Source organism: Serinus canaria, chromosome 4 (genome assembly GCF_022539315.1).
Source record: "Serinus canaria isolate serCan28SL12 chromosome 4, serCan2020, whole genome shotgun sequence".
Lineage (NCBI taxonomy): Eukaryota > Metazoa > Chordata > Aves > Passeriformes > Fringillidae > Serinus > Serinus canaria.
In genome coordinates, this window is record NC_066317.1 from 47,058,004 (window position 1) to 47,202,182 (window position 144,179).

Genomic DNA, 144,179 nt, shown 5'->3' on the forward strand with positions numbered 1-144,179 from the left:
TTCCCTGCATTTGGATACTCTGATTTCTGCAGGGAATGGCCAGGAGGGAGCTGCCAATGGTCCTGGTGAGTACCAACCCAAACCATCAGGGATCTCCATGGCACATCAGGATCATCTGGCCTGAAGGTTGATTGGATGTTTCCCTCCCATTTCTGCACTCCCCTCTGGCGAGGAATTTAGGTAATAAATGACTCCTCTCTATTCTGGAAGGCCATAGGTATCAAATTGTTGATCTGGTTTTCTGCAAAAAAAAATTTTCCCTCATCCCTTTTTCAACATGCATCCCTTTGCACAATGTAAGGGATTGCTGGGAGGCAAAAAGGAGGGTAGATATTGTGCCATGCAGGTGGAAGGAACTAAAGAATGTCACCTGATTCACAGCAGAAAATTCATAATATGACTTTGATTTGTTTGATTATAAATTGTCAAAACATTTGGTGAAATGCTTGTGCCACTTTGTTTTCTTGATTTATACAATTTGTTTTCTTGGTTTTTAGTGGAAAAGAGATATTAAATAAGCACTGATTTCTGTAGACAAAAAAGTTTGGAAACAAATTTCAGGGAAAAGTTGAGAAAAAAAACAAGCATGGTATTTAACAAAATTACAGTAGTTAATAATATTCTTTTAAAGAAAAATGAACCCAAACAACTGATCACCTCTACTGAGACATAATTCTTGGTGAGAAGATTAAGTTCTTTTTTTTAAATAAGCATATTTATAATGATAATATTTGAGCATGGCTCATTTCATAAAAGCAAACATAGAAACTAATCATTAAAATTCAGTCTCTCTCACCAAAACCCATGCCTGGAAAATTACAATCTATTGTAGGATAATTTTGGAGACAGTATATAATGTAAGGAATGTCATTATTGTTACAATACCTTTTTACAGAGGAATTTTTAAGACCAGTAATTCTGTCAGTAGTTACTATGTCCCTGCCAGATGAAAAATTTAGGTTCAGAAAAATAAAAAATGGGATATATACATAATTATTCAATATATACATATTATTGAAGTTGCACCAGAAGTGGTACTTAGCAGCTTACAGTTTATACTCTTTGATAGTATAAATTGATGGAAAGTACATTTAATGCAGATAGCTAGATTGGTTTGTCATTCTAAATATCTTGACTGGTTTTTTTTTTAATCTTTACAGTAATTATATGAACTAAATGACAAACTGATATAAAAATAATGCTTAAGGCAGAACTAAATAACCAATTAAATCTAGTGAAAATTTGTTTACAAAACATAACTGTTTTCTAATTCAGAATTATTTTGCTATCTATTCTTCCCTCCAGCAAAGAGGTACTGGGCATTGAATGGAGGTATTGAATTCTGCTATGTTTCTGTTGCTTTCACAATTGTTCCTTAATGCAAAGCCTATGAAAGTACACACTTATCTTGCAGGGGATTAACAAAAAAAATATAACAAAAGGCAAAACCAGTAATTTGTGTGGCAATTTCATTTTGCTGAGCAGAGCAGAATGGATTTGCTCCAAAATGCTTTATAATTTGTGGCATGTTTCACAATAGTAGTATGTATCACCTTAAGTTCATAATAGGTAATGCTGTTGTGTTGTGATGTTGTAACTGCCAGCTTTTACATAACACCCAGTTTGTTGAGCATGTTGCTCCAAGTCATAAATTACTGGGGCTAAAAAAAATTAACAAATTAATTTTTGAATATTAGCAGAGCAGAACACATACCAAAATTGCTTTTTCTTTTTTTCTTTTTTTTTTCTTCTACTGAGGAAATGGCATAGCAGGAACCAGTCTAATGCTTATGCAGAACAGCATCTATTTTTAGTAAAGCAGTTTTCACTAGTTATAATTTGGACATTCTGAATAGAATATTGGAACCATTTCAAATTTTACTCCTCCCAGTTATGGAATAAAGCCTATAGTGTAGGCTTTATTCCATAACTGGGAGGAGTTAAATTTGAAATGGTTCCTATAATGTAGCCTATAGTGTAGGTGACAGAGGTGATTTTCTAACTTTTGGATATGATCTTGGTTTTGATCTGTTGTTGCAATGTCAAAAATTATAAGTGACTCTTGCATAAGTAAACAAGTAGGATATTAATTTCTGTATCCCATACAGCAAGAATACATAAAGATAAGTCAAATGAACCCAGATTCATGTAACTTGTTTCATTAGGGTAGAGTGGCCCCAAATATCTATGCATGGAGGAGGCATCCCAGCAAAAGCATGGATATTTCCATTTTGCATTGTGTTAGTGTTCTATGGATTCCACACCTGTTTCTTCCACACTGAAATATAGTACAAAAGGTAGTACAAAAGGAGTGATTAATGTTTGACCAGTGCAGGTTCAGCCTATTAACTTATCTGCTTATTTGCCTGTATACACAGATTTTTCATATGAAGCCTGTGAAAGTAGTATCTAAGCAACAGACTGAACATTTCAGCTTTGTCCTGAGGACTCTATTCAGCATTTAGAATGGAACATAAATGCAGACAAGTTGTAATAGCTATGGGGAATTTAACCACTATGTTATCTTACCTGGGTTTGTGCTAAGCAGCTGTAAGCAGTGTGTTATTTAAATGGCTACTATTTCCACCTTGAGACAGCACTCTCCCTGTTGTTGCCACTAAAGAAACTACCCCAGAGGTGCTGATCTAAAGAAATGCTAGGAGAAAGATAATACTAGAAGCAAAATAACCAAGGGGAAAAGAAAATTCAAAAAATCTGTCTTATAGTCTCTGCACGTGGTTGCATCTGTGAGGATGCAGGAATTACTTTTCAAATTGTCAAAGAAGGCTAACAAGTTTTGAGAGTTTAGGATGTTTTTTGAAATACTTAATACATTCAAAGAGTTGCTGTATTTTTTCACCTGTAACTCAGTGCTTCTTAGAAGTCTTTTCACAATTTCTATTTATTTGTGCCATTCCCAACCAAAACCTGAGACAGTGTGGTCCTCAATACCATGGCAGATTTGGCTTTCTCACATGGAAGGGTTACATAGGAAGAAATGAGCACTTTCAGCAAACCATCTGTAGTGAGAAAGTTATTTGGATGACCCATCTTGAACTTCTACCAATTTTGATAAATACAGGGAAAATTTTTGAAAGAAGACTTGAAAAGAACTATCAGCCTAATATGTGAGAGTATTTTCTGTTGTTGCATTCAGCTGCCAGTGTTTTTGAAGAGAATAAAAACCCTGAAGCAATTAAGCAAGCAGCAATAAAAATTCCCCATTTGTAGATCTCATCTGTATTAGAAAAATCATACTGATTGTATTGCAACTTTGATAGTACTTCCACAATTTTTGTTATAAAATACAAGGACATCATATATTAATATTTTCAGTTTAGAGAAGGACTGGAATATCATATTCAATACCTGGCCTTAGGCTAAAACAAGCCTGAAAATTTACAATATTAAAGCTGGGGGCATGAACTTAGTGGCTCAAAGCAAGAATTTCTTCTACAAACAATGGGCTTTTCTGATGAAAATGAAAGAGAAGTAGGAGTAATAATTGCTTTCATATTAAATAACTCATTACATGCCACCAGATAGGATGCCAGTGTCTTGTTGCTGTGAAAAGCAAATGGAAGATTTATCTATGAGAGGACACTAAAAGATGTGATTTGATGTGTTCATCTGTGTTTGCAAGCAACAGTAATTGATGTCCTGGTAATTTTCACCTGATAAATTTCAAGTCACTATATGACTCTGGGACACTGGCAATTCTCTGGATTCCATTTTAGCCTTTAAGATACAAATTCTTAGTTTCTACATACACTGTGAAGGATGATGCAGATATACACATACACTTCTGAATAGAATGTAGTTTGTTCAAAGTTTTCTGAGAGAAAAAGAATTTTCACGGCCACAGGGTCACTCTTGTGTGCAGGATTATACATATAAATATATTTTACAAAGAACAGAGTACTTGAGGATAGCTAAGAGAATAAGATTTGGAAATTTAGTCTTGAATATCTTGGCAAAGGTCTGCATGTTTACTGTTCCTAATAATATCTTTCTGTATATTGACTGAGTTGATTATAGCTATACTCTCATGCAATAATTGATACTTTTATAGAAAAGGTTTGATTCAGAATTATTGCTCATCCTTGACTGTCCTCATATTCCCATGTTAATGAAAACATTTTTAGTTTCAGATATGCAAAAGTAAGGGCTTTACTAGCAATTCTCATTTCATTTGAAAGACAGATTGCAATTGGTTTTGTCTTTTAATTCTCTGATATTATTTTCCATCTATTTGATCAGCAAGAAGAAATCACTTAAAAGAGATGTATTACAACTGATGATCTTAGTAGATAGCCAGAGATTGTGGCCACTGTATTATGAATAAAACACTGCACTGATACATAGTGAAGGTTGATTCACTGCAGCAAAAAAAGTAGAAATCAGAGGATGCCCCAATAATCTAAAAAAATAATGCTTAAGATACCTGGCTAAAAAGTAAAAAACCCAAATTTCTTCAAGGGAGAAAAAAAAAGTCTGGAAAAAATTTTAATTGGTACAGGGCAAGAAAATATCAAAGAACTGAGATAAAGAAAAAAATAAAAGGAAGACTAAATTTTATTATCTCTGTGTCTTTCTGGCAACTATATGTCAACATAATGCTATTTTAGGATTTGAAACCAATTATTTCAATTTTTTTCCCATTTTTCGCAAATAATCGCCTTTTTTTTTTTTTTTTTTTTTTTTTTTGGCTGGTCTCCACAGAAAATACTGCAGTACTTTTTTCATACTATTCTTGCCAGTAACAGAATATCCTTGACTAAGAGAAAAAACAAGCTTCTGCTCTGGAGGTGGCTAGAAAACTGGCATAATACCAGTGAACATAATCCTGGCATGGGACAGACTACCTATAAACTTTCCCTGATATTGAACATCAAGGGTTTTCTGGAAGTAGTAGGAGAAAGGGAGAGATTCCAAAATACTAAAATCTGTCATGATGTTATCGTTGGGAAGGGCTTAAGGGACTCCAGAGAAATTCTGTTCTAAACCACATGCTTCAGTCTCTGTTCACGTTCCTTTTCATCTTGTTTTAAATTAAACAAGATGACTCCTTTAACTACTTCAGCTTAACCCTCCACTTTATTCATGCAGATGAGAAGAGTTTCTGTGCCAGGGGCAAAGGCAGCCTCTCTTAAGTAGGCTTTCCTCTGGAAAAAAGCAGTTTGAGTCCTGGATCAGCACTGGAGTGCAGTGCACAAGGGTAAGCCTTCTGGCAGTACAGGTAAGGTGGAGGAAGGGCAGAGAAGATAATACCTTGGGGATTAGAGCATGTCTATATATTTTCTTTCATTTCCTGCTTTCCTGTCAAGCTTAGCTGCCTTTTCTAAGCACTGACTTCAACACTGTAGACCTATGTAGAGGAGTCTGAGGGTTTTCTTTTTGCCCCTGTTCAATGGATCCATGATTTGTTTACCCTTCAAGAAAAAGTATCTCTGTATGTTTGGGTGTGAGCGTTTAATTATTTCAATTATTGTTTCCAATATTTTGAAATGCACTCTTCTGAAAGATTGCAGAGATATCCTATATTTAATAGAAAAAAATATATCCAATCCCTCAGGAGACATTATGCTCATTTTTTAGTACACACATTAAACAGTCTTAAAAAAGTTCAACAAACCTTCAGACACTGTAATTTGACATCTTAGTTTTCTTCCTTCTTGGTCAGCTTTCCATTCCTATGTAATTTAAATATAAACCAGCCATTTGATTAAGAACACTTATTAATAAGTCTTCAAGATTAGAAACTGTGGAAAAAACCCACAAACAACCCACAAGCTAGCAGCACTTGAAAAAGTGAAGCCTTCATTCCAGATATGGAGCTAGTTTGCATTGCCATTTCTAACAAATAGTACTGAGCCTTTTATTTTCATATCTTGCTGTAAGTCTTTGCCAGCCTGCTTCTATTTCCCAAATAGCTTCTGCTTCACTACATTTCCATCTGTACAGAAAGGGCATGGGAATAAACACTGATAAACAGTGAATGAAATCTTCCTTACCTCCCAGCTAAGGCAGGATACTGGCAGGCTGTATTTTTCTTTTCAGAAAGTATTATGCTGGGGATTTAGTCTTTTATTGTGATTTAAAAGGGATTTTTACCAGGAAGCTGGCAGCATCAAGCTTCTTTTGCTGGATGTGGCACTGCTCTGTGATATATAGGCGTGTGTCTTTTGGCTGCTGTAACAACCTTCCTTAGAATCAACCAGGAACCACTCCCTATAACTTCAGCTTTTAATCACTGCCTTGCATTTTTTTGCCTGAATTTTCCTCTGGTTAAGAACAAGATGACAGATTGCCAAACATGTGCCTGTATGAAAGAGGGGACAAAAGAGGTAGACTTTCCTCCATGAACCAGAGAAATATCATCTGACAGCAGGTACAAAATGAATTCTGTGAGGATGTTATTTCCTGCATTAAATAAGCAAGAAACACATGAATGGTTAGGATTTGGTGGAATCCTGAGTTCTTTTCCCCCTATACCATTACTGTGCTGGTAACAACAGGTAGAAATTTATCTGAGCCTGCTGCACAATTTACAGTTATCCATCTACAGATAAAATGAAGATTCTAAGCTTCTAATTAGCAGAACTTTAGGACAACATAGATATAAGGGGTGGTTAAAAAAATTATAACTCTAGATAATAACAAATGGACAGTTTTAGAAACCAGTAGCAATAGATGAGTCACTGAAAACAACCACTTTTCATCTGTAGTCATGCTTTCTGTAGAAGGAAATTTTCAATATGAGAACATTTCAATGAGCTACAGGTGTATCACATAATCAGAATTAAGTTGTTCCACATCATTAAAATACTAAGAAAAAAAAGAATTGTCCATGTTGTTTGTTAAATAAGTACTATATTGTATCTAGCTAGTGTTCCTGGAAACCACAAGCACATCTACTGATGAAAAAGGGTACATGTGTGTCCTAGAAAACTACTGTTACATCACATGGAAACATGTTTTTCTGTAAATAAATTAATGTCATCCCAACTAAGTTTACATCATTCTCATTATTATCACTAGGAAGCTGATGCCTAGAGTGTAGATAATAGAATCTTTACACACACATAAAAAACCAGATATGTAGCTGATTAATTAATAAAAAAGATTAAACTTGCTTTTATGCTCTGATCCCAAGCAACACACTTGCAAATGGATATAAAATCTGTGCCTTGCATTCTCACAGGTCAGCATCTGCTCCTGAGTCCTGAATCCTTTTGTAATGTAATATGATGGCAGAAATCTAAGAAGATGGGTAAATAATGTTCTCCTCCATTTAACAGTTTGCCTTTCACTTCCAGGCTGTTCTTCAGAGCTGCTCAAGTCTGGAGGTGCTTCCCCATGAGTTCTTCAGCCATGTTCATCCTCCAGGAGTGCCAGGTTGAGGAGTGGAGGAACCTGCAGGAATGCACTCCAGAATGTGCAGGAAGCATCTGCAAGAACAGGAAGATGGGGCAGAAATGAAGTTAAAACAGTGTTTAAGAAAATTATTTTCTTACTAAGTGTAACAAAGGAAAAACACACTGGGAAGCAGACTGCAAGAAAAAAAAAATCTCCTTCAATGATAGCTGCACAAATTAAAACAAGTACCTGGACTTTTAACTCTGATTTGGAACGAAAACAAAATTCTGATTGGAGAGGCTAAAACTGACAGCTATTGTAAAGGGTTTAAATTGTCTGAAAGACAGATGCCTGAACTTTTGTTGTTGTCTGCCATGACCTTACAATATACCATGAAGAAAAACAACATAAGCACTTTAAAGATACTATCTTAGTGCTGTCCATTTTTCAAAGCCATGGTGACTATAAATCCCCATACCAAAAATCCACAGGGATCAAGCTATCCTTTGGATGTGATTGGGGGTGTATGAATCTCATTTAAACAGAACTCTGGTGTGCAAACATTTCATTAGTTTGTCTGAAGGAGATATTCTTCTGCAGCTGCCCAAGAGCAGAATGCATGAAAAGCATGTTACAAGTCATGTGAAAGTTTTGACAGTGTGGGCAATGGCACTTCATGAATTCCTACAAGATTTCTGTCTTGTACTTGTGAACCATCTGACTGTTGAAGTCAAAGAACTCAGAAGTGATAAAATGCTCCAAGAGACAAAAAAAGTAAAAAACTCCCCTCTCCTTCCTTGAAATTTTGCATGCCTCACTGCTTGGTAAAATACCAGACAAAGTAATCCCAAAGAGCATAAAAAGGTATCTGAGAAGGCTTTTAGCTTTTCTGACTTCATATGTCATGAAGTTATCAGTCTGTACTGAGAAAAGAGAAACTTAATTCCTTCTTCTGGGAAGGAAGATTTGCCCTTCTTACAACATCTTGCTCCAATTTTTTAAGAAAAGAAGCAAGACAAAGAATTTTAACCTGTTGCTTCTAAAGAATGTCTCCTGACACTTCCATAGAAAAGTGGAAGATCCCTGAAACTTCAAGAAGAGAAGACAGTAAGGGGGTAAGGCAAGGAGTGACAGCAGATAAAGTTGCAGAATGGGAGAACAGGTAAGACAGATATCAGAGGAAATACAGAAAGAATCTTGCACATTATTTCACACATTCTCCTGTTGTGTTACCATCTTACACCATTCATTCATCACTTGATTGATGAGTTTTATAATTAAACTTGACTTATAAATTGATATTTACCAATATTTTAAGAATGTATGCAGGATCTGCTATTTGGACAAAATATATTCAGTTCATATTATTATCTTTAAGTGACATATTTGGATTCTAATTGCCCACTCTTTTGTACAGTACAACATATGTACAAATATTGAACTTTTAATTTTTAAGTGTTTATGAGAAACAGTATTCTAACTAGGAAAAATTACAAAAAAAAGAAGAAATTATCAGAAAGAAAAAATGTAAAATGAAGTAATTTAATCACCAAGTCTGGGACACAAATTTTATCTAAAATACAGATTTATTGACAGATATTAAGCCCCATGTTAAAATTTTATGATGCACACAAAGCAAAGGAAACTTTTTGCAGACTTTAAAGTTGGGGTCCTCCCATTAGAATGGCGTGTCCACAATTGTTGGTAAGTCCTTAGACACTAATTAAATTCAGTTTTTAATTTTTATGAAATCCTTTTCCTATACTATCTTAAAATATTCCAAAATGTAGAAAACTGTCGTGAAATTACAATAATATCGAAATATAATGAAGACAGTTTTGCTTCCTAGTTCATCGTAACATTGGATTATACAACAAGAATAAGGAAGATGTACCCATACATTGTATTTTTCTATCTCATTTAATGAGATGTGCTAAATAAGTTGGACTGAAAAGGGCAAATTTTCTGTTTATGTGTTGGACTGCCATTTTGAAGAAGAACCTGTGGATTGGCATGGTGTGATTTTTCTTCTTTTTTATTTTTGTTTTCTTTTTCCAAATGGTATTGTAAAAGGAGATCAGGCAAACTGGGTCAGTTAGGACTTTGAAGTGAAGCACCCCAGGAATACAGTACTTTATTTTCACTTTATAGCCCTTTGGATCTGTATAAAATATCCCCACTTAGTGACATGATGTTGTTCTAGATGTCTTACCTGGACAATATTCCAGACTATGCTTAAACTAATCCTGACCCTATGTTTGTAGTTTTCAGAGCCAGTGCAGTTGGGTTTTGTAATTAGACCCTCCAAGGCAGCAGGAAGCTAGGGCTTTGGCTCCTTGGTTGGCAGCTGTGCACCCAGCTGGGCATGTTTGTTAGAAATGAGGACAACTCCTCAAATTTCCATTCTCAGCATGATCATGCTTGGCTTCAGTTTCTGTTTCTGGACATCACTGAAGATAAACATTAAAGGCAGTTTCATTGTTGTCTCATAAAGGTTTGGTTGACAAAATGTACCATAATGATATATTTCTAATCAGGCTATTTAGCATTATCAAACAAAATTTTAAAATATGAATCATAACTTGTCATTTGAATATAAATGTAACCTTACAAGTCTCTGTATAAAAAGTCTATGCAGTATAGCAACTGAATATGAAATTCAGTATCTATCTAAGGCAAGCAGGTGATAACAAAACAATGGGACATGGCTGACCCATGGAGAAAGCATTTCACTGCTCATTTGAAGAAAATAATTGCTTGTATTTCAATCTCATTATAAAAACTGGAAAATGTGCTCTATGACATTATTCACAAAATGCACAGCATTTTATTGTCTCACACCTAATTTGCAAGGTTTAAGTGAGATTTAAGGAATACAAAGGCCCAGTAGTGCTTCTTAATATGAGAATTTCATCATTAATAGCCATAGATGAGATACAAACCTGTATTAAAAAATTATTTTAAAACCTACATTTAAAACTAGTTTTTCCTAAAGTCTCTAGAGTATGTTTTTATAGAACTGGAGTTTTTTGTTTCAGGTGATATTTTTACATGTACAAAAAATGAGTCCTTTCCACTCTCCTTTCTGTTTAATTCTCTAACAGGCAATCTTTCCCTCTGCACCTTGTAGCACTTTCACTGGTTTTTTGTTTGGTTTTTTTTTTTTTTTGCATGATTCATTTAGCTTTTTGTCTCACATATTTCATCCAAGTGTAACAAATCCCCTCAAGCCAGCATTGGTCTAGAAAAGGCTGAGGATGGGAAAATAAGTCATTTCATATCAGGTTAGAGACTTTAGATTATTGTTCTGCATTATAATAACATTGAATTTGTCGACTTTGATTTATTTTCTTTTAAATTAGAGTTCTAGTTGAGATAAACTCTAGATTTCTCAGGCAAAATTTCATCAGGGTAAATGAGAAATTTGCAGCTGATTTCAGGGAAGCTAGGTTTTTACTTGCTTTCTTTGCTTTTTAAGTTTCTAAGATTTAAATTTCTGTTCTCTTGATCTAATTTGCTGTATTCTCCTTTTTGGTTTCTACACAGTAAGCCATATAGATCAGTGGAATACAAAGGTGCTTTCTTCAAGGTGACTTCCATGCTCCTGAAAGCAATCACTTTCTTCCCTAGAAATATACCTCCCAATGATCAGGTAGTCTCAATCAATTATTTAAGAAGTTTTCCTACTCATCATTATAAAAATATATTGGTGTACTGCTCTGTTAGGAATATATCTGGTCCAACACATAATTTATTACCTCTCCTCAAGAGTCAGCTCTGGCCAGTGCCCATTAAGTTGTATGTTCTGAGCCCATTATCATCACTTAGGTAACACTAAACATAACCATAAGAAAACTAAACTGAAAAGCTTTCAAGAAAAAAAAAAGGTCTTTTGTTTCTACCTCTTTCCAAGTAAAAGAGTTTAAAAGTGTTGATCTTTTGGATATAATTGTTAAAATGTAGTGTTGTGTGCTCCTGGGTAGGATGCTCTCAATATAGGTAATATGAATTTAGCACTATCATCAAATTTTCTTTTAATGCAGTAAAAATTCTTGGATGGCAGCCAGCCTCTTTACCTCATACAAAAACAGCCTCTATGATTACCTATGTAGTAGAAACCAAACAATATGTTACAACATAGTGCCTAAAAGATGAGCAAATTGGTTGAGAGCACACCCTCCACAAATGCAAAGTTTGGTCTCAGTCACTGCTTGTTTGACATTATTGATGAAGATGTGCTTTTTCTCCCAGAGATAAACGTGGCTCCATAGGCCAAATTCTTCTATGATTTACATGCAATGCAGACTCTGTGGGCTAAGTAATTAGAATGTGCTCCTTTACCCTATCGTGCCTTAGAAAAATTCCCTTTTTCTATAATACATCTTAGAAATAACATATATTTCACTTTGGGGTGGTGACGTTGCTCTTGTGCATGCCAGCAAAACCTGTCATCAGCCAGGCAGATACAAATTGAACCAAGAAAAAGCATGTAAGTATTCATGTAGGTCATTATTCATGCAGGTCACAGTCTGAAAAAAATAAAAATTGTACTGAATTTTTTTTTCTGCTTTCATGCCCAATTCAGTTACTGCAACAGGACTGAGAGCCTTACTTGATACTTTTTCATTATAAAAAGCTCTGAGATTATATAAGTAGATGACTGTTGTGAGGAAGATAGATCTTATATTCAGCTAAAGTGGTGATTTCAACCTTTTTTGATCAGCATCACCTGCAAGGGGGTTATGTCCTAATCTTAAGTAAACTCCAACCTCATAGCAGTAATTTTGCTGTGTTGACACCAGGGGCTGAGAGAACACAGGCTGTCAATGATAGGTCTAAGATACATTTGCAACACACAAAAAGAATAAATAAATTAAGTATTAAAAAAAAATAAGACTTCAGAAATATGATCCTCCAATTCCCAATTTCCAGCAGATGGAAAATGAGCAACACCTATAATATTTCATGATTTATAATATGAAGTTCATATTATAAAACTGGAACCAGTGTTAAGACAACATTTTTAGTCTAATCTAAAATTAGTTGGCCATGTTCTTAATTCTGTGTTAATGCTTTATTAGTGCTGGTATTTATATTTCACTTATTACCTACTTGAAGCACTAAGTACCTTTAGTATGTTCAATAATTGAAATATCTTTGTATTCCCTAGTACCTGACGCCATTGGATTTTAATTATTAGTTCCTGAAACACATTGGTTTGATGCTTAATAGGACTCATCTCTGTTTCACTTCATTTTTTTTCTTTTCATTTCATCTTTATGCTTGACATCTTCCATGCTTTCTTTCTTCATATTTGTGGGATTTGTAATTCTCAGCAGTATTTGTGCTAGAACTATTTTGAATCTTATGATGTAGGAAAATAGTGGCTGTGTTTTACTGCCATATAAATACTACCAGCTTCATTTCTTCCACTTGAGTCTCTCAAATCCATGACTAGGTTAAGAAAATCTCTCATTACTCCTACAGCTCTCTTGACCTTTCCATATGCCTTTTAATTTACTCAGTCATTTCACACTTGAGCTCTTGTTTTGGGAGAAGGTAAAATATAGCATATTGGTATAGGCAGTTTGTTCTCTGAGACCAATTCAGAGTCAATGCTGAATGACACTGCAGCCTTAGGAATGACCAGGTCACCTTTGTTTTTCACTCAAGTAACAAGCAAGTCAATGATTGTGTGAAAACCAGCCATGGGAGGGAATGCATAAGGGAATGTTTTGATTCCTCTCTGCCTTTTCTCATAGCATGGATTGGACCAGCTGGAAGGAAAACCCAAACTTTTCCTCTTCACATTGCATTTTCTGGCTCATTTAAGTTGATATTACAACACTTTTTTACCTTCTCCTTTGCCCCAAAGTGAAAAGGAATTAAGTGGTCTCATTCCTGATGGCTGCTGCTCATAAGGAAGGCAAAGGTTTCCCATTTCACAAACTTTTCATTTCACATTTCTGCTGATTTCATCTAATCTGTGACTGTTATTTTCAATAGCCCAGATAATGTAATCTTCAAGCCAGATTTAAGTGGTGGCCATAATAGCCTACTTCTCCTCATATGAGTAGCTCTTTCACCCTCCCATCTACTTGGTTAAACATATTTCAATCTTTATATATTCATTTTTATTATTAATTTATATAAACATATCTCCATTTTTATATATTCAATATATTATATAGATCACATTTATATATTCAACATCCTTTTATTACTGAGCTTACATTACTGTATATCAATTTCCCATTATTCTGTCATATAGCACATTTCCACCACAAAAAACCCACCCAAACCCTTGCTTACATTTACTCTTTTTGTTTTCATCCTCTTTATGTATTTGTTAGATAGGACACCTTAGGGTAAGACTACAGCTTGCTTGAATAGGGTCAGCTGACTATAGGATGTTCTTCTAATATTACAATATCCAAAAAGCTGAGTTACTGATGCACTCAGATAATTTCCAGAAGTCTTTCTTCCCCATTTGATATATTAAATGAGAAGGGGTTAGCAGCTATTGAAAGAGTCTCACAAGAGACAGGAAAGTTGAATCACAGGGAATGGTCTGGGCTGGAAGAGACCTCATAAGTCTTATGAGGAAAGGTCTCTTCCCTCCAGCATGTGGACTGCATGCTCAGCTTGGTGCTGTCGGCAGCCTTGCTGAGGGTGCACCAATCCCACAGTCAGTGAAACCAACAAAGATGTTAAGCACTGCTAGTCCCAGTACTGTCTCCTGAGGAACACCACATCACTGGATTCCACTTGGACTTTGAGCCTTTTACTGCAACTCCTTGAGCGTGACCATCCAAACAATTCCTAATCAGTCAAGTGGTCCATCCATTAAATCCACACATCTCCAGTTTAAAGACAGGAACATTGTGCAGGACAGTGTCAAATGTTTTGCACAAGTCCAGACAGACGATGCCAGTTGCCCTTTTCTTATCCACCAACACTGTCACCCTGCTGTAGGAGGCCACTAGATTTGTCAGGAACCATTTGCCTTTACTGAAGCCATGTTGGCTGTGACCAACCTCCTCATTATTTTCCAAGTGCCTTAGAATAATTTCCAGGGAAGATCCAGGTGGATCTGCTCCTTGATCTTGCAGGGCTAGAGAGGGTGTCACACTCTCTGTCAATAAGCAGCTGGAGTGCATGGAGCTCACCCTGGGAGTGGAAGAGGAGCCCGGCAAAAGCTGGCTATGAGGATCCAGGATGAAATACAGGGCAGGGACAGGTGACTGCATAGTGGGAATCTGCTACAGGCACCTGGGCCAAGACTGCTGCACAGGGAAAGGGGGAAGCAAGGACAAGCCTTGGAGGGATACAGACTGTCCTACCAGCCAGCAACGAGGTCAGGCGAGGTAATGCCCTGACAGAATTAAATGTCACCAGGGCATCAGTGGCAACAAGAAAAGCTTCTAGACTTATGTCAGCTGTAAAAGTAAGGCTAGAAACCCATCACCACAATGATGGGTCTTAGTCACTGTTTCAGCCCTGACAGTTCCTCCTTGTTCTTACATCCAGGACAACATCACCCCAGGCTGGTCCTTCCAGTACCTGTGTCATCCCTGACACCCTTTGGAAAACTCCCCAATGCCCTTTCCTTTGCAGCAGGTGCCAGGAGAACCAGTGCCTGTGACCAGAAATTTGGCTGTGCCAGGAAAATTATAATTCTGTATCCACATATGGTGCTCTAATTCAAACAGAGAAACCAGGAATATGACACTGGGCTAGCAAATCAAATGGATTATTTCATTATTTCCCAGAAATATCTTGAAACAAATTAAGGCTGCTTTGTTGAGGCTGTTTTTGGTTCAGGATTGTTTGTTTCTTTGTTTCTTTGTTTGTTTGTTTGTGGGGTTTTTTGTTTTGGTGGTGTTTGTTTTTGGTTTGTTTTTTTTTTTTTTTTTTTTTTTTTTTTTTTTTTTTTTTTTGATTCTAGCAATAAAGTATGAGGGTCAGAAACCCCCTCTCCTGAAACTGACCTCCTTCCTGTCTTCAGCATAAATGTATCTAGGATCAGTTTCAACCTATTTGGCCTTGGGCCAGCCTGGCCATTCAGGATTTCAGAACTCATACCATAGTCATGTACAGTAATTGTACTCCTCTCAGCTTTCATTTTGTGCAACCAAGTATGACAAGCTTCTGCAGTTTTGACTTCTTTCCTTTTAAGATATAGTTATACCCTTAAAAAATGTCTGCCAATTACAACACACAACAGTTTCAAACTATCAGCATGACAGTAAGGGAAAATAATGGGGTACAGCATTTGATCCAGAATGTCTTTAACAGTGTTATGTGTCTATTTTCCTGAATTTTTTTATTGTCTTCTAAAGTGTGGGAGGCAGACACCTCTATGAATTTTACTTTCCTATTTTTTCCTTACTGTCTAATACTATTTTGATAGTGATAACAATTTGGTTGGCTGTAAAATCAAAAGCACATTGTTATTAGTATTACTGACTTTTTTATTCTCATGTGTTAATTCACTGTGCTATTCTTTGGAGCTTTGTCACTTCCATACTTTTTTTCTTTTAAAGCTATCATTAATTTATCATTGTAACACCTTCTGCTGCTTTCTTTTGTGAATGCAGCCCCCTGCGTGACAAAGAAATTCTATCTTTGTATTCTGATTTGGTTTTACAATGGAACATCAGGAAGAAAATAACAAGTACACAAAGAAAGAATAAAACTATATGGAAATTACAAACAAATAATCATATTTCATTATGCTCTTTTGCCTATTGTGAATGACATGAATAGACAGTAAGCTCTAAAACATAGTGAATTATTGTTTTAAGCTTTATAGAAATACTATTTATCCTAACAAAACAGCAGTATAACTAACTCAGAAGCAGATTTAGTATAATCTCTGATTCTGCATTGCATGTGCATACTTAATCAGTACTCTCATCATAAGCAATAGGGCTCTTCAGATACTGCAAAAATGTTTGTATGTCCAGTGCCAAAATAATACCTCCTGTTTAGGCACCTCAGTGCCTATATTAAATTTTTGAATTGGGAAAGGTTTTTGAATATTCTGTTATAGATGTGGCCTTAAGTGTTTTGCATAATCAGAGCCTTGACTGACATGTCTTCTTCCTTTTTCACTTAACTAACAGAAACATTGACATACAACATGGCAAATTAGGATATTACCAGAACAATGACTTTTCTTGGTTTTGTGCATGTAAAAACTCAAGCATAATTTTAAACAGGAAAAGCATTGTGCATTACATTTTCTTTGAAATTTTCCCCCTTAATGAAGAAGGAAAAGATTGTTATGATCATCTATTCCAAAATTAGATACCCTAGAGCAAACAGGAAAAATCTGTATTGAATTTAGAAGCCATAATTTGCACTACTGTAGGGAGTTCCTGAAATAAACACTCTGCATTCATTTCTGTGTGCTAGACTGTAGATTCATACCCACTCAGACACTAAGTGCCTACTTGTCAGAACTCCTGAACACTGCAAACACAAGATGAAAGCAAAAGGAGCTGTGATTGTGTAGACTCTATCAAAACACAGAAAAATCAAAATCTTGTTTCACAAAACATCTAGACTCAGCCTGTAACTGCTCCATCACAAGAGTGTACCACTACACCTCTGTCCTCCCTACCTGAGATCTCTGTATTTCATTCAATTTAGGTTCTTAATGAAGTGGCAGCCAGAGAATATGAGATTCCCTGTTCTGATGACAGCAAAAAGGTGTGTAATTGCATAAAAATTGTTGCTGTAGCAAGCGACCATATTAAATGTCTTAATATTGAGGAAGTACTAATGAAATACAGCCTAACTTCACTATAAGGAAACCATATGATACCCTGTATATATATACATATATATATATGTTCTGTCAAGCTGTTCATTTCAGCAGGCCCTGGTAAATTGCTGCTTGAGAATAAGAAAGAAATGAGCAGCTGAGCAGAACATCAATAAGCAGTACTTCTGTGGAAATGACTTCACACTGATCAACATTTAAATGATGTTTTTTCAAAAAGATAAATGAATGAAGAAGGAAAAAAATAGTACATTCAAATGCTAAATACGACCTACACTGAGAAAAGTGAGAAAAATGTCATTGTCATACTTGGAATACACTTGCATAACTGTTCAGGCTATTAGGCCTAATTAACAGCAAGCGAACAGATTCTTGCTGCGGGGGTGTTTATAGGCAGAATATGTTAAATGCAGAGTTTGACACATTGAAGTTAGAATTTAGTCAGATTGAGGCTAGTGTAAATTTACATAGAAGACACATTTCTGCTCTGAAAAGGAACTATGAACTAAATATTTTTGGAATGCTAATTCCGAGTGCTAATCTTAATGATGAAAAGAAATTGTGCGCTTTTCATGGAATAAATCTAATAATATAAAATATCAAATTACTCTCATATATATGTCCAGGTAAAAAAAATACAGTTGAAATATTCTAACAAAAGTTTACAATTCCTGGAGTTGTTTTTTCTTTTAGTTTCACTTTGGTATTGTTAGCAGGGAATACTAGTTCATTTGGAGGGAATACTCCAAACTGCTACAGTATGAAAGCACAAGCATCATTTTAACTTTCATAAGTGAAAAGTGACTCTCGACCTGAAGAACTTGTCAGGTAAAGCTAATGCAGCTGTTGTCATGAATAATTGAAACAAATCACTTCAGCCACAGTATGACAGAACTGACTTCACAGTGGTAACCTCTGTAAATACTGTCAGAAAACAGATCAATTAACTATTAGTGAGTAAAACTACCAGTCCTTGGGAAGAAAAGTTGCTAAATTCTTTCTTGATTAACCTGGCTTACGAAACTTCTCACCAGGCCTTTTTCCCCCCCTGAGAATGCATCATTTTTAAAATCTTAATAAGTGCTTGCTATGTTTCAAATGCAACTTAAATTAGAGAGATAAATAACTATAGACTGCAAAGAAAGTTCCCAGATTCCCAGAATCAGGCCTACAGGATAATTTCTTCTGATTTAAGTCCCAGTACTGCAACTAAATAATCTATAGTCCTAACCTAAATATATACAATGTTTAGGTCCTGAATGTACAAATTCCCACAACACATCTACATGTGTGATTGCTTCTCTTTAACTCAGATAATTAACTATATCTAGTTATAATATAAATACAATGTAAATACAAACATTTCTAAATTCTTGTAAGACAGAATTCCAATCATTTCAGAATAATGAAATGTTACATATAAATGCATCTAAGGTTTAAAAAGGATGAATCTTAGGATTGGAAGGAAAATGTGCTGAATGAGCTAATAAGGAAGAAACAGAACATATGTATTGAAGTGTTGACTGGTAGGTGGATGGAAAACAGACAAGCTCAAAGTCTTTAGAAAAATCTGTACATTGGAATGATGTTTTGTTGCTAACAGGCAAGCAAGTAAGACCATAACAGGAAAATATTAATATCTGTGAAAATGACAAAAATGACAACCAAAAAAAAAGAAGGAATTGTGAAAGTGGCCAAGATTTATAGGCTTACTGAGCCAGAAGACAACAGTGTTGGAAAATGCTTCTGCTCACAGCTTTTCACACTCTTGCCTACAATTTTATTACCATTTTTTGTGCTGATGACTGTTTGCAAGACAACATAATGATCTTAAATCTTATAAGGTGATTTCTGTAATTATTGCAGACCTGCTCAGAGTAATCATCTGGCACTTGTTTTGCAGGAACTCTTCCTTCCTGATCCTGCAACTCAGAAAAAAGGACCAAGTCCCTTTGACTTCACCAGGAGCCCACCAGAAGAATTTTCTCCTTACTAGAAAATTTCACTTAATTCATTCCCTTGCTGGGACTAAATAATTTTTTATATTTCTCCCTCTCTAAGGGAGTATCTGTTCTTTTACTACACATTACCCTTTACTTGATAGTTCAGTTTCATAGAGAACTAAGATTATTTTTTTTACAATTTGATTTGAAAAATGGTTATGTATCCTTTATTTCATGTTATCCAATCACCTTGTATTGTATCAGTGAATGATTTTTTTAAAAATCATACTCAAGAGTGTCTTTAAAACAAGTCTCTCATGAAGAAAACTCTCACTTTCACCTCTCTCTTTCTCAGAAACACTGTTTTATTTAACAATTTTACCAAATACAGTTTCACAAGAGATTAGTGTAGCATTTTTTATATGTAAAAAATTTATCTTTACCTGTGTAAATCAGTTCAAAACCTGGCTAAGCAGTAAGGCAAGTAAATGTATTAATTCCTGACATCCTAATTTCCATTTTAGAACTGTCTGAGCAGCAGTAAATGCATACTTTTATCTACATGAATGTTTCATTAGAATGACCTGGTTGATCGACATGATGTGGTCCAGATGATCTTCCTGACCCTCTTTTCTGTTTTTCCCCTCTCTCAGCAGGGTCCTCTCAGGTTAGTGGAGATTTATCAGGCAGACTGGTCAAACCAGCACACCAACTGACTCCAGGGCAAGAAGGACTGCAGTGAAAATATTTTTATCTGAGGAACTTATCCTGACTGTGCCCCTCCAGGCTACTTCCAAAAGGATTGTTGTTGCTGCTGCCTGCTGCTTGCACCAGAGTGCCTACCTAAGGGAATCTCCAACTAACATGAATTCCTTGGCCCAGTCTCAAAACAGTCCTGACAGATAAAGAAACAGACCATGACAGATTTTCACCTGCATTTTTCTTCTTTGCTTTAAGCATCAGAAACCATTACATGTCAGAAGCTAAAGGATATTTACTTATGTACTTAAAGATGTACTTTTTTTCCATTGCACTGCCCTTAGACTTCACTCAAATAGCAGTGCAGGATGCTGCTACAATACGTAATGTAGATGGCTCCTACTCCACAGAGTACAAACAAGTTCTCTCTGTCCCGTTTCATGAAAAATTACCTTTGGAGTTTACATGGGCTATTTTCATCAACTCAGACAAAGACATTGATGGGCCTAGCATATGCTCATTCACAGAGGGAACCGGGAGCTGACCAAATAATAGACAGCATACAGGACCTTAGTATGGGCATTTGGTGTACGGATTTTTCAAGTGTCACAGTAGCTGTTGAGCCTAGAAAGAGTGTAGCACAGATTGTCCCTTCTTTCACTGATAATCCTGAGAAGAAACTTCTTACTTCTGTAAGTAATACATTAATATTTGTTTTATGCAGGACATCTATGCAAACGGACAAACTCTGCTAAATTCTGTGTGGCAAGTGATCTCACTCTGCCTTGTTGAACAACGTATTCTTACATAGCACATCCTTGCAAACACAAGTCACCAGAGAGAATGTTTAAGATGCAGTTCTGCTGGAGCTGCAGGCTTCTGGAGGGGAAAACCAAATGCCATTACCCTCTTGCTAATGGCACCACTCTGACCATAGGAACAGTTCAGTGCTGCTCATAAGTGTGGTGCTGCAGTGTCACAGCCATGCAATGCTCTGGAGTGAGTTGTCTTAGATGTGGGCAAACTATTATTCTATATTGCACAGAAGACAGTGGACAGGAAATCTGTCCTCTTAGAAATCAGCAGAAACATTTCATCTGAATCCCCAAGAGAAACAGTATCCCCTGCAGAAATGAACAAGACAATGAAAACTGACTCCTCTCATATCCCAAGGAATTAAACCCACAGAAACATACAGGAAAAATTGTTAATGAAAAATGATGTTCTTCTTTCTTGCCCAGCAATTTGAATTGTTTTTTTCTGGCCTTTAAGACCATTTCCAACAAAAGAAAGAAGGAAAGGGACAAAATTTTACTTTGTTTCTTACAGTTATTTATTTTTTCAAAGCTATTAATTGGTTTCAGTAAATGGTTAAGTGGTTAAGAAGGGGCATTGCAGAAATCTTTCCTGAAATCTTTTATGCACATTTGTCTGTATGCCCCCTAACTTCCACAAAATTATGTTTGAAGCACAACACATCTATTTTTCTAGGAGTCTTTTCTCAATTTAGCCATGTAAAAGCTAAAGGAGCTCCCTCTAAACACAGATTTAGGGTTAGTCTATAGCAAATGAAGTGAGGAAGGTATCACCATGGACAGATTCCTTCCAACCTGAAAGAGATATCTAAGACAGGTCAGACAAAGTGCTGTAGATGTGTATGTTACTGCATTAAAGCAGACAAGTCTGTGCTACTAGTTTTAAGACCCTGACCAAGCTTTGGATGACTGGTCATCTTGATCACAGCACACCAGTGAGGAAGTGACAGACTGCAGCTATCTACCTGCTGATGGATGACTTTTACCTCCAGTCCTGAAGTCACTCTTGTTTAAATGAAGAACAAGTTGGGCTCCTGCCTATGTGGTACAATTAATGGTTTAACCCTCATCATTTAAAGGATTACAAAAAAAAAAAAAAAGCTAAAATGTTCCCATGTATGAAACACCCAGTTTAACAGTCACACTTAGGCCTGGCACTGGTAGTCAGAGAAACATAGTCAGGTTTAGCCCTTGGTTTTTACTGGCAAATGCAATTGTACATCTCTCAGCCAATGCATGAGCACAAATCTGGGCCCTAATATATTCCAGCAGCACAGCCTGGAAATACATGCATCAGAAATCTGGATGCAGGTGAGCTGTGGCTCTCATTAGAATCAGATAAAAATTAAAAACTCTGAACTGCTTAAATGTAGTAGAAATTGAGGTGCTTCACAGCCAAGAATGCAGACACCACTAATGTGTTCCAAATCAATGTCTGTCATCTGGATCCTAAAGGCAGCTGACCTTTTTTTCTGCTCTGAATCACCCCAATTCCATCGTCAATCTAGACAGCATGCTTAGAGTCTCTGAAAATCAAGATCTAGCATGCCTTGCTATAGTGAATCCCCAAAATATCAAAACCAGCATTTGTGTCCCATCAGGACCCATTAGATTTGTGCCACGAGCACAGCTGAACGCTGGTTTCTTTTGTGTCCTCTGTTAAATGCCCTCTTCACTCATATTAAAGGCATGCTGATAGAGGAAAGATGGGCAAAAATGTTGTCATATGCATGCTGCTGGATGCTACTCTTGGAAGGATGACCATCATTCTAGCACTGCAAGTGCCGACCGGAGCGACAGTGTAAGCCAGGCAGAGGCATTTGGGGGAGGCTGGGAGATTTTCAAGGGGGGGAAAAAAATTAATTTCGAAGCAAGCCAGCCAGCCGAAGCGAGGGGAGGAGCCCGGTATGGGCTTGGCTCTTCCCTGGGCCGAGCCTGGCAGCGCGGCAGCGCTTGGCAAAGTGGCAGCCGGCTCCGGCGGCCGCTCGGCCCCGAGGCCAGCGCGGCTGCGGGCCCCGCGCCCCGCCGGGCGGAGCAGCCAGGGCCGGGGGGCGCTCGGGTCCGGTCTCGCCGGGCCGGGCCAGAGACCAGCCCAGGCTGTCCCACCGCCGGGGCAGAGAGGGGACGCCCGGGCCGGGGTCCTGCCGCCCGCTGCCGCGCCGGAGGGCGGCGGAGCAGCGGCTCCGTCCAGGCGCTTCCGGGCGCGCCGGGCGGCGGGGGAAGGAGGAGAAGAAGAAGGAGGAGGAGGAGGAGGAGAAGGAGGAGGAGGAGGAGGAGGAGGAAGGGAGGTGTGGGTGGAGGGGAGGGGAGGGAAGGAGGGGTGGAGGGAGGCCGGCTTTTTTAGGAGGGAGACCCTCCTTCGCGGCCGCCCGCTCGCAGCCATGGCTTTGAAGGAGGCGGGCGGCAGCATCCTGCCCATCAGCGACATGGTATCGGGGCCGTCGGGCTCGCCGTTCCCCGAGGTGGTGGAGCTGAACGTGGGGGGCCAGGTGTACGTGACGAGGCACTCCACGCTGCTCAGCGTCCCGGACAGCACGCTGGCCACCATGTTCTCCCCGTGCCGGGGCGGCCCGGCGGCGGCCCGCCAGCTGCCCAGGGACAGCCGGGCGCGCTTCTTCATCGACCGCGACGGCTTCCTCTTCAGGTACGTGCTGGATTACCTGCGGGACAAGCAGCTGGCGCTGCCCGAGCACTTCCCGGAGAAGGAACGGCTCCTGCGGGAGGCCGAGTATTTCCAGCTGGGCGACCTGGTGAAGCTGCTGTCGCCCAAGGTCACCAAGCAGAGCTCTCTCAACGACGAGGGCTGCCAGAGCGACCTGGAGGATAGCAACTCGCAGGGCAGCAGCGACCGGCTTCAGCGGGCGGCGCTGGACAAGCGCTCGGGCTTCCTCACCGTGGGCTACCGCGGCTCCTACACCACGGTGCGGGACAACCAGGCGGACGCCAAGTTCCGCCGCGTCGCCCGCATCATGGTGTGCGGTAGGATCGCCCTGGCCAAGGAGGTCTTCGGAGAGACCCTCAACGAGAGCCGTGACCCCGACCGGCCCCCCGAGAAGTACACCTCCCGCTTCTACCTCAAATTCACCTACCTGGAGCAAGCCTTCGACCGGCTGTCCGAGGCGGGCTTCCACATGGTGGCTTGCAACTCCACGGGCACCGCCGCCTTCATCAACCAGTACAGGGACGACAAGATCTGGAGCAGCTACACAGAGTACATCTTCTTCAGTAAGTGCTGCCGGCGCCCCGGTGTCGTCCCCATCGCCCTCGTACCCGGCGGGTGCTCCTAAAGTACAGCTGCACCCCCAGAGCACTCGCTGTCCCAAAGCAACATGTAGCCGGAGAGAAATGGGGGCTGCCCCCTTTCCCCTCACTCCGCTCTGTCACCGCCATAGTTCAAATTCCATTTTGTGCGTTGTGGGGCGGGACAGGACTGCCTAAATTGCCCCGTCCGGAGCGCGGCGTGGGTGCATTTCCCCACGCGCGCCCCGTGGGGCAGCCTGGGCTGATCCCGCCTTTCGGTGCCGAGAGGCAGCCCCTCCGTGTCGGGGTGTCCCGGGGGAAGGGTCGCTGGTTACGGATCGGGGGGCTACGACCTCGGGGTGGGGGGGGTCCCTGCCCATCTGGGCTGGCGCGGGGCGCGGTGCGGGCGCGGCTCCGGCGCGGAGCGTTGCGGGGCTCCCGCCAGCGAGGCGACGCAGAGATCCCCGAGCAAGGAAGGGTTTTAATATTTTATCGCTGCGTTTCCTTCAAGTGAGCGCACTGCGCCTGGGCACGGTCCCCGTGAGGGAAGGGACAGCCAGGGCACAGCCAACTTCCCTAGGAGCAAGAAAGAGTCTGGCTCCAAGGTGGACGAAAATTGGAAAAGAGAAATTAACCACTCCATAGCTAGCTCCTAAGCCACTCCGCTGGTTGGCTGTGGGTAGCCTTAGAGGTTTCGGGTCACTCGCAGATAGGAAAATCGAGCGATGACGAATGAGTTTCAATCTGGCAAAGTATGTAGTGCTATGTAGGGCACTGCCTGAGCAGCGGGTTCGGGTCATGAAACTGCAGCTGGATCGAGAACACCATCCCCTGGCAGAGATTTGTCTTCGAAAGGCAGAGGCAGCCTTAAACATTACAGATGTGTTTGAGAGTCGAGCGAGCCGGCAGGAGAGAGATGTGGTCTGCATTCACTTTTTCTTCTTCTGCCTCTGTGTGGTCTCACGCTCCCTGAGCAAAGAAGGGATGAATTGGCAGAGCATCTGCCTGCCTCTGTGGTGAGGTGGGAGATGCAGCCTCTGACTAACTCCACTAGTTAGGCACCTGAACAGAAGCAACTTGTTTGCCCTGCAACACTGGACCTAGGCATGGTATTTAATAAAGGAGGGAAATGTGAATGGATTTCTACTGGGAGGAGAAATTCATTAGTTTATATTGCTCCATATTGTATAGGTGGTGACTTCCATTTGCTGAGCAGACTTGAATACTCAGATCAATCTTTGAAACTGGATTAAAACAGTTTTTGAAGATTAATTGCATAACCTATCACTGGTCGTATTTCAATGGGATATGTGAAAACTGAGCTCTAGAGGAGCTTCAAATTCTCCTGGGTGGGATTCTGTCAAGTATTTTACATGATTATTAAACCTTCTTTCTCAGAAAATTTGACATAATTATTTTCTAAATAATAAAATTTCACTGATATAGTATGTACTGTTTGCTTATAAATAGATTTGTAGGTGCATAATTTTTTTCATGAGCATTTGTGATGCTCATAATGGTTTTTTTATTTTTTTGTGTGTATGTCACGATGAGGCTGCTGTATAGAACAGTCCTCTAATTCACATCAGTGTTCCAAATTAATCCCCAGTGTAATACCACTGATTTATTTGGAATCATGCCAGGGATGAACTGGATGTTGCATGTCATGATTTTTGTCTTGGTTTTTAGTCTTCAAGCTTCTGATGTGAAAAGTAAAATAGTTGGTTCGTTACTTAAATGGATACAGTTAACTGAAAATTTATGGTTTTGCTTAATTTTTCAGGTGGGAGTTTTGTTTTGTTTTACTTTTGAATGCAAAAAAAAAGACACAGATACAAATGGGCTGAAAAGGTGTTGGGCATATTTTAATTTTGGTTGCTTGTTATGCATTTAGAATCTTTTTTTTATGATGACTTTATACATTGTTTTATGATCAGATACATTTCTCTGAAATATAGCAAGATGGAAACAACACTAAAGAAAATCACCAAAATGGGAAGAGAAACATGTGAAACAGTGCCTGAAGTAAATGCTTTAGTTTTTTTGTTGTCTTTTTTTTAGTCTGACTAAATGTCCAGTTGATGGAGACTGTTGATAAAACAACACTTTATTATGATAATAGTTATAAAATGCCCTGGATGGGTTGTGTGCGTGCTGCTGCCTTGCCTGACAGCTGCTCAAGAATCCAGCAAAGGGAGAGCGAGCCTTGGAAGCCTTGTGCTCTGCACCAAGAGTGACAAGAGGGATCAGAGCTGCTGGCTCTAAGCTCTCCAACAGCCTTAGCCAGGGCCACGTTCCATCCTTGCTCATGAGCAGAGCTTAATACACAAGAAGAAGAGCAGTTGCTTTTCAGTTCATTCCTTGCCAAATGTCCCCATGAACCCTGAAGAGGAAGCAGTTTTAGGTGGGAAGTTGCTGATTTCAAGAGCTCTCCTGTCCAGCCCTGGACTGTGTTTTACAGGCCAAAAAAATATCAAGACTAAAGACTTTAGGGAGCCTATTCCAGTTTTGGACAGTGCCTGAGACTTAATTTGGTGCTAGCGAAGAAGAAATGCAGTTTTATGTCCCACTGGAAAAGCTGTACCTGCATCTGCATTTGTTATTCACAGCATGAGCAGCTGCAACCAACAGCAACTGTATTATTTGTTGGTCTGTAAGTCCATAGCAGACACGTAAACTTATTTTTCACCATTTCTCCTGAGGACTGTGGACAATTGTTTCCTAGTAATGGTAGATAGCAAAGTGATTGGAAACGTACATCAGGATATATTCATTCTGTCTGTTTTCTGAGGCCATAAGTGGCTGAATGAGTTTCTACCCAAGAGCTACTAAAGAAAGACAAAGGTTTAATCTGTGGTTTGTGAAACATATTTTGGGTCTCTCCAGGATCATTCAAACTTTGGTAGGTCTTTTGAGTTGAAATGATCATCTATCGCTTTTCTAAAAAATGGAAATTACTTTCTATTCTAAAACATTCTGGCAGATCAAATTCACCTGGGATACTGCATATGCATTAAACTTATTTATGAACTGCTCAATATCTAGGGATAGATGCAGACTAATTCTGATTGAGGAACCAGAGGTTATTTGACACTGCTTACCAGGAAATAATGCTCCAGCCCTTGGCAATGTGTCATGACAAACACAAAACCAGATTTCCTTCTTAGTATGTATAAATCCTATTAAAAAAATTAAGTTCTTTGCCCCTAGTGGTGTTTAAGCTATCATGTATGCAATGACAGATTCATTTGTCTACACAGTTAGTACATGGCCAGAATTTAGCCTGTACCGTGCCTTGGTGGCTCAGTTCTGAAAAGTGCTCATAGATCTGTTCAGATGTCCATTACAAATCCTGTCTCTGTCTCTTAAAGGTCAGTTAAAGAAGTATGGTAGTGAAAAGGCTCTGCCAGAAAATACCACAAACTGGTTTTTTTTGGCTCCATGCTATTAACACTCTCACCTTAGTACATGTGAGGATGACTTGGGTCAGGTTAGTGTAACATGAGATGCATATGCAATTTGGGAAGGATGCTCAAAGTCTTCTGCTGCTTAGTTTCACACTGCCATGGAGGATGACAGATTAATTAATTACCTGTTGACATACAGTAGGTTATGGCCGTCACAGAAGTTGCTTCTAACTGGAGACAGGAGACCTTGCTTCTTCCTGTGGCTGCAAGCACTGTAACATGTCTTCTGTCATTGTACATCTTTGTGAGAAAAGGGTGAAATTTACATGTTTAATGTTTTTGAGGGAATTTTTTTGTGATTCACAGTATCTCTCAGTACTGTTGTGTAATGCGAGATTGCCTGTGCATGCTATTACAAGTTTTTTTCTTCTGTAGAATCTAATTAGTCCTAATGGATTTTGCTTTTAACATCTGCTCTGCAATGTGACTTAGGGGTGTTGAGAGTATTGTGCTCAGCTGAAAGCTTACTATGCTGAACTGACATCTTTATTATAAGAAGGATACAGTAATATTTCCTGAAAATTTTGACATGCTTTCTGTGTTGACACTCCTGTTTCACATATGACAGTTTCTGTTTTCCTTTTCTCTTGTTTTTGTTTTATAACAGGTGACATTAGCATGGATTTATGGTGCTTATTTTCCACTTGCAGTCACAGCACTTTCAGATTACATTGGATGCTGTGGAAATTGTCATAAACAAGTGATAATATTTTTGTAATCGGATGGGGAATAAGCAGTTGGAGGAAATGAATTTTTAGGAGACAATATTATATTAAAAAAACCCAAAAAACAACCCAAACTCCAACAAAATCATAGCAGCAAAATCTCCACCCAACAACAACAATGAAACCTAACAGACACTGATTGTGTTTGCATGTAAAATACACTGAGGTGTTGTAAGTGCCAAATCCAGTTCAGCATCCACTGGGGTAGTGAGGTGTTGGTGGGTTGGCACCTAACCCTAAGCTGCTCTTCCAAGGGCAGAGTGGTGTGAGAGCCACCCTGCATATAGTTCCTGTGACCATGTCAAGCTCTTCTCCATCCATTGCTGCATCTTTGGTGGAGTTTTTTAATCTGGAATAAATATATGTAAGACATTGAGGAGAAAAAGGAGACCAAGGAAGTTACATCTCAGTGACACGTGGAGATAAATTGGGACAATTTACTTTGAACCTGAACCAGAGTATCAAAGATTAGAGTACAAATTTTAGTGTGGTGAGGTGATGTGGAGGATTAAATCAGTACCACAAGCACAGTGTAGAAAAGCTTCAGATTTCTAACAGTTTCAAGATCTAGAATGTTGTTTCTGACAGGACTGTTGAGCAAAGCCCTTTAAAGAGAGATTTTGTAGGCAGTCCTTTGGCTTTGGAAAACTGGTGCAGAACTTTAGGATGTTCTGTTTTATAATTTCAACTTTTAATACAGCTTAAAATTAAGTAAATAATAGACTGCTTCTTATTGTCATTCTTCCAAAATATATGTTTCTGAATGCAAAGGGATGAATCAAAGTGTGCAGTCATATAATTAATAATATAACAATATTACTCTTATGCTGCCACTTGATATGATGTGTGATAATCTAGTCTACTGAAACTGGTATTCTGATGTTAGTCATCATTTCAACCAATAGACTTTATCTCAGAATTATTTTAAAGTATGAGATTAAAAAGAACTTTGAAGAGATTTGACTTTCTAATAAAAAATTAAAATAGCCTGCATTCCTCTACAGCTGATATAAAGACACTGCTGCAGTGTAAAACTATACCAGGAACCTCTTGATTTTTTTTTTTTACACTTCTTTCAAAATATGCATAACTCAATACAATGATTTGTGATCACATTCTATCTATTGTCTCCAGTTTCTGGTCTTACTACAGTAAAATCGTATTTTAAGTATTGTGGAGCCTTTTAAATATTTTGAGCTGAGTGTTGAAAATGTTGTGTGGTATTTAAAAAATAGAATTAGAGATTAACTAAGAAAACCCACTATCCTGGAATTATATACCAGGATCAGTGCTAGATAAAAAATGAGCAAGAATTGATGGAAGCAGCTGTTATTTCTGATGTCAGGAAATGGAAATACACTGGTTTTGATATTAACCCAGACTGGTATTTCTTGGGATTACTGGGAAAAGTGACAGTGTTAGAAAAGCTGACTTTGCTGGATCTGTAATATTTTTCAGGAGAGCCACTTCTTGGTGTCAGATCATTTCATAGATTTCCAAGGATTTATGACAGTAGTTGCTGGGAAATGTTTATTTTTTCACAGTAAGATGAGCAAATCTTATTTTATTTTTTCTTTAGCATCAACACAAAATTCTAGTTATCTACTGTTCGAGCACAGAAGTTATGCATACAAAAGCTTTATTTTAATATTCCAGGCAGATTTTTTAAAATTAAAACATTGCTGCTAATGAAATATATTTTGCAATGTTTGCTTTCTCAGTATGATGTGGCTGGTATTTCACTATGGCTGGCCTTCTCCTTTGCTGCAAATACCACATTTGTTACACTGTGGTGAGAATTTGTGTACCAAACCAAAATTCACTGAGATTTGCACCACGAGGTTGTTCAGTGATTATCCCCTTTCTTGCCATAGTTCCACACACAGGTCTCCAGAAATTAAAAGCTGCTCAGGCAGCTCTCTCAGAGGTCAAAAGATCCTGTGCCTGTGAGGAGGGAAGGGTATCAGGAGTGGTTCTTTTCTTGGTCCAGCTGAGCACCAGCATGGCCTGGGCAAAGTGGCCAGAGGCAATTGCTCGTGTTCTGGTGTGTTACCAGGGTAAGGATGAGCTCAGAGCACCCAGATGGGTCAGGAAGGAAAGTGCACAGCGTGGTGTGCATCCATCTCACCCTGCTGGGGTCCTGAGCAGCTCAAGGCAGGTGTGGTGCTTGGTGGAGCTTGCAGCCAGCTCAGCATTGTCCTGCATTGTCTCAGCAGTTCCTGGGTGTCACACGCTGCAGGAGAGGCCAATGGTGCAGCCCTGTTCTGCGTTTGCTCCCAGATTTTTCTTCAGATTTTCTTTCTCTCTTTTGGAGTACTTTACTGTAAGAAGTCTGTAACAGAGTTAAACTGGCCATGGTTGTGTTAGCAGGGCTTTTTCACACTACAGACTGCTTATTTTGTTGGTAGTTATTTGACTGTGATTGAAAAAAGTTGAAGGCACTATACCAGCTGAGATCCTAACCTAACAAACTGATGTTATTTTTATATCCAAGGATGATTTTGTTTCACTTTTCCTTATAAGACATGCTCTTTTTCCTGAAGCATGTGGAGTACCAATGCCACTTAAATCATGGCTCTTTTATAAACCAAGCCACTGGAAGTCCAGTGGAAAATCCTTAAAAAAATTACTAGGCAAATTCCATTTTGCTTTAGCAAATCAAATGCTTCATGATGGATTTCCTGTGGAGGTTGTTCACTCCAGCTCGATCAAACTGGATGTTCTTTTTCAGAAGAAGTAATTTATACTCTCCTTAAAATTCATATATTGAATAAACGTTAGGAGAAAAAAGTCCTATGTGTAAAATATGATTCTCAGCAGAATTTGAGTACTTTCATTTAAATGCTTTGTATTTTAATTTTTTTTTTATTTTTAAGCCAGTAATTGCACATTTAGCTTTTACTTCATATAAATTCAGGAATATTAAGAGAATTAATTCATTTTTGTTTTTTTTCTTTGACCTAAATAGAACTAATCATATATATATATAAGGACCAACAGTGTGTGAAACTGAGAATGATCAAGTTCCATTCAAAATTGCAACTTCACTGGGACTGAAGCAACAAATAGCCTTGTGCTAGTCCCTCACAAAAAGGTGAAATTCAAACTACACGAGTGGTAACTTGGTTTTGTAGCTGTTTCTAATACACAAAATCCTGTCGAGAGTTAGGCAGTGATGATTTGTAATTTTTATGGCAACTTTAGAAACTGGTGCCATTCCATTTTGGTTGCATTTTATAAGATTGTGGTGGCTAAACTTACCATGTTTTATGCATTTTGACAGTGTAGCTTCAGAAGACAAACTAAAGGGTGCATCTTGCTGCAAGGTGCAACTCCCTTCATATCATCGCAGCTCTAAATATTTTGGGGACTTCACCAGTAAAAATCACAGTGGTGTTAATGAGCTTCATGATTCTAGCAACAAGATGAACACAATGCTTTAAAAACCTTTATATTATACTGTTTCTTTGTGAGGTTACTTGTATGTTGTCTCTCCCAGGGCTGCTCAAAAGAGGAGCTGTGCCTTCAGGGATCTGGAGTGTGTTTGCCCATTCCTTGTGGGTCTGCCTGGCCTTAAGCAGTGTGAAGGCTGCTCTGAGTTACAGCTGGTGCAATGATTCCTTCATCAATATCTTGCAGCTGAGAGCAGCTGGGTCAAAATGTAGTTGTGCCCTTTCTCATTGTTCCTAACACGCCTGAACCCTGTGGCAGAGGCTCTGAGCAGGAGGTGCACAGACAGGGGCTGCAGCCTCTGGGGACTGCCACTGCCTCTGGGCTGGCTTTGTTCTGCTCCAGCCATGTACCCTGTGCCTCACCTGTTTCTGTCCCAACGACATGCACTTAGCAAAAAAAAGAAAACTAGAGTAGCTTATAGAATAAAAAACAATAGTGCTTCCTTTTGAAGGGAATGCTACAACACTTTTAAAAAAAATTCTGTGAAAAACTCAATGCAGAGACAACAATTCAGTTACAAGTGCTCATGGCAACCAGTGCTCTAAAATAGGTATTCTGCACACCTCTTCAGGGGTAGAAGAAACTGCTGGGAAACTGAGGGGAAAAATCAACATAATTGGGTTTTTTTCATAAATGAAAGTAAGGATTCCAAGTCTTTGCCTAGCATATGTTCAGTTGTGTTAAATAATTATAGAGATGTTCTCTTTGCATTATCAAAAAAATATTATTCAAAAACTAAGTCAGTGTATTTTATTTTTTGCATGAGCGAACAACAATAACCTTCAGATTCATTTGTATCTTTTGTCTTTCATGCCTGCTGGGTTTTACCCTTTAGTAGTATTAACAAATATTCCCAAAGAGAGAAGTCCTAGTGCTCAGGGACTCTTGTCACATTCTGTTGTAAACATTCTCCTGCAACTTAAGTTAGTGGTGAAATTCTTCTATGTTTTATTGAATGTAGATGTTCAGAGGTTCTTTCAATGATTACAACTATGTCAGTGTATTCCACAGAAGTTATTGGAAGTGTACTATCATTCTAAAAGCTTTGTATTAGTGAATATTTTATATATGTCACAGGGATCTGTTAAACTCTTTATTTATTGATAGGAGCAAAAAGACCCAGTATTGCATATATTCATGATTATATAAATATTTTTTCTGTGAAAGGGTTAATTTCATAACGTCTTACTAACAGTTTAATTAAATGAGATTCCACCTCTTTTTGTTACTCAAATCATCACTAAAACCACCATACCTGCAAAACTATGAGAGCAATGACAAATGTCCAGTTTGTGTATACAGAACTATTCTCTAACACTCTGGTTCTTAATCCAAGCTTTTTCATTCTCATTGGAACTCATGAATACAAAGTAATATGAAAATCGACTCCAGAAGGGCTAGAAGGCAGATAAAATAAATCAGTAAAATTGAGTGCCAACAATTTAATTAGTGTAATGTGTAGATAATACAGCAGAGAAAGATTAAAACTAAACAATACTTTTTGCTAGCTTTTCTTAGTAAACACATTTTCTTTCCCTTTCTTCTCACAGTCACCCTTTTATAGGCAGTCACTCACCAGTATTGTTCTTTTCAGACAGCTCTTACTATTTCTGTTGTTAATGCATACTGTGGCTTTTGAGCAGTTCTGAAACAAAGCAGAGGCATGGCTACTCTTGCCTTTCCATCTATTTTTGCCTCTTTCCAGTGTATTGTAATATAAATATCACTCCTTCTGTCCTTAAAATACCATTATACAGCTTTATACAAATGCTGATCAATATTGCTGAAGCTACATGGACTTCAGGGGGAAAAAAAGAAAGAACAAAATAATTTGGCTATTCATGATGCAAGATAGAATGGGACTGTTGTCCAAGCAAAGTTGTTTCTGTCCTTTTTTAATTTCAAAATTTTGGCATCAAATCCCACACCTGCCTTTCTGCTTGACTGACCATTGAGGTACCCCATCTTTGGAAAAGAACTTTGTGTAATTAAACCTTTTGATATTTAAAAAGTAAAACAAAACTCTTTAGGGAACGGAGCTAAGACCACTGTAATTAGCAATCCTGCTTGGAATTTTTACTTTCCCAGGACCCATAGATTTCAATTTTCTGTTACTAATCTCTCAGAAAGCTGTGCTTTTTTACCTGTCTTAATATTGTTGTAGCTTGCAAATATAAATTTCTCATCTTCACACTGTCAGTTTGTTTCTGGGAATACAGGAAGTGAATATAACCTCTCTAAATCTTATAGACAGACACAGTCTGTGTGGTTTTGTTCCCCCTAAAACATATGGAGTAGCAGATAATGACATCCTTTGGCTTCAAAACAACCCTGTAATTCTTTAGGATAGAAGGGAAAAACTTTTCAGAACTGTTTGTTATTTAGATACTTGAAGATTATTGGAATTTTTGAAGTTTTACCTCATAACCTGCTAAATTTATATCTTCATGTGACTTTTAGCTGCCTACTAGTTCAGCCTCCAGTCATAATAATCAAATTTTTATTCCTCTACTTTCAGTATTTATTTTTTCCACCTGTAGCTGGAGTAGTTTGGTGTCTAAATTTGTGGAATTAAGCCCCTAAATAATTGCATCTGTGATCACATTTAATTGCAGGAAGCAGAATGTGCTCGTGGCAGAGGAGATTAGGTTAAATGCTCTCTGTCTAATCAGTTCCCCAGCTACTGTCTCCTGGCAGTGCTTCCTTCCTAAATCCCATTTCTGGGGATGCCATGAATAAAAACTGCACGGCCTGTGCAAGTCCATGGCTTCAGAAGATGGTTTTGCTTTTCTGCTTGGAGGGGTCTGACGGGCTTAGGAGCAAGGCTGAGCATTGCTCACCCTTGCCAAAAGCGTGTGTGGGGCTCGTGGTGCTTTTGGGTGCCCTGAGCAAGGTGGGTGTAAGGCCCTGGGGAGCTGGAGGGTGTCTGTGCTGCTGCCTTGGGCTCTGCCATCCCAAGGAGGGACAGCTGGAATGGGTCCTGGCCAGGCTGGGGATACCCAGTGGGTCTGTCAGGGCTAGTACAGCCCTGGGGGGGTCCCATGGCTGTGTATATATATATATTTTTTTTTTTTATATTATTTATATATATTTCCCATGTCTGCCCTCTTTGAATACCAGCAAAGAAGTCAAAACCTGCATCTTCCAATGAGCTCTGGCCAGGCACCATAGTCACAGGTGTGCTTCAGTGCCAGAGCAATGAGTCAGGGTGGGGCATTCTGCAAATAAAAAACTTCTTATAGCACAAAATACCTCAGAAATAACTCCTTGAGTTATTTTTATACATGAAAACCAAAGGGTTCTTTGTCAAAGTTGCATCTAACTAATATTTATGCAGAGTTATGGCACCCTGTTTGTGTTCCTGCAACCTTGCTGCTGAAGCAGCTTAAATTCAATAGTAACCTCAGAATTAATATAGTTAATCTAAATATTCATTATTTGTCTGCGAAGTATGGAGGGACAAAAGCAGTTGTTATAAACAATAAGTAACCTGAAATAAAATAAATGGAAAAATTTGCCTTTTAGACTATGGCAACATTTTTTCCTTTATAATTAATATTAATGATGGATGGAAGAGTTTTGTATTGTCACACGTGATGCATAAAGGTAAAGAGGAACCTGGAGTGGTTGTTTAGCTGCATTTTCTGAACACAAAAAATATATTCTGAACATTGAGAAGACATTCTTTATTTTTTAAAAATATTTAAATATGTGATTTTTAAATCAGGATTATCCTCTGTCATCATAGTGAGATTTCTAGCAAAAATAGTTAACCTTTTTAATGAACCATGTAAATCCCATTTGAGAATAATATGAGACTAAAATTGACCTCCAAATCAATGCTTTCAATCTTGAATGTATTTTCAGAAAATCCAGTCAAGTTCAGTGAAAATTTCCATCTACACTTTGAGCACCAGGCAAGCAGCAGGGACAGAAAAATTTGAATTTAGACTGCTGGTTTGGAAAATTTAGTTTTTCTTATCACCTCTGTGACTTGCAAGAAACCACTCTTATTTCTTTCCTTCCTTATCCTGTGGTTTTATCATAGGTTTAGCAATCCAGAAATTGACATTGTATCAAAATTCACCTTGCTTTCTAGCAGTGGTTAGCTCTCATTCATTAATTTGCTCAATTGGGTCAGTTTGTAACAGTGAAAGCAAGGCTAGTAAAAGCTATTATCAAGCAGTCATGTAGCAAGACTACTGCAAATTAATAGACAATTACTGCTGGTCCAGAGCATGTTGCCATAATTTCAGTTCAAAAAGGTATATGGTTTTAGACTGTGGATCAGGAAACTAAGAGTACTAAAAGTTACATATGATAGGCTCATAAAACTCAGCCTTCAAGCTTCCTAATAGACTTAAAAGTTCCTTGATGAAAGGCAAAACATTTCCTCCATTAAGGGGGTGTTGGAACAGTCTGTGCAGTGATGCTGTGCGTGTTGTGTGTCCTTTGAGGCTTTCAGGACTTGGCTGGATCAAGCCCTGCTTCCCTGATCCAGCCTTATAACCGACCACGCTTTTGAGCAGGAGGTTGGACTGCTCCTAAGCTATCTTCTGGGTCTCTTCTCTCATGTGATTTACATTGACATTGGCTATTTGAAAACACTTCTCAGGAAAGGGGTAGTGAACTGCTGCAGGTAAATTAAGTAGATGCTAGAAAGCTATAAATTCTGATTATTCTTAAAGTCAAAAACTTCAAAGCTTTAGCTTTATGTTGTCTTTTTACTTACATCACTGTGTCCTATCAGAATGGAAACAATTGCTTCAGGATAAAGTTTCTTGTAGGACTTTCTGGCCCAAGTTCAAATCCATAGAATTTTTAAATATGCCACAGTTAAGAGAGTATCTGAAAGAGTAATCAAACCACTTCTTGGACAGCAATAAGTAGTTGTTGATCACATGTTGCTTGAAGAAAGGACTGTCACAAATTTAGAAAATCGCCACTGTTTAAAATAATTTTTATTGTCAATCTTTAGAGAGATCCTGGTGCTGTCTCTCATAAAGGTGACAGACTGCCTTGGATTTCTTTGGGTTTCTCTCCATTTTGATGGTTTTAATCAGTGTTTAGTTCCTTTATTGTGGCGTATTTTTTTAGCTGCTGATTTTCAGCTTCTATATTTTTCCCCTAGCATAGCTTAAATCAATTTATGCAGCAACTGCAAAAATGTTGAAGAGGATTATTTTGGTAGCCTTTTTTACTATTAAAAAAATAATGCTAAAGGAAATATGAACAATATGGAGTTACTTGTTAGCAAAACACTGCATAATGGAAGCATATCATAAATACAAAGTAGTTAATTATTAGGGTGTTTCAACAGTTTACATTTTTTCCTTCTTGAAATTTTAATGTGAGAATAGAACATGAGGTGCTAGTAACTGGGATTATAAAAAAAAAAGTGTTGGATATTCCTCTTGCTTTCCCCACATTACTGAAAAGATTGCTGAAGTGATTTAGCTGAAGTGCTTTTAAAAATTCCCTTATGACAACAAACTAAAACAGAAATATTGTTTGCTTTGACTGACACCTAGTAGTTAAATATAGATACATGATCATAGGGAAGCAGCATAATAAGAAGATCTTAAGTAAGTTCTTGTGTCAATTGCAGGTTGTCAAAACACTCAGTAGCAATGAAATTGTGTCAGTTATGCCTAGTAATATGTTTTCTTCTCCAAAGTTATTCTTTAGGTGGGGCACATGTTGTTAAGGCATAGTGTATTTCCATCACTGTTTATTGCAATGGAGGGATTGGGCAGATTGGTCCAGATAGCCTTGTTATGAGCTCACCTACATCCACTTAGAGAACATCTGGATGTCCTGATGGTGTCAGCTGGTCTGTCCCTCTGTGTCCACATTAAATATAAATCAAAACTCAAGTGGCACGGTGAACAAAACCCTTTGGCTTGTGTGGTGTGAACTTTCAGTCATTGATGTAGCTTGTATTCTAGAGAGGGTTTTGTTCAGGATGGTACAGAATATCTGTACCAGCAATACATCAAACTCTATTCCTGCAGTTCTGGAAAGACGTTGGCAACAGTGTTAATCAAGTGTTTAACATTCTGGATCATAACGGCCGTAATATAGAGATTACAACAAGTTGTAGAAATGCTAAATAATAGAAAGGTGTTTATAATCACTGGTCTTTATGAGGGCTCTGCAACTTTTGTAATTTTATCCAATCTATGCTCCATTGGTTCATGTCATGTGTACTTAACTTCATCTGTACAAAGCTGGTCCAAGCGAAACAGGTCAAATTCTTTGCATGTTCATTGAACAATTGTAGGTGATTTCACAAGGCATAAAACAAAGGAAGCTGGGGCTGCATCAAAGGAATGTTTGGAAGACGAGAAAATCTCCAGCTTGTACCCAAAGTGGCAAAATCCCAAAATTTCTGATTTTCTGGTCTTGCAGATTGCTATGTTACAATGCTTTCCATATGACATGATTTAGAGAATCAAGTCTTGAAACTGCAAATTTGCAGTGAAATGTGTACCATTAAATACTGTAGAATTTTAATTTCCCAGAGTTACACCAAATGAGGCTGCTGGGACTCAGGGCTCTGCTGAGTTTGTCTGACATGATGCAGTACCATCTAGTGGAATCCATTGCAGCCTATCAGCTCAGGGATTTTCCTTAAAAGGGAGGTTTTCTGTGCTTTGCCATAAAATGATGAATGTTATGAATGTCATGAATCGGTATTCAAAACTGATGGAAGTCAATGGAATTTCTTCTGCCTTTTTGTAAATGCTCTATTTTTTTTTTCCCTTTCTATTTTTCCTCTTTCTTTGTTATATTGATTTTCCACACTAGATGGCAGTGCCTTAGCAGTAGTCCATGACAGGGGAATTGATTTAATTTATCCAGAGGGGAAGAAATCCTTCTGTTTCATGTTTCCTTCTACATACATAGCTTAAAGAATTGCAGGTGGGAGACTGGAGTTTGATGAGCCACATACGGATGGGCAAAGGAAAATGCTAATTTTTTTTTTCCTTTTCCTTTGTACAAATGGAAGTCTATTCAAGCTGATCGAACCAGGCTTGAGTTGGCTGGATGTGAGATGAACTGGGGCTGTCTTTCAGTGCTGTCCCCAAGGAATTACACTCATGGAAACTTCAAGTGAAAAGCTGTATTGAGTTAGAGCTGAGAGTGTAGCCAGACTCTGAGCAGATTGCCTCACAGTTTTAAACCATATGTTGTCTATACTGAGAAATCAGTGAGAGAAAACACAGCTTCTTTCTCTTTCCAAGAAAACCAAGTGCTGGAGAGCTGAGAGGTGCTGGGGTGCACCTACGTATTGCTGTTTTAGTGCTGGAAAAGTGCTGGGGCTCATAATTCCATCTATGACCTGGGATGCAATCCTGGATTGTGTGTTAGTTGAAAGACTGGAAGTTTGCTGACTTGTAGTATTTTAACTAAAAGATTATTGGAATGAGGATTGAGGGACACCATGATTAGAAACAAATGGGCTCTGGAAGAGTAAATGTGGCAGTAATAGGTGAAGGCTAAAAGCTGGAAGTTAGTAGTTGGAGTTCAATTTTAAATGAGTAAACAATGTTCAAAATTTATGGATGAGGCCCTTGAAAACAGAGGGTTATTAAAGCAAGCATCTGTCTCTATTGTTCATATTTTCAACCTTCTTGAAAGAAAACCTCCAGTTAATGCTCTGAAAAGAGGGGACAGAAGTTTTTAAAACAATAAACAGCAAGAGATTCTGCAGTGAAGACAAAAGAAATAGACATATCATTATCAGGAGAAATTAAATATCTTACAAGAGTAGGGAAAAAAAGAAGACACCTGACATAGGATTGATTGACTGTATGAGGAATAGATGAAAGGAAGAAAGTATAAAAGCACCTGAAAAAAACCCCAAAAATTAGAAAGCCAAGAGCTGTCAAAGACATTTTCTCTTTGTAAAATTTATGAAGACTGTTCTCCTTGTATGGTTTGTTCAAAAATAAGATGGTTTCAAGTTTCTGTCCAATTTATACTTCACAAAGGAAAATTTGATGCAATACCTTCACCTTTTTCATTGGAGTTAAACATTTAAAAATCTGGAAGGCTCTTGCCTGAGGCTGGGAAGCATACTGCCATGAATATTTTCTTAAAGAAAATTTAGCTTAACTTGGTGGCTCCAGGGACCTCACTGCATGCATTTTCTGCCTTATTTATTCAGTTTGTTTTTTTTTTTTGTTTTTTTTTTTTTGCTACATCCTTCCTGAATGAGCTGGATAAAGCCAAATTGAAATACAGGAAAACAAATTTTCTCTTACTTTTTTTACTGGCTCTGCCATAGCTGAAATTTCATTAATACTGCTGGAAGGAAGGCAGGCCAAATAGATGTTTATCTGTCTTCCACTGCAGCAGTCACAGAAACAGAATATTTTTTCAAAATATGCTGCTATTTGCTGTCATTTTTTGCATGTCACAGAAAGTGATAGTCCTGTCTGTAATTTATTACATAACTCTGCCAGAGCAGAAGATGCAGATGGCTTACTATAAAAATGCAATTCAAATTATAATTGATAGTACTGCTTCGATGATTCCTTGCTAGTGAGGGGAAGCAACAAATGGTTCTAAGTCGGAGTTTGGTGTGGGAAAATGAGCCTTAGTCTTGGGGCTGTTAAGTGGGAGGTAGAAGTTGCCAGTTCTTTAAATCAGAGAGAACAAATGATTGAATATAGACTTCCCACCTCCCAGATGAGTTTTCTAACTGCCAGGTTGGATTGTCAAGGGATGTACTTATTCCTTTTGCAACAGGTATTTTTTTCTTTCTGAATTTGAATATAAATATCTTCCCTCAGAGATTTTCATAAAACAGAAACTTGACTTCCAATTAGGCTTCTTCACATCAGTAGAAAGAATGACACAGAGTTTGAGAAAAAAATATTTATATGGACAGTATTATGCAGAAATTTGAACTTGGGGATGTTACTTGTTGATTGCTTTTGTGTTCTGTCGTGGTTGGTTCTCTTTCATCTTGAGGTGGATGGTAAAACTGGGACTTTCCCTTGGTACAAGGAGTTTCACTCTTCCCAAGTACACAGTTTTAAAGACTGGATTGTAGAAAGTATTCAAGTATTCAAGAGGCAGGGAGGCCCACTGGATACCTGTAGCCATTCTGTAGCCATGTTCCCCTTCTTTTTTTAATCAGGGATGCCCAGCACTTTGCCAAACAGAAGGAACTGTCTTCTTTTTTTTTTTTTTTTTTTTGTTCATGCACTCTGAGAGAAGTTGACTCTAATAGAAGATTTTTATCTTGCTCACGTGTTCTGAATGAATCTGAAGAACCGAGGAATGCCAGGATACTTCAAACCACCCAAATGATTTGTCTTTACTCATATTCATGATTTAATTGAAAGCAGGAGGTTTGTCTTCAAGAATTGGATTTTGTAAGCATAAGGATTACCCTTGTTTGTTAAAGGTAAACACTTCTCATTAAAACTTCTATTTCCTCAAAAATCATTGTGCTCTTCTCGATTGTTTCCTTGGGTTTACTCTGGCTGTGTTCCTGAAAAACAAACCCAGACAGAATGCCAACTCTGTCCAGTTCTGGTAATCAGGCACTCACAAAGAAAACATTCAAGATGTTCTCTTTAGCTAGTACTGCTTATGGGTTTGTACTGCTGCTTCCCCTTCCCACTATTTCATTGGCCTCCTTCCGATTCCCAAAATGTAACTTCACCACAGGAACAAGAGCACTGCCACTCATGCCAAATTAATGTTAGCACTTCTCACTGCAGCTTTTATGCCATGCCCTTGCTCAAGTTTTGTAGATTGCACTTGAATTACTCCATCCATTGCCTGGAAGATATCCTTCTGACTCACTGGACTTCGGAGAAGCATCTTAATCATAATCTTAATCAATTTTGAATGGCTTTGCTTGTCAGATTCTCTTCCAAAATACTCATTAAGTACTCCTGCTGTCTTCCTGATTTTTCCTCCTCTCCCCTACTGGGACATATACAGCTTCCTTGCTTCTCTTGCCATTACAGAAGGATTTGCATTGGAAGTGACCTTAATGAGCAGGGACACCTTTCACTAGATCAGATTGCTCAAAGTCCCCTCCAGTCTGGCCTTGAACATTTCCAGGGCTGGGGAATCCACAACTTCTCTGGGCAACCTGTTCCAATGCCTCACCATCCACACAGTGCAAAAATTCTCCTCAATATCTCACCCTTATCTAACTATACCCTCATTTACTTTAAAGCCCTTCCCCCATGTCCTCTCATTGCATGTTCTTGTGGAAAGTCCCTTTCCAGCTCTCCTGCAGAGAGGGAGAGGGACTCTGCAGGAGTCTAGTACTAGAAGGATCTGTAAGGTTTTCCCTGGAGCCTTCTCTTCTCCAGGCTGAACAGCCCAAACTGTCTCAGCCTGTCCTTCTACAAGAGGTCCTCCAGCCCTGTGATCAGCTTGGTTCTGGACTTGTTCCAACAGGCAATAAGGCCACTAAAACCTTGATGAGACACTTAAAAGGGCTTACTTTTCTTTACATATTCTGAGTTAGAGAAAAACCAACAAGAAACTCTCAAGAGGTCAAAACAACAAAAAAAGCCTTTACGTGCAACTTAGAAAATCAGAGAACTTTGGCAAAAGCTTTTGAGCAACGTTCAATCAACTTAAAACATTCCACAGAACATTAGATTAGCCCATTAAATGTAAGGAAACTCCAAGCCTATCTGACTTTAGATTTCTCAAAATGTTACTCAGAATTCTGGGAAGAGGTAATTAGAAAAAGACAGAAAAGGTACAGAAAAGAACAAACATTAACTACCACTCATGATTCCAGTTGTGTTCAGCTGATAGAAATTCCAAGAGGAAGGAGGATAAAGATGTACAGGATGAGGTTGGCTTCCTGGGCTGTGAATGTTTGTTGCTGGGTCATGTTGGTCATACTCCTCTTCAGAGGCTTAAAAATTAATTCATTTTGCTTTCCACTGTGAAACTGTTTTTGTTTTACATTTCTTTTTACAGTTTTGGGGGCTTTTGTGTGCATTTTGGTGTTTTTGTTACTGTTAATTTAAAAAATTCTGTTTCCTTATACAATTTCTTCTGACTGAAATATGTTGTTCCACCAGCAGTTGAAGACTGTGGCATTTGTGCATTTGGTCCATTCTATCACATTTCATTTCATTTGTAGCAAAATTAAAACCTTCAGAATACATCAGCTTTGGTTGTTTCTTAATTGTCTTTGTTTTCTCATTTCCATCATGCCACACATATGGAAAACAGCTGGTTCCCTTGTTGGCATTCCTTAACTGTTACTTCCTACAGTCACATGCTGGTCTAAATAAATGCAAACTCTTTGGGTGGCACAATAGAAAAAAGAGATTGGTATTTTCTTTATAAAATGCCATGCTTCTTTCTTTTTCTTTCAATTCATTTTTTTGATAGGGGCTGAATTACATAATTTCACTGTTTATGCTGTCCTAATTTATTGCATTTTATGACTAAAATTCTGCAGCATACCCAGAATTATTCACTACTTTTGTCTGCTGCTCTAGATACAAATCCTCAGTTCATCCAGAAAAAATTGAGTTGTTTGCTAGAGAGAAGATTCAGATTCAACTGGAGAAGTGAGAAACTTCTTCTGTAGTCTGCAGAGCTCTGTGACCACGTTCTGCTGGGGGATCTACAACAATAGCCAGATTAGCATTTCTCACACTGTCATTTCAGCTGCCCTGGGTTATTCACAGTCAGTAAACTTGGTCAGCAGCTTGTGCAGGTCCCTCACTGATGGTAAGGACACTTTCTCATCAGATGCAGCCACTTCTCCAAAAAATTCCAAAGGGAGATTATGGGCAGCAAGATACCTTGGGATGTCCAGGTTCCCACCAAGCCAGCTCTCTGGTGAATGCTTTCTTGCAGGTGCCTGCACCAGCTGAGTCAAGGCAAGTTTGGCCCTCTAGTTTCCCCTGCAGGCTGTGGCTACTATTGCAATCTGTGTAGGGGTCTTTTTTGTTTATTTAGCAAATGGCTGTTTCCTTCAAGTGTGGAGCAGTTGTGTCACTTTTTTAATGTGAAGACCTGAGGATTGGCACAGCATGCTGCTCAAAAGTTGGTGCATGGGGTAAATTGTGGCTGGCCTTGCAGTACACAAGTAATAAAGCTCTATGCATTTTTATTTCTTAAGACACACACACATACAAAAAGTAGGCAAATTATTAAATAACAGCTAATAAGATGTTGGACTCTGTACTTTTTTTCCCTTTTTTTGGGCTTTTTGCCTCATTTCAGAAAGTCACCAGAATTGATGTAAGTGTGCTGTCTAATGATTGGAGCAAAATTACTGAGGTAGATGTCCTTCCCACTGTTAGAGGCAATAACTTACAAAACTGAAATGTAATAGTATCTTTGCTAATATTGCTACATCATTATGTAGTGAGTTTTCTTATCTTTAAAACAGTTTCTAAGAAATAAAATGGGAAAATGGCCAATTTTACTCAACTTGAAAGTTATTCTATTAAAAGAATTTTAAAAGCTATCCTAAAAATTAAACATTTATTGACTATTTCTATTACTGGTACTGCATCCTGTGGACTTGATTTTCCAGTTTATGTATGTAATTTTAGCATTGCCTCATTGCCATTTTCGCTTTGTGAAATTTTATATTGAAGGGAGTGTTTATGGAAAATACAGTTCTCTACAAAGATGACAAGAGAATCCTGAAACATTAAAATTCAAGAGGAGTTGTCTGAGGGGGAAGGGAACATCATATTCAATCATGCTATTTCTTAAGAAGTCAACAACAAAAGACACAGGATATTTATCTGAAATGATCACAGCAGTGTATACAGACAGAAGGCAAAAACAGATGTGGCATTTTAATTTAAATATTCAAAATGGCTGGTCCTGTGGAACTTGTTTACCACTGTTAAAATTATTCCTTTTCTTCCTTTGGAAGTTTGTTACAGCTTGGGATGCTGCATGTTGTCACTGGCTGTGCTGCTCCCCACATCTCAATTTCTGACATTTGGATACAGTGGGCAGCCTGGGGTTGGCATCTGCTGTGCCTCCTGGGGCTGGCATGGGCAAAGCAGGCTGGTGTCCAAGGAGGGGCTGTGAGATACTTCTTAGAGACAACGAGTCAGGGCAGACACAGAAGGCTGGAAACAAGAGTAAGGCAAGGTGAGAGAAAGCATTTTTATTTTCTAAATGGCTAAGGATGACTTAATTAATCAACTGCTGCTACAAAATCCAGAACACGGTGGGGTCACAAGCACATTCCTGTTGGACTTTGTTGGGCGTGCTTGATATTTATCTTTTTGAGTCTTAGTGTACTCACTTTCCTTTCTGACATTTAAAGTATCAGTGGAATTAAATCTTGTAAAATGAAACATCCACCCTAAAACATTCTCCTCCATTGGCTTTAATCTATACCTTTTAGTACCAGTCACTATTTATTTACTGTATCAGAGAGACAAATTAAAAAATCTTTCAAAACAGCTAGAGAAGATATATTCAACACAATGAGGAGACAAAACCCCAATTCCTGCGTGTTCTTCCCAAATCACATTATAGATTTTCCTCCATTCTTAAACCACATATCATGTATTTTTCCACCTTTTCGTTTGCATTTTTAAAATCATTTCAGTTGGGGGTGATGTTAATTTTTATTTGAAGCATTTGCCAAAAATCCTTAGGCAAGAGTTGCTAAATTTGTACTCTGAGTGTGTAATTCTCCTTTCCCTTACTGGAGGGTGGAACTTGTTTCTGAGTGGGATGTTTTATAGGAAAATAAATAATGAATGCTACCTCACACCTCCTCTCAGCTTACAAAAGGTTTTGAGTCCTCCTGAAAGACTTGGCTCAGTGGTGGATTTGGCAGTGTCAAGTTAACTTCATGATCTTAAAGGTCTTTTCCAACCAAAATGATTAAGTGATTTTATGACATTGTTTGACTTTCTAATAAATTAAAATGTGTGAAAAGAAAAAGGAAAAAAGAAATACCTGCCTATTAAGTTTCCATAGTAACATGTATAGAATATTTGGAAAAATTTGATTTTATTACCTGCTTCTATTGTCTGGTATGAATAGATCAGTGTGGCATGATGAATTTTGCTTTGTGTTTTACTGGGCTCTGACTTGTCATGGCAGTACAGGCAGCAATCAGTGTGATGTGCAGAGGAAGGAAGTTTAGCTTTGTGTTGTCACAGAAGTTTTATCTCCTGTATTTAATGGAAGAGCCAAGGGAAGAGAGCTGCAACCTTCAGCTTCATGTTGTTACAGTTCTCTTATGAAAAAGAGTATAATAGGTAAGGTTTGAAAACCTGTCTTCCTTAACTAGTGGTGCTGTATATCTCTGTGTTTCAAAATTGCTAATATTTGTTGCCCAGTTGGTGGTGTAAGGTGTGTTCTGTCCTCTGGAAGTGCAATTCCTGTAAACTAATAACTCTGGGTCTGGTGCAATTCCTGCACCAGACCCAGAGCGAGCAGCGAGCCATAAACCCACACAGCCATGGCTGCTTAAGTAGTTCTGCTGAGGAGGATATGAAGGATTAGCTCTAACTGAGATCTGCCACAAATCAGTCTCAGTCTGCTTCATTTTTTGCTTTAAAGAGTATTTAAAATAATGGGATACAATAATAATTTTATTTCTGTGAGCTAAAATATAATTGATCATATCATAATGTGGTCTGCAAAGATTAGAGATTCTTAGGTCTTTCTAGTGTGGCTGTGTGGGAGTGGAGTGATAGATATTCCTCTTATCACAGGATAGATCTTCTATTCTGCAGGTTAGTAGTGAATCTTAATTTTATATATGATACTGCATCTCCTTTTATAGGGAAGCAATCAATTATCATACAGAATTGAGTGAGGTGGATTATTTCCTCTCTCAATCCTCATTTAGGAATACATTCTGTATCTTAAGACCAAGGGTAAAGATAAAATAACAGATTTCCTGTAGTAACCCACTGAGAGACCTTTAGCTTTTTCTTTTACTTTTCTCTCTGTGGAACTTCCAGCTTTACTAGCTGGCTTGTAGGAAAGTAGGATGCAAGTGTGGGAGCAATGTTCCAAATTCTAAAGAGCTAATCTTTTGCATTAGTAAGTAAATTTACATCTACATGAATTTAAGAACTATCACTTTGTTCACTATCACTACTTCTGTTGGTTAGAAAACACTTTAACATGTCCAGCCTTTGTTTTAGACAATTTATTCTTTTTAAGTGCTGCTGCTGCTACATTTCATGTAGGTCTTCTTCCACAAGAAGAATCAGATAAAAGAACAATCAGATATTTTATGTGTTTTGGTTTGCTAGGATGCATAAGATATAATTTTTTCATGTGCTATTATCTGATTCCTCTGATCTCCAGTAGATTTATTTTCTGCATCTGATTCTGTTTAACTGTTCATTTTCTGAAGAAAGAGAGAATTGTATAGACTGCATGTAATGAGTTTTTATTGTTGCTGTGGCTTTTACACATTTTAGGCTAACATTCATTATTTTCACAAAGCCAAATCATGCAGCCATTATTTTAAGGCAGTCATGTCTTTCACATGCCTTGTTTTCTTCAGATGACAAATTTCTTGTCATTAGTGCAGCAATCAGTTCACTTGGTAGTAGGGTTGCATTTCACCCCACTGCATTTCACACTGCTTTGATTCTTTGGTGATCTTTTGGTCCTAGCTTATTAACCCTCTATTGTTGGGAAGGTTTTTCTTGATCTTTTTTTGATCTCTTCTGTTTCTGGGTGTTTTTCCTTGACTATAAGCTGCTGTGTCTTTTTACCACCATGTTGCAACCATGCTGCAACCCTCACAACCTAGAGATACAGAACAGTGTGGCCAGGTAAATGGAAAGATGCAAAGCTGCTGGTCTTTTGGTTTGGTTTTTTTTCCTTTAATATCAAATTCACAGAATCACAGCATCATTTAAGTTGTAAAGGACCTCCAAGATCTTTGAATCCAGCCTTTGACTGACCACCACTCTGTCAACTACACCATGGCACTAAGTGCCACATCCAGGTACTTCTTGAACACCTGCAGGGATGGTGACTCCACCACATCCCTGGGCAGTCCATTCCAATCCTCAATAACCCTTTTTGTGAAGAAATTTCTTTTTATGTCTGACCTGAACCTCCCCTGGCTCAACCTGAGGCCATGTCCTCTCATCCTATTGCTGGCTGCCTGGGAGAAGAGACTGATCCCCACCTGGCCACAGCTCCTTTCAGGTAGTTGTAGAGAGTGAAAAAACAGCCTCCTTTTCTCCAGGCCAAAAAAATCCCAGCTTCCTCAGCTGGTCCTCACAAGCCTTGTGCTCCAGACCCTTCCCCAGCTCTGTTCCCTTTCTCTGGACACACTACAGCTCCTCAATGTCCTTCTTGTAGTGAGTGGCACAAACTGGACACAGGATTTGAGGTGTGGCCTCAGGTGCAGGTCCTTCCCTTTCTATAAACTATTTTTTAACATGTGGTTTTAGTGGCTACTTGAGTGAGGTAGTCCAGATACTTTTTCATATTGCTTTAGATCCACTGTTGTTTGTCATACTGTGCAGATGTTTTGACAGCCAGTCTTCACTGGGGATTTTTTGAATTATTTTTATAAGAATGTAAATGGATTTGTTTAAAAATATAGGTTTAGTGTTGGGGAATACATTTAAGAATAACTTTTGGATATCCTATATATATATATATCTGTGTGTGTCTGTGTGTGTGTGTGTGTGTGTGTGTGTGTGTTTAAACATATATATACATCTTATCTCAACACCAAAGATTACAAAAGAAACTTTGGAAGAAGGATTCTGTAAAAGGCAACAGAAAATTACTGACTGACATTTTTTGGTTGTGCAGCAGAACATCAATATGTTATAACACACAGGCTCTACTTTCGATGTTGTGTTTATTCCATCAGCATTTAACACTGACAGGTGCAACAGCTGACAGTCTCATTAATCTCACTTTATTTTATGTAGAATTAAAAGGAAGTGTAGATAAGAGCTGCTGACTATGGGATTTCAGAAGTTTCTTTTTGACTGTTCTGGTGCATAAACTGCTGAGCACTCTGTAGCTATAAAATCTCCTTGCTGTTTGAAATTGCCAGAGCTACTATAGGAACAATAGAAAAGAGTCTTAAAAAGCCCCAAAACCTCCAAACAACTAAATACTGCAAAATAAAATTCCTTACAATGTGATTGTCATAAACCTCATACACAAAACAAATATTTTTCACATTTTGAGTGCAGTCTTGTTTTTCCTTGGGTAACATAGTTTTCTGTTTTGATTTTTTTTCCATTAGACCAAAGTCCTGATCTTGTATCTCAAGTGTTATCAGAAGGTAAGAGAAACCATGATAAATGCCAGAATGAGCTGTGGGTGAGATTAAGCTGAGAGTAAAGAACAGCAGAACACTCACTGTCATTTATTACAACTTCCTAATTGACAATTATGTTAGTTATGGAAATCTTACTAAAAGTACAGGGGTTTTTTTTGGGTTTTTTTTTTCAAGATAATTCATTGGTTATACAATCTGGAATAATCTCATAACTGAGCACACTGGCCTACTATGCATCTGTGTTAAATTTGATTTTTAGTCTGTTACCAAATAATGTGTTTTTTGTCAAAAAGAGAGCCTCTCACCTTGGTGCATACTAAAAGGTGTGGAGTGGTTTCGTTGGGATTAGTGGTGTTCAGAGTGGAAGAAATAGCTGTCAGGCTTTTGCCCTTTTCTAGTCAAAGCAGTGTTTCTTCTGTTCTAAGAATCTAGAAAGTGCTTAATATTGTTACTGATACATTTTTATTTATAGAGATCTCTGGTTTTATAGAATCATAGAATAGTTTGGGTTGGAAAGGATCTTTTAAAGGACATCTACTCCAACCCACATGCAATGAGCAGGGACATCTTCAACAAAATCCAGTTGCTCAGAGCCTGTCCAACCTGACCTGGAATGCTTCCAGGGGAGTGGGCATCCACCACCTCTCTGGGTGTTGTGAGATCCACCACCTGTTTCAGTGTTTCACCACCCTCATGGTAAAAAAAATTAATCTGCAATCTAATTTGACCCTTCTTCAGTGTAAAACAATTACCCTTGTCCTGTTGCAACAGGCCCTCCAGAAATTTATCTATGACACCATAATAAATCATCCAGTTTGACTTGGAATCTCAGTATAAGCTAAACACAGACACAAGGCTTTCCCCAGGTATTTGGTTGTTTTCAATTTTTATAGCTTATTTTTCTATTACTGGTAACTAAGAATCTTTAATCATACCATTAAAATGTGGCTTGAATAATTTGTTACTTTAATGCTTTTCATGAGTTAATACTTGCTGCTCTGTGGATAATTTTGTCCCTTAGCTCAATATGAAATTTCTTTAATTATATCTTGAACTCTACTTTTTTTCTCTTACCTGATGCTAAAGATATCCATTAGAAAGGGATTCTACAATTCCGACAAAAATTAAGCAACAAATTTGATACCTGCTGTGAGTGTTCAGAAAACTGCTCTCAGCTGTGATATTAATATTGCATTGTTTATCAGGAAGGTAACTTGCAGGGTTATTTCAAGTTAAAGGCCAGGGTTATCTCCCACTGAGATAATAGCAGCATGTTTCTTTGTAGAAAATGATTGGTCTAATTAACTGTGTTTTTAACTATGGTAGCCATACAACTACATACATTATGGTTAGAATGATTTTACATTATATATTTGGCTCTAAATTGTTCTGGGTTCAAATATATTTTTAAATTTTTACACAATAGCCTGTTTCCTTGGATTTGGGTATTGTTGTTAATGAACTTTATTGTAGTGATTCAAGAAAATTAGCTGCATAGAATTCTTGAACATTTGAATGTTTTAAAAGCAAAATATGCTTTCTTGGTGAGTTAAAGAATGGTACTGATTGCATTTTTTTTAAACATTAGAAGTTTGAAGGGGAAGTTAGAAATTTAGCATGTGTTAGAGTGAAATGAGCACTCTAGGTTGTAGTCTGTCAGAATTCTACTTTTCCCAGGAGTAAATAAAAACATTAAAAGATCATTTAGTCAAAATAGCTGAAACTTCAGCAGCAGTCTTCAGTCATATTGTGTGTTTCATAGGGGTTCCCAAAGTTTGTAGTAAAAGTTTTTCTGTATCCTATTGAAGCTAAACAGATAGGCTGACAGCAATGTCTGCCATCAGAGACAGTGAAAGTGCAATGGTATGAGAAGGTAAAAACCAGCAATTAGTCTTATTTCTCTTGGTAGTAGTAATATTATTTTCACTTGTTTGGTCCATCACAGTTGAGATTTTAATGTGCTTTCAATATATGATTTAGTGCTCATTTCATCTCCAGAATGTGTGAGATTACATTTTCCTTTAAATAAAGTGTAATGCAATCAGAGAATAAAATACAAATCTGCAAAGCATTTTTAAGGGCTACACCAAGCATGTGAAAAACTGGAGATTGTAGTGCTTTGCAGAATCAAATCACAGGTGAGGAATTACATGAATAAAAAGTGCTTGAAATAGAAAAAAAAGAAAAGAAGAAAAATACTTTTAGTCTTTTCAGTGCAGACCAGTTCTCCATGCTGAGCTTTTTTAAAAAATCAAAAACTAACAGTAGAAAATGACAGGCTAAAGCAAAATCCATAATATTGGGAAAAGTCATTATGAGAAGTGTTATCTTAGCTGAACAAGCAGCTCACACACTGGAGATTTCCAGCACTTGAACCTCGTTCAGTAAACAGCATATGGCAAGGAAAAGCTTCCCTTTGTTGTAGCCACTGTTAGAAGTGATGTGTTTAATAAATGGGCTGAGCTCATCCAGTCATCCAGATACAGTCAGCTCCTGATTATCCAAGGATAATATTTCAGACTCAGGGTTCAGTGTGCTGTTTATGTGGAGACCCTGGAGCTGGCTCTCCATCAGCTGGTTTCATTTCAGGAGGAGTGCAGGCATGCCCAGCCTGAGTGCACAGTATGTTCTTGACTGCTTGCCGGGTGCCACCTGGGGGATTTCCCCTCTCCACACTCATCAGCAGCCCTGCCCTTCTCCCACTACACCCTTGCAGTGTGTTATGACCAAGTTTTACATTTGTCTTGCATCATACTTGAGTCTGAGTTCCCCAGAGGTTATCAGAGTCTGAGAGTGTATAAGGAAGCCCTGGTGGTTTCCTGCTGTTTTCTCTTGACATTTTTTATGTACCAATTTGCTAGGAAACTATATTAAAAGTAGGAGTGAAATAAAAAATGCTAATTTTGAAGTTATAACTTACATGTGACTTTAAAATTAGGCTTACTGCTGTGTTTTAGTGATAGGATTCATTATCTCTTCTAGAGTCAAAAAGACATTCCTACTACTATTTTCTCAGGCGTTTTGTTTGCCTTGGGCTTTTGGTACATGGTGAATTTAAAGCATTCCTGCAATGTAGTTCTTCTGCATAAAAGTCATGACTGTCCACTTCAGAACTTTGCATGGAGTAGATGCACTCTGCAATAAATAGGAAGTAGTGCTAGATGTAAATTTTGTGTGGTTTTATTCACTTCTTTTTCACAACAAGTCCCGTTTTGTGATATTTTCAGATCTACATTCAGAATTTAAAACTTTCCCATCAGTGGTTTCCAATGCTTCACCATAACATGTGGTGCATTTTGGACTGCCAGTTGTACACTTATGTTCACATATGTAATTTTTGGCTGTGAACTATATTTAATAATAACAGAAGGCATCATTGGCACTGTTGAACCAATTGATTCTCAAGCACAAAATGCAGTCTGTGTGTTGAGTTGGCATTCTATTTATAGACTTTAATAGACAGAGTCATTTGGGAGTCTAATGGAAATCTGCTTATGAGAAGTACTTACGTTACTTTTAAATGACATTGTATATTTTAGTAATAATACATAGGTTTTTACCTATCTATTTTCTAAGGCCAACATTTCAAGTGCTTAGCATGGTCATTTATGTTGGAGTTATAGTCCAGCATCTATGATCTCACCGAGTCCATGCAAAAAGCTTTACATTTTTTTGATTACTTTCATGATGGAAAGTGTGTCAAAACACTGCACAGCATGACTTCACCTACCAGGTTAAAGCTTTGCAATCTTTCATAATCTTTCTGTGAAATGTCTATAATTGAATCCTTGGTCAATCAAAGGCTTGATGTCTGTAATCATACGACGCTGTTTGTTTCATCAATATCATCAACTGCCTCACAGAGAAATATGAAAGTGTAACATTACAATCAGTGAAATCATGTGAAGTGCATATCTGAAAGGTTAAAATCTACATTTCTACTATTTCTGCTGGGGAGTAGCTAAGCAAGAAAAAAAAAAAAGAGTGAGCATTTTGAAAAGTAATCTTTTCCTCTGGCCTTTAGTTCCACACAATATGCTAAAATGATAGCTGCTTTTGAAATACCAAGCTCATTTTTCTTTGAAAGATTTCCAACTTTTTCATTAATATGTAATATCAAGCTCCTGTTGAAATGGAAATGAGCTGGTATCAGTATTTTTGCTTATTAGCCCACCTGTATTTCAGCCCACCTGCATATCTCCCTCTGGACTTGGCCATAATGTGCAAGCTGGTATTTTTGTTAGAAGGCCAGGGCATTTTCTTATTAATATATGTAACTGTTCTTGTGATATATTCCCAAAGGCTTTGAAAAGCCTTCCTCTGTGTCTTTGAGCCAAATGGCAAATGTAATTCTTCCAGAAAAATTTCAAAAGCTTTGATGTTGCTAATAGCACCATAGGTTGGATTTGTTTTTGAAACATATGGCAATGAAGATAAGTAGGTGTTTCATATTTAAATCTTCAGTTTTCAGGACTTCTCATTAACAGCACACAACCACAAGTAAAGTTTCTGCCCTTTTAATGATCAACTTGTCTTTGACTTCCTAGATGCATCTGTCATGATCTTTAGCAAATTGCTACATATAAAAAGGAGAATTGAGTGAAGATACAGATACTTCTGTTCTGAGAGCACTTCCCTGGTAATTCTCACTCATACAACTGCTCAGATTTCAGACTTCTGACTCTACTTCGCAGTAGAACATGCTCTGCTCATTTTCCCATGGTACTTTAGGCTGTTGCAGTTGTGATCTATTTTCACACTTGTTTCAAGCAGCTTTAGTATAAATAATAAGTTCACTTTAGCTGTATGTTCACAAAGATTGTCTCTTGCTGAGTAGCACTGAGCTGTTGAATCATCATCCTTCCCAGGCACAACCAGCTGCCTTTCATCTCTGCCCATTTGTTTAATCTGCCTTTTCTCTTCCATCCCTATTTACAGACTGCCAGCATTAGTGACTGCCCTTCTAGCTTCAGCCTTTCCATTCCCATGTGTTGTTGGTTATGTCTTCCACCTTCCTGTGCCCTTCCCTCCCATTAAGATAAATTTTCAAGCACTGCCCTCAACAGTACCCATCTAGCATGAGTATTTGCAACTTCTTGTGGCCTTTATATGTTTCTGTGTTGTAAGATGGGAAATTAGATGTGAAAGATGCAATTAAAATCCACACAAGTCAAGTGCTACATTTGATGATTATGCAGCTGCTTCAGACAAGACCAGACAGGTTAATTGTACAGTGCTCAAGATGTGCTTGAGAGACCTGGGCATCCATCTCAAGCAATACCTCATCCTTTAGGAGCACCAAAATGCAGAAGCAGCTAAGAGCCTGTAAAGTTTGCACAAAAGAAGAAAGCAAGGGTGCAGCTCTCTGTCTCAGCATTTATGTAGTGAGGGTTGGGCTTTGTTCCTACTGATCATCTTCACCTTTTGGACACTGCCCTAGCAGACTGGTGAGCTCCACACCTTGAAGATGTCACCAGGAGCATACAAAACATGGCCAAGCTGATAGGAATAGGAGAAACAGAACAGAAAGAGAAGGGACAAGACAGGGTTGGAATAAGAGCTCTAAGGACCCTGAACCATTTCCCCAATCTTTAGAAGTAGCCCAGATAAAATTAATGAAGATAAAAATTTTATCAAAAGCTACCATCGATAGCAAGCCTTTCGAACAACTTTTGTTCCTTATTTCTTGCACTTTCTCTCTGTACTCATATCTTCACCTTTAATTGCAGCTTTTCAAGCCTGCTACAGGGTTCTGCCCAGGTGACTTGATTTGTGATTCTCTGCTGTTTCTGTCTACTTGGGCATGCAATATTCCTCTGCCTGCCAACAGCTGGTGAAGAGGGATGCATTCAGCATTCAGCTCTGCTCATCCCTCCTGGCTCTGAAACTATATGGGGCTGAAAACTGTGTCTCTCACCAGTGCATGTTTGTCAGAGGCCCTTTACTGAAAGAAAAGCATGTGGGACTAAGAGACAACATTCTCACCATCTTTGCCCCAAATATTCCCACACAACAAAACTACAGAAGGATACAAATCTGGACAGTCTTACATTCCTCTAAACCAAACTATGTGAAGAAATTAAGTTTCCTAAAATTCTTTCCCTACGCTCCTAGATTCTTTGAAACTTGCAGTGCACATGCTGACAGGTTTCCTGCAGTAGTGAGAATAAAACCTTCCCATCTCTCACCTGCTCCCTCTTAGCCAGGACCTTGTCCACTGATGAGTGTGTCTCTGCAGCAGATACATAGAGCTGTTTTACCAGACCAGCTTGCTTAACCCACATGCAATGAGGCTCAAATACAGGATTATTCCATGCTTTACACCACCACTGAGATGGTTAGCAATTGTACAATTACTCACAGCATGAAAAAATATACATACCAGGCATGTGTAACTTCCCATTTCCTGCCTCTGCTGCCTGGTCTGTCTATGAGGTTTCTGGGACAATCTTTAAATCCAGATTTTAGTCTTTCATTTGTACTTGTATTATCTCCCTGCAAGCTGTGTAAACTTTCATTCTATTCACCAAAATTGTAGTCTCTCTTGTATATACACATTCCTTCTCCTTATATGTAATGCCCATCTCTATAACATGCAATTGTAGCACATATCTGCAATGTATCTACCTCCCTCAACTGGGCAAATTTTCTGGGAGACTGCAAGTTCTTCTGTACTGCAAACACAGCAGCACGGTGTCTTTCTTGGGTAACAAGAGTAAGGAGAGTTGGGCTGTGGATGGGGGCTGCTTGGTGGTGGAATAAAATCCCTCACCTTCAGCAGAGACACAGGTGCAGTCTGTGTTGTAGTACTGCTGCTCAGAGGTCTTTGCCCAGCTGTGGATGTGACCTGCTACAGATGAGGGATCTGACAAGTCTTGTTGGCTGGTCTCCCTTGGCAGTTCTTTGTAAGGCACTTTTAACTGTCTACATCATTTATTCTGCCTGATCATTTGAATCTTAAATGAGTGAGATTCCCAGCAAAGTCCTCTAATTCATTACAAGTGACGGTCTGTTTCTGGATATGACAGGACCTGGTAATTCATTAGTCACACCAGACAAAGAGCAGAAACTGCTGCACTAGTTGTTTGTGATCTTGACTCATTTCAAGTAATAATCTGCCACAGTCTGGGTGTTCTTTTTTGAAAAGCACAGAGGCATCAATGCAGATTCGAGACAACAGCTTCTTGGATAGCATCTCACGTCTCACACAGAGTAATCAGTCGAGTGATTCACTCATTTAACACTTTCTCCTGGATATGCTCTGATACGCAGAATTTTTGGGGCATGGTGTAACATGGCTAATGTTATTTAACAGCTGTCTCTTCAAGAATATAGTGACATGATTTTTTTCTTCTGAATAATTTTTCCAACATTTTTTTTCTCTTAATATTCAGGAAGAACATGTTCTGGTGGTGGCTATGTAATGGTAATTTCTAGCACTTGATTGGCCAAGGAGGGAAATGAATATCCAGACTTGCTGCAGGGGGAATGGCACAGTCCAGCAGCATTTAGCAGTGGCACATCACAAGGATGGTGAAGTACTGCACAGAGGAAGGGCAGACCCTCAACATGTGGCTGAAAGAATGGCCAATGTTGCAGTATTCAGAGATTCCTCAGAGCTCAGCAGTGGAAGCAGCAGTACCCTTATCAGCTTGCTGAATTTGTGGAACTGAAATATCCAGTCAGTGACAGAGGATGTAGATAGAAATGTCTAGACAGAAATCTGGCTATGATTTCTTATATCTTGTTCTTCCATACATCAGGTGCAATAAGTGCCTGTAATGGTAAATGTGGCCAGTTGAAAGAACAGTACGTTTATTTTGGGAAGATTCTCTCTTGTTTCAAAATGATTCTTGAACTCAGAAATCAAATTCAAAATGCAGAAGCACTTATATTTAGTTGCTCAATGCATCTCAGGTATGCTGATCTGATTTCCAAGCACTCTTTTGCAGTGACTGGAGCAACTCTTCAGGCTATGAGTGCTTGCTGCATGTTCTCAGGACTGCTGCTTCCTTCCCTCAGGAGCACCCTCCTGCTGGTTCTGCTCATTCTTCTGCAGGATTGCACCCTTCCTGCCAGAGCCCCAGGGCTGTATTTGTGGAGTGGAACCTCTTGGTGAAGAGGGTAGCAGCAAACAAGCATGACTTCTGGTGGTTAGTAGTATAAAAAAAAATCACCTTCCAGGGAGGATCTGTGTGTTATAGAATTTCTTCATGGGCCAGAAACAATATTTGCATATTCAGTAATAGCATCTTATCTGGATATTTATGTCACTTATAATTTAAATGGCCTTATAGGCATACGTAACATTTTCTGCCTTCATTTCCATGACTATGTAGGAATCTGGTGTCTTTTTCAGAGAGAAAATCAACAAGTCCATCATGACCACTACTGCTATTACCTCTTTCTTTACATTTGTCAATACTGAGATTTTTCTTAAGCTTTCTTTCTTTAGTCATTGCATCTCTTTAGAAACCAAACTAACAGCCTGTCTGGCATGTGCTGACTTAGGTTGTTGTACTTTGTCCTCTTTACTGTTCACATACCCAGTTGCCAGCTATCAGCCTGTCTGGTTTTATGACCATATGTCATTTCTTTGCACTTATGGCATTTCTGGCACTGAAGAGAGAGACTGTTTGCAATAGATAAATTTGCTGGTTACTAATTGCCTTTTGTAACTCTTGAAACTTTAGAGTATTTTAATAAATTAATGAGAACAATTTAATGTTGTTGATATTAATGACACTGCTTTTTTTACATGCTTAGCTAACAACACCAGTATATTTCTATAGCTGGACACATGCTCTGCATGAAAAATGACACTACAGAATTAAACAAGATAAAAATACAACTAAGGTAGTATACAATGTCACCTTAAGTGTATCACAGACAGTGATCCCTACAATAAATTAGGCTCATGTCAAGTCTTGCCATTGGTGTTTCAAAACTACACTCTGTTCCTAAATGACAGTATTTTAGGAAGACATTGCACATGCTTTGTTGGATTGTTGCTACAGAAAGCTGATTATTCCACCTGGGAATCATGTACTTAGGACTGTTTGGAAATGCTCTGAAATAGTTAGTGGCCTTTTCCTTTTAGAAGACTAAACTCAAGGTACTTGGCTGATTTTACTTGTTTATATATTAAATGACAGTCCTAGTTGGGAATAACTAATGGTTTCTGTTTCCAAGAGGTCTATAATAAATAAAAAGGTCCTTGTGTGGAAAGTATGAGATACCCAGGGAAATTTGGAAAACATCAGGGCTTAGATGACTCAATTTAATTCACGGTTTAGAAAACTTGAATACCAAGGCTGTTCAATTCTCTAGTAGCTTCAGATTTGAGATGTAAGTTCTAGTGATAACAGTGAGACTAAAAAAACCAATTTACTGAATTGTTTCAACAAGAGTTTCTGTTGCCTTCACAAACTATGTTTATAAAGATTTACTTTTCATTCTATTTACTCAAATGCTGTATTGTTTTAGTACTGCTACAGCTCTCTTTTTCACTTGTGACCTTTTTTGCAATGTTTTCCAGAATTTAAGTATGAACCAGCAGAATAGGGAGAGAAATGGAAAGTACAAAGGAAATATAAAGTTCAAAGCTTTCACAGAATGCCTTAAGGTTCTTGAAGTCTTTCAAATAAAAAAATATGAGGAAAATTCATTACTTGCTGGTGACAAAATATAATTAAGAAATAATAATGCATAACACAATATGCAAAATCTAAACAAAAGTCAAAATATATTATTAATATCTAGACTATTTACCCAGAAGCAATTTTTCAACCAAACTCCAATAATTTGGTTTTTAGGTATACAGATACAATTTTAATGAATTGAAATAAAGATTTCCAAATGCTAATTGATGTCTTTGGAGCTATGATATTGCTGCATATAGATCACATTTCACATATGGCCTTCTTCACTTATAATTTTAAGCCATCTCCAGGAGAGAAGAGCTTCCTCACACATAACAGTGAGTTGGGAAGATAAATGCTGTCATTTCAAACATTCCCTCTTCCTCCTCCTCCCCCCACTTTATACAGTGAGCATGGTCTCACATGGTCTGGGATATCCCTTTGGTCAGCTTTGGTCACCTGTCCTGGCTGTGTCTCCTCCCAGCCTCCCACACACCCCCAGTTCCCTCACCAGTGTGGCAGTATGAAAAGCACAAAAGGCCTTGGCTCCGTGTAAGCCCTGCTCAGCAATAACAAAAACATCTCTAGGTCATCAACCTGTGTTCAGCACAAATCCAAAACACAGCCCCATACCTGCCCCTGTTAAGAAAATTAGCTCTACCCCAGCCAAAACTAGCACAATCTATATTTTAAGATAATGACATGACCTCCTTTAGCGTTATCTTGATTTCAGCTGGGGCTAAGTTCATACTCTTAAAATTTATACTTTATCTGAAAAAAACTGTAATTTTAATAGGTCTAGAATGTTTTTAAGAGGTGATATGAAGATAATTATGATGTTGCAATACAAAATGAGCTGTTTAGCCACTTATAAGAAACAGGGTTTGAAAGTATCAAAATTAAGATCTGCTGGCAGAAGGTGTCATGAATAAAGTACACATGGCCTTAAAGCTAATGCTACGAAAGAGAGAGTCATGAAGAATAGGTAAGATCATTGTCAAATAAGAAATGCCCAGAAAGGTGTATGAACTCTGATGATCCTATAGTGGTACTTCCAGTACTTGCATATAAATATGCAAAAATATTTGGCAGTTAATATTTGAAATGTAGATGCTGGTACACTAAAGCATGAAACCTGAAAATAGATGTCTGGATACACTTTGGGAAATAATTTTGCAAACTATGTATTTTCCCTAGAACTTAATATATCTTGTCCAAAAGAAACTTGACCAGGAGAAGGTAGACAATTTTGTTGGCAAATGATAAAACTATTCATTTTAAAGTCAACATTAAACTTTAGCTATCTAAAATACTCTTGAAGTAAATATTATTCACAGATCCTTTGTAATATCTTTATGACTTGATAATGAAATTTTAAAATATGATAATATCTTATGTTTAAAGTAGAGGAAGCTTGGAGACACCAAAGAATGTCACTTGGTGTCCTGAAAAAGAGCTGAGAAAATAATTCATAATTTATCTGCAGGATTTTTTTTTTCTCTCCTTCATGAATACTTCACATCGAACACTTTCCCAGTATCAAAATTCAGATGTTGATAATTGAGTTGGGCTTAAGTTAAGGATTTTGAGCTGGTAAGCCTTTTTTCTTGTTAACCATTATTAAATTTACAAATGCTTAACATGTTTGGACTGGTAGGATATTTTTGACCCTTAGCTGGGACTCTATACACCCCTCTTCTAGAAGAAATAAGAATAAATAACAATTTCTTTTTGTGAGCATTAGGATCTCAGTCTTCAGCTGTCTCTGTAATTTCCTGTCTGGAGTTCTGAGAACCCCTGATACTGAAATTCTTTCATTGGAGAATGCTCGTGTAAAATAGAATATATTATAATTTCCCCTAAAAATTAAATACTATAAGGTTTGTGACAGTGAAAAAGAGTGTTAAATATACATGTTTCTAAACTTAGAATAAGTTTTTTTTGTTGGTTAATGACAACATGAAAAGTAGAAGAGAAAAAGTAATGCTCAAAGGATGGAGATAGTAGTGCTTTTATAGAATGCAGGAGACATGGAATTTCCTATCCTCAGGTTTTTTTCATCTTATGAAAGATAATCCATAGTCTAGGATATCTTAAAGAGAAATGGTGCTGATTGAACTCTTGTGGTTGTAGATAAGCATCTGACCTTGAGAATAAGAAATAGATGCCAAGTTTTAAACAATGTTGCTATGTACTTCAAGTTTTAAATGGCATGAAGATGGTGAAGGGCATTAACGTCATCTGCACAAGAAAAAAATTTATAACCCTCTCTGCATTTGATTGTAAAAATAGTTTTAAACTCTAGTCTTATATGTGTAGTTATGTAAATTTTATGCATCTTTTTTCAGACACCTAGTTTTACTTAGTAAACTAGGCACAGAGTTTGCTCCTGCCCTGTGTTTCCACTAGCAACGAGTATTTCTTTCTTCACTTAACTACCAATCAAAGATTGATTTTTATTTGTTTGGTTCTGAATGCTCAGGGGTAAAGTGGAAAATAGTTTTATCTTGTTTCAGCTAGCTGAAAATCCCTGCCTTCTGGGGCAGCCCATCTGTGCTGGAAGGCTTGCCCAGACCAGTAGTTTGCACTTTATGCTTTAATGATGAATGCAGCAGCAGCTCTTGCAAGGACCATTGTAACATAATCTAACCTTAGTGTTCTTCAGCATGTTGATTTTAAAACATCAAATACTCTGTACTGCTGGTGATCTGAAATAGCAGTAACATGCAGGGCATTTGCTCCTTTGTGAAATGCCCTTCCTTGAAAATTAAACCTGTTTTGAAAAAGCCAGCTCTGGAAGTAGAAAACAAAGTGACTTGTGAAGAATTAGCTGTATGAAGCAAATTAGGCAAGGTGTCCCCTCTCACAGTTTAAAAGACTTTTTCCTATGAAAAGTGCATACCTTGGCAACTGGATTCAGATGAGAAGATATTAAAATGCAGAATCATGGAATGTTGCGGGGTTGGAATGAACCTTAAAAATCACCCACTCTCCTCCTCCCTTTGCAGATCCAGGTAAAGAAGTTATCAAGTTACTTTTGGGTAGATAGCTGAAAAAGTTGAAGTAGCTCTTTCTGCTATTTATTCTTGCCATGGTTGTGCTTATGAGAGTGTGATGAAGATGGTGCCAGTGTTTTATCCCAGCTTTCTGGTTACCAGCAGTTCCCTTGGGATCTTGGAGTCCTCTGTTGTGCTGCAGCCAGGTGTGAAGTGGCATCATGCAGACACTGGTATGGCTGGCTGCAATTGACTGTCAGAAACTTCTCTGAACTCTCATTTGGTATTGAGCACAGTTAGTTTCACAGCTGGTTTAAATGAATAAAAGAGGTAAAAACTCATTATTGGAGTTTGCATGTTTGAAATATGCCTGATGTTACTATAGTGGAGTATTAACCAAGTCTCTGTGTATGTGTATTTGCCCTGCTATTGAAAACTTATTGTCTCTGAATACTTAGCTCATGGGATTGCATGCAAAAGCCTCATTTATGACTCTGATTCTTTTGTTCTTTGGCCCACTGTAACTTTACATTTGGTTTGTTTATTTCTTTGTTTGCATATGATGCTTAATATTGTCAGAGCAATGCATTTTTTATCGAAACATTTTCTTTGATGTCGGTGACAGATTATTCCATAGCTAAAATAATATTCAGTACTTTATATTCCTTCTGTTTTCAGCTGCCTGTTTGTGCTGTGCCTGCTGTAACTAAAACCATAATGTTGTCAGCCTAATTATTCCATATACCTCTTTCCATTTACTGTAATTTTTAAATTAAAATTCCCCGAAACTTTGCTTTTCTAGGATTTTGTGACACCTCATTTCTTGTCCTGAGAGCCAAATTCACACTGTGAATAAGCCTATCTGCCAATAGTGAATTGCCTGTCTTTCTATCTTGACTATATTTTCTGGCTTAATTGCTGTGAGTCAGCAGTAGGAAATTAGAAACATGCTCCATAATGAACGGAAGCTGTTTGTGAATGCAGCCTTTTTCCAGTTCAGAGCGTTTGCAAATATAAGTTGATTTTTATCCTTTATTTTATAGGGCCATGCTTCGTTTCAATTCTTTTTTTTTCATTTTCAAAACATAATAGCTTGTCATATGTGAGAGGTCAAAATGAGGCAAGAGTTGTAATCTGTGAATAATCAGCCAAATGATCTTGTATTTTGAAGTCTCTGAGATTTGTAAGCATGAGCTGTAATTCTGAATGTCTGATTATTTGCATGTCCAGCTTTTCCCATGTGAAATGTTCTTGTGCAGTTTTGGAAATGATGCCTTGTTATTCCATGTAGTCAGAGTAATCTTCCCAGACAAAATTCCTATTGCAAAAATAACGAGTGATACATTACTTTATATGGTGACACACTGTTTTATATCACAAGGATTAAATGGATGACTCAAATGTGATACTGAAGATTTATGCACACAATAAACTTTAGGCATTGGAGTAAATTAAAGTTTGCACATAAATCTTCCCAGGATTATATCATAAAATTTAGGTGCTGATTGCCAAAACTTTGTACTAAATAGTGACAAAAGTGTTGTACTTGGTAAACTATATTTAATCATATGCCACCCCTTGATTTTTTTCCATTTGTAGGGCAAAGACATTGATATTACCTTGAAATCGCCCTTCTTTTCTCTTTTTATACTTTGCCTTTACTTAATTTTTTGGGTGTCAAAGACAGAATCAAAGCAATTTGAATTTGTTTGGTATGTTTTCACTCTAATTTAAGACAGGAAAGCTTTACATATTCAGAAAGACAAAATGAACAGGTATTTATATTTAGATCAGATCTGAAGCTTGCAGTAAATGGTTCTTACCAGGTGGTGATGCTAAGCATAGAAATAGGATTTTTAGGAAAAAATGGATGAGAAAATTGTACAATACTACACATCACAATAAGCTGCATTTTGTTCATCTTAGACATTTTATTGTCTATGAGTAAAATGTATAAATGTAGAAATGCCTCTTTTGGGATATTGTTGGGGAAGGAATATTTCTGTTGTATTTTTGAGCTATAGGGTCAATGCAAGGGTTTTGCTGGCTGCTCCCTTTGTCTGGTAGTTTCAGTCCTTTGTGTCCTGGTTTTTCCATCTGTTCCAGTTTTTACATCTGTGAAGTGGCTGTACTGATTCTGACTGTTGTCAAGAAGTGTTTTGATATCTATTTATGAGATGATGTCTTTAGGAGCCACATACAATTAGTACACTATAACATACATGAATGCATCTCCTTATTAAAAATGAAGAAATCTAACATTTTACCTATTCTAAATTCTACAACAGTTTCCTTGATTTACCAAGAATCCTCATATCCCACTCAATCTTGATATTCTTTCTCAAAAAATTTTAACGAAACTCCTGGGTTCACCTTAAAATTGAGAATTAAACTTTGTTTGTTGTTGTTATTATTATTTTATTTTAAAGTGGTTACTAGCTTTTGTAAGTTAGAAAGAAATGATTGACAAGTTCACCATAATGGTAGGATGAAATGAAGACAACAAATTCTTTTTCCCGTCTTCCTTTCAAGATTTTAAAACCAATGTTATGATTGTGGGCTTTTCTTTTGAATTTGAATGCTTGGAATTAGTATTATTTTTATAAAATTTCTTTGTCTCCTTACACTAGCCATTAATTACAGTTCACCTTTGTGAACTTACATCTCCTTATGTTTCATAAAGAGGTTGAAACCTAAAAGTTCAGCTGTTGCCTAAGTCCATCTGTTAAAATATATTAGATAGCAAAATCATTTCTGGACACTTTATGGAGAATTGCAATACTCCACAATGTTTTCATAATCCAAAATGGGCAAACCACTGTGGAAGAACAGTAGTTATTAGAGAGTAGATAGACCTTTAAGGAGTAACTCTTCAAGTTTACTAGAACAGATGAGGAGGTGTGTGTGCAGTGATGTCTCTCCATCTGTAGAATTGGCAAACTCTGTCTTAAGTTGACATAAAGGTAGGAAAAATTTAGAGTTGGTTTTATTTTTCCTGAAAATTGTCATGTTATTAACTTTTCTTAGTGTTACAGTTCTGTGGCTTTCAGTCTCCCCCCTGCTTTTTTGACAATGTAGTGAGCTGTGAGTGATACCAGCTACCTGTCACCCTCTGAAACCTTGGTGAAATTGTGCTGGGGTGCTTGAAAGCAACGAAAGGTAAAATTTAGCTTCAGGCATCTCTTTCTCTTTTATGTCTCTTCCCTCTCTTTTTGCTTCTGGCTTTCTTCACTAAGGGGATGGAGAACCTCCTTGTAGTTTAGTATTTATCCAAGAGGTCAGTGCTGGAAAGTTCAAACAGCCTGCCCCAAGCTGAAACAGTAAACGCTGCTGTGAAATTTTTTAATTCTTGCTAAACTGAAAGTTACTTGAAAAGCAGCTATATTATGGCTTCTGAAACTAAGGGGTTTCTGTTTCATGCATGCACATGGAAACAGAACTGGATATACAGAGAGGAGAATAGTTTTAAGAAGAGTTCTTGGAAAGGAAATCTAAAACCTAAGAAATGGCATTCCAGAAAACCTACTCAAAATCAAGGCCATTACACACAATCCTAAAGAAGAGCACAGAGGAACTCAACTTGTCACAAACTCCTGTGATGAGTGAAAAATGCAGAAAAAACAGCGGGTTCTGAAGTCAAAATATGCCTTTTCCAAATTATTTAGAATTATTTGAATGTTCTCTTAATGTCACAGAATCAGCTCATTTCATTCTAGAGACAAATGGGAAAATAAACCAAACTCTCCAACTGGCACAATACTGATCCTCCCATTTTTGCCAAGGTGAATGGAACCCAGTCTCCTTCTCTTGGCAGCCTTAGTGCCATATTCAGTGCTTTGTAATGACGTGTAATAATAATGTGTATCCTTTTACTCCAGCTGAGATCCCCATCAAAGCATTTACTGTTTCACCGTTTGTCCTTGCCTGAGTCCAAATGCCTCCATTTGGTTCTACTGCTCTTAATTGGTTTCTTTGACCTTCAAGTACCACAAATTCAGCTTTTTATGGTGAACATGTAGAAGACTGAGGCATTAAAAGAAAAAGCTGGTTTCATTTGCTGGCAATTAATATTAGGTTATTCATACATGTAACAGATTGCTCCTTTTTTCTTCTTCTGACTAATTATAAAGATCTATTTTAGCTTCAAAGTCTAGAGGATCTTCATAGACAGTGAGTTCACATCCTCACAGGCAGTGTTCAGCAGTGCTGAAGGGATGGTCTCAGGCTTCCCTTGAACCTCTCAGAAGAGTAAATCTTTACTAGAAAGAGAATGTGTATTCAGTTCCATTTCTGTGTAGGTATGTTTCTAACTTGAGAACTAGTCAGCATACATCAGAGCTGAGTGATGAATACATGAACAAGACATATATTACTTTGGAAAGTTTTGCAGCCACTAAAAAGAATAAAGTTCCATCTGCTGTCCCCTGGTAGCAGGCCTTTGGGAATTATTTCAGAATAAAATGCTAACATAATGGACGACAAAAATACAGTGCATGTATCTAATGTCTCATAAAGAAGCATAATTCACTTCTTTAGAAAACTTATAGCACAAGGAAATGGCTTTATTATAAAACAGTGTAAATAAGAGTAGTAAGATTAAATAGGATATGAGATTTGTCATTTTTATTAATGAAATGTTTGGCTTGTGTTGAGGAACTGTAGTAAGGTTGCTGTCATTGGGACATGATTTAAAAGGCATTTTTGGCTGGTGCTATTACATATTGTTTTTTTAATTTCTTCTTAATGTATAAGTCTTCAGCCTGGTGGTTTCTGCCAAACTTTGCATCTACAAATGGAACAAAAACTCTGTTTCAATCAAATGATTCCTCTATAGGAAAATGTAGGTTCTTTTTTACAATCTTTCTCTAATGCATAATTGTAATTTCAAGATCTGTGGAAATATTGCAAAGAACTTGTAACCACCCTAATTGGAAAAGGGTGATTTTTTTGTGGCCATTTTAGATAGTTAAGGTATCCTACATGGTAAGCTGAGGATTCTCCTTAAGAGAAATTCTTAATCTTACTGCAAGTTGCAGTACAGGTAAAAATTAAATTAAAAAATTAAATCTCTATTACTGTAAAAAAAAAAGAGTCACTCGTAAAATCATGTACTTCATTCCTTGGTCATCATTTTTGAGAATGCATTGCAAATGTTTTTTATAAGAAACTGCAAGCAATCCTGTGTGCACGTACTTTTATGTCTGCTTATTTCAGAAGGTGTTTCCACATGGATGTGGAGACAATGATGAACTAAGAAAAAGCTGATTTTGTAGTTTCCTTCTCCATATGGCCCACCATCATTTTATCTTTCTTCCTATAGTGAGTTCACTTGTCTTTTTAAGGTTGTAGTGTATTTGGAATGTCTTGTATTCAAAATACTTTTCCTTTACTGTACAATTTCACAATTTCAAGGGGGAAGAACTATTGTACAAAATGCACATTCCTGGGAAGGGAAGAAGGGGAAAGGTGGGAAAAGTCCTACAAGAATTCTTAGATGCTGGGAGACAGTAGATGACTGAAACACTGTTCACTGAAGGTTGCACACAGGGAAAAAATAATTTTCCTACTATCTTCATGGTCTTGTATTCCAATACAAAGCTTGTCCATTATTGGGATTACTAAATCTGCAGCCCCGAGCTATGGCTGGACACTGGCACCAGTAGATGATGTGACACATAAGGTGTTTGTTCCAGAGCACTCGTGTCTAGCATGAACTCATGTCTAGCAATGAGCACCTTCTTTTCTGCTGTGAATGTCTAGAAGTCTTGTTAGCATCCTGAAATCCAGAAGATTGAACTGACTGATTTAAAAGGGGATAGGTCAATCAAAATATATGAAGGATTATTCTTTCTAAAGCAATTTTGGTAAGGAACCAAAGTTACAGGTGCTCAGTAGCAGTAACTGAGGCCAGAAAGTGGTCCTTTTTTAAAAGATTGCATATAATTGTTGTCTTTATAGCAGGAACTATATCCACTTCACTCTTTACAGGAGTCTCAAAACATGGTGGCCTAAACCCTGGGCATCAGAGCCATTACTTTTCAGTGCTGTAGTGGCATATTAGCAGTTTAAGGCTGTTTTAGTGGCTGTACAGGCATCAGGTCTTCACAGCTGACAGAATACCAGTTTAGTACCACATCTGTCCTTCTAACCTCAGGGGTGCTGAGGGCTTTCCTCTATGTCATTAGCTGGGAATAATTTAAAGTTACTGGCAGCTATCATAATTTAGAGGGATGAACCCTGTTAACACCAAAGCAAACACTGTGAGAATTCATGGAAACCTTTGCAGATGCTCTGCAAAAGCTTTACTAAGTTTCAGGTATAGAATGAGAGACAAAATTTTATATTTAGTAATAGCTTCATGTCATTCTCTTGTAATTATGCAAAAGCTCTTTGGTATCAAAACATCATTAAACTTTTAATCATATATAATAAGGTGTTCAAAACAAATCATGCTAGGAACGGAAGATGTTTTATCTATATGGAAAAAAAGATCTGTGGAGAAAGCTTGATTGGGAGAACATTGTACACAGTCACAAGTTGCTTGCATAAGTAATTTTTAAGTCAGACTCCTTTATATTTTGTTCCACCCACTGAGTGAATTCTGTATGAGAGCTCATGGGAGGCTTTTTGAATATAGAGTTCTCCATGGCAGAAGTGGCTCAGAAGCATTTTGTACCAAGCAGTGTTGGCCTGTTGGACAGAGACACTGCTGGTGTATCTGGGGACAGCCCCTCCTGAGACTCCTTGCTTTGCTGGTATCTGCTTCCCAGCATCTGTGAGCCCAGGCTGGATGATGAGTTTATTATGATTTTGTGAGATGGGAAAGAGCAAATACAGAAAGAATGCAATAAGAAGAAACATAAATACAGATGAGAAGATGAGAACCTCCTTATCTTTTATATTTTGATTTCATAGCTCCAAGTCACCGTATTTGATAACCTGCTGTGACATATACTATAGACTGGAGAAATGTTGAGCTGCTACAGGAAAGCAGACATACACAAAGGGACATGGAAACACCTAGGCAGAGAGGGAAGTGTTCAGCTGGAAACTGTCTGCTGCAATGATTGCTTTTAATGGGATGTAAAACCAGTATTTCTTTATCTTGGAAAATTAAAAACAAGCCTGACTTTCAGGGGCAAAGTGCACCCCAAATATTTCGTTTAAATATAATTAGATAAAGTATGTTAAAAGCAGAATTGCACATTAGCAGCAGAGTTCTAATTCCTCAGGTGCAATTAAGGGAAATTCATCTGCTTTGTATTTGAGGCCAAGATAAATAAAGCAACTTCAGTTTTAATAATTGATTTGGTAAGGAAATTTTTTTCCCCCATGTTTTGATATCCAGTGTATTAGAGAATAAAGAGAATAGAAATACAAAAATAAACCAGCTGTTCTTAACAGGCAGAAAGGAAAGGAGAAGCCAGCTGGGCAGTCCCATTCACCACCTTGTCACCATGGATTTAGTCCATGGAAGTAGTTTTCCTGGTCATAGCCACATAGCAGTTACTGAGATTTAGAGATCCTTTACTAGAACCATCCTTTAACAATGCACTGGAGCTTTTCAGTTCATTATCTTCTCCAGTTGACAATGGTGCTGTATATTTTTAATGGCATAGAATCAACGTGTGGCTTAACTGGCAGTGGGAATATTTCTGGCACTGCCCTGTGAATACCAACACACCACAGCAATATGGCCAGGGACTCAGCTGAAGGAAATCACTAAAATTGCTCTCTATTCTTGAAAAAAAAAGTGCACAGAATATGAAAGGGCAACATTAGCCTTCTTTGTAGTTCTTAGTAAATGAGAAGTAATTAAAAGGTGATTCAGAGAGACCTGGATGCTCAAGGAATAGTTATTTTGTTAGTGATACAAGTAAAATGTAAAACACCTCCATAAATTAAAGCTTTACTGTTGGGATTTTTGTGTCAAAATATTCATTATATATGATTACACAGAAATTTTCTGTTTGCATGGGAAAATTCTTGGGACTTGAAAATATTTTTTAAAGTGTTTTCTGTTTAAAATTAATATCAAAATCCCATTACTTGTATCTGTCATTCATTATACAATTCATTTTGGTAGGTACCTCTTGAAAACCATTCTCTATTTTCCAATTCTTTATTTCATTTTATTGATTCCAAGACTTACGCCAAAAATGAGAAGCAAAAACAGTCCAGGCAGTCTGTTCTTTATTTTTTTTCCCAGTAAAAGTGTATCCAGCTAAATTGTCTGAATCATGAAAAAAATGAACAAAATTGGGAAACATACACCTGCAAAGGTTCCTTGTGTCAAAAGAGGCTTACCTGCATTTGTAATGCATGTCTTTTCTAATGAATATTTAGCTCTGTGCTTTCAGCCACCCATGGTGTCAGTCTGCTCTGCCCATGAGAATAAAAGCACGAGGTAGCATTTTTCCCTTGTCTCAGCCAGATGTGGCTCTGTGCATTCCCAGCACAGGTTGTATGAACACATTTAGTTTGTTCCTTGTACGACTCAACCTACTATTCTTATGAGGGTCTCCAGGAGATAATTTTGTAACCAGCTTATTATGCATTATTTTTTTCTCTCTAGTACAATTTTCATTCATTCTTCCCTAATGTTTTTCCATAGCTGACAGATGCTGTGTGATTGTGAGATTAATTAATAAAAACATTGCCCTAAAATAGAATCCCAAAGTGCCTTGCTCTCCCTTTCCTGCCTGTATTACACTTTGCTGTATTTTCTCCTTGTCTTTTAAGTTTTTTTATTTGTTCTAAAAATTCTTATAACCAAATTATTTTTGACATATGAAGATGATACAGATGCAAGAGTCCATTCAGAAACAAGCAGACGTTGTTGCCTTTCTTAGAAAGGTTTGAATATTGTGGGTTTTCACTCCAGTCCTGTATGAGGAAAAAAGCTGCCCTATTACCAGCTTCAGTAAATTTTTGATGAATCTTTTGTGTAGGCAGTCCCAGAACCTCTGTCCTAAAAATGCCAAACCTGTTTTTACTGGTTGCTGTGGGAGGGTTTTTTTGTCGATCTGAGCTGTCTCATTTGCCTTGAGGGTAAGTACTATGCTAATATTTAGAAGTGATGAGTTTCCCCTTATTTTATTTAGTCAGAAACCAAAAATTTGCCTCCTTGTTCATCTTCCAAATTTCCCTGTTTTATTGTACCTGAAAATTTACTTGTATTTCTGATTCTTTTAGAGAGGAACAAGCTAAAAGGGAAGGTCAGGGGTATTTACACTTGACTGTTACAAGGAACAGTATTTTAACAAACCAAGTGTGCTGGCTTACTTCACTTTTTCCTTTAGATTCCTTTGGAAAAATCCATGTCCTTTCAGTGACCTCAGAAAGGCACAGTGTGCAGATAATATGCACCTTGAGGAACATGTGCTGAAAGAGACCAGAACATTCACTTCCTTCTGCCTTCCCAAGTATGTTTCAATCAGTCCAGAAACTTCTCTTGGGGCAAAAATGCAGAAAGAGCAGGTGTGTTATTGAGTCCAAGCTGCTGTTCTTCCCAGAGGGCTGCACAAGAGGAGCTAGGAGGATTTATTCCCTTCTGCAGCTCTATGCAGCTAGCCACCATCAGACCCATAACTGCTTTTTGAAACATATGTAATGCAAATTTCTAAGCCGCCACATTTTTATTTGAAATATTCACATGTGTCTCCTGAAATATCTAAAAGCAACAGGCAATAAAAGTCTGCCCTAAGAGAAAAGAAAAACCTGGAAGCATTAAAATGGTGTCATCCTCAATGCATCTTTCCTCACAAATGTTCTGGTTGCTTGTAATGACTAGCATGCCAGTCAGGCAATCTTGGCCTCAGATTGCTCACAGTTCTTTAAAAAGGAGGTGGCTTTTTTACCAATGTATAAAATTATTCATGTGATAGCTAATTTCTTGATGGATAGCTAATTTCTTCCATGTTATCTCTCCATAGATAATAGTCATATTTTCTGCTTCAGGAGTAGGGAGAAGGTTGTAAAAGTCAACAGAGGAGACCTTGCTGGATTAAAAATGTAGAATACATGCCATAGATGGCTAAGGTTTTAAAAATTATTGGGGTTTCAGGTATTTATTGTTTAAATAAGTACTGTAAACAGCATGACAAAGCTGTTTCTTAAGTCAACATCAGTATGGTAACATCACTATAGTTGCAAATACTTTTATCCTGTCATCCTAACTTCCTGGCATTCTACATGCTCTCAAACCTCTACAAATACCTATTTGGTAATCACCTCAAGAAGAATGGAGAAATTTTGTTACTTTACAGCATTATAGAAGGACTGAAAAAAACCATAAATTCATAAAAATTATGAAGATGGCTCTGAGGTGAACTTTCCTAGAATATTTCTGTGACAAGTATTGTCAGGGACAAAATGTGACTATGAATAGCTATGCAGTTCACAGGTTCCAAAAATAACTTTATGTGAAGAATTGCTATAGCTTAAACTTTTTTTTTTTTGTCTCTACTTAATGAGTACTTCTGCTCTAATAAGAATTGAGATTAATATTTTGCGTGAACAGAGTAAAAATAGCTACTTTTTAATGTTATATCATTGACAGACTAGAAGTCCATGAACATCCAAGTAATCTCAGACATAATGACATTGAAATGTTACTTTCCAAAATTTGGGATGTTACATAATTACACATCAGTTTCTAGCAGGTATGAGATATTTATTGGTAGTTTTATTTATGGAAAGAGAATGACTCCAGAGATTCTTTTGAAAGTACTTGTCTTATACAGAATTTTCAAAGTAGAGGACAGAAAAGGAAATAAGTAGATTTAAATCAAGCGAACTGTAAGCAAAATCATCCCTTGCAGAAGTGATGTGGGATTGTGTTTCTGAAGATTTCCTTCCTGACTAATGTTGTACTGTCCATTTTTGACTCTTTTGCACAAAGATTTCTATACGAGCTACAGAAGATAGAATCCTTTGTTATTTAAATTCAAGTAGTTGTTCCTTGAATGGATTCTGAATTTTTTACAAGTTCAGGTCTCTGAAGTGGCATAAAATAGTAATTTTTGTAGCTCTGCTACTGGGTTGCTTCCTGTCCCATAAGACTGTGCTATGACTTGAATGTTTTTTCCACTTTTATTTTTTAATCAATAGGACAGTCAGAACAGTGGTTTATAATTGATGCTTACGTCCTGAAGACTTCACTCTATTCAAACTCAGGACTGGTATTTTAATATTTAAAAAAACCCTTTAACAAGCTGATTGATCAAATTTCAGAACTAAGGTTTAAATATAACTACACCAAAAATACCAGTACTGCAAACAAATACTTCTAAATGCCTGTCATGCTAATTTCAAAACTGAGTTCAAACTTGAAATGTAATTGAAGTTTCATCTTTAGGCTATGTATTAATTTTTAAATTAAATTTATATGACTTTTCCTATTATTACAGTGTTATTTCCTAAGCATTATTTTAATGAAAAAACCCCATGTTTAAACCTATATATTACTGTTTCCATCTTTTAACCGTTTTCCTATATATATGAGATGAAAGAATGTTCTTTCCAACTCTCATTTATGTTGCTAGATCTGTAGTATAGTTCAGGCATGACATTTTACTCATGAGATGAAACAGAAGTTTTACTTTTCATTAAAGTGTTATTCATAAACTAATTAATTAAATCCTTTATGACCTTCCTTTTAAATTTATTTTTATGATTTCAGAAGCTTTAAAGAGTTTTAGTTCATTCTTATCTTTCAAGGTCAGATATATCTGACCTTTATTCTCTTTCACATTACTTTTAATTCTTTGATTCAAAGAATCCCTTATAGTGAAATACTGCTTTAACTTTTACATCCCATCAGTCAAAGGAATATATGCAAACTATATTGATAAAAAAGCAGAGGTCATTTCACAAAATTAATTTGTTCATGTTCACATTGTTATTATGTTGAGATGCTCCAATCCAATGTTTCTATGTTCTTGCTCAGAATGGGGTTTGAAATAACTGTGTCCTGAAAAAACAAGAGTTATTTAGTCATACCTTACATTCCTAAGACAGTCCAGCATTAGATTACTGATGTTAATTTTTCAAATTACTACCCACAGTTAAACTCCTTGATTGTTTTTTAGAGGATGATGAATTCTGACAGTTTTTTGATGAATCTTGATTTGAAAACTATGATTTACTGCCTAACAGGGAAGACCATTCCAAGGTATTCCATTTCCTCTGTAGCTTTTGATGAGAATCAAGTTATACAGTTTTGTGTGTTTGCTCTTCTACCTTTCCTTGTTAGCAGTAAAAAAGTGGATACAACAGAGTGAGTAAAATGAATTGGGATCAACAAATCAGGCATTAATTTCACTGCAGTTACCACTTCTGCTGCTTGTTGCACTAACTTTGAGTGAATCTGCACATACTCTTTGATGAGCCTTTATTTTTAGCCAATAACTCCTTGTAGTTTTTCAGTTCTCATTGTGCATTACAGTTGTGCTCCACGCACAGAACAAAAGTTTTTTTTCAGGTTAGGAAAAAAGTATCTTTTCAAACTCCTCTCCTCTGACTTTGTAGCTGTAACCACTCTTTCAGTGTATTCTAGCAGGACAATCACATCATTGTTGTCTTTTGATGAAATATAAAACCATTACTCATTTCCCCATGGCTACTTGTTCTTCCCCAGGCATCCTCAAGCTGTCACAGCTTTGAGAATGGGAGGCAGAAAGCCAGTCTGCTGCTGGGTGTTGAGCCTAAAATCCAGCAGATAGTGTCTTCTAGGATGCTAAAGTGAGACAAAGTCCGATTCAGTATTTAGTTATTGTGGCAGGTATTTAGTTAAGCCTGGTTCAGTTTTGTGCATGACAAGAAGCGGTCTTGCTTTGGTCTTGGGTCTGAACTCAGAATAGTGACCTTAGGAGTGTTCAGTAGCCAGAGAGAATTTTTGTGATGAAGCTTTGAGAGGGAATATTTCCACTGTGCTCAAATCCCACTCTAGATGTCACTTTAATGGGATAGAAAACCTCCTGAAGCCAGTCCAGCTCAATCATGATGCATGTATAACCACACTTTAAAACATTCTATCTGCATGTATGCAGATAGAGATACAAGTATGAACAACTGACAGCTGGCTGGAAACAGGGAAATGGCAAACAGCAGAAATTAGGGATTTCTGAGAGTGGCCATTGTGATTGTCCTCCAAGCCCTCCACATCTGATGCTTCCTGGAATATAGGGCAGCTGTCCTCAGGTTTGTTCCTGAATGCCCTGAAGGTGTGCCTTGGTGTTGCTGTTTCTGCAGGTGAGATTGGATCCCTCCCAGCTGCCTGCAGAAGCTAACCTGCTGAGGTAAATGAGGTTTGTCTGGGTGGTGGCCTTTTGGGATGGCAGCCCAAATGAATCTGATTGTAGGCTGACTTCTCAACATGCCTTACCAAACCTGTCTGCTTACAGAGGTTTTTGACTCAAGCATCCATTTAGCTACACATCAGATCAGGAGTGGGAAAGGATTAACTCTGGAAAGCCATTTCAGTTTATGTGTAACCTTAGTGCAACAGCAGCACTTTTGGAACCGAACCCTTGCAGACGCAGGTTTAAAAATTACTCAAGGGAAAGCTTTGGAATTGTTTATAAAACAGACTCTGCAAATCATCTGCTTTGTTTTTAGAGCAGAGTTGCTGATTTTTTTAATTCTTTGAAATTCAGCCTGTTGGTTCCTGGAATTGCTTGCAAATGAATTCCACTGTGGTTTAGTATCATCAGTGGGAAGAGGAGTGTGAAGCTGAGCAAATCTCCTGCCATCTGGAATGTAACCCAAGCACCTGATAGTTCCATTCTGAGTTCCCTCAGGAAGCTAACAATTATATAAAATGTTTAATCAAAGCTGTTATGCCAAGTATAACTGCAAAGCTGACATCAACATAGGAAAAGAAAAGTTAAATGGCTCCATATGAGCTGTTCTTTTCACTAGAATTTTTGAAAGACAGGAAGAAAAGATAATGCCAACTTTGCTTCCTTTATCTGTGAGTTACTAAAACCACCCTCTTAGTAAACAGTGTCCTTTGGCTCTACAATGTTATTATCACTTTTTTTGATTACAGAATAATTCCCATAGATATATGGCTTTGTGTCATTAAAATTGAATGCTTTTTCAGTTGCTTAAGACATGTTAATTTCTCTAGTCCAACAATCAATCAGGCAAAGGTGCCTTAAACCCAACTGGCTTAATGTGCATATTTTTATTCTTTATTTCAGTTCTTTAACAGAAGACACTGATATATTAGAAACAGTGATTAAAAAGTGAACAGATCTGATACGCAGTCTTCATGTAATCTGTATTTTCAATAGAAAAATGATACTCAGGTATTACAAATACTGTATCAGATTTGGGAGATGGAAAAAAATCCCATTTATAAAAGAAGTTCTATGTAAAATATGATTTTAAAGTATTTCTTGAAATATTTTTTGAATATATGTCTGTGTAAGGTGATTTTTTATTTATAAAACTGTTGGAATGTAGGCCTTGGGAACAACAGTTTTTCATAACAGCAAGTGATATTTTCAATAAATTTAGTTGGGAAATTGTTTGCATGAACAGCCTTTCACTAAAACTCAGTTTAAAAATTATTTACTCAAAAGAATAAACTAAACAATATTTTTGAACTTCACTTTCTTTTAAGAAAAAATGTAACAGTAGATTTCCAAATAAAAATATAAATTAGTGAAGAAAAATACTAGCATAAGAGAAGTGATTTTGTGGAATATTTTTATTTATGAAATGTAACTTTATGAAGCACTTTACTTCACAACATATTAGTTACTACAGATTATTTAAAAATTACTATCAATTAACTGAAAATGCTTCAAGAAAAATCTGAATCTTTTAAATACTTCTTGAAATAATTGTAAAAGACAGAATATGTTTTCTGCATTTTCCTTATTTTTGTTTGCAGTATATGTCACAAAATCTTATGGTATTGAGACTTGATCCTCCAGAGCAAGTCTAAAAAGGCTGAGAAGTTTTTATGTCCAGTAATACAGATAAATTTCAGCTAACCTATTATTTATATAGCTGTTTAAATAATTGCATTTATGCAAATTTAATATAGTGATAAATATGCCATCAAAAGGTGGTGTTTTCATCTGAGGCTTTGGCTGCTATCTTATATCAAGTAATTGTCAAAATACCGATATGAGAAATTCCAATTCAGGATAATGAAGCTTCTCTGGTACTTTTTAGTATTCAAACACACTTTGGCATTGGCAATTATTTTAAAGGTGTGAGAAAAGAATATAGATCTCATGTGCTCAAAGCCACTAAGGATCCCACAGATTCCTTAAAGCTAAAGCTTTATTATGCTAACAAAGTTAATAGACCATTTTGACTCTTTGGAAAATATCAGGATATGCTGAAAGGACCTAGTTAGAGATAAATTCATAATCCCAAAGGTCCCACAGATAAGGAGCAGGTTCAAATACCTCTGTACCATCTGCCTTAAGGCATCCAGCTTGGCCTTTGTAAGTGTACAGTGCTCACTGAATGTTGTGTTGGTTGGCAGGAGCCTCCCAAGGCCATCGAGTCCAGCCTGCTGCCTGGGGCAGGACACTCACCCACCTCACAGGGCAGCCAGCTTTGCTCAGCTGAGTCTTGAAAACTGCAGAGGAAAGGGTTCCACAGCTTGTGCTGTGTGAGTTTCTCCCAGTGTCCAGCCTGAGTCTCCCAAGGTGTTGCTACAAGATCACATCATGTTATTACATTGTTGGTCGGGAAGAGTTTTGTTCCATCACATGGATACCTACCCATCAAGTGGCTGTGGGGTTAAGCAATCTCTTCTCCTTTACAGGTGTTGGGTAAGATAGCAGGTGTTGCTAAAATCCTTTATCTTCACTAACTAGCAGTGAGGGCATGGCACCATGACTGACTTTTAGAATTCCTTGAAGGAAGGCAGGGAAAGAATCCATCCAGGATGAGGAGGAGATGCAGTTGTGACTCTGTTTCACTTCTCTTGGGACCAAGGTTTGGTTCAAGGGGGAGGGAGCTTGGCTGGATCCCCACCATGTGGTGGATGAAGTGTACCATCTCAGCAAACTTGGAGCAGGAGATTGACATGAAATTGTGTGAGCATTTACTCAGCTCCCTGGGAAATCACACTGGCCTAATTAGAGGCATACTGGATCTTCAGGTACCACCATGTCTTTCTACCTACTCCCATTGCTTTGCTCAGGAGGCTGAAATTTCTGTTAAGCTAGGCTAATAGCAGGCTTATCCTGCTGCTTTTAGGGTTACTTTTATTTCAGTCAGTGTGAACTCTGAAGAAAGAATAACAACTTTCAGAGCAGCTGGAGAAGGTACATTAGGTACACCTGTACTAAATAGGAAGAGGGCTGCATTAGCAGGCTTTCAAAGAAACCTTTACACACTGAAGGTATGTTAGCACTTACCTGTCATTGGTACTTCATATTTGAGAGGTACCAATATGAATAGAACCTTTTAACTGCCAAGAATTTGAAACTTTAAGCTAGTTAATTAGAAGAAAAAGAACAGCAGAAAAAAAAAGTGTGTGTTTCAATTGTGAAAGCTTGTGCAGGCAAAGTGGAAAATCTCAAAAAACTTGAGTGGTTCTCTGTGTCATTTTTTTTAATGTGAAGCACCTGATTGCCATGCCAGTAAATATCTATTAAATTATGCAGAAAGAAAATGCTGTTATTTCTCCCTTTCATGTCTCTATGCCCTTTCAGAGAGTCTCCAAAGACTTGTGAAGTGACCCATTCATCTTAATGAGGTAGTGCCAGGCAATAAGAACATTTCAGGGACATGGATACTGATTGAAACCTGGAATGTCTCATGGCTTCATCTCATTGGGTCTTCTCATTTTCCCTGCTTTAGTTTCATCTCTTATGAAGCTTGCTGGTGATTCGAGCATAAAGCTTTATATTGAGATAAACAGTTGGGCAATATTACATTATTTCTTCTGCTGTTTTAATGTTTTATAAGACTGCTCTCTGTATGTGCATGCATTGGAGACAGGAAAAAGAATTTGATTTATTTACCATTAAAAAGTCAAATAAAACACCTGAGACAATATTTCTCAGTATTGCACAAAATATCCTGAAGAAATTAGTGAGAAAACCAGAACTTAAGCTACTCCATTTTCACTTGCATAATATCTTTATACAGCATCTTTTTGCTGACATTTACAGAAGACAGTGTGAGCTGTGTAAGAGGCTCTAAATGTTTTCATTAGTAGGAAAACCTCAATAAGTAAAAGCCCCTCAGCTTAGAACTGAAGTATGTTTGCAGGCTGCCCCATCTTCTTTATTGACTGTTTTTGTTCTTCAAGTTTCTGTCTTTCCATTCTCTTTTTTATTATGCTGTTAATAACTATTTTGTCCTAATAGGCAATTATTTTTTCTTTGTAAAATACTAGAAATATGCTAGGCAATCACTAAAGTGATTTTACATCTGTCTCTAACTACTTTCATTTCCAGTGCCCTTTCTTTTAAATATGATTTTAATCCTTTTAATTTAGCTCTGCAACTGATTCCTTGAATTCTATTCAATTTACTTCATAGCCTTATCATATTCCTTGACAGTCCTTTGTATAAAACATGCTGTCATTTAAATTATGAATGATTCTATTGCTTCTTTGTAGCACTTTCTGAGTTTTACAGGGTACACCTTCAGGTAAAATAAGTTTGACCTTGTTTCATGTGATCAAAGAGCAAGCAAGACTTTAACTGAAATTAAGATCAGCTTCATCTCTAATGCTGCCAACAGCAAGGTTATACTGTCTGGATTGTTCCTTACAAAATAAAGTCAAAGAAGTCAGTTTCTGAGTCCAATATTGAAACCTCCTAGTTTCTAAAGAGCTGTGGTGATTTGTTAATATATATATATGTTTAAAGAAATAATGTAGAATAAACAAAATATCTCTGCAGGTATTCATTTTCACCTAATCCTGCCAATTGATGGTGGTAGGAGTTGAATCAGCTTTTCTAGGCATGAAAGGACAAATACCTGAGGTCACAGGATCAGTTGAGGTTTTTTTAAGCATTTAAGCCCTCTCATTATCTGAAACAGTCTTGTACCTTTTTGACTCATATTTAGCACACCACAGCCATTTGTTTCAGGAGATGGAAGGACTCAATAGAGCAGGTCCTAGCTAAGTAAGCAGTTGTAATTACTATTCACTTTATTTAGGTAATATAACAGGACTTGTACAGAAGGGTTTGTTAATGGGGATTTTGCTGTCATAAACTTCAGACCCTGATAAGAACTTGGATTCACCTAAAACTTCCTTGGATGTTTTTTGGGAATCCAGAGCCATATGGTATGGTTTGAAAAGCTTGAAACTCTTTAGGCCATGATTTTCAAGCAATGTAGAGCTTTTTAACAAAAATAATACACCATTCTATTTCATTGTATTAAGGATCAAATACCTGACCCAAGCTTGTCCCAAGCTGGACACAGAAAACAGTGGTCCTCTTTTATGTTTTGCCTCCATCCACTGTGTACATTTCTTAGGGAAAACCCCAAATTTGCAAGAATGCATCTTGCCTTGTCTTCATGAAATATTTTGCAATTTTAATGTCATGTCACCCAATGGAAGAGGTTTAAAAGATGTTATATAGGGAATCTTACCAAAAAGGAAATGAAGTTTTAACAAAGGCTATCAGAGGTGGAACTTTTTTAAAACAATGAAGTAGTGTTAAACTTCTTATTGCAGAGAAAATATTTTAAGTAGTCTCCCACTTTAGCATACAGTTATTGAAAATCCATTACAACCTACACTGAACACTGTATAAAAAAACCATCAGAAGTGGTTAACACGTTAAAAATATAACTCTTTAGGCCAAAAACTTCTAGAAACCCTGGGGGTTTTTCCATTTTAAGGATTAAAGACATTTTTCATTGCATGTAAGAATTCTTATTTCAGGCCATCTGCCCCAATTGCTTTTTTGGGTTTGATTTGGCATCTAGACTAGTATCCCTCTTCCTGTAATTAGGATTTTAAAATTTATTTGTCTTCTGGTTCCAGTAGATAAAGATAGAATTTTTCTGAAAATTATATTATTTTTTCAGAGGTGTGCATAAATCTTCTTACAAAATTAAGAGAAAAATACCAAGACTTTAGTGAAATAAAGGATATGAAGACTTTAGGGTTAACATCTTAATCTCCATTTATAGCTTTTGCTGCTGTTCAGTTGGGACTTAATCTTCTGTGAAGAAATACTCACATAACTGCTCTGACAGAAAAACCTTTACCCCTGTGTGTTTTGGTATTGAAAGTTGTACAGGTAGAGGTGCTGATTTTCAGAAGCTGTTCAAAGGCAGCTGGTGGTGACCCAGGTACTTGAGAAGCTTGAGGCCCCTGCAGGATGCATTAAAGAGCTCTAGTCTGCACACCCTATTGCAGGTGGTCTCTGTGCCAGGGTAGTTTCCCCTCTGAGGCCAGAGGTGCTGCATTTCAGGCTGATGCAGATGAAACCAGCCCAGGTTTTGAGGAAGCTCTGATCCAAACATTGCTCAGAGTTGGGCATTGCAGCATGTGCTGAGCCTGCTTTTCAAGGAGTGCCCACTCTTTCAGCAAAGCTCTTTACCTGTGTGCTCCTCTCATGCCACAGTTTCCTTTGACTCAAAACACAGTGACAAGTGCTCTGTGTGTGTGTCTGTGTGTGTGTGTGTGTCTGTGTGTGTGTCTGTGTGTGTCTGTGTGTGTGTGTGTGTGTGTGTGTGTGTGCACAGCTGTGCATCACTAGGAAACTTCCCAGTCTGTCATTAGAGATTTGATTTCTATCTTGATTTCTTACAGGGAGGCTTTGAATGAGAAAATTGGCAAGTCATATTGTGTATGAAAGTGTATTGAAAAACAGTTTCTAATGGTGAATTTCTGTATTAACAAATTCATAGTGCTTTGGCTTTGCTGGAGGCCTGCGGGTACCAATAGTTGGGGGTGGGTTTTTTGCCCTTTTTACAGGCAATGAACTCCAGAATCATCCATTTAAGAGTTATGAATATAATCCTTTCTCAGATTCACTTAATACCTGTTTTATTTTAATGTTTTGAGACTTTAGTTTGATTTTTTGTTCTTTCTCTTCAGGAAATTATTTCCTTGGGTGCACATGTTTTTTCCTTTAAAATGTTGTTCCTCTCATGCTACAGCAGAGAATGTGAAATATGTCTCATTCCCCTTGCATAAAACTTCTTTTTAGACAGAATTCACTGACCCACCAGTTCTATCAAAATCATGCACTCTGTTAATCTTCCTCCTTAGAATGAAGTTGCTAAAAAATTGCCATAATATTATTTGGTGAGAGATAAAAAGAGTTTTATTAATTGGACTATATGATTACAGTATCTGCAACCATCAGGGCTTTGAACTATAAATAAAAAGAAGGTGAGACTCTGAAGTTTGCCACTTAATGACTTTTTCTATACCTTTTTAAAATAATAATGATAATGATAATAATAATGAATAGAAGTAAGTAAAATACATTTCTTGAGCTGGTAAAATGACATTACTGCTTGATTATGTGAATATATGATTAGAATTCAGTTTTTAAAATATAATTTGTATATGTATTGACTGTATTCCTTAAGGGGAGGAGCAACAGTAGGCGTTCATGAAGACTCTGACATAAGAGAGAAAATGTGTTGGTGACCTGAAAGACTGATCTGTGTTTGGGGTTGAGGTACAGTGGGTATCAGGAAAACTAAGTTGAGAAAGACCTGGAAACACTGTTTTAGAGCTGTCTACCAAGTACTTGATCATTTGGGCTATAAATTGTATGTAACAATTTCCTTATTTAGAACATTATTTAGAAAAAAATCAATTTGCCATTTTCTCTTTAAAACCTGCCCAAACAAACTATGGGTTTGGTTGTTTTTTTCAAAAGACAGTTGAATGTGCTGCCTGATTTGAGAGGATACTTCCTTACGGCTTGAATAGTAAGAACCAATTCAGTAGTACTGGGTTGGAGTGGACAAATAGCTATTCTTCCTGGATGAATTCTCAAGATAAAGTCTAAAGCATTAATGAAAGTGAATTATTCATCTTTTTGGTTTTTATTTACTTATGATAATTTAAACATTCTTTGTCTATAAATTTTCATCCCTAAAATGTAAATCAGTTTTGAATTCATGTGTTTTGATAAGAACATAAAACTTGATCTACCATCCTACCAAACACTGCTTCGTGAGAGGTAAATCTTTCTGACAGCTCTTTTGCTTCTGACTGCAATACAAGTTGGAATTTACTTCAGAAAGTGTCATTTCGGAGACTTCAACCTAACTACTCCTTCATTTATCAGCACTCTGAAGTCAACAGTTGTCTCTTCCACACCAGAAAGAAGAGCAAGAGGAAGTTCAGGATAAATTAATATTTTTCTCTCCCTCTCAAACTGAAGATGTTGAGATGATGCTTTGAGATTTATATCTCTCTCCATTGCTCTAGTAAACTTAACACCTTCTGTGCCTTCTTCCAGGAACAGGATTTTTTTCTTTTGCACTCTTTGCTGTTGCTTGCCCTGGCTGCAAGACAGGGTTTGTAGCTGTGAGGTTCACAGCACTGTTCAGGGAACACTTTCCTGTGAGTCTGGGGTCAGCTCTACATTAATTAAATGTCTAGTGGAATAGGATCTTGGTAGCTTTAAGTTAACTAAAGCTAAACTGTGCTTCTGCACCTCAGTGCAGTCACTGCTGGTATGAATACTTGGGTATTCATCTCTAACAGTGGCTTCCCCATCACCTTGCAGTGTTTAGCATCACCTGTGTGTTAGGCAAAGTTCCTTGAGACAGCCTGACAGCTCAGTCTTTAGGTCACATTTGCTATTAGGTTACATCAGGTAGAAAAGGTGGGGTTATTTTTGATTGGTTGTTTTTTTGTTCACATGGATGTGTATTTGCAAATATAGCTGAAGAAACATGTGTTGTCCTGTTCTGGAGAGATTGTTCCATGACTGGAGCTCATGGGATTCAAAGAACAGGGAATTTAGAATTTGAAGCTCCATGCAGAAAATTCAAACTCTCTTTTAGGTACTGCATTAATAACCTGATTTTGAAGAAGGTAAAAGTACCTTTCACTTGTAGCCACTCTTCAGGAGGAGATTCAGTACTTGTTTCCCCATTCATGTTCTTATTTCCTGACAGCTTTCTTGCTGTGAGTGAACTCTGGCAACCAGTAGAATAGTGGGGAGAAATGGAATTAAGCATTTTGGTGACTCCAAAAAGCATAAGATTATTGAGCCTAATTTCCCCATTACTGCTGTGGTCTAGAAGGAGACTGATGATCTCTGACTCTTCATTAATAAATCCTATTCTGACCAAATGCTGTCAAAGACAGTCATATGGACAAGCATATTTCTTTTCCCTGAGAGAGTGATAAAGCCTCTCTGTTGGGATGACATGGATTTCAGGTAAGGAAAAGGTTGTATTTCACACAATCCCATCAAATAGGCTGAAAACACTTGTGCCTCTAAATGGAAACGGAAAACATGTGATTGCTACTGCTGATTACTGGCACAATAGTGGCAGGACTTAAATGGATAACTGTGTATAAGTGAGATTATTTGAAAATAATTTTAATTGCTTTGTTTTATATAAAAGTGAAATAATTCTTTCCAGAATATGCTTTCAGTATATGTTGGTGCTTTTCATGCTACTGAGTTCAGCTGTTATAATAAAGGACTTGGCATTTTCGCCTTTCAGTCCAATTAGGTTTTATTATTTTGCTGTTCTCAGCATCCACAATATAACCATAGTAATTGTAAAATTACTGAGGAGGAGACCAATTATTATTACTGGACACTAGATTTTTTTTTAGTATCCACTGTAAAATTCAGTAATTTAAGCTCACTAGGATTCATTCTGTAAGTTTCTATCATCAGACAGTTTATCAGCCCCTTAGAGGAGATTTAGTTGTTGCTGTTATTAAATATTATTTTTTCTTGGTTTGTGCTGTGAGGAACAGAGATTTGTTACTTCTTCAACTTAGCAGTTTTTTTAAGCAAAGACTGTTGCCTTCTTTGCCACAGTGGAACTTTTTGCCTCGGTGCATTAACCAGGATGTGCTAACCAGACCTCACATCCACTAGACCTGGAATTAGTGCCTTCCTGTTGAAAATTTCTCCTAGCTGTGCTTATCTCAAGTTCCTGCTGTCAGGGCTTATCTTATGATGAGTTCCTCTTGTTGCCTTGGCAGTGTTTTGAGACAAGGAGCTGTGATCTTTAAGTACTTACAGCCTTGTATATAGAACTTTGAAGTCATGGTCCACAGCCTGACTCGTGTCATCCAGCCTAAAAAACCTCCTTCAGGTTTCCTGTACTCTACAATTAAAAAAAAAAATCTTTGAGCTTTAAAATCTTCTGAACTTCAGAAAGTACTAACCTTCAGAATTCTTTAGTTTCTTACAGAAGGACCACTACTGGGAAATTGATGTCTCATATCTGCAAAACTCAAATCAGTATTCAGTCACAAATCACCAACTTTATGCCACACATGGTTAGTATCAATTTCTCATCATGGAATTTGTCTGGATGCTGCTAGTAGTTAGGTAGAAAAAAATGAATGAATATGAAGTGCATCCCAAAGGAAAAGCACTTTCCTTCTGAACACTTATAGGTGTTAAATTTAGCTTCATTAGAGCATAGTCATATTATCTGGAAGAAGAGTCAATGAATAAAAGAAATGATCTGCTATGTGTAACATTCAAAATATTTCCAGTAGGCACTGAATTCAGTCACTCATTTTCCATTTTCTAAATAGATGTTTATTGCCTATGTTCCTCTGTTAGTAAATAAATAACTTTACTTCACAGTATAGTAGTAAGGCCATACAGGCCATGATGCAGTGACACGAGGTATGATAGACAGCAAAAAAAGATACTTAAATCATAGATACTTTGAATTATTTTCTGGAGAACAAATTTCTGATGAAACACAGAAATGTACAGGTAGGAAAATACATAATCTTCCTCATCTTTGTATTTATCAGGCATGGCATTACAAGTGGTTTAATATTTTGTTAGAAATGACAAATTGAAAGACGTTTTTCTGCTTTATAACTATTAGTTACTAGAAGTATCAATGCATTTTACTTCTTTATCTGAAGGAAAGTGTAAGGAAAGCACAGATGATGGGGAGTATACTAAAATCTTTGAAATAGAAACAGTAACTCTGACCCTATGTATGAAGTTGTAAAGTTCTCAAGGTACAAAAATCTAATAACCTGTTACAACATTCCTATATCTTCTACCCTTTCCCATGGTCTATCCTGGAAATGGAGACTAAAATAACCTGCTTCACCCTGGTCTCCCCCAAAATAACATAAATTAATTGCAAAGTTTGATGAATTTTCCAGCAGCCCAAAAAATGGTAAGAAGCTGCTGTTTTGGTGGCCAGCTATGTTGTGAATCTCTGTGGTGTTGTGAGTTCCCCAGGATGAGGTGAGAGATGAGAGCTCCACGTTCTCAGAAGGCTGATTTATTATTTTATGATATTATATTATATTGAAAGAAGCTATATATAAAACTATACTAAAGAAAGAGAAAGGATACATCAGAAAGCTAGAAAGGAATGAATCATAAAAACCCTGACTGACCAGAGAGTCTGACACAGCTGGACTGGGATTGGTCATTAAGGCAACACAGATCACATGGAACCGATCAAAGATGCACCTGTTGGTAAGCAACCTCCAGACCACATTCCAAAGCAATCAGACAGTTTACAAAGCAATTGTCTACATTTCTTTTCTGAGGCTTCTCTGCTTCTCAGAAGAAAAATCCTGGTGAAAGGATTTTTCAGAAAATACCACGGTGACAAATCTCCATGAGAAAGGGGTCAGTGGAGCTCTCATTTCTCTCCCCTGTCCAAGCTCTCCCACTAATGACAGCTCTGGGTGCATCTTGTGCACTGGGAATGCAAAGGCTCTGTGTCTGTGCCCCAAGGGTGGCCCTGGGGCTGGCTGGTACCACTGTATGCCCTGGTTTTCACTGCATGCCTGCAGCCAGGCTTCAGCCCCGGCAGTCATCCTCCCTGTGAGAGTCAGATCAGGCTAGACACAGGGGCAGTGTGCACCCACCCTCCTCCCACAACAAAGCTCCTTCTGAAAAGAGTTTCAGTCAGCCACATCCTAAGCCAGAGGGTGATTGGGAAGCATTAACTGTGATTGTGTGATTCAGGTGTTACCTGGGTAGCTTTGACAGCTCTTCCTTCAGTCATTTCTGGTTTTTCACATGGTTCTCTCTAGAGGGATCCTGTGCAAAGCTCTTGATAGAGAAAATGTAATAACAAGTTATTATCAATTTTAGGAAGTTGTTTGTATGGTACTTTTAGATAATTACCATTCTATGTAAGAAAATAGTGCCTCCCCTGTACCTTTACTGCCTAATTCAGAGAATCTAAAATTTCTTGCCACAGTGATACAGAATGTAGGCAACATGGGTAAAAGAAGTATAGTATGCTTTCAGTCATTTAGTTTGAAATTACTTAAATCAAACTCTAAAACTAAGGAAAGAGCAGGAATTAGAATAAAAACTACTAATGCCTGCCTCTTCACACCTCCTTGTTAAGCATTGTTTCATAGTCCCCACTGAACCAGCTATTGTCTCCTGTAACATCAAGAGATTCAAAGGTGTTCTTTTGAAAAAAGAAAGTAGCAGGTTTCTTCCATGCACGAGTGCCCAGGATACATACTGAGCACTGCTCAGCCACACAGCCCTGTGAGACACATCTGGAGTGCTGTGTTTTGTGGTGGGCTTCCCAGTACTAGAAAGACATGGATGTACTGGGGACACAAAAGTATTTAAAGGCTTAGAGCATGTGTCACACAGCAAGACTCAGAGAGAGCTGGGACTGTTGGAGAATAAAAAACTCAGGAGGGGACTTGTCAATGTGTATAAATATCTTTGGGAAAAGGCAAAGCAGATGGAACCAGATCCTTCCAAGTGGTGCCCAGTGACAGGATAAGAGCATTGAGCACAGTTGAGAAGAGAAGGAATTCCATTTAAACAAACAAAGCCCCCTGTTATTGTGGGCATGGATGAACACTGAAATAAGTTCTCCTGAGAGGTTGTGGAATCTCCATCCTGGGAGAAACTCAAAACTTGACTGGGCGTGGCCCCAGGCAACCTGCTGCAGTTGATCTTGGTTTGAGTGGGAGTTTGGGTTGGGTGATCCCCAGAGATCCATCCTAACCTCAGCAATCCTGTCTGTTCACTTTAGCCTTGCCAGGGATTATGAAGGAAAGATCTAAGGGCAGCCAAATAGCTCTAGGTCATACAGACACACTTTTCATTCAGTGTCAAGCTTTTTGTAGCATAAACAGCTTTTCTTCCATTACCAGCAAATGCTTTAAAGGTACCAACACAGGTGATGTGGAAGGTAGATGCTGTTCATTGTCCAAATACAGACTCAGTACCAGAAAATACCAAATAAAGTTTATTTTTCTGTGATTATTAAAAGATTCCATGTATGCATCAACAGAAGTCTATGAGCAGTTTTGGGTAACCATCACCAAAGTGCTTCTTCAGCTGTGTTACTTTATTCTGTATTGATCAGGTCCATTCATTTTTTCTCTTCTATACAAACAGCATGAAACAAAAATTAAATGCAAAATTCTCCCTTAAATAACCAACTTCCACTAGACATGTGATTTGTAATGATTAATTTTTTAAAAAATGTACAGGATGGTTTGCAAATTATGCTTAATTCTTATTCTGTAGGTTTGTCAAGAAAATTTCAGTGCAAGGTTGTTGCAGGAAACAAAGACTAATTTGGGTGAGAGCTTTCCTTTTCTCAAAATTTATAAAGAAAATTATTTATTTTACAAAATGTGACAGTATTAGTAGGCTTTAATAAAACACAAAAACACATCAGTAAACCTAGGCTACTGTGCATAATTTTAAACTGAGCAAATATCAAGCACTCTGTCACAGCAAGGTCAACTCTTCTGAACTGGAATTAGCTACTCAAACAAATGTTCAAGTTATTACCAAAAATATCCTATCTCTATGTACAATCTACATAAGTCTGAGGATGTGGCTGCATGTCTGAGTTGCAGATACTAACTAAATGATTTTGAGGGTTGTTTCACTAAAGAATTTGAACTTTAAGTGCTTTAGTACTGCCAGAAGGCTATGATCTAACATCTAAATTACATTCTAAAGGGTAATAATAAAAATTCCAACAAATAAATTTTCATGGAGATTTAAACCTTTCTCAAATATTTATCCTAAAGGGGAAACCCTGCCAATTTCTATCAGGAAAGTCATTGGAAATAGACATTTAGCAGCTCTTATTTATCAGAAAATGCCAGGGAAAGGCTCCAGTCTTCCAAAACCTGCACAATACAAAATAAGTCATTGAGCAGATTTCCCCTTGCTGTGTGGACTCATTGGATGTTGTCACAGTAATAGTGCATTTAAACACAGCAGACATGCAGAGGTTGCATGGATATACCACCATTTCTAAAAACTGAAAATAAAAAGGACATCTCCAAATTAATAAAGAACAAAATGAAGAAGAATGAGCTGCTGAAGGCATAGTGTATACCTCCCACGGGACAGGTCTACACAGGGCAGTGGAGCACATCTCCAGCAAGGGCTGATGAAGCTTGTCTGATGCCAGAAGAGATGCACTTGATGTGTGTTAGTGCTGCCCTGGTGCTCAGGTGCAGCTCTGAAAATATGCCATGGACAATTCTTGATGTAATGTGTTAGCTGTCAGGAGCTTGGATGATCTCAAACTGAAAAGTAGCACGGGGAAAGCCAGGGTTTTGTACCCAAGTGAAGAGAATAAATCCCTGCTCCTGGCTACCTACCTACCTACCACTGAGCTAATTTCATAGAGTAATAATATACAGCTTTAAATGGCACATGCAAAATAATGGTTAAATATGCAAACACTTGGAGAACTTTTCCCCTCTCTCTTCCTTTACTCTATAAAATCTTACAAGGGCAGATTAGAAGCAGAAGTTTAAAAAAATACTGAATTCTTTCCTGGGAGTTAAAAATCATAGAAACTTGGTCTTCAACCTTCTGCTCTCATGAATTCCATTCTATTTGTAATATGCAACTAAATGCCTGTCTAAAGGCATAATGCAGACTGTCATACATCACTTTTGAGTAAAAGAAGACTATTTGTTGCTTTTTACACATGACAAGAGAAGGTCTGTCCTGTGGGAAAAAGCACTTTGTGTCTGTTCTAGCCAAGTTTCATCTGATCAATTTTAAATAAGTAGAATTGACATCTATTGTGATTAGGCTGTAAAAACAAAAGAAAACAATTTTAAGATTTTAAAAATTAGTTGTTACTTTCTGAGCAAATCTAAAAATATGTTTCCTTGTATCATCTTATTTCTATTGTGCCTTGGCCTCCACCAAAAATTAACCCAAAACCTCCCCTTCTTTTGCTTCATGTGCTCTGTATTTCGGGTGTTTTTAAAGTTTTTTAAAATGTCACATGCTTTTTCAGACATCTTTTTAATGAAGAACTGAGAAGAGCCATGAAAAAAATAAAATCCCATCACTGATCTCAGCAAAAAAACCATAGTTTTTATTCCAACAGATGCTTTAAATTATGTTGCATTTTCACTCTTCAGTGCTGTAAGAACTACAGCTTTTATTTTCCCATTGTCATCTTCTCTTTTCCTGCTTGGTTTTTTGTGCCCAGCCAGCAGGTTCTGCCCTGATCCTGCAGATGTGACCACCAGTTCATTTGTGTTTCATTTTCCATGCACTCCCTGTAAACTGTATGTTTTAATCCATTGGATGGAGTGCAGAGGGGCAGCTCCTGGAGCCCTGCTGAACACAGGCTGGAGCTGCAGTGTCCATGTGCTGCACAGTGTTTGTTACTGGTTTTCAGGATGGGGCTGTGCGTAACCAGCCCACCTTTCCAATCTAGTGCTTCCTTTCATTTGAGCCTTTCTTAATACTTTTTAATTATATCAATAAGTGATATCATAATTAAAACCTGAGTAGATCAGCAGTGCCTTTGTGTAATCTCTTAATCCTGTACTAATATTAGACATTGGTCTTTTTTTTTTTTTCAAATTCTCTGTTTAACATGTATGGGCTAGTTCTTAATTTACTCTGAAGATTAGCTGTGGTACACCAGCCTATGAGTGTTTCCCAGCAGTCAGTTGGCTTCTTTCTCAATTCATCTTTTACATGACTTATTGCTTGCTGAGAGAGCCTAATGAAATCTAATGGACTGCAGGCATACATCTATTAGAATACTGACATTTTATCACCAATTAGTCCATATTCCTTATCTTATTGTGTTCTTAGCTGGCTTTATATCACTGTACTTTGCAGGATTAGGAAATGCTTCTTCCCCTATTTTTCAAAATATTTGTTTTCAATTAAGGTATTGAGGTGTTTTCTTTGGAAAATAGAAGGTCTTCATGTCAGGAGATCAGTACAGGGCGTAAAGATGTGTGTAATTGCAAGGCATAATCATCTTAAATTTGCGTCTCCTTTTCTTCACGTGTATGCTCTCTCTTTCCAAAATACATCCCACAGTTTGATAAATTAGGTTCCTGTATGCAAATCTGATTTCAAGCTAGAATTGTTTTCTTTTTTCCAAACCATTTTGCAACAAGTGACTCCTAATGATTTCACCTGTAATGTCTTGCTAAACTGGAAAGCACACATGTTGCATTTGGAGACGCTGCCGGAGAAATAACTGTTCCCTCACTTCTTGTCCCAAGTGTCTTGTACCAGCAGGTATCTTTAGACTTCAGAAGAGTGACTCTGCAGCACACTGCACCACTGAAGGCACGGGGGGCTCTTGTGGAAAGCTTAACTCAGTGTCAGAGCTACTGTAGGGTTATGTAATGCCTGCTAGCTCTCTGTCTCTCCAGCTGGTCACTAGTGGAGAACAGCAACAAAGCAGATACAGGCAGAAATGCTTGTCCAACACCAGTTAGGCTGTATGGTTGTGATCCCTCATGAACTACTTCTTAGGTTTGTCAGCAAAGGAATAGAAGAAAGCTAAGCAGAAGCAAGTGCTAGGTCAATTTTGGCCATCTGTACTGTGTTCTTTGCACCAACTTAAAAAAACCCAAGTTGTTTCTGAAACAAAAGATCCCCAGTTATACACTAAACCTCTCTTGACCCAAAACCACTGTGGCCATGTGCAACTGATCTTGTGAGAACAGACCCTGACCCACACTCTCTTTAAAGCTGTGCCTGAACACTTAAAAAGAGCTTGTTAGCATTGTATATCGTTGTTCAGGGGACACTGCCAAAAATTACAGCATCTGGCCAATCCTTGACCAGTAGAGTTTTCCATGAGTTTTCTTTTATTTAATAATATGTATTTTTCTGCAGAAGTTTTCTTTACACAGTTTAGCCTTATGCCACAATTCAAAGATTTCACTGTATTCCATTAATTTAGATTGTAGGCTGAAGAAAATTGACTCTGTGTGGAGTAGTGAGTGGGGGACTGGGCTACATAAATTTTGAAAAATAAAAATAAGTCCAAATGGATATTTTCAACAGTTATAACAGCACTGATATCAGTGAAATCAATGAAAACTACTTTACCTGGGCACCATCGTGTGTACTATATCTAGTGTCCCAATAGAAGTCATAATAGGTAATCTGCACTATAGCTTTCCATAGTATATGATATGTTACATTTATGTTGTGTTTTCTGCACACACTGTGATGCTAATTAATTAGGGGCTGTACCTATCTACATTTTCTCTTAATTTTCAGTAAGTATTAATGATTAAATAATAGAATATAAAGTCATCATATTAAATATATTTTGTTATGGGTGGAGTATTTGCTGCATATCGGGAGACCTGATCACCAAGAACACTATCTACGAACTACAGAATTATTGAGCAAAACAGCTTCTAAAAAATAAATTAAAAGGCTGCACTTTTCTTTACAATAGAAATACGTGGTATCTCAGTGATAAAAGGAACATCTCTGATCTACAATGTCAGAACCAAACAAAGGTAGTATCTATGAATGCTCTGCTGAAATGTTGTTTTATTAATAGATTTGGTTATCAGGCTGTGAATTGAGGCACCAGAGCTGCCAGCACATTATTTTCTTTACTGTTTCAGGGAGCAATAACCTCTTCCAGAGATGCAAAGAGAACAGCAGAGAGTTTAAACTTTAGATTGTTTGTCCCCCTTCAGCAAAAGCTATCAGGTGGTGTCTGCCCTTGCTGCTTATATGTGTCCCTTGAATTCTGCTCCTCCTAATGACCACTAGTGTTGGTGTATGCCAGGTATCTGTCTTATAAATATATTACAAAAAGGTATATTGCTTTGGCTTCCAGAGGGATTTTAAGTCTTAAGTTTCCCTCCTGGAGCCATAGCACAGGTATAAATATAAATGCATGATTTTCAAGAGGAATATGGACAAAACCTTAAAGGTACTTCTTCAGTGGACAGATATTTAAGGTCTGGTGGCAGTGAATATTCTATTCAGTTGCTGCTGAGACCTTCAAAGGAGAAAAGTATGTTACATGTTGTCCCAAAAGTAAACACAGCATACTATTTTTCCTAAGCACAGTAATTGATCCTTAATGCAGACAAGCTCAGGAAGCAGGTTATTAACATAACCCCAAAAGACTTACCTTTCTGAAACAATAAAGGTTTTCATATGTATATGAATTGACTTCATAACTGTAGCACTAATGACTCTGGATTACAATTATTTGTTTTTGTTTGAGACTTATAGGCAGCTCTCTGCAAATTGTAGTGATGATGGAAATTAAATATTCATTAAAAATACCGTTACTGAATAATTCTAGCATAATAAGTAGCCTGCTTCATAATACATTATTATTCTCATAATGGTTGAGCAACTTGTATCACAGATGCATTTGATGAAGTAGCAACAGCAGTGGAGATAGCAGCACAAACATCATGCTCCACTGCCTGCCCTGTGCTAAAGAAATTACAGTGTGGGAGGAAGGAACATAACACTGCAATTGCTGAGACTGACAGCCAAGGAAGTGATGAAGTCTTATGAAATCAACAGCATGTTGGGTACATACTCTCCAGTTATGATGACAGGGTTTCACTAAAAGGTGGGTCTGCTATCATTACACCTAAACAGAGTTGTTAAGACAGTTTCCAAAAGATCAAGAGCAGCATATATAGTTTTAAATAGATGATAAAAGTTGTTTGAATCTAGCAGAACTTCTAACACAGTCTCATCCTGTCTCCTACCAGTATGAAGTCTGTGCAATATTTTTTTGGTTTGGATTATTATTCTCATCTGCATCCAAAATATTTTGCAGCCCTGCCTTGTCAGGATGGCACACTGTCTTGATTCCACCTGCTCTGCTGAGAGCTTGGCTATTAATCACCATGTTTGTAGCACCATGTGTACAATGCATGTGCTGCTTCCAGCTGTAGAGCACATTCCTGGAAAGACCTGCTCCCTAGGGGTTTTTTGTTTGTTTTTCTGGGCAGAATGCAGGAATTATAAAATTTTGGGGTTTGTATAACTGACCAGCTTCATTGTGAGTCATGACAGAAAGCAGGTTGCATTCATTTCTCTGTAAGCTGGTGCATTTCACTGTAGGCAATGTAGGCTGGGCAAAGGGAGGAAAGATTAATTCTTCCTGGTGCCCTCACTGGTGTACTGAGTGGATTTGAGCTGCAAAGCTGCTAAGAGTGCAACTCCCAGAAAGAAAATCTGTTGTCCCACAACACAAGCAATTTAAGGAAAACCTGGTTTTGATTTTGTTCTTCTCTTTTACCTTAATTTATCAAAAGATTTTGAAAAGTTCCTATAAGAAAATTATCTATACAGATCCAACCCAAAGCTGTAGCTAATTTGGGGAATCTCATCATAGATGTGGCTGGAAGGCAATTCTCAATTTACTGAATTTGTACTATCTCAAGCAACCACATGTGTTTAAACTTATCAAACTGCAAAACCGTGTTTTTCTGGCTTTTTAGAAAGCTTCTGAACTCACAATTGGTCAAAATAAACCTATTTTTCTACCAACACTGTAGTTTCTGTTTTCATTGCTTTTTCTTCTTTTGGGCTTTCAAATAAAAAATATATAATAAAAAAAAAGAGGAAAAAAGCTAGAAGCAATTTCTTTAATTGGAATTGTCTTTCATAAGTGTGAGAAGCCATAATTAAACACAGTATTTTGGGTCAGGTCTTACCTGTACCTTGCAGAGCAGTACAGTTTTTCCTTCTGGGTATTCCTCACTTGTTATGTTCTGGAATTGCATACAACTTCTTCTTTAATGACTGTATTACTTTGTTCAGGGGAACTATGATCAATTAGCACAGCCAATTCTTTGCTCTCCTTTTCTTTCCACTCAGATGCTTAAAGAAGAAATTCTTGTTGATAATTTCCAAGATGCATTTTTGTACCATTCCTTTTCATCCTGTTTCTATTATTTAGATCTTCAGCATCACCTCATTTTCAGTGTGATTTTTCCTCTGTAATATCTTACAACTTTGTGTCACCACATTTCTGCAGCATGCTTCTTTGTGAAGGTCTTTACTACAGATATTAAATGAGACTCATCTCAAGTATGATTCTGAACAAAGGAACCCACTTTTCTCTAGTTCAACAATTAAATTTTCATCTTCACCTCCCATGTAGTCAAGTTGGTGGCCACCTTTGTATTGCTATATAAGTCCTCTTCTTGTCTGGCTTTTTGCAGATCATTGCTGCTCAAGTTTCACAATACTTTTCAAATGAGTGAGAAATTGTACTGATATTCTAGCAAAATATTTATTGCTAAAAATTCATCTTTTCTTGCAGCTGCAGATTCTATTTCTATCAAAGTATTTATAACACAGCCATTACCAAAGTCCAAGAAACTGGTGGCAAGCAGAAAAATACATGTTTACATATAAATCTCCTCAAAGGACTACTGCATTTAAACACTGAAAGTTTTTCCTTCATGTATGCAGTTTTGCAAAGCTCTTATGGATTCTTCATACATAAATGCCCAGAAAAGTAAGAGATTATGTGAAAACAGAAAGAAAATGCAATTGAATAGTGAAATATCTCAAGTAGGTTTTTTAATGCTTGTTTATACAAAGCTACACATGGAGTATAAATCTTCTTATAATCTAAGTTAAAATAAGTTCTTTCAAAGAACGCTTCAATAATAACATAAAAGCAAAATAAAGAGAGTTTAAATTTTTTGGTCTATCTGGTATTTTTAAGCTCCATGATAAAATTGGTTTGTACCATTGTACAGAACAGAGAATAACTCTGCCACTGTTTTCTCTACAGTCCCAACTGAGAAACAGCATTTTTCTCCTTTACTTGGTGACATTTTCTTTTTGGTTATTAAAAATAGAAAAGGACAGCTGCATACCTACATGTGCATTAACTTCATAAATTGTTAATCCTGAAAAGACATGCTGCTCACAGAGGGGGCAAGTTTAATGCTGCAGACTGCCATTCATGACTATCACTGTTGCTTTCGTTTGAAGTCATGCACATCAGACAGTACTTGCTTCGCTATAAATTGAGAATAAATTCTCAGGGTGTCCCTCGATACGAGCAAGAGTTTCATTTGTTTCTGAAAAAACACTCAAGTAAAAACAATAAGCCTAACTGACATGGTTGTCTAGCTTGGGTCCCTGAGCAGAAGGGAGTGGGAAGCAGGTTTGCAGCCTGTCCTCAAGGTCAGCATGGATGCTTCTCCCTGGAGAGTGTTACCTCCCATCCCTTCCCCGAGGGCTCTTGCCGTGGGTGACGCTGTCCTGACACACTGAGCCGTGTGTCAAACAGGAGCAGGATGTCTGGCCCCAGCACCCTCGTGGTCAGCCCTGCAGTGGACCTCTTTGCAGGAAGCAGGTGCCCATTGTCCTGCATGGATGTTCATCCAAGCAGCGTTGGACAGGCACCCCCAGTGACATGAGGAACCTGCAGTGGCAGGCAGGGCTGAGCAGGAGCGTGGCACACTCTGGTGGACACTAATGTACTGGTTGAAGAAGGATTTTTGTGTGGATTTCATCCAGTGCTGTTTTTGTTGGCTTTGTCTCTGATCAGGTACTGCATATACCATTTCCAAACCTCTTTTACCCACTGTAAATTCCCTTCCCAGCTGTAAGCTTTTGCTTGTACTTTATCGTTAAACTGAAATGCTTGATGTGCTTAGTAAAGTCTTTATCAAAGAAACATGAGGAGGATAAAACTTGAAATTTTTCATTGCTTACATGACAGGAGAGTGGCAAATATCTCTAAGCTGTATTTCAGCTAAGGTAAAGCTGAAATCCACATCAAGAAGAGAAGATTTAGGCATATGTGGTTGAACTTAGATAGCTGAGTGCAGCATGTCATCCTAAGAACCTCAACTCAGCTATCACTTGGAAACACTTGCAATTTCTAGCAGAGTTTCCCTGTTTCCAGGCTTTTAGCTGCCCATATTTCTGTGGCTGGACTGCCTCCTGAGGTTGTTCCACAAAGCAGAAAATAATTCATCATCTAAAAATGATGAATCCTTTTCTAACAGCTATGTTTAAAAAAACATATCTAAATAAAGAAACATAAAAAATAATCTGCAAGGCATACACAATAGTTCCAGTACAGAACATAAACCTAACAGAATTTTTTGATGATGACCATGAAAACATTTCCAATTTTTGGAAACCAAGAGGTTTTAGCAGATGCTAAAAGGGAGCTGAGAACCTCCAGGTCCAGCTGTGGCATTGCTGAATGTAGGAGTATGTCTGTCTTGCACATATTCAGGTTAATGTGCAGGAACAAAAGAGACAACAGAACCTGACTTGTCCTCTTATGTGTGAGCATGATGGAGACCAGGGCACCTTCATCAGCCCTGCTGGTGTGAAGTTGGATTCACAGCAGTGTAACTGCGTTCAGAATCCCAGCCATGCTATAAGAAATGTAACCATATGAACAGCAGAACTGAAATCTCATTATTGAGGGCAACAGTAGCAGTAGGAAGAAAAGGAGGTGATGATTGTGAAATATTGGCTGCCTCTACCTGCTGAAGAAAAAAGTGTAATTTTTTGTTATAAGGATATATTATATAATATTTTGCTATTTTAAAAAAATGTATTTCTGTATCTGTGCTTCTAGTACTGCATCTGTATTAACCATAGATGCTGCATAATCCAGAGATACCCTTAATCTAACTACCTTATCAGACACAGTAAAATTACTCCAATTTTTTGTCCCTTTCTGCCTTCTATTCTTTCATATAAAGACATTTAAAGAGCTTCAGACAAATATCATAAAAGGAATCTGTGGAATTATTGTTTCAGTTGTGTCACACACTGCTGCAAAGTGATATAAGATGTGGAAAATATATTTAAAGCACTAGTTGTGTTCACAAAACAACACTGTAATATTTTTTCAGTGAAAAATGTTTCATCAATAGTTAAAGTATTTTAAGTACATTGATTTAAATATTTTTTTCCTAGAAAAAGAAAGGTAGTTTTAAGAAGAAAAACAGGTCATTTCCAAAAGTGTTGAAAGCTATAAAAAATTTTGATTTTCTTTTTCTTAGCTTACATGGATTTCCCCATTTATTTTACATTATTTTTAAAAACATACAAGCATTTCACTTGCTGGAGAGAAAGAACATATCTTAAAACAAAAGACAGAAGTCAAAACCCACCCTGAGAAAGAGAAGAAACAATTATCCTCTAGACCCTAATATATTTTAAAAAATGCAGTATCTCAACAATGATTAGATAATTTAAAAAACCCTGTGTTTTCTGTTTTCTTATTATGAACATCTACTGAGGAGTGTAAAATATAAATGATATCATTGACATTAGGTTGAAAAGTACAGTCAAAAAGGTATTAAGTTTTCTGTGAAGAATGGTCTTTGTTCTAATAGAAGGAACAGTTGGTGGTATTTGTCTCAGATAGTACTTCATAACTGGTTCACAAAATCCAGTGTAAAGTCTTTCACTAAAGAAATAGAATTTATAGCCAAGATTGTGCCTCTTTATTCATATCTTTATAGTCAGCAAAACCACACCCAGCTGGAGCAATGGAACAGCACCACAGTGCAGACACTATTCCCACTTGTGGATCCCTGAAGCTTGAGTGTAGGGATATAAAAGGATCCATCAAAGTTGTTCTTCTGTCACTAAAAGTCCATGCCAGCACAAATCTGCCATCTGTGACTTTGCCTGGAATACAGCAGCTCTAAAGCTCTGCCCCTTGTGCACACTAAGCATGACACAAAAGCTAGATCTGAAATGTGCAGTTACAGTATCATGTGAGAAGAATGTAGGACTCTATACAAGCATATTTTTCTTATTTTATCAACATTTGTTTACACTTTTTAAGTCTATTTAAAAAAAAAATTGGAGGGAGAATTTAATAAACTGTAGAGTGAAAATCAGACAAAGTCAATCAGAAGCATCCTGGAGAACCCAGTTGGTAATCCCTGGTCCTCCATTAATGTTTTCTACTAAGGATTTTGAGTTCCTTTCCTCTCCTAAATTTGTCAATACACAATAGTTGAGTGACATACCACACACATTAGCAGACCAGAAAGAGTAGTAAGAATATAAAAGAGGGACATCTTCTACAGTCACATGAGATAAAACTGGTACCTAGTTATGGGATGGATTTTAATTTCTCTTAGTCCAGCTGTACTTTAATCTATAACCCCAAAATAAATTTGGAATTTATTTTGTAAGAAACCAGCACAATTTAATCTAATAAATTATCAATATCATTTGTTATTTAATATTTTCAGCAGCAGGACTTGAAGCTTTTTACAGAAGGGATGACTTATATTTTACAGGTGGAGAAACTTGGGAAGTGAGACAGAAGAACCCTGACTTTAATATTGTCATTGAAAAGCAAGCAAGAAAACCAATTTGTTCAGGGTAACTACCTTGCATTTGAAAGCTCAATGTACAGCTGAATAGGAAAGATACACTACCATTGGTAAAGCTTGGTTAAATTGTTTTAGCTTATAAGGGAATCAAAATAGAGGGAAAAAAAGTATGTGGGAAGCAAAATATTCCACTACAGGAAGACTGAGGCCAGTGAATCTAGCAAGAGAGGAGTATTTATATCTTGGGTTCCTTTCTGGGAAATAATAAAAATGAGCAGGGCACAGATGTCCCTTGCCCTGATATATCACTGTACAGTTGCACCTGGAAATCGGAGTCCCTGGAGTTCCAGTGCTCTCCCCTCCCAGTCCTCAGGCACATACACTGGTCTTTTTCTGCCACCTCTGGATGGTGACAGGAAAGAAGTGCCACCTCTACTGTCATCACAAAGACATTTCAGTTTGCTTGGCTGTGTTGTTTCACTGCTTCCCAAGAAGAATTCATTTAATGATTTCAGCCTCTAGGTTTTTTTATCTGTTTGTGGGCTTTTGTTATATAGTCATAATACTTTGTTCATATGCATATATAACAGTTTAACATACAACTGATTTACAAACTATTTTTCTTTTTGCACAGGAAAAATGAGGTGTTCTGTGCAAAGTGAATTCATTATCCCTTACATATTGAGTAATTTTTTTTTTTTACTTAAAATATATCATATAAATATTTTTGTTTTCTGCATGTATATTCATATTTTCTGCAGCTTTAAACAAATGCTTTGAGTTATTCCATTAGGGTGATCTCGAAATCTGGATCTAAAATAGTGAGTTGTTATCACTGTGTTTCCCTGTTTTAGGATGGAATGCTCCACATGTATCATTTTGTGTTACTTTATAGTTTTTCATGTACCAGACCTGAATGATAAAATAGGTGAATGGCACTGCTGTAGTTGAAATGTCTCAAATATGCTTCATGCTGCATACACTGAAGTGAGAAGGACCTCACTGATGACCAGCACTGTTACTTAAGGAAAGCTTTCAGCAAACATTTCTGGTCTTTTCACAGACTTCTTGCAGGTTGAGAACTTTCTGTTACCCCAGGGACCAGCAAGGAATAAACTATAAAAATATGATCTTGAGTATATTCTGAATTGCTTTGGTCTTAATTCTTCAATCCTAAGGGTAATTAATTCACTGTGGGTTTTTGCCCAGTTCATATATTCACTGCTAGTTCTTGGTAACCAAACGTTACTGAGTCTGCATTTCCCATTGTTTTGCACTTGCTTATTGCCTTTTATCATTCTGTTTCAGCCACCAAGGTGGCTGAAGTCTGAAATAGTTCTTTAAAACATGACTTTTTCAATGCTAAAGCCAGTGCATGGTATTTTGACAACTTCCTATTGTCATGTCTTATACACATTCTCTGAAGTCACATTAATTTATTTTGCATGCCAGAAGGAAAGACATAAAAGAAAATTGAAAGAGCTGGAAGGAAGAAATGAAGATTTCCTATTTTTTTAAAGCAACTGACAGTGTAATTGGCACAGGAAAGTTATGTGAGATGATTCTCAGAAAAACAGAAATAAAAATTATCAAGGAAAACTGCTAGTGTAGTATCTGAAATTGAATGAGGAAACAAGCTACAGACATGATGGCTGATCCTGTCTTTTTTATTGTTTTTTTTTTTTGCTTGCTCGCTGACCATCCCCAGAGAGGAGAGTTTGTGCCAATAAGTTATGAATAAACTTTCCTACAAAGTAACTGTCAAAGCAAATATTTCTGAAACCTTGAGTTGGTCAGTCTCCCTCTGCTTTAACTCATGGTGCAGCCTCTAAGAGAAGCAGTGATTTTGGATGTGACTGAATCCCTGAAGTTCCACTGAAATATATTTCTGACTGGTAGACCTTATTTGAGATGGCATTTTTTGCATTTCATGCATACTTTTATTGAAAGTAAACTGTATTTGTTGGGGGCATTGTAAAGTTGATATATTTAATGTGTGTGTGTGTGTCAGAAGAAGGCAAGTAATTGCTTCATGCATGTTTCAAATTGCTGTAAGCCATCACTGAGAGGTGCAGTCCTTCCCATCCTCCCTCCAGTGCCTGTTGTTCTGGCACAAACATTTATAGGGCCACATAGGGAGCCACATCTGACAGCTGAGAATTTAAAATGAATTTAGGAAAAAAGAAATGTGAGTGGCTCAAAGAAGAGTGTTGCTTATCTGAGTGGAAAGAGATTCAGCTTCACATTGCTTAGGAGTCTGATAAGGGCTTTGCCAAACACAGACCTGGTGGCTAAAAGACTATTTCACACTTGAGCAGATGCCCAACCAATATTAATATTTACAAAGCAGAATGCAGCAGCCAGTAATGTGGCTGACTACAGACTGAAATGCCTGATTGATCAGCAGATAAATATGTTCTTAGAAGAAAGGGGAAGGTGAGAGAGGGGAATGATAATAGTGGGCAGCCTCAGAGGGGCCCCCAGGGAATGGAGGCCTATGTCAGGGATAAACAGGGATATAGAAGTCAGTATCCCTCCCCAGCTCAACAGCTACTTTCTCTGAATGTTGTCTGAGGATACCAAATAGAATAGGAAATAAAACTGAGAATCTAAGCCCACAGGTTAAGCAGTCAATTACAGTTTGTCCTGTGAGTCATGGGAGGGAGATGCATTTGGGACATGTTTCTGTAATGTGGAGTGATTGTCTTTCTTTTTGTCACTTCTGCCCTTTTAGAGCTTTTGAAGTATGATGTCAGCTTTTAATCTTTTTTTTTTTTTTCCGTTTTGTAACTCAAGCCTGCATCTGAGGTGAAGAAAATGGTTTAGAAAGAGCAGCTTAAAAACACTGAGCATTCTTGCCACTGAGATTCTGGGGAACTGTCCAGTATCCTAGGTGTTGAAAGAAAAAGAAGGTACCTCTGCTTTTAGCTACAAGGGCTAAAGTAGAAGCTGGAAAAGGGGTCTGTGTCATGGAACTCTCCCAGTGATCAGCATTAACAAAGTAAACTTACTCCCAGGACTAGTTAAGGAAAGAAGCACCAAAGTCTTAAGGGAATTTACAAGAGCAACATGATCCAATATCCTGCCTTTGATCATTCCCCTAACTCCTTTTTGTGGTGTATTGAGAGTATCACTAGATAAGTCTTACTGACTTTCAAAGGCCAAGTTTCTAATTTGGTGGCATTTAATATTGATTAGCTATTTCTTTTAGGGAAAATACTAAAAGGTAACTAATAAGCACTGCTCATGGTCAGAACAAGTATCTTAGTTCTTAAGTGAAAACCAGCCAAAAATAATGAGTCAAAAACATGCAAGATCAGAGCTGAACATTAGCTAACTACAGTTTGGAAATGAATGAGAAGCACATCTGGCAGATGTTGCCAAGATGTTACTGAAATAAAGCAATTGGGCCTATTCACTGTAACAAGTAAAGTTATGAAAGAAGCATGCTTTTTACAAAAGCTGTACTCATTTGTCATGTATATTAATGCCTTCATTTCTGAGATTCTCCTTCAAGCATCAAAATTATTGTAAGTACCTACATTTTCAGATTTTGGGCAAGGGGAAAATATTTTTAGAGGTGGAGAGAGAAAAAAAATCAACCATTCTACATGTCAAATACTTTTATTTTATATCAAATTACTTTCATTCTAAAATATCCAAATCACTCAGCCATGCTGCTGCTAGTATAACATTTGTATTTTATTGCTATTGCTCTTATAATATTTGTATTTTATTGCCATTGCTCTGCTATTAATGGAGAGTGATATAGCACATGACCATCACTGAAGATTGTGATGATTTACCCATAAGGTGGAAAATGTGAACCATCTGGTTGACTCTGGAAGTTTGTGTTGCCTGCTAGGAAATTGGCAGGTGACTTTACAATATTCCTTCAGCTGGGATGGACTTTTTAATTTTGCTTCTAGGATTTTGCAGAGGATTGTGCAAACAGTGCTTTCTTCAAGGGTAAACAGGAGGTTTGACATCTTTGGCTGCAAAATATTGACCTAGTGATATAATCCAGAAATGGCTAAATCTGGCACACATAATACTTGGTGGGTGGATATTGGCAGCATTGGTGGTTTCCTGACTTTGAATCTTTTGCTACAGATTCAGCTTGTCTTATCTATTCCAAACTTCCTATTCCAAACTTTTCATTTTCTTCTTGTATGTCCAGCAGTGCAATAATGCCATAGGCATCTGTAACGTCACAAATAAAAATACCCTCTTCAATATTGGACTCTGTTTGCAGTTGGATATGAAAACCAGTGGTCTTCCCTGTCATCTTTAGCTTATCTGCCTAGAAAAGACACTGCAGGATGACTTCAGAATTTTCAGATGAATGTATTTAATAAAAAACTGTGGTCTCTTCATTGGTTTTACTGGAATGCAACAAATTGCCTATGTCAGAATTTCCATCTCTCTCCTATTTAAGTACGGTTTGGGCTAGCACAAAACCGAGCTGGAAAAGTAACAAATGGAGGAATGTGGGTTGGTTATTTGTTCAAAACAAGATTCAGGTGAAATATCTCATGAAATCAAGCTGGGCAAAGAGGATTTATTATTTATTTTTCTGTCATTCCAATAACAAAAATAGTTCCCTCTCTATATATTAATTAGTCATTCTATGTCATGAATAATGATAATATTTAAAATACAGCTTGACTGGAAAGAAGCAAAGAAATTTTCCTCATTGATTTATTTCACTCATTCTGTTGCACCCTTTCTAGAAGTTAGTTTAACATCAGGTGGTAGTAAATGTGACAGTAAAATATTTTTATGTTGTTGTGTTCTTTTTTTTTTCTTTTGAGACAAAGCACTTATCACTTACAGGCATGTGGCCCTAATCTGAAAGATGAATTGGTTCATTCACTTCAAGTACCACATAACTATTCACACACCATCAAGCTTAACACTATTAAAGGGTAATTTCCCCTGTGGGAGCTATGCCCAGTACAGATGCTGTCACTACACAGTGTCTTTTTATCTTTCCATGGCAGGTAAGGAGATTTAAATAAGAGGCTTCATCAAGACTGCAATCACAGACATATTCTTCCTATTGAAATACCCATGAAATAGAAAAAAAACACTCCTAAAAATCTTAGTGCTCTGAAATATTACCAAGAAGTCTTCAGTGTACAGTTCACACTTTAAAATTCTATGTTGAAATCAAAGCATGTGAGATGCATCATGGGCTTGTAGAGAACAGAAAATATTGTGGGATAATTTGCATGTCCTATTAAATTCTGAATGTCATAAAGCAGTTCCAAGTAATCAAGGAGTATATTTTGCCTTCATCTCTTATAATCATCATGATTTCTTTGTAATTTTCTCATAATTACTTTAGTTAATTATTATGGGTTCTATATTCTATCAAAATTGATAAATAAGTCTGTGGTGAAGTTTTCTTTAGAACATAATATTCAGATGTTTTTGCTCAAACATTTGGACTGAAGTTCTATCTGCAGTAATTTTGCATCATTGCATCTAAAGATGAATTGTCTAGGGAGGCCAATAAAAATATGCTTTCTGAGCAAAGTACAGAAAATTTATACAAATCATTCTTTTTTTTTTTCTTCAAGAAGCAACAGTATTTTTTCACCTTATTTTCTCCATTAAATTGGTTTTCTGATAGGGTCTTTTTCCATTCACAGTAGAATGAACAGGCTTTTTTTTTTTTAATAAATATTTTTTTACTTCAGGTCACAGAGTATGTTGTCTTTAAATGGGATCAACAGTTATGTCTAAAAATTTCTTTAAAATTTTTGCAGTTTTGGACTCACAGCTCAGAATCATCTTATTAGTGAAGCCAAAGCAATTCACATGCCCTGCAGATATGAATTTGAAGTTTTGCCAGAACATAGGGCATGTTTACAAAACTCTTTTGATTAAGTAGGAGTAACCTAAGTGCTATTCTTCATGTCAGAGAAGCCCTGCTGAGATTCACAAGCCTCTCTGTGGCAGTCTCATTTGCAGGCCAACATGCTTGGCTGTCTTAAATCACATAAAATTCAGGTACTGCTCAAAGTGCTGATGCTGATATGTCAGAAGCACTGGACTTTTACCCAAGAGTTCAGAACTTAGCACAGTAATAAGTCAAAGCCCCACAGATACTAATTCTCCCTTATGCCTGAGGGAAGTTAACTTACTTCTTCAAAACGAATATTTTACCCTGAAGTAATTGAAAATTAAAGGGACATTATTTTCAAGTTTTTTGAAGAAATTCTACTTTTCATTGACTGTTGCCAAGACCCAGTTGGGTCAAAAAATGTGAGAGGGTGAGCATTTGGCTATGCATAGCAATGCCTCACTCATCTCAAAGGAGGAAGAAAATAGGAAAGGGTAAATTTCAATCCTCCTTTCTCAACAATACTTTGCTATTATATACTAAGCATTCTTTGGATCAAGCCTTTAATTCAAGAAGTGGTTTGGAATTTTGTACTGGGGGGAACCCAGTTGGGAAACTGAATGCTTTTTTACTTGAAGCAATTTGATGCCACACAGCATAAGGACTCCTACAGAGTTTTATTCCATGGAAATTTCTATGCTGAGCTCTTCAATTTTTCCCATAAGTGCAAGCTGTCTAGAGCAGAGCTCATCAAGAGCACTTAGGTATTTCTCACAATATATATTCAGTTATTAGTGTTGTTTGTTTGGTATGTTCATAATGGATGAAGTTCATCCATGGCCAGAGGGACAGCTGAGGACTGCACACCACGTAATTCATGTGTAGGCCTGCCTTAAAATAGACATTCAATGGGACATGGCCTTCTCCCCTCATCCCTTGTCCCCCAGAAGTGAGTGAGATGTAACTTGTGATAACTAAACTTAGTAGTGAAGTTTTCCTGATAAACTGAATGGAGTTAAACCCACATAAACTCTTACTGCTAGGTCCAAGGAGTGGATTTAGCTTTGATTTTTGATTTAAAAAAAAAAAATAGGACTGAGTGCAGTAGTCAGGAAACACCCTGTAAATTTGCCAGCCATAAAGGTACAGTTTTAACCTACTGATCTAGTGGTAAGAGTCCAGCAAAGTCCTGTGCAGGTCTCAAAGTGAATTCATGTGTTGAGCTGAGCTCTTTAGAAGAGGATTTTCTTCTAAAACTGGAAATACTATTAATATGCCACTGAAAATGTCAGGGGTTTAGAGCTAGCCTTTCAGAGCTCTTAAAAGTAATCTTTTTTATAAATAAAGTGAAATTAGACATAAAAGGTAATCATTTACCATTGAAGTGTGATATTAAGTACTCAAACTTACAGTAATGAAAGTGTTCCCACAGTAGCAATAATTTGTCATCTGATTTCACAGGTGACTTCTCTCTGAGCTTTCAGTTTAGTGTAATGCTTCCAGTCCTGGTGAAAGGTAATAAAAACCCTAGATATACTAGATGAATAAGTCATCAATGTGAAATTAGATGAGTATTCTTTTATGTAATTGTATATTAATTGTTGTTAATTTTGTTTAGATTCTAAAGATTAAATTACAAAACACAATAGGTTTTGTCTCACATTCACTCTGTCTGTAAGGTAATTTTGAGAGAGGAGGTGGAGGAGAAATTAATTCAGGAGTTTAACATATTTGTGTTCCCGACTAAAGGTCCTGTGTAGCCTCTAAAAATAAGGATTTTTCATTATGTGAAACAATGTGGAAAAAAATGCATTTTAGGCAAAGTCATGTACAGCTCACATACTGCAAAAATTATGAATCAAGCTGCAAATAGTATTGTTGAATTAGACACGATTTCTTCTGCAGATACAAATAAAATTAACTTTTGTTCTCATTGCTATTATGTTCCTTAACCATCAAATATGATGTCAGTTTAAAACCCTGTTGCCCTCCTATTTTAATTTTTTATTAAATCTACTAGAAACATGAAATTTATTTGCTGTTTCAGGATTTTACATCATAATTTTGATAAAAATTTTGCTGCAATTTTTTGAAGATATTCTTGAAAGAAAAAATGTTCTTAAAGATTTTTTTGAAATTCTCAATAGATGTAATGTATTTACAAAACATTTATTGCTTATGCAGGAGTTAGTTTTGTTTATGGCTGTCATTTCAAATTAACTGATTTAGTTAATTGGATGATTTAAATAATTCATAGACTGTATCAAGTAGAGCTGAGTTTGGGTTTTTAAGTACATTGGAAGAATCAGGAAAGTATGATGATAAAATGATCCTCAAGAACTTTTTTTTCTAAAATTACATCAGAGAAAGACTCAAGATTTTGGGGTTGTTGGTTTGATTTTTTAATTTAGGTTTTTACTTAAATTAACAAACGGGCTTTATTTTATAGTGCTAGCAAGGGAATTCATAAAACTCAAATCAGTTCACTTCTTTTATGCATATTTTCTGAAACAACAGTAAAAAAGATAGCATGTTTTCAGCAGATTTCATCATTCTTGATTGAAGTGGTGTATATTGAACACATATAAAGTATTGGTTATGGTTTTTTCCCAAATCACCATTTTTATATAAGCTTCAGCTCATCTGCATGTCTTGCATCCAGCTATAACTATTGTACTCCAGAGCTAAGATTTTCCATTATTCATTTCAACACAGTACTTACTAAAATAGCTAACTGCAGCAGTCTGTGCTTATGTTCACAACTTTTTTACATTTTGCAGTAAAAATAAACTGAATTATAAACAAAATTCTCTTTGAGACATTGTAGGAATAAAGCAGCTGAGTGAGGAAATTAATTCATGCATCTGACACTGTGCATACAGGCAACCAGGTATTTGACCAAAAAAAGGAGAATCCTAGATAATTATTTGGGTTGAAAGGGGCCTTTAAAGGCCATCTAGTCCAACCCCACCCTGCAATGAAGGTTGGACATCTTCAACTACACTGAATTGCTCAGAGTCCCATCCAGCCTGACCTTCAATGTTTCCAGGGATGGGGCATCAACCATCTCTCTGGGCAACCTGTTCCAGTGCCTCATCACCCTCACTGCAAAAACTTCTTTGTTATATCTAGTCTAAATTTACCCTCTTTAGTTTAAAATCATCATTCCTTGTCAAGTTGCAGCAGGCCGTGCTAGAAAGCCTCTCCTCATCTATCTTGTAGTCCCTTAGGGACTGGAAGGCTGCTGAAGGTCTCCCCAGAGACCTTTAACAACCCTAACTCTCTCAGCCTGACTCCCTGGGAGAGGTTCTTCATCCCTCTGATCACCCCTCTGGACTTGCCCCTGTAGGTCCATGTTCTTGCCCCTGTAGGTCCATGTTCTTGCTGTGCTGGGGCCCCAGAGATGGCCATAGCACTGCAGGTGGGGTCTCAGCAGAGCAGGGGGGCACAGTTCCCTCCCTGGCCCTGCTGCCCCTGCTGCTTTGGATGCAGCCAGGATGTGGTTGACTTTCTGAGCTACAAGCATGTTAAGATCCAGTGAGAGATGCCATATGCCATAGTCAATAACACAGATTTTATCTAGCAGTAAATGGGAGGTAGAGAGATAGAAATAAATAGTGGGGAGGGGGTGGCAGAAGAGAGAGAGAGATCAAGCAGAAGATAGTCACCACCCATAAATCCAGCATCATCCTGTTGGCCATTCTTTATCCTGGACTTCTTGGTGGTGAGAGTCCCAAGGTGGTTAAAAACTTTTTACTGTCTTCACAGTTCTGTTATTCTATTGGTTACATTATTTCCTCACTTCTAGTAATTATTCCCATGCTCAGTCTTTCTCTCCTTTTGGCGTGGTGGGCCATCACAGTTGGCAGTCACAATCTATCCCTGCCAGAACTTTTACCCTGTCGGAGCTGACCTCGATGTAATTGCTGAGTTGGCTTGCCCTGTGGCCTGCAAATTGTGCATTCTCTTTGCCCAGTGTTGGTGATACATCCTTCTCCCCAAGCCTTGTCAGCCTGCCCCTCAGTCTGAGGTAACCCCTGGGCAGGAGTACCACCTTTATCTTATCTCAGCTGCCCACCATGGTGGCTTCTCTTACTGTCCAAGCTCCAGGTATCCAGGGAGGTGTATTTGGCAGGGGAGTTCAGTGGTTATTGGTGGTCAGAGATACCATCTGTCCCATAACTGGGGGTCATCTTTGATGCACACATGTGATATGCACATGAGAAGTTGCTTCTTTGCGCAGTTTGCCCCAGTGGGAATTCTTGCCTGGATGCATTACCCAGGATGTGCTAACCAGATCTTCCTCCACCAGGGATGGAGTCAGCTCCATCCTGTCACTCCATCCTGTGCTCATCTCTTGGCAAAGTCCTTCTGTGGCAACAGTGCTTGAATATGATTTTATTTGTGTTAAGATTGCTGTACAAATATTTAAGAAAATAAGTGTATACAAAAACTAAAATATAGACAAGCAGAATATCATTATTTTACGCTTTTAATGTTTCCAGTGTGGTATTTTTCTCTGATGCAGGAGGTAGAGCTAAAAAAATCTGGTTAAAATAGTTATTCAGACTGCACTTTATGAATATCTGCAACAATTTATGTAAATACATGCTTACAATTTTCAACCAATGGTTTTTGGCCACTGGATGATTTGCTGTGGTTTTTGGCCTGTTCTTTCTCTGACTGGAGCTCTATTGTTCAGTTACTGTTTGACCAAGAAGTCTGAGAGAATTTCTTCTGTTTTGGTTGTCATAACTGATAGAAGCAGGTTTTCACTCCAGAGAATTAAGTTTATAAGTTTCTCGATAATTGTCTATGCATGTTTTCTAGCGATTGAGAGTGATTCTTTTATTAGTTGGTTCTCAGGAAATGTTGGCTACAATCTGCACAGGGAGCAACAGAGATGAGGAGTAAATACAGTCAAAGTAAATGTAATATGCCTTCCTGATCACAGAAATGTCTTTGAGATATTCTTTCAAGTCTGTTAGACTTTGGAGTAGCCCCCTGTAGCCCCCTGTGCTGGTTTTGGCTAGGGAAGAGTTAATTTTCCTCTCAGTGGCTTGAACTGTGTTTTGGATTTGTGCTGAACACAGGTTGATGACCTAGAGATGTTTTTGTTATTGCTGAGCAGGGCTTACACGGAGCCAAGGCCTTTTGTGCTTTTCATACTGCCACACTGGTGAGGGAACTGGGGGTGTGTGGGAGGCTGGGAGGAGACACAGCCAGGACAGGTGACCAAAGCTGACCAAAGGGATATCCCAGACCATGTGAGACCATGCTCACTGTATAAAGTGGGGGGAAGAAAGAGGAAGTGGGTGGGCATTGGAAACTATGGCATTTGTCTTCCCAAGTGACCATTACACGTGATGGAGCCCAGCTTTCCTGGGGGTGGCTGAACATCTGCCTGCCAGTGGGAAGCAGGGAATTGATTCCTTGTTTTGCTTCACTGGTCTGCACAGCTTTTGCTTTCCCTATGGAACTGGCTGTATCTCAGCTCATGAGTTCTCTGGCTTTTACCTTTCTGATTCTCTCCCAGCTCCTGCTGGTGGGATAGTGAGCAAATGGCTGTGTGCTACTTGGTTGTTGGCCACCATGGCAGAGGTGATGAGTAAGCCCAGGTAAAGGGCTAGCTCACTTTCTAACTTTCTCTGAGAGATGCAGCCAGATAGGACCATTAAAGGAAAAAGTGTCTGCTGGAACTGCCTGGAGGAGAAGTGCTACCTGGGAGCTGTTTGGAGAACTGGGCAGTGGAGAGGTCAACAGGACATGTCTTTGCAGAGTAGAATGAGTTGGAGAGGACTGAGATGCAGTGACTCACTTCAGCCTCTCCAAGTTGGGGAACCAGCAGCTAGTGAAGGTCCTGGAACAGGCAGGAGCAGGAGAGACAGGTTGCAAGTGATTTTTTTAGTGTTACATGCGGACTTGGCAGTGTCAGATTAGGAGTTAGATCTGATGACCTTAAAAGTATTTTCCAACCTAAATGATCCTGTGATTCTATGTGCACAGTGGAGCAAACATACCTTCTCTGAGTTTGTAAGAAATATTCTGCACTCTTGGAAAATAAGTAGTTTCAGGTAGACTGAACTACTTGAATGTCTTTGGTGTTATCCTGGAATAGCCAAGCAGGTACAGTGAAAAGTATGGCAGCAGAAAGGGCAATATCTAGATGTTCTTTGAATTAGAAACATAGCTAAATTTATCCAGTAATCCCTGGCATTGAAAATTCAACAAATCTTTTGTAGATCCTTCTGTATATATTTTAAATTTCCATTGGGTTCAAGCAGGCAGAAAACACTGTGAGGAAAACCTCCCCTCTAGCAGAACTGTTCTGTTAATAACACACTACTGAGAAAGCAGTGCATAGGTATATAAAGAATTCTTTGTGAGGGAGGATTTGTTAATTTTTAAAAGGAGAGATGTGGGAGAAACTTGTGTTTTGATTCAAGTCATTGTGAATTTAGGTGATTCAGTGGAGCATAGGGAACTCAATGCTGTAAGATACTGAACCTCAGGGCTGTGATCCAAAAAAGCATTTAAATACCTGCCTATTGTCATGCTCCTGAATAATCTTATAGCAGGAAGTTGATCTTTTTATATACTTGAAGGTGTATTTCAATGTGCTTTTCTGAAGTAGATCCTTAGCACATTGTGGGTTTAGCCCATGAGAAGCAAGGAGTACCAATAAAGAACTAAGAACAAAGCAACCAACAAGAAATAACTTCTTGATATATGAAGTTGCAGGAAAAGAAATGGGCAGAAAAGAGATCTGAAGTACTGAGTACTGCAAACAAAAAGCTTTAGTTTCTTAGTCATAGAGTGTGTTGTTATATTTGAAGAGGCAGAGATTGTAAACTAGATTAGATATTGATGTTAATCATGTTACTGAAAATCAGAGTAACAATACTGAAATCACTGTCTGATTAACAACTCACTTTGATAATTGCAGGCTGAAAAGCCAGAGTGGTTCCATAATGCCAGCTGACTCTCGACTTAGCATATTCATATAATTGTTTGAGGTATGAAATGAAATGCCAGATACAACAATAGAAGGAAAGCATGTAAATCTGTTCAAGAAGGTGATCAAACCTCTGAAACAGAAGGAGGAGGGAAATCACTGCAGCCATGTGTTAAATATTTGGGTTGAATATAATGAAGTAGAAAATTGCTTGTTTTTCACTCTGCATAATGTAAGTACAAGCCCTGTAGGATTGTTGTCTCTCTTTGGCTCTTGATTACTCATGGGTTTCCCTAGATGGACTACAGAAATGGGACACAGCATCCTGGGATGCTGGATAAAACAAAAGAAAAGCAGGTTGTTGAATGCTGCTATTGTTAGGCTAATCTTCCTTTTCCTTTGTGTGTTGCTTTGTTTTGTTTTTCTCAGTCTCATATAAAATACTGCAATCTTCTTAGGTTCCTTTGAGTCACAAAACTGCACTGTCAAAAAGACCACTGGGGTGTTCATATTGCTTCTGCATTTTTTGTAATTGTAATTGCATTTCTTTTTTGTAATTCTGAGCAATAAAATGCTAAGTGAATCAAAAATCTTGTAACTCTGTTCCAGTGACCCAAGGCAGAACTGTCATAGTCTGAGTTTTGGTGCTGGCAATGGCAGTAAACTGATGCTGGTGGCATCTGGATACACTGTATGCATAATCTAGTTTTTAGATACCCAACCTGTTTGGATGCTTTTAGGATGTGTAGCAAACACACAACTGCCACTAAATCCCCACTCTGTTTTCTTTTAGATCCTTAAACAACTTGGAAATTTTTCCCTTTAGACCACTTCAACACTGCTTAAACTCCATAGATATTTCTGTCATCTTTAGATAGTGTCCCAAATTAGGACTGTGACGTTTGTATGATGTCAGCATAGCATCATTTCACTTCACAGCTGGAGTTTTCAAATAAGTCTTCAAAACTGAAAATGCTTGTACAGATTTAGTGGCTACCACTTATTTTTCACATTCGTATTCTGCATAAGACTTCAAAACAAAAATGATATGTGGAGGGCATAAGAGCCTAGGTCTGATTTTCATGCATGTGAATTGCTGAGCAGTGCCTGCCAAGAGGCTGGTAGGCTGCTCCCCCTGCCATGGCAGAGTGCCTCTTTACCCATAACTTCAAATCCTCATTTTCCCTGCCAACCTGCGCAGTAGGAGGTGTACAGCTGAATTCTGAGCTTGCACCAAGTCTGGGTAACAACTGACAGTAAGAAGTGCAGTGAGATCATTATAGGATAAAAAAACCCCAAACCTAAAGACTCTGTCAGCAGTGAGTGATCTCTGTGTTATCCTAGGTTTAATAATCCTTTTTCTGTCTAGGGCTTCTGCAGACATGACATCTGCAGAGCACTGTATCAGCAGACTGTTCAGGGAAAGTGAATTAAGAGCTTAAAAAAAAAATTAAAATCGAAGTCCTTGGAATATTTTTGTTCAAGTGAAGAGCTTGCAAATGGTACAGTAGTATTTTCCTTATGCAACCAAATCTAATTTATCACAATAAACTTCTTGCAGCGTAATAGCAAACTAGTGCATTTAAACTTGTGTGCAAGAATTTCCAGCGCAGCTAATTTGTGAGCATTGTGCACGCTTCGTTACCTGGATTCTGAGGCAAGCAGTGAAGTTATTCTTGCTGTAAACATTTTTAGGAGTGAGAATTTTGAGGACCAGACCCTCAATTTGTTTACCAGTTGGGTATAGTTTATGTTGCCTACAAGGAAATGAGACCAACTTTTGCCAGCTGAGACTCTGAATCGTGTTTTTCTAAATGGTATCTGATCAGTTTTATGTGTAAAGCAGAGCTTGCTTAATGCTTCTTTTCTCCTGCTTTTTATTAGGACCCCCCCAGCGAACCGTTTCCCCCAAACAAGACCACGAAGAAAGGAAGCACGACAAAGTTTTGGACAAGGGCAGTGAAAGTGGGACTTCCTGTAACGAGTTGTCCACCTCAAGCTGTGACAGCCACTCGGAAGCGAGCACCCCTCAAGAAAATGCCACCAGCACTCAGCCATCCACAGCCCACCAGCCGAACACGCTGACGCTGGATCGTCCGTCCAAGAAGGCTCCGGTGCAGTGGATGCCAGCGCCAGACAAACGCAGGAACAGTGAACTCTTTCAAACTCTCATTAGCAAGTCCAGAGAAACAAACCTTTCCAAAAAGAAGGTGTGTGAGAAGCTGAGTGTTGAGGAAGAAATGAGGAAATGTATTCAAGATTTTAAAAAAATCCACATTCCAGATTACTTTCCAGAGCGCAAACGTCCCTGGCAGTCTGAACTCTTACAGAAATATGGGTTATAGTAATCAACTGTTTCCTGACGTATCTCTGAGGCATTTGATGTTTGTTACATTGCCTCTTACTGATGTCCTCCTCCTGGCCGACTCTGCCACCAGAGCTATTCCTGCTGCTTATTTCTTTCTGTGAACAGTGGATGTTGGATAGTACATGTTTTTCTTTAAATATATATATATATAAAAAGATAGAAACTTTAAAAATGCGAAAGGTGTCTCATCTAAACCACTTCATAATAGCAAAGAAAAAAATTGCATGGTCAAGAAAGATGGTTTTCAAACCACAGTCTGTTGAGCTTCATTGTTATTTTGGAACATAACAAATAAAAATCTCAATCATCAGTTAACACCTCATTTTATGTCACTATTAAAAATGACTCAGACTTACTAAGGATGAAGACAAACAGGGTTTAAAATTCAATTGAACTGGTTTTGGAACTAATTCCCAACATTCTCTCAATGTTAATGCAATAAATCAAATACCTATTTTGCATGAGCACAATATTACAAATAAATCACACAAGATCAAGAGGTTGTCTGTTGCTTGGAGAATTACTTGTTTGATACCAAGCCTATAAACGTAAAATGTCTAAGGGATTGAATTTACTTTGTTCTGGATCTGTGATTTTTTTGTGTGTACAGTGTTCTTTCTGTATGTAAGGATGGTGTAAATATGCCTTATATTGTTTTATTATTGCACCAACAACGTTCATCTATTTAGTGCTTGTCAGGATTATTTCTGTGAAATGCGAATTTATGGCAGATTGTGAAAACTGGTTTGATGGTCTGAAAGTTTTTGTTATGTTAGTCGCTAAAAATGGAGAAAAATAAAAGAGACTTTAATGTATTTATTAAAAGAACCATCTGGTAGATTTTCTTGGCTGTTGTTATTGCCTCTCCTTTTTAAATAGATACAAGCAAGTTTTTACTTTTTTTGTTCAGTATTTTTGTAACTACTCTGCTGGAAATAAAAAAAACAAAACAAAAACATATTTCAAGAGTGGGAAAAAATATTTAGGTAGTGCAGTTTAATTGGAACTGCCATACAGACCCTAAGAGAAAGAGAGTTATGCTAGGAAGCAGAAGAGGATGAACTAAAAAACTGAGTGGTTTTACTAGCAGAGCGGAAAGCAGTTCCAATTTGACAAGTTCACAAAAATCAGCTTAGAAATAGAAAATTTAGAATACCACAGCAGAGTGTGCTACATTTACAACTGAAAAGTTTCTGTGAATAGTCAGCTCTGTGTGGCAAACCTGTTATCTCAGCCCAGATAGGGGAAAATAAATTCCTTTCTCATTACAGGAACACCAAGAAGACGACTGTGGTTCAGACAGCCACAGCTGAAATGGGTAAGCACTGCTGGAGTTCACAAAAGAGCTGCTGAGTTCTTACAGATTTCAAATTATTACTGTGAGCACACAAATGTACACATCCACATTTATAAGGGTTAGTCTCCATACGTGTTCTATAGCACTAACTGCACAGTTGTGTAAGAATAGATGTTTTACATCTTATGGTAATTTTAAATGGTTTAGCTAAAATGGTTTATGGTTTTTAAATGGTTTTAGCTAAAGTAAAGAGAACTTCTTGAATTACAACTTCCAGGGTTATTCCTGATACCTGCATTACTTTTTAGCCTCTAAAAGGCCACTTTAAAAAACTTCTAATAGTTTTTTAGAAACAACTTCATTCACCAATTCTTTTCTTAACCCATCAAGAACTAGTTGTTCTCCTATTCAGATAATTAGTTGCCTTCAACATATTTGACAACATTTTGAAGGACCATGTCTGGTGTAAGTCTAGTCTGAACTGATGCAGACCAGTATGAGACCATTTGGCATTTCAGGTTTGCCTTTATAGCTTATTTGCTTTTTCCTGGTCCAAAAGACCCATTCTTTCTTTTGCAAGTTTAATGCTTCTTAGCAAGGTTGTCATTTACTTTCTATCTTTTCTTATCTTTGGATTCCTATTCTTTACCTGATGAAACTTCCAGCTGTTTAATCATCACTTATCCTCCAGTGGATACAATTCTAGTTTTACTTACTCCAAAGTTAGACTAATACTGAGAGCTTTGTTTCCACCTGGGATTATACATTTTAGATGAAGACAGTGCCTTGAGCATTCCTAGTAAACCTTGTTGTTGAATTTGGAGGTTTGCTTTGCCTTCCTAGTTATTCTCAGTATTCCAGGAAGTAATTGCCTGGGCAATGCTTAGGTGATTTTTTTCACCTGCCTATTGGTTTTAATTTGTCAGTATATAAATATTTTTATGAGCTGTTTTTTTCTTTTATTGTAATGCCTAAAATTTCTCAAAGCATATTGATTCATTCTTGAGGAGAACAGATATGTTGATATGTGTTTTTAATGCATAAGTACTGTAAGAATTTTGATAACCTTAACCACTTCCCATGTGTTCATGAGGCACTCACACTCATCATGTGAGTGATGTGGCAGATGAATGACATCACTGCTACTTGGTAACCACAGTGGCATCTTAAGACAGAGTGCTTTGGTTTTGGAATTAGACAGTGTATACTGTCCTTCTTTCAGAGTGAAAAATTCCAATGTGTTGTAGTCAGAGAGAGGGGGGAATGAATCACAGGTCATGAGAATCCTTCAGTTGTATTCTCTAATTCCAGTCACACTTTTCATCCAGTTCACCCAGTCAGAGCCCCAGCCCTATCTGTAGTTATTGTTCTACAGTTTTCAGACAATTAGGGAGAACGCAAGCTGAGACTTTCAGTGGAAGCAGTGGGTGCTGAGATGGCTACGGTTGGTTGAAAGCTCCCAGGTGCTACAAGAGAATTGTATATTAGAAGCACTTGGAGGGTTGATTGTTTCCTATTGTCTTGCATTCTTCTTATTTTCCCATGATTGCTGCTTTTCCTTCTTTCATTTTAGTCTTCTTTTTATCTTCTTTCCAGCTATTCACTTTGTTACGCACTGGGAATCCGTGCCTTTTATTGGGTTTCAGCAGAGGCAGTCAGCACACTAATATCCACTCCATTTGAAGCTTATGAAGATAATGTTTTTCTGAAAAAGAGAACCTGAAACAAATCCAAATGATATTGGTTGATCCTCAGTTTTAATCACAGAATGGTTTGGGTTGGAAGGAACCCTTCAAGGGACCCTCCTGCAATGATCACAGAACTCTTCAACTAAATCAGGCTGCTCAGAAACCTCTTCCAGAGTCTCACCACCCTCATAATAAAAAATATCTTACCCATAACTAGTCTGAAACTACTTTCTTAGTTTAAAACCATTAAGCCTTTTCCTTTCACAGCAGGCCCTAGTAAATGTCTGCATCTTTCTAATAATCTTGTATTTTCTAATTATCAGATGTGTGTCTCTCCAGGTCAGAGGGGAGGATGATGCAAGCACTGTGTCAAAGGCCTTACCTAAGTGCAGATAGATCTGTAACCCTTCCCTTCCACTGATGCAGTCACTCCATCAGAGAAGACCCCAGGATTGTTCAGGCAGGACTTTGCCTTGGTGAAGCTGTGCTTGCTGTCTGCCATAGCACAGCTTCCAAGAGGATCTGTTCCATGATCTTCCCAGACACCCAGGTGAGGCTGACACATCAGTAGTTCCCATGGTCCTCCTTTCCATCCTTTTCAAAGATGGGTGAAAACTTTGTTTAATATAATTAAAGACCATGTAGCTTTAGTGAATGACCTAATGGTAGGTTTAGGTGGTAACTGCTTTGATAAAATTTATTTTAAAGATTAAATAAGAAAAGGCACAGAGAATTAATTTAACATGTAAATTAAGCAAGCATATTTCTGGAAAGAAAGCAATAGAATTCTTTCTTCTGCAGATTTTCTGTCTAAATCAACACAATTCCTTACATTATTATCTTATTGAGAATTCAACATGGAATACATATACCATTATGTTTTTTCAATTGGTTTATTTCCTAATATTTAACATGCTCACAAATATGCATTTATATAGTCTAGATTAAAGATTTGAAACCGATAAAAATAAAATCTTCCTTTATAAGTAATCTCACAGTTAAGCTAATATTTAATGAGAGTAATTAATTAGAATCTGATGCTAAAGTAATGTTGTTATTATTGCTCATACTTATTTGCTAGACAAGTGAGTTTTAAGCCCTCATCACAGATGTTACATGCAGCAGTTTTTGTTTTTCAGTCTAAATTTTGGGGACTAGAGATAGTTTTGCCATACAGTGATGTTGACCCTTGAAAATGTGTGAACAAAGCTAAGAATGACATGGTCAAGTAGTCCATTACTGAAGGATTAACAAAATGTTTAAGTTCTAGAATAATTGAAATTAATTCTAAAATATTATTTTAGAATTCACTTTAATTTCCTTTGAATGAATACAATATGAAAAATTGCATAAAATGTGTAATTTTATGGTCTCCTGTAAAAAAAATAGTGCTTATGCAATATAGTTTGACTTGCTAATGTTGTCTTTGTTCAAGTAATGATATTTAAAAATATACTTCCTACTGGAGGTGGAAAACCCAAATTAGTAATGAGAGGGCAATGTTGAGTTCCTTTTACAAGTGACTCATGTCCTGAACCAGGCTCTTTGGGATGCTTAGAAATTATCAAGAAATATTCAGGTTTCTGCAGGATTGCACCACTCGTGTGGCTCATCATAAAAATAACATTCACACATTACTCCAGCTTATATATTACAGGCCAGCAAGTAGTTTCTCATTTTCCAGGATCTGTTATCCAGAAGAGGCTTTCACCCTGCTTCATATTTTCCACTCTGCCCCTCTCTTTTTCATTGTATGGACATTCATAGAGTCACTTTTATTTAAGAGCTTATCTGCTCCTTGCCTGAAGACACATATTCAAATTCAGAAGAGACTAGACTACCCTGGAAACTGGTGGGGGAAGCTGGGCACACTGGCAGTGTTACTGGTTTGAATCACTTCAGTGCTGCTGGCAAGAAGATGCCATAAAGCACAAGCTGGAAGGCAAAGTCCCATTGCCCTACAGCTTGTGCTGGGTTTCAGACTGTCAGGTGGCACCTTCCTCCAGCAAACACCAGTCCTCCAGTGAAACAAGTCACAAAGTCATTACTCACTGATAAATGAACCACTGCAGCTGTCAGTGTCCTGTTGGCCACCTACACCTGCTGTGTGTTGGTACTGCAGCTAAAGTGGACACCCCAGTTCAGGGAGGTGCTGCTGGGCTGCACCAGGCTGGTGCAGGCAAGAGCTGGGAGAGCTGTTCCTCACACCACACACCCATTCATGGGGACATACAGCTTGTTGCAGGCTGCTCTAGTGGGTACTTGTCTTCGTACCAGAGCACCTTGCATCACTGTCTGAAGGGGGATTCTTGTTTTATTCTGGTGGATCATTACTGTTTGCACAGAAAACGGCCATTCAGGGGGAGCAAATCCCAGTATTCTTAAGTGTAGAACCATAGCAGACAATGGCAATCTCTCCTGCTTTAGCAAACTCTTCCTTCTTTGAAATTGGGCTTGTGACAGCATGAAATGGGGTGCTGAGAAAAGAGAGTACAAATGGTGCCCAGAAGAGAAACAGCACCGACTGTGTTCCCATCTGTTTGGAGCCTGGCACCCTGGCAATCCTCAGCTGCAGGCATTAGGCTGTGTAAGGCACATTGGGGAAAAGCACAAATGGACTCAATACAGTTCGTGATGAATATAACAGAAAAACTATTTGAGAGTTTTCTCCTCCCCTAGGGACCCTTCCTGTTCTTACTGGGCCATCTCTTTGCCTCAGATAATAAGAAAAAGGAATTACAAAAAACAATAATTGACCAGATGGATATAGTGGGAATATCCATGTCTCTGTGTTGTATTGCCTATTAAAATTTCTGTTTCTTCACCATGTTAATGTTACTTTATGTTCTTTTATATACATAAAAAGGAAATGTAGAAATAGCTTGATGGAATTTGTTCTAAGACCCCAGCTTATATAATCCTTCACAGACATATTAGATGAAGTTCTAGCAGTGAGCATGTTAAGTGTTTCAATTACAGTGCAGTGTAATTTTTAGCAAGCAGTCACCCCAGAACAGATGAGTGCCAGTAACAAGAAGTAAATTAAATTTACATAGAAGGAATGGAAATCACAAATATGCAATAAATAATCTTTCCAGATTCCAAAGCAACATTTAATTCTGAAATGCTATCACTTACCTCTTATCTGCTTAGCATGCATGCAATTCATTAACACCGATCTATTGATAATGTGCACCAAACTTAGATGCCTCTTGATATATTGCTGAAAGATTGTTTTCTTAATAAATATATACTGTACATAGTAAGTGTAAAGTTTTGAGAGCAGGCAACGCCTGATAGAATATTTTTCATCCCTACTGGATTGCTAGTTTGTCCTAGGAGGAATTGTGAAAACTATCAATCAATGACCCTTAAAAGCTTTATTCCCTGTTTCTGTTCCTATTTAGGTGAATTGTGTGTTTCATATGGTGTCATTTTTCTGTTGAAGGTAGCATTTGTTTCAATGCAGCACAAAATAGTCTCTGACAATGTGGCCCTGAATTGTTCTGATTTATACCTACCCCTGATTTAAATTACATTAGTAAGCTTCTGACATGAGCAGTTTAGGTGACTGCCAGGTGATTGAACACCTGCCACACAGCTGAGAAATGAGCTCAAAGAAGATAGGGGTAAGAGTAGTCCTCCATGCCACTGTGGATTTGGAGGCATCCCAAAGGATTTAAAGCCCCAGCCTCTCCAGGACATGTCACATCATGCTTCAATCTCTGTCGCAGGAGGGATGAGGGGCCCTTGTGTATCCTTTGCCAAGGGCAAGCTTGCTTTCACCACCTTGCAGGACTAAGAGCAGTCTTCAGGAAAAAAGTTGCTCTTTCACAGGTTTTATGATGCCAGTCCTGAATGTCCCCATGGAAAAATTAAAGAGCACCTTCTTGCTCTCTGGAGAAAATGTAGGCTTGACTTCTGTTTTTGTCACTGAAGTCACTACATTTATGTGAACACTTACCTGAAGCTTCCATGGCAATTTAAGGACTGTTGTTTCAAATAGGTCTCATGACTCTTCTCGAGCTTCTTCCAACTGTTCAATAGTGTTTTGGGAAAGGAGATGCACACATTCTAGTTTTGGTCAGTAATGGAAAGATGGAGGTAGATTATTCCCTTCCTGCAATGTGGTGGGTTTTTTCCATATACAGAATTATTAATTACTTTTATATTGCAAATTATTTCACCTTTTTTCTTTCATTTTTTTTCCCCATCACTTTTTCCTGGAAATACACAGCCCAGATTTTCAATTATTTTCTAACCAGGCTGCTTTATTCAAATGTTTAGTCATATTTTACTTTTCTCTCCATTTCTAATTACTTTTGTGTCTTTTTTTTTTTTAATCAAATTTCATTAACATTCCATTTACTTTAACTGTGAGAAGATGGCAAGCAAAACATCTGAAAGAGATCTTCAAAGGCACAAAGAGATCTCAAATTCCCTGTGGCATTTACTGAGACTTGAGCATGTAACTCTTTTTTTCTTTTATTTCTGAAAAACTCATGTTATCTCTGCAGTGATCCCTATGCCCTTCCCCTCATCTCAATAAGACTGATCATCATCTTTACCACAGCTTCCTACTTCCACTCCAAATCAATTTGAATTAATTTTACAAGTAAGCTTTCTTGACATTGAAATCAGGAATTATTATGCTGTCCCATTCCTTTCTTCCACTAATTCTTTAGTGCATTTGAAAGGAATAATGAATCAAGTTTGTCTGACAAGGGCTATGTTTTAATACTCGTTGTGAGTCTGTCTTAATCCCAGACCGTGGTAAACAGCAATTGTCTGAGCCAATTGTGATAGGCATCTCAGCAGGTGGCAAGTAATGATGCTGCTCTGTCAGCTACAGAAGCAAGAAGAGCTCTTACACATACAAGCTTCCAATAAATTAGCTGTACATCAGTGTTTGTGAAAAGCTACAGAAGTTTTCTAAAGTCTTCTGTGTCCCTCTGAAAATCTTCACCCACAGTGAAAATTTCATGGAGGAAAGAGAGGAAATTATGTCAAGAGAGAATTTTAAGAAAAAACTTTTTGATATCTTTGAAAGTGATTTGAGTGGCTTCCTCCCATCTTCAAATACCTGGGGATCAATGTGATCTTTATGTGCTTTAAATTCATCATCCCCACATGATTACCTTGATGGTCTGCTGATGGCCATCCTGGGAACTGAGGCTCCCAAATCAGTGAGTTGTTCCCAGCTGGTGCTCAGGAGCTAAAGTCCTGCTTGAATTCATAGCAGCCATCAAGGGCCTCATCCCCAGAACTGCATCAATGCCCCACCTTAGGAAGCATAGCTGTAAATTCATGGATCATAGTACTCCCACAGATATATTCTTTTGGATGTGTGCTACATCCCATCATGATCTTGACGGCAGAAAATTTCAGCAAAGCTGCAATATTATGCAGGGCCTGAGTCCAGAATTATATCTTGTATTTACTGTAACATGAATGATCAAAGGATTCTTTTCAGCTGGGAAGATACCAGGGTCTTAAGCTGTCCCATGCTTACAAGATTATCCAGTTGATGCTGTCTCACAGGTCTGAAGATGTCTCATTTTCTTCAGGCTCCTCAGTCATCCACGGATATTCAATAAGAATGACTATGCAGTAGGTGTATGCTGATTTACTTAATATCCCAGAATGCCCTTCATGATTTACTTTTATATTTATTTTGCATGAGCTGCATGTTTCATGCAGTACAGTTAAACATAAAGACTTGGATCTCCTGTCCCAAGACAGTTGAAAGTGGCAAGAACTGAGACTATTGAAATGAATTTAGCATAAATGCAAAGAGATTGTAATTCCTACTGGTATTGCTTAGAATGCTTCTGTTTAAATTTTATTGCAGTATTTCACAATCTCTTAATATTATTTTGTTTTTGCATCAATTAAACCCCATGTGAATTAAATCAAGTCATGTCTGGAGCATGCTTTTTCTGCACCAAATCTTCCTGATTACCCATCTTCCTTTTTGACACCTTCATATTTGTAAGACTTATCAAATTAGTTTGCTCTATTGTTTGCTCATCAACTGTGTGATACCAACTAACTTAGAAATCATATAATGATAATGCAAAATAGAAAAAAAAAAGTTATCATGCATAACCAATTCCTCTGCAGAAGATTCTGGGTGGTGTGTGGTAGCTGAGAAGTTTTGTCTTGTGCCACTAGGCAGGAAAGCTCCTGAATGGCCAGGGGTGTTTCCTCACAGGCCTTGGCCCTGCAGCCTAATGTTTGAGTAAGATCCTGTGTTTTGTCAAAGGTCTGTTCATATGAATTGGGTTCTTTTCCATGGGTATCCAACTGCAAGATTAATGCCTTAAAACTGAGCCCTTAAGTTTACCATCTGTTCAAGTCCTAGCAATGCACAGCAATATTCTCATAGCCAGGGAATCTTATCTTGTGGGAGAGGGGTAGATGGAAGAGCACCATGTTCCTCAGAAAGACTGGTTTAACAATTAAAAGGAACATAAAAGCTGATCTACCTGTAAGAATGGAGACCCAGACGTTTCCAGAGGTTCTCCACCTTAATGCCACACAGCTGAATTCCCCAGATCCATTCGTCAGGCAGAAGTACTGGGGTAGGTGGCTGGAGGTGCAATTTTCTGCTCTTTGTAACAGATGTTCCACCCAGAGTTTCTCAAAGGAAAACCAGAAAAGGTGCTGCCCAGACTCTGTAGAAGGCACTTGTCTGAAGCAATTTGCTGACCCATCACTGCCATTGATTGTTTCAACACTTAATATTGCAAGTCTATTGATGTTACCCAAGTGCAGAGCTGCATGGTAGAAAAGGTGCATACTCCTCTGTGGAGAATAACCATATCTGTACCTTCTGTGCTGTGCTGTTCTGTATGCAAGTCAGGTGGGGAAATGAGCTACTTTTTTGAGAGTTTTTTGAGAGAGAGAACCATTTCTGGCAGTAGGGATATTTTCTGTCAGTGGCAGGGTGTATTTTCCCTAAGCCATCACAGCAAATTCCTTCTTTCTTTCTCCTTTGACAGGCTCTATCTCCTGCACCGCACAGCATTGCTAAAATCATTGCTCCCACCTGGGATTCTCAGTTTATTGGACACCACTGGAGGAGAGAGAGCAACTACTGCTGCTCTTCCCATCATTGGAGAAAGCACTTATAGCCTTTACCTCCTCTCAGTCTCTCTCTTTACCTCTCATGTCTTATAAGGCTGAATAAATCCAACTGCATAGTCTGCAGATTCAGCATGGAATTTGGCTTATTTGTTTACTGGTTTGTGAGGGGTTTTTTCCCTCTGTAAGCTTTCTTCTAGAGACACCAGCTGCAAATCTGGGCTGGAAGCCAACTTTGTCTCTCCTTGAATAAAAATAAGACCGAGCTAGTGGGAAGTGTGGAGAGGACAGCGGAAGATCACACAGCAACTGATGCCAGCCATGCAATGAACCCCCAAGATGCAGCAATGCTGCCCCAGAGAAGCCTTAACAACATCCAAGCAGTCTCAGGAACCTGCAGATGTGCAGCCCCTTGCCAAGCAGAGGCAGGGGATGATGAACTGATCTCAGCTTTTCCTGAACTTACAGGAACAGAGCCGCAGGATGAGAGGGCTCACAGCCCCTGCACCAGCTGGGTCCAGGCTGTCCCTGCCTGCCACAATGCCTGAGTGAGACAGGCTGAGGAGCATCCTGGAGGGAGCAGAAGCAGTGTGCTCAGAGATCATGATTCTCCTAGGCTGAGGTGGAGACCATCAGCATATTCACTGTGGGGAGGCCAGGATCACCTCTGTGCCATTTGTGAGAGGCTGCAAAAAGGAACTTAGACTGGAGTCAAGGCCATGAAAAAAAGCAGTGGCTGCTCAGTAAGGAGATGATGAGGGTGGAACGGGAAGCAGTGATTTCACCCCTCACAAGCTGTGGAGGATAGAATATACCTTCCAAAGGAATTAAAGTTGAATAGTTGGAAAAGGAGGCATTTTCGAGTTCTGTCAGCCTTGTCTGGTCCAGAAAACTTTCTCTCTTATTAATCCACCTTTTCACAGAACTGGTAACTGCTTCCCAGAACAGACCTTACCTTTCCCTCCTTTCCCAGAGGCTCATAGTGCTTTCTTCCCCAGCCACCTTTTGACCAATTACATTGCAATTGGACACAGATTCATGATGAAAAACAGCTGCTCAGCTCTAGCATCACTAACTGAGCCATCCCTGGCAGCATAGTAGCTGGGCCATTCACCTCATTAAAAAGAAAAATAAAAAAGTAGGCTTTCAGGGACATGCAGAGCAGCAGAGCAGTTCCAGGATATGACAGATGTGACTGTCCAGATGTTCTGGTGGATGAGCTGGGGATGGTTCCTGTCTACAAGACCTGGGGTGTGAATGTTTGGTGTGTATTTAGGTTGCAGCATTTGGGTAGGTGATGATGGATGGATGGACAGATACCTGCAGGTTTGGGAAGCAGGTGAGTTACAGTTGGACAGACATTTAGGATGTGTGGATTGTAAGCAAAGCTGCCAGTCTGCCTCTTTATAAATCCCTCTCTGTGGACTGATGTCCTGGCCTCTGTCCACCTCCATCCCCAGGGAGGGCCAGGGCTGTCCCTGTGCCCTGGTTGCTCTTCTGGGATGGGGGACAAGTCCAGGCTCCCATTCCTGCACAGCTCTTCCCCAGGGAGTCACCATGGTTCTTAACAGTGGATATGCATGCTGCAGCTGTTCAACTAGATATGTTCTTAGGAAAAGAAATAATATTGGAATACTAAAGTAGTAAAAAAAATATAAAGGTATATTCACAAAAATGCAGGAGCAACAATGATGTCTCTGTCATTACAGTTGTGGTTGATTAAAAGTAATCTCTTTTCTGCAAGTTTTCTATATTATTCAGGTCAAGAAACAGAAGCTGTGCAAATATCTGCCTTGGACAGTTCTGCTTACTGCTCATTTCTACTTCCTTGCATTGGAAACAGCTCATAATAATTTTGTTTGGGACAAATAGGTTATGTTCTTGAGCTAATACAGGACAAAAATGAAGCTCTAACTCTGTGTGTTGGAAGCAATCACCCACAAAATATAGCCCTTCTTCCAGGATACAATAGTCCAGAGGATGATAAAATGTCAGGATGCATCTGGAAATACCTGTTTGTCAGAGAAATGAAAAAACCAAAACCGCTTCCCTGCCCCTCTCCCCTTCAATTTATGCAACTGCTGAGACTGAATTTTAAAAGCAGGGGAGCTGGTAGAAGAAAAAATACAGGCCTTGAAAAGTCTTATCAACCGGGAGAGCATTAGGCATGTCCCTAGGGTTATTGACAAAAAACCTTATTCTTATTGTAATAACTGAACAGTTTAGGAAATGAAATATAGTGTATGTACATGTAATGAGCTCTAAATCCTAGAACCAGCATTTGTCATTCACTGCCTCTTTGCTTCTCTATTCAAAAAATCTTATGTCTTTGCACATTTGGACACTGTCAGAACAGCTGTCCATTCGATCAGTAGAGAGAGGTTTTTAAAACTGGAGACAAAGCATTTGCACCCCAATTCAGCCTCTTTTACTGTCATCCCTTGTGAAGAGCCTTAGTGCAAATGAGAATCTGGCACCTTTCTCTTCATAAACACTGACATTTATTAGCAGGTTAAGATAGGAGAAGAGGAGTCCTTTTGATGAGTAGCATAGAAGATAATTAATTAGAGTTGTAATTTGGCAGAAAAGTGTTAATTTAAACTTCAGAAGAATTATAAAACTTAATGAATTGACCTGGAATGTGCTGAAATTTCTAGCAACTTCCTAATTGCCCTAAATTAAATGACCTAAAATCATGATCAGACATTAAAAAATTGAATTTGTTGACCTGACCTGTGAGCAGGCAGTAAATAACAAATTGGAAGGACTGATAACAGATGTGTGTTCTGAAATGATATGCCCATCTATAGAAAATACAAATAATTTACTTTATAATTCCTAGCCAATGAGGATTACCATTTTAAATCTGTTTCCATTCATTTCTAGGAAGACCCAGGGAGTTCAGCAGCAGAGCTTAATATAAGATTTTGAATGAAGGAGTTCCCAATATGAGCATAGAGATCAGGAAATGCCAAATGGGCAGCTTTCTTCTGGCTGCTCTGCTTTCCTGCCTCCCCTAACTCCTGTGCCTTTTGTGCTGTGCATGCTGGCCTGGCACATGGTGTATTGGCTGTCACAGGTGCTTGAAGATATGGACTGATGAGCACACTCCATGTAGAGTGTTTCTGATCTTCAGATTTTAATATGTTTTCTAGATAGTTTTTTGGAGTTCCCTAACCTTACACCACATCTATAAAAGCAGGGACATTCAGTTTAACAGACTATGAAGCTGGTATAGCTCAACCTGAGAGCGCACACAGAAGTCTTATGCAAGATTCTTAAAACCAAAGAAACTTTCCAAATCAAAAAAAAGCTTATTAAAACAGAACCACAAACAGGAATTAAAAAAAAAAAAAAAAAAAAAAAAGATATTCTGCAGCTCAGCTTTGAGGAGCCCAACTTCACTCCCCATTTATTGCTATAAATGCTGATGAAGGCCACTGGGCAGCAGAGGAGGATTTGGGCCAGTCTGTAAGTACTGTGGCAGGCTTAATCATTCCATATGTTTGCTTATTTTATCATTTCCTCACCCACATATGGCTGAAGAATAATATTCAGGCTTCACAGGAGGCAAAAAGAGCTGCATTCATAGCATCCTTGTGGCTGACATTCATACTGGATATAATGCACTGCCACCCTCCCTCCCCACTCCCCACTAACACAAGGTGCCCTGTAGCTAGTCATGAACTATTCTGGCAAGGTTCTCAACCTTTTCTGTGTGAAACTTTAGAGGATATGCTGAAATAATTTTTATTAGTGTCTGAACCATTGTAAGTGTCTGTTTCCTCACACTGATCAAAAGTAAGCTGACTGCTCCCCAAATGCCAGCGTTTTTCTTTTTCATTGCCATTCTCACTCTGCTGAAATCGTGACATGTGTTCACCACAGCAGTGTGTGCTGCCAAATGGCATAAGATCACTGGCACTACAGGAATAAAACTGTATGAAAATCTAAGGGATTGGAAAAGCTGCTCAGAGGCTCAGGTGGCTTTATTTGGTAAAAGCTAAGGCAAACAGATCCTGCAATAATGCTTGGTAGGGACCTGGGCATCCTAGGGCAGAAATGCTGCAAACACTGTGAGTCTGTGCTGAAGTTCTGGGCAAGTTGCAGTGTTTGTCAGAATCAGAAAGTCATCTGCCTAATTAAGGATTGATTCTAAACTTTTACTTCCCCTTCATTATTATGCACTGCAAGAGCATACTACAAACATTAGCATCCCGTTATTGGTTCATAATGTTGTGCCATTACTCTGTCCCAGCTGAAATTACCACTGTAATGGCTGTTGGCTTCCAATAACCTCCCCCAATGTGAGATTCCACAAGGGAGACACAGTTTATGTGAGGTACCACTAAAAATGTCCCGTAATATGCATAAAAGACCAAATTGCACATAAAAGATTGAACACCATCTGAGCGCAGAGCTTTCCTGCTCTGCAACAGATGTTTTCTTTCATGCTGCCCAGAAAGGATATATCTTGAGGATTGTTTTAACAGAAATATATATAATTTTCTCTATAAATGTTTGTTGGGGCCACTTGTGGTCTCTACTTTCACACTGACTTCTCTTTAGTTTACACTGGGATGTGAATACATGGAAAAATGTAGGACTCGACCTTTAGAGTGCAAAGACATGCAGGTATCATCCTTTATGGAGCTGTTTCCCACTCTTCTGTCACATGGCATTGATCAGTGTGATGTCAGTTACCTGAATGTCATCAAATTCAGTTCCTGTTGCCTGCAGTGTCTTCTCTGTCTGACACCAAAATGCTGGAGTTCCCTCCTGTCCAGTGCTCACATCAGTCCTTGCAACAGTTATGCTCTGCTAAATAAACACCACACACACTCCATTTCCCAACCAGCTCCTCTAAGGCTGTCATTATTTACTTGGAACTTTGCCTTTTTTTCTAAGTGTTTTAATTATAATTCTCTGTTCCTTTTTTCCTCTATTTGCAGTTTGCCCTCATGCTTTAACTAAATTTTGATTGAATAATCCTAAAAATACATCCTGAAGGGTCAGCCCTATTTTAAAACCAAAAGATAACATATCGCTCTAACACAGATATGCAATTTAGACTAACACTTCTTTTCACACTGTTTATCTATTCATATATAGAATATAGGCAGCTAGCCAATCTATCAGGGGAAAACTTCCATTTATTTTGTGTTTTACCCCTCTGCCTCTGTGATCTGCATCTCACAGTCAATAATGCTTTCACTCCCACATCATATGTCCTGTCAGCTTTCTTTCCTATGATTTTCAATGAAAAGGCAGACTTCTTTTTTAAACCCATACATCATTTTTTTGTATTTATTGATGCAAAACCCTATAGCATTTTTTATTTTACTTTTAAGAAAACTTCTTCTCTCTCATTAAAAATTCACTTCTTTGCCATCCCTCACATTAAAAACTTGCATACTTCATAGTATTAGGTAATGTTTTTTCCATTAACATCAGTAACTGCAGGCAGAAGTTCTCTGCTTTTTCTTGCTTATTCCTATATGAGGAAAGATTGAACAGCATGCTACCAAAAAGTTCTAATAAGGACTGGGGGCCATTCCCAATAATACCCATATGATAAAGGTCTAATCTTTGATAAAAGTCAGACTGTGGACATATGAATGAAGGAGTATAAAGAGGCTACTAATGCCAATTGTGCTCTTCATTTCTTAAAGGAGGAGTAAGAGTTTCCTATGAGTGCATCCTGACACACTCAAGTAATCAAGTACTTAAACAGTGAGTCTTCTTGAGTTTTAATTATCATGGGGACTCTAGAAGATAGACAGATATCTAATATATTTGTGTAGAAGTTATTGTGTTCCCCTTCTTTAGCAATAATATCTGAATTTTGTGATGCTCTTACTTGCCAGCTTTAACATTATCAGAATTCCATGTCCTAATTTCTTTGGCAGGTTTCTAATAGTGTGATCTGAAACATGGCTATGAAGTAAAGATTTTTTGTTATTGCATTGGGAAGTGGTGAGGAAAGGAAGATGCCAAGTTTCACAAAGTATTTAAAAGGTTTTAATTTTTTCATACATAGGGCAAGTGGGCTCAGACTGGAATTGCAATTTGTGTTTCAATGAACAATCAGCTGGCTTGTGCCATATTAAAATCAAAAGAAAATGAATGGAATATGAATGTAGCAGAAACAAGGCATTTATTGTAGCAAAATCGTGCTATTATCTTGTAGGAACTTTGATCTAAAATGATATTAAATTAGAATTAAATTATATTTCTTATGAGCTTGAACACATTTATGTTAGAAATAACTTTCAAAAGGTTTCTGGAAGGAAGCAAAATGGTTGAGGGAATACATTTCTATTTTCTTGCTTTGTGATTAACAGTCATTAATAACATAGAATCAATCTGATTAATGAGGCATTGTCTTTGCAAATTTGTTTTCTGTCCTTTAAGGAAAAGACTGAGGAAGAGCTGGGAGAAAGGTTATTAAGACAGCACAAGCTTCAGTAATGAGACAAGGCAAACTCCATGTCACTTCTGATAGAAAAAATGAACAAGAGACATAAAAACTCTTTGTAAAGACAATTTACCAAAAAAGGCTGCAGACTACAATTTCAAAAAGACCTTTAGAAATTAAATCTGACCTTAAGGTATCATGTGACTCAGAGATCCCAGGATTAATGATCTGTCCCTTTCAAATTACAAATTTAGCCAAATACTTTCTAAGTTAATTTTTTTTTTTTTTGCAACTGGTTGAAATTTATGGGGATAAGCACAGTAACCTTAGTATGTTTTATATCAGATCTTTGCCTTGTAATGACTTTGTCAACTTAGATAACAAGTACTGGTGAAACAACAATAACTTTAGATGGGAATAACCTATCTTCTGCTTTGAAAATAACTCCCAGCACAAAGCTAACTGAGATTCTCTATTACATCTCTTTGTACTAAGGCTGATAGAAACTGGCATCCTGATTTGACATGACAGTATTTGAGCTCTCATTTTTCTGCAGGACTCAGAATACTCTGAAATCAAAATTAATCCAATTAATCTAATGATTAGATTCCAGTGATTAGGAATCAGTGGATCTGCTTGGTGTTGGTAGCTCAAATTACCTGGAAAATCAGCTGGATCTTCAGAGCTAAGACTGAAACCAGGGCCCCCTTAGCTCTACTGATCTCCATTCACTCTTGATTTGAAAAATCAGTTACTGAAACTGGGCACCTCCAAGAATGGAGCTCTCTTTGTTTTCAACTCTTTGAAATACTTTAATCTTCTGTGCAAGCCTTCTTTTCCTGTCCTAAGACCAATGTAGTTTCATAAGAAGTATCCTATTGTAATCTGCTCTTTCTGAGAGATGCACAAGAATACATACATGTCACCTCAGCTGGCTCTACTGCATTTTATCTAAAATTGTTAACCTGCCATGATATAAGAAAACCTTGACTTCAGGCGTCCTACAGCATCTGATGAATATCTGCTGTGTTGTCAGCTATTTCCTACATCAAATACTGAAATACATTTAGATTCAAAACAGTCATTATTTTTGTGGCAAATACTGGCAAAAGCTATGAATTGCCTTTTTAAAAAAATATTGGAGAATAATAAACTGAAAGTAAGAAATACAGCGATTTTAAGAGGCAGTAAAATAAATTCTACTGACTAAACAATGCAGCCCAAACAAGCAGGAATTCTGTAGAAAAGAAAATTAAAGACCTGGGTGTTGTGTGTTTTGCCACAAGAGTTTCTTCCCCAGCCTTCCATAAACCATTTGCCTGGGATGTCAGGAAGTTGTTTAGATTGCATTACTGAACAATTAAAGCTCAAGTATTTCTGCAAGGCTTGAAATGTGTTCTTTCTATTCTGTTTTTTGAGCTGGTTTTTTTTTCCCTAGGGAGCCACCTTATATAAGACTACAATAAAATACTCATCTGGAGCCTACAGTGCATTAGGAAAATTCCTCTTATAAAAGTACTGCAGGTAAAAGCCTCTCTTTTCTCTCTTTTCTTAACCCAAAAGAGAGCATTACCAAAAAAAAAAAAAAAAAAAAAAAAAAAAAAAAAAAAAAAAGGAAAAGAAAATAAACACATGAAATGTGTCATTCTTAGTGCTTTGAACTTTTCCTGATGTAAACAGGCATGTTTTTTGAGCCAAAGCTAGAAACTGCCTGTGTTCCTGGTTTTATGAAGTCAACCTATAATGGTTTCAGCATGCATATGTGAGAAAAAAGAGCTGATCATAAGCCAGCAGCACAAAATTTCAGTTTCATTATCTGTCAGTGGAAAAAAACTTCACCTATTCAAGTTTAAAGCCAGAGAAAATAATTCAAAATAGCATATTTTAGGTAATGCTGTTAAGGTAAAGAAAAACAGCAGGAAGACAATAAATTAAAGTATATAAAACAAGATGCAACTTCTTTGCTTAAAGGCTGATCTTATTCTAGATTATCTTGTCTATAATACTCCATTGTATTATTTTATTACTAGTCTTTAATTTTCCTGTTGAGAGCTGTCAGTTTAAACAGCTGGTGAATTCTAGAATATAATTTCTTTCAAGTATTATTTTTCTAATATGGACATTTCATCTTAGCATAAAGGGATTTATTTGTGAAATACCTTTTGTGAAGCATTTAGTTGCATATTTTGCTGGTTTTAATTCTTTTGTCTATCTAATACAGTACCTAACTCTTACCCAAAGAAGAGGAAAGAAAACGAGAAATGCAATAATAATATTGGAAGAAAATAGAGATGGTGGTTTGTGGAAAAAACTTGTCTTTGTTATGCAATCAATTCACTTGACATTTCTGGGTGTAGAAAAGTATTAGGTAAATAAATAATAAAGAAAATAAAATAAAAAATAATAAACCCAAAATATTATAAAAATTCAAGCTTAAATTTCTGCTCCAGAAGCCTGTTAAGAACATACCCCAGAACTCACCTATTACATTATCTACCAAAATGGCTATATTGGAAGAAAGTTACTGAACGTTTAACATGAATCAGTGCAAAGCTAGCAATTTTCAGTTACACCTGGATTTTATAAACTATCTATACATACCTTTGCTAGTCTTATCTGCATACATACTATTTTTTCTTAGGATTGGTGCCACATCCAGGTCATTAAATACATTTATTTAAATCTGCATCTTTTAAGAAATATTCATTATTCCTAGAGTTTTGAAATTTTGAAAATTTCCTCCTGGGGAAGACCCACCACTACATAGATTTTTGAAAGGTGAAACGTATATTTTTGTGAATCTGGGGACTTTTTTCCTCATTTCTGTTAGTAGTTGGAAAAAAATCTAGCAATCTGGGACTCAAGAGGTGAAAAAACAAAAGAACACTCCCTGATCACTGTTGCTACAAAAGATTTATTTAAAAAACAGCAGCCTAGAATTTGTGAGCAATGAGATACATGGCTACTGGGAATGCCCTTATTTTTGGAATGGCTCTGACATTATAACAACAGTAATATGGTGTGAACCAGAACCATTAAAATGTCAAGGAACTAACTGTCTTTGGAGGGCTGTGAAGGTAGATTTATTTTATTGGTTTTCCACACAACAGATCAGAGGAAACAAAAATCCAGCAGCTCTAGGAAGATTCATGGGACAAATGTGGCTAAGAATATTGCAGAATTCCTAATATTATCAAAAAATGTAAAGCCATCCTTTAAAGAGTATTTTTGGTAAATTTTGTAAATCCTTAATATCCACAGTACATGGCCTATTATTTTTAGTTAAAATGTGCAGAAATATGCACACACACTTATATGTTGAACATGTATATGTTTAACTTTAGTAACCATTATTGTAGATTTCTAATACAACAAATGGAAGCTTTTTAATGGACAGTTCACTGAGATGGAAAAATTATATCAAGTTTTTTAGTCTATAATTTTAATTGGACATGCAATAATATAAAATACAATAAAAATTATTGCAAAAGGTGCAAAGGGATAAACTAAAACAAGCTAGCCATCCAAAATACACAGAAGGTAAGGGTAGCTTCAATACTTCCCCAAAAGCACTGGGGTGTATTCACTGTAATGAGTCTTCCAGTATCAGTGACAATTCTGCATCTCAACCAGAGAGTAAAAACACTTAGTGTTCATCTTTCTTCTCAGCAAGTTTCCCATAAATAAACAAGAAATTGAGTTCATTGTAAATCTTACACAGAATCTGCACTTTTGTTAAGCAAGCTGCAAAGGAAAGTAATTCAATTTAAGATAGGTTTAAGAAAAGTAATTAAATTGAAGATGTGGCTTCTAATTAAGATGTATAGTATATTAGTGACTTAATTTCTCAGGTTATTAATTGCTATAAAATAAATATCTATCTGACTCAACCTTTCAAACTTCTGGCTTTAATGGCAATTCAAAGCCCTTGACATTTCTATAATGTGCTCAATGCTACAGAGGATCAAGTTCCTAAAAGAAAGGGAGGCACATTTTCCATTTTACTTAAGGTCAAAGTAATGAACATCCAACTTCTCAGAGACAGGTCAAATGTACATATGGATGCATAAAACCATGATGTGATCTTCCACTACAATTAAACCAATGATGCAGAAGAAACACCTTGTAGATTCCTACTGGTTTGGATTGAGTTTTGCATTCATTAGTCTATCTAAGTAATTCTGCAGAAATTAGAATGTTCATTTTGATGACTGAGAATTTCTGACTCAGTTCATGCTCCATGTGACTGTTTTACATCTTAGTATTAATCTAATCTTGGTGGGCCCAATCTGTTTTTATATATCAGTGTAATTGTGAGCAGCTCCAACGATGTTGACAGTTATACCTTTAAAAAGTTTGCATGAAAGATGCAGGATTCTGAACTATTTATCTTTGTGCTGCATGACTTTCTCTCTGAATTTCTTGTGGCCAAAACTTGTCTCTGAAAATTAATGTATGTTTTCAAGTTACTTCCATTGGATCAGGATTGGACCATTGAAAAACTGTGTTAGTACACTCCCCAGTGATGTTCATACTCCAGTAAACTCCATTAGTAGAACTAATTTTATTCTAAACACTTACAACACAGCATTTAGGTAGGAAAGAAGTGCCATCAATCACTTGGCGTTATCCCACAGACAACACTGCACGCATCAGCGATGTGCTCAGAAGGCAAGACCCAGATGAATTGTTAGATTGTCAGGTTTTTTCACTTTATAAACTAAAGTGTTGCAGAGATATAAAACACTTGTGTAGCTATCATTTGTACTGTTAAACTCAGGCATATAAAATGACCTTTAAGGAAAATAGCAAGACTAAACAACAAAGGAAAAATTTACATAATTGTACAGGAAAATGTATGAAACCAGCCTTACAAGAAAAAAAAATAGTATGATAGACTTATGATCAACATCAGGCATTAAACTTTATGTCTTCTGTCTATGGACTGATGTTAGTAACAAAATTTTGCCTGTATAAAATAGAAAGAACTCCATTCACCTAATTGCATAATTTGGGTTTTTAGTAACAAGAGTGGAGTGACTCAAGGTTCTAAAAGAAACATGCTAAAGAGAATATAATTAATAATACATCCTAATATATTGACTTTCTTGAGAAGGGTGAATAGCCTTGGCTACCTAATTTTCTGAATTCATAAGACATATCTAACAATCAAGAACCATCTTAAAAATATCTGAAAATCATTGGAAAATATTTATTTTCTGATTTATTCTCAGCAACCAGGATGTCCATTGGCCATTCAGTCACCATCTGCCAAGTGATACAGATAATGTGAAGTTCTGAAGAAATAGCTGAAAATGCAAATCATGCAAGATAGTGTATAATAATAAACATAACAAAATTTATTGGGTGAAAACAACACTAAGGAAATTAAAAATAACAGCAAAAGTTCACTTTAGTATGTTAATAGTTTTCTGCCTAAGTTCTGAAATAATTAAAATCCTATCTCTTTAATTTCACATTATTTATATTTACATAGTGTGTTGACTGTGCTGTCTATTAATTTAATGCCATGAAATGTAATATTATTAGATATTAAAGCTAGAAGAGATAAGCACATCTTTTCCTTTCAGTGCCATAGAATTTTGTCAAGCAGCTCTTGCATACATCTCAAGAAGTTGCATATTATTATCTACAGAAAGACTTAATACTGATTTAAGAACTCAAAGTAATGATAAAGCCATGTTATTCCTTGCAACATTTTATTCATTAGGGTAGGAAAAAGCATTTTTCTTTTTTTTTTATGAAAGAAAAAAAATTCTCATTAATATCTATGCAGCTTAGGGCTAGTTAAACCATTTTTATAAGCTGGGACATTTAAAGACTAGAGACAATCATTATTGTTGAACTTGTTGAACAGAATGTAGTAATTTTCATTTTCTCTTATAACATAAAGACTAAATAGGTCTGCATTCTATATTATGTTGCATTACTCTGGAAATTATTCTCATTTGTGCCCAGTGAACTTGATAAGGTAATATGGACAGAATTTCATTCTGTTCAGTTTGCATTCATATCATAAAAGAGAATCAACCCGCCAGAATCAGTTCACCTACATTTTTCTTTCAGAGAATTAAGTCTTGATGAGGCAGGTCTAAGTAAAAGGAAATTAAGGTCTTTCATTTCAGTCTTTTAAAATACTTTTTCCAACATGTTTTTGTTATATTCAGCCATAGTCAATGAGAATTTTCTTCAGCAGCTCTGAAGAAACCAACAGAATTGTCTTTATAACTTAAGCAAAATTATCCTTTTCATGCAATAAAAATAGCCTCCCACTTCCTTTCTTCTCTTCAGGCTTTGTTTATTTACAACCTAAATGTCAGTAACTGCAATAATTCAACCTATGCAGGGTTATAATGGATTTGAAATCAAACAGTGAGGTTTTAATTGGCCTCTGAGTGGAGCAGTGCTGGCCCTGCTCAGCTGGGCTGCTGTGGAGCGTGTGTAGGAGAAAGGCATTCACTGCATCTGGGTGTTTGCAACCACATACTGGGGGCTGTGCCTCTGCAATAAATACATTATTGATCAAACACTTGGTATAAATAGGAGCAGCCAGTTCTGCTACCAGCACCAGCCCTCAGATCTCTGAAAGCTGAGATGAAATTAATGTATTCATATAGAAAACATAAACTGAGAGCAGGAAACTGCAAGGAATCAACAGTGTAAGAAAAAAATAAAGATCACCAAGATAAAACCCATTAAGAATTATGGTGTTTATTAGATTAGACAGGCTTCATGACCTATGTGCATCTCCCCAACATGCCCTTCTTCTGTCAACATTCAAAACCTCGTTACAATTTTGCCAAAACAAGTCAGTTCTCAGTTTGATCAGAGAAAGAAAATCATATGATTCCACTAAATCTTCTGACAGTTCTGCTGTCAGGGCTGTCAGGCTGGGTTATGTGCTTTACACTAAATGAAGCAGAATATAGTAGTATAGAAGGGCCTGTAAGGGTCTCTTCACTACAATTATTTATTTATTTTTGCTCTAAGCATGCATTTGTGTTGTCAGATGATGCAAAGTTATTGCTGTTTCCTATATTTATTGTTGGTATTATTGCCATCATGCCTCGGAGTAGCCTGGACTATGATCCAATTGTTCTTTCTGCCACACACACTATTCTGCCAAGGAACTTTGAACTGAGAGGATTTAGAGAGCCATCAGAGGTGGGACACTGTGGTATTTTCTGGGCTCCCCTGTGGCAGGAAGGAATTAATCTGACTCCATGTTTCTTAGAAGGCTAATTTATTATTATACATTATTCTATTCTATTCTTTTCTATTCTATTCATTATATTATGCTACACTAAAACTATACTAGAGAATAGAGAAAGGATACAGACAGAAGAGTACAAAGATAATAATGAAAAACTCATGACTCCTTCCAGAGTCCCGACACAGCCTGACTGGGATTTGGCTATTAAGTTAAAACAATTGACATGAAACCAATCAAACACCCACCTGTTGGATAAACAATGTCCCAAACACATTCCAAAGTAGCAAAATACAGGAGAAGCAAATGAGATAATAACGTTTTCCTTTTTCCCTGAGGCTTCTCAGTTTCCCAGGAGAAGAATCCTGGGCAAGGGGATTTTTCAGAAAATATGATGGTGAAAGGAGAGCAGCAAGCTTTAGTCACTCTCTCATGGGTGCCAGGAGCAGTGAAACCATCACAATTTGCTCTGTGGCTGCCTCAGTCCATTCCCTGTGGGATCTTAGGATCTTATTCCTTTTTGGTCTTATGCTGCTCCCACTGCAGTTTGTGGTTCAATTAGTGATGGAGGTGGGGTCCAGAACAGGCAGTTTGATGATTGCACAGCAACATGACAGAGAAGATACAGGACAAAGTGAAAGTGAGACAGGCAGGCAGGCAGGAGGAAGCAGTGAGTCCCACTGTGACATGCAGTGGTCACAGGACACCAGCTGCCCATCTAGTTATGCTTTAATTTGAGCTTTCATGGGAAAACAAGGAGATTTTGCAAAGGAACTCTGCAGGTGAAGAAAACCAAATTTTACTCACTAAATGAAGATACCAAATGGGCTCAGTAAGAGGAAAAAGCTTTTGAGAAGACCAGAAGAAAATCCAGAGAGCTGAGAAGCTACAAATGATTTATCCAAAGAAATGGGCCAGGAATACGAGTTTTTCAAAAACTGCAGTAATTTTACATGAGAAAGAAGAGAGCAGTGACAAAAGTTACCATTGGAACCCAGCCTATTTCTAAAATTTTTTTTTCTACTGAATATTTTAGGTAGATAATGTGTCTGTTTTATGGAAAATTAAGTCACAGCCTTTGTTTTATGGTTATGAAGGACTACAAAGAGGATAGACTAATTTTTATCCATGAAAGAGCTAAACTTCTCTGCCTCTATCATTCTGTACATTTGCAGAGACACTAACCTTTGGATGGCCCAGAATTCCCTCAGAGCCTTGCTGCAGAAGAGTAATATTCACAGGATTATCAAATATAGGCAAATAAAAAGGAAATATTAGACTTCCAACATTTTATCTTCTTATTGGGAAAATTCTTTCTGCCATAGGAAGTGCTTATATTTAGTATATAAATACCTACATAAGCCTATCATACTTACTGGTAGTTTTTCCTTCCAAGTAGTCTTTATAGTATCAAAAGTAAAGTTTTTTTTTTTGAGCTGATCTTCCTTGAAGAGGGCTAAAGCGCTTTTAATATTCTATAAATGTATTCAAAATAACAGAAGACTGAATTAAAGAAACAGATGATCTAGTTCTAAAAAGTCTATTTGAAACAAACTGTGCATTTTGTCCATGTATCCATGGCTATTCACTTTGAAAAACAAAATGAAGGAAATCTGTCTAACACAGAAAAAAAAAACAAAAACAAAAAACACCAAGAAGGAAAAGGAAGAAGATCTTTAGATAAATTAATATGATATGTTTTGCTACCATATTAAACTACATATTAGTAAATTGTCCAAATCTGTTTAACAACTTGAGAGGTCTTTTACTTCAGTGGGGAAACTTCAGGACCAGGTGAAACGAGGTGCAAGATGGAGAGACTGGAAAGCCTCCTGTGTTCTGCATATTGTAATGACATGTGGAACACAAAGGAGATATGGAGACCAGGATGTAAGAACATCTGCCTTGTGAGAATAAACTGTTAACCTAAAAGAAAAAAATCTCATAAAAATAATATTATATATTAGTACATAGAAATAATTAAGAAAATAATAACTTATAAACACTTGAGGGACCATCTTTAGTTAACATCTCTGTTATCTCTGGATCATTAGGTATGATAATGATCCAGAGATAACAGGGATGATAACTAAAGATGGATCCCTCAAGTCAGTGACTGGCAGGGCCTTGGAGGAGCCACTCAAGCACAGCTTGCAAAATTTTTGGCCTGACTTTGTAAGTGATAAGAAAGGGCAATACTATGTGGGTCTTATGGGAATGAGACACAAAACTCCCCCTATGGAAGTATTTACCATCTTTATTTTTGGACGAGCTTCAAAATATACTACACTGAGATAAGTCCTGATTCAAAGAAACATGATTTGGTTTGTTACTTTGGTAAGCTACAGGGTCTGTACAACACAGCACTTATAACATGTAAAACACAATGGGCAGAAACTAGAAACAATTCCATTGATCCAACAGTGGTTATCTTTGCTGAGAGCACTATTGTTTCATTATAAATCATAATATGTAAGGCTTTTTGTAATTAAAGAACATTTTTATTTTCCTTGATTGGTGACTTGATGGAAAAGTTGTACTCTCCTTTAAGGAAATTATCTGCTTTAGGGAATGCCTTTAAATATATCAAAATGTAGGGATCATTACCTTGTCTGTGGCTCATTTGCAATATAATCTCATTTTGGCTCCAACCATCACTGAATGGTAATGGATATTGATCAGTTGTTTTAGCAGTGGAATAACAACTTCAATTTAATGACTGTGTAATAACATTATAATGGCTGAGACTGTGAGCTGAAAATGCTCATTATTTCACAAGCCATACAAGGCAGCATTAGACCTTTTAATGGATTTTTGTATGATTTAATTGTGCACCAGGTTGTACTTTTATACATGGAACAACAATAGTACACAGAGGATTACAATGGTTTTTTTAAAGTAAAATATGTACAACTTATGCAAATAGAGCTGATCCCATTTCCATTTTTATTTATAGACACCTGCCTACTTTTAAATAAACTTAAAGCATTTAATTTCCTTTCAATGGTACAAGGCATTATAAATGTAATCTCAGCAGAGGCAAATGTGTCTGTGTCCTTTCAATTGACACGCCTGCTTCCAGCCAAAGCACAGATAACCACTGGGTTAGAAAAATTGAGGAGAACTATCAGACATGTTAAAAATCAGTCTCCAAATTTACCAGATCAGACAAGCTGACATAAAGTGGAAGTCTTTTTTTAGTGCACTAATGTACCAACCTTCATTAATCACAATTTGCAGCCGTGCTACAAAGCACCATCACATGCTTCTTTTTTTTTTTACCCTTGTTTTTTCACAAGTTTTCTGTAATTTCATCCTTTTCTAGTTGCACTCCCTAGAACCATACTCCATTTTTTTTTCACCTCTGAAAAATGCCAGCATTTTTGAAGAGGTTTAAAACTTAATTATGACCTTGACAAGTTTCCACCATGTAACATTACCACTTTTTTGAAATCAGAACTTTTTTTTTTTTGCACACAACTTCACACATTTAATAAAAACTTCCATTCAATGTTGGAACAGAAAATATTAAATTGTTGTCCAATCAATGAAAATAATGACAAATAAACAACTGTGGATTTATACACAATATTATCATTTCCATCATTAATGTATTTGGAGACAAATATTTTGCTTCATTTAGAAAGTACAAAAGTAAATCTTATCTTCAAAAAGTCCAAATACTACCATGTAGCATTATTTGGAAAAAAAATTGCTGAAAGGAAGCTATGGAAACTATTTAAGTGAGTTTAATTAAATCTTTAAGATATTATGCTGAAAAAATGTGGAAAAGTTAAGAAATTTTTATAGTTGAATAAGCAAATGTATTTTATTCTTAGTGTTATTCAAATGTTTTAGGAAATCTGCAATTTTTTTGAGAATGAAAAATGTTTGAAACTCATGATGAGGCGAAGTGAGCTTCCTTAGTCTAACTTGAGAAATAACTGCTTTATTTTTCTGTTAGATGATTTAATTCCATATCAGTTTTAGGCGAGTAACACAACTGTTGTGGCCTACAAAACAGCAGGGTGATCTTTCTATTCAATAGTTCTAAACCTCTGAAATAGTTTCCAACATTTTCAGAAGGTACTGAGCTTCCAGCTCAGTCTCCCAGCTTCCTGGCAGTTTTTATGGAGGCACATAGCTCCATCTTCATACAGCTAATTGCAGGCTTAGAACCACCATTTCAAACTTTTGTGACAACAATTTTAAAAATTGTTATGGCTTTAAATTTGTCATACCTTTAAAGCATAAATTTCTAGGAAAATACCTAAATCTAAATTTTCACTTTTCTCACAACTTCACCCCTTTACAGGTTCTGCTTGTCAAATACTCATGGAACAGCTCAGAAGAGAAAGCAAGAGCACATTTTAGAAGAATTTTGAGGATGAAAAGACCAAGCTTATCTTATTTTTTTCATCAGCATGTACACGTAATGCTTTCTAGCCAGTGCTGTAAAATATGCTATCAAAACCCACCACCACTCTGCTTGAAAGTGGAGAGTAGATATACTATCAGTCACATCAGACATTAGTATGCTGCATATCCCATCTCCTGCAAAATTGGTTTGACATACACAATTATCTGTCTAGATGCATTGAATGTTACCAGAACCTTCCATTATCAGAAATAAGGCTGCCTTCCATTTGCTTTCCTACAAGAGCCGTATATATGGATTAAATCTTTCTTGGATGCTTTGAGTTTCCAGGGGATTGCAGATCTGACAGAGCATTTACCTTTAGCATTCTTCCATGCTATTATTATTCTTCATTTGATTTAACTCCTAACTCTGTGTGTTGTTCACATTCTCTTTGAGCCCAAACAGCAAGAAATTGACCCAGTTTATTTTAGAGCATGAGACTAATTTAACAGGTAATATCCACTTTTTATGTATTCCAAAATATCTTCTTTTGAACAGGTAAAGCACTTACATTCCTAACACACAGGCATCAGAAGTACACAAGGAACTTTTCATTTCAATAACTTCAGCAGAAAAATACAGTCTATTTGCAAACCACATCTATAGCTTGAAACATTAGCTTTAAGTTGTTCATGTGGCAGAAGAGAAACTGAGTTTTTACAATTCTGCCTATCATGTTTAAGACATGATATTTTATTTGACATCCCAGAAAAACACAATTAACTGCCTATATTTAGTAACTTGATGATATTTGTCCCACTTCAGTAGACTCCAGCCAAGGTTTGCTTGTAACCATTCTGATTTTAGACATTGTGTAGTAGTAACAGCTCATTTTAGCAGGTGGCACAGCCTTCCTTAAATGTATTCAGGATCCCTGGCATAATTTATTCATAAATTAACTCTATGAACCTCACTTTCACGTACTGATCAGTTCATACTGTAATTTCACACACTGTTGAGCACTGCATGAGTAAGTGTGAAACACTTCTAAAAATAGGCAAGGAGGATATAACAGGACAGGAAAGCATCTTGTAAACTGCAAGTAAAGAACTCACTGCAGCTGGGAATCTGGTGTCTGTCTGGTAAAAGCAACATATTAGATGCAACCAATAGCACTTCAGGACTATGTAACTTCTGATATTGATCAGTCTGAGGTACTATGAATGATCACACCATTTTGATGATGAACCAATGAAGAGGTTTTTGAACAGATGGAATGTACTTTCTGAACTTTATTGTCATTATTTATTATTATATGTGCTCATTGTTTGAGGTCTTTGATTTGCTCTCTACTATGGTGGTATTGCTTAGTAACCTTATATATAACTGCGTAATAATTGCTTGTGTTGTTATATTTAGGAGCCAATGATCAGCACTATGACTAACCAAGAGCATTTAATATATCTATTTTTGTCAAAATATAATAAACACAGTCTATTGCTGTAAGTTAACCACAGGGCAACAGCCTTTGCCTCCCTGGGCAGCTGAGCAGATCACTTTTTTGTGGACAGCTGCATCATCTAAACTCAGAGTAATCAGTCAGTGCTGAGCACCGTGAGCAGTCAAGGCCTAACCCTCAAGGAATAGCAGCAATTTGTCTTACAAACAAACAAAAGAAGCCCAAACACCCAGATAGAAAACCACAATGTAATAGCTAGAAGAAAAATTTCAGGTAGAAAAGAAGTTGTGGTCCAAGTATGTTGCTTGTTTTAGGGAGAATAGTTACATGAATCTAG

The 144,179-nt window shown here is 37.6% G+C and overlaps 1 protein-coding gene across 1 annotated transcript; it reads left to right on the forward strand.

Moving 5' to 3' along the window:
* Positions 1-22,987: 22,987 nt before the first annotated feature.
* On the forward strand, positions 22,988-115,108 carry KCTD8 (potassium channel tetramerization domain containing 8). Its single transcript, XM_009101456.4, has 2 exons — positions 22,988-23,831; positions 113,820-115,108. Exons 1-2 carry the CDS (start codon positions 22,988-22,990, stop codon positions 114,278-114,280), a joined length of 1,305 nt encoding a protein of 434 aa, XP_009099704.2. The 3' UTR covers positions 114,281-115,108.
* The last annotated feature ends 29,071 nt before the right edge of the window (positions 115,109-144,179 follow it).

What these genes read in the sequence shown, in the direction of transcription:
- KCTD8 (XM_009101456.4), top strand. Translation starts at nt 22,988, where the DNA reads ATGGCTTTGAAGGAGGCGGGCGGCAGCATCCTGCCCATCAGCGACATG. An exon ending in CACAGAGTACATCTTCTTCA is followed by an intron (nt 23,832 to 113,819) that starts GTAAGTGCTGCC and finishes GCTTTTTATTAG; the next exon opens with GACCCCCCCAGCGAACCGTT.